Source organism: Melospiza melodia, chromosome 4, assembly GCF_035770615.1.
Source record: "Melospiza melodia melodia isolate bMelMel2 chromosome 4, bMelMel2.pri, whole genome shotgun sequence".
Taxonomy (NCBI): Eukaryota; Metazoa; Chordata; class Aves; order Passeriformes; family Passerellidae; genus Melospiza; species Melospiza melodia.
The window spans coordinates 38,116,537-38,258,927 of record NC_086197.1 but is presented as its reverse complement, the minus strand read 5'-3'; positions in this window follow the sequence as shown (position 1 = coordinate 38,258,927).

Genomic DNA, 142,391 nt, shown 5'->3' with positions numbered 1-142,391 from the left:
AGTGTTCTACGTCAACCGCAACTTAGTCTGAAAGAAAAGCTTTTTCTCTGAGAGCATCTGAGAGGTTTGCATGAAGCACTGATATCTGACATATGCAATTTTGAATAGGAGAGGAAAAAGAAAATGGCAAGGAGTTTTTAATTTTAGTGGTTTCAATTTTAATTTCCGTGCACTTTTTCAAAACTTGTCAGCTCAAATGCCCATCAACATCTTTTAGTCATCTGTAAGTCAGTATTCATATAAAATGTGCTTCAAATCCAAAGAATTTCAAATTTGCACTCCAAGCTTCTATGCCTAGATTTATGATTTCCTACACATATTAGATGAAAGGAAGGCCTTTTTTACTGTGGGAGTGCTGGAACACTGGAACAGGTTGCCCAGAGAAGTTGTGGGTGTCCCATCCCTGAAAGTATTCAAGGTCACCTTGGACGGGGCTTGGAGCAGCAACAAAGGAGAAGCTTGATGGTAGAGAAACAAAGTCGGACTATAGAAGAAACTCGGATTGAAGTATAGGATCAAGTTTTCTCTCAGCTCTTGGGGTAAATTCAAAGTTGTACAAAATGACATTTATCTGTGCTATTCACTACTGTAACAGAAAGTTTCATGAAAACTGTACAGAAGATAGTAAATTTTAAAAGAGATAAGAATTACAGCATAAAATCCATGGGATAGGTTACAACATGAGACACTCTCTAAGAGAAAATCTCTTTGTTTCAGCACTTCATCGGGGTAAGATTTCATGAAGTGCCAAAGAAGGCGGCAAAATATCATTCGGGACATTATTTACTGGAATTCAGCCTGGCCATTAGTAGGAACTGCCTTTGAACATATCATGTAGATATACCACACACACTTTCCCTTCACTGAAAAATTACTGTTTACAACAAATAAGCAATTGACGATCAAAATTGATTGAAAGCATCTTAAACATGTCAAGTATTTCATTGTAGATGATCTGTGATCCAAATGCTTCTTCCACCTTCGAGAGGGACAGAAGAATTCTTCCATATCATGATGGTTTAAAATTGTATCAACCAATGTTTTCTGCTGAAAAGATATCATCTATTTTTTTCTATTTTTGGAAGAAAATATTCCTAGACATACAACAGGTGAGAACTAAGTAATTTTAAAGAAACAAATGAAATGAAAATATTCTGTAAATAGAATGAAATGAAAAGCTGTGTTTTAAATAGGAGCTAAATATTAAACAGAATTTTTGTACCAGGCATTTGAATTACTGCACCAGCTCTTTTGCCCATCAAGAGAGGCATTTAGCATTTCAGTCTTTTCCAAGGTGTTCATGATCTGCTATGCTGATCTCTGTGTGTGCCTAGGTGTGTGTGGAGGGGGGGGCATATGAAGGGGAGTGTGTATGTTTGCTTTACAATTGTTGTGGCAGATTCATGCCTCAGCTCCACATTTTGTTTTAAAAAGGTCACACCGAGTGGATATGAAGTTTACTATCAACAAGAGATCGATTCCCAAATCATCCATTTGACTCTCCCTTATAAATCATGTGCTTTGTTGCATATTTTATCAAATATACTTTCAAGCCAGATGGAGGAAGGAGGATGTGGGAATCCCTCCACCATCTTGCAACTTTTATGTAAGTAGGTTTTCAAGAAAATCATCATTTCTCTTTTAAATATGTCTGGAACAGGCATGATGGTAGTGTCAACCTGTTGGAGTTTTTGTTGCTGGAAGAAGTTGTACAAAAGGATTGGTTTTTACATTGACCAGTTACTGAATCAAGCGCAGGAATACATTGGAAATTTAGCTGGGGGTTCCTTTTCCCAGCAGACTACTTCTAGAACGAGCTTGTATACTGAAGCTGACTCTTTTGCTCTCTTTTTGTTTCTTTCCTATTTTCTTGGCTTCTTTGCCACTATCTAGACAATTTTGGAACTTTGTTCCCAACTAAAATGGTTTCAATAGTCTGATTGTGATCATACATTTTTACAAGGAATTTTTAAAATCTTTCCTCGAGTCCAGAAAGTCAAGGACTTAGATCTTTTTCTTCCCTTATCAATATTGCCATGAAATTGATAAATAAAGACCAACTCTTTATTTTTGTTTTTAACCCACGTAGATAATTCCCATCCATTAATCCATTTTGTGGACCAATAGCTGCCATTCTGATGGAAGCTGTCACTTCTTAACAATAGGCATTCTGTGACTATGTTGACTGCACTTTGGGTGAAGATCCTAACTGGTCTTAGATATACATAGGGAGAAATTTGCTCAGCCAGTGTCAGTCTTAAGCATGCGTATCAGAAGATCTTTCTAGAGCTGGGAATTTTCCCATGAAAGGGATTCAGTTAGGGAAGAGACACTTGTGCCAGAGTTTTACATTCTTCTTGAACACTGCTTAAGGAACTTAGATGCCATGTCCATTTGGATCTCTGTCTGCACAGAACTTTGTCATGCCAGTGCTTTGAAATGCATCTTGAAGAGAATTCACTAGCACAGAATGAAAGAGAGTGGAAGGGGTTGGTGGGGCTAACCAGGCCCAACCCCCCTGCCTAAACCAGGATACCTAGAGCCTCTTGCCCAGGATTCTATCTGGGTGTACTTTTAATGTCTTCAAAGATCCAGGCTCCACAATCTTTCTGGGCAGTCTGTGCCGTGGTTCAGTCACCCTGACAGTAAAGAAACATTTACTGATGTTCAAAGGCAATCTCCTGTATTTCAGTGTGTGCCCACTGCCTCTTGTCTTTTCCCTCAGCATCACTGAAAAGACACTGATTCCCTCCCCTTTGCACTATTGCTTCCATATGTATGTGTGATGCCATGTAGAGGTATGTCAAAAACCTCCCTGAAGCCCAGGCAGATAATATTCCCTTCATCTACCAGTCAAGTTGATTCATCAGAGGAGTTTAAAGTGATGTTCAGCATGAAATTCCCCTGAAAAATCATGCTAACTACATTATTTGGTCATCTGTCATGTGCCTGGCAAGGATTTCCAGGAAGAGCTGCTTCATCAACTTCCTGGGGATAAAAAAGAGGCTGGCTGGTTTGTACTATGGCGAGTCCTCTTAATTGCCTTTTTTGAAGATGGGTGTCATTTGCTAACATCCACCCTTTAGCTCCTCTTCTCATCTACACCTCGGCAAAACGCTTTTCCACTATGTCTGGCTAGGAAAAACTGTGCCAGCACAGAAAACATCTCCCATCGTGTTCTAGAAGTTGCACGGATGTCTGCCAAGTGTTTGGCAGGAAGAAAAGAAAAGTTGTCCAAAACAGCTTCCAATCGAATGTTCCTGTGATTGGAAAAGTCAGGAGAGTGCAAAGGTACTGTTTTCTATCAGTTGGCAAGGTGCGCACACAATCCCAGTGTTGTACAGCTTGCTTCTTCACCTTCCCGAAGCTGCCGCTCTCGCCGGCTGCCGGAGCCCAAGAAGCGGCTTCTTCGCGCAAAGACGATTGTGCCGCTCACAGTGCTCTCCTTAGCGCGGCTTCTGCCGAAAGACGCCCGGCAGCGGCTCTTACCTCCGGAGAGCATCCTACCTTCGTCTTTAGCTCCTCTTCTCATCTACACCTCGGCAAAAAGCTTTTCCACTATGTCTGGCTAGGAAAAACTGTGCCAGCACAGAAAACATCTCCCATCGTGTTCTAGAAGTTGCACGGATGTCTGCCAAGTGTTTGGCAGGAAGAAAAGAAAAGTTGTCCAAAACAGCTTCCAATCGAATGTTCCTGTGATTGGAAAAGTCAGGAGAGTGCAAAGGTACTGTTTTCTATCAGTTGGCAAGGTGCGCACACAATCCCAGTGTTGTACAGCTTGCTTCTTCACCTTCCCGAAGCTGCCGCTCTCGCCGGCTGCCGGAGCCCAAGAAGCGGCTTCTTCGCGCAAAGACGATTGTGCCGCTCACAGTGCTCTCCTTAGCGCAGCTTCTGCCGAAAGACGCCCGGCAGCGGCTCTTACCTCCGGAGAGCATCCTACCTTCGTCTTTCGCGTCTTTTGTAGTCTACATCTTAGCAAAACGCTTCTCCACTATGTCTGGCTAGGAAAAACTGTGCCAGCACAGAAAACATCTCCCATCGTGTTCTAGAAGTTGCACGGATGTCTGCCAAGTGTTTGGCAGGAAGAAAAGAAAAGTTGTCCAGAACAGCTTCCAATCGAATGTTCCTGTGATTGGAAAAGTCAGGAGAGTGCAAAGGTACTGTTTTCTATCAGTTGGCAAGGTGCGCACACAATCCCAGTGTTGTACAGCTTGCTTCTTCACCTTCCCGAAGCTGCCGCTCTCGCCGGCTGCCGGAGCCCAAGAAGCGGCTTCTTCGCGCAAAGACGATTGTGCCGCTCACAGTGCTCTCCTTAGCGCGGCTTCTGCCGAAAGACGCCCGGCAGCGGCTCTTACCTCCGGAGAGCATCCTACCTTCGTCTTTCGCGTCTTTTGTAGTCTACATCTTAGCAAAACGCTTTTCCACTATGTCTGGCTAGGAAAAACTGTGCCAGCACAGAAAACATCTCCCATCGTGTTCTAGAAGTTGCACGGATGTCTGCCAAGTGTTTGGCAGGAAGAAAAGAAAAGTTGTCCAAAACAGCTTCCAATCGAATGTTCCTGTGATTGGAAAAGTCAGGAGAGTGCAAAGGTACTGTTTTCTATCAGTTGGCAAGGTGCGCACACAATCCCAGTGTTGTACAGCTTGCTTCTTCACCTTCCCGAAGCTGCCGCTCTCGCCGGCTCCCGGAACCGAAGAATCGGCTTCTTCGCGCAAAGACGATTGTGCCGCTCACAGGGCTCTCCTTAGCGCGGCTTCTGCCGAAAGACGCCCGGCAGCGGCTCTTAACTCCGGAGAGCATCCTACCTTCGTCTTTCGCGTCTTATGTAGTCTACATCTTAGCAAAACGCTTTTCCACTATGTCTGGCTAGGAAAAACCGTGCCAGCCCAGAAAACATCTCCCATCGTTTTCTAGAAGTTGCAGATATGTCTGCCAAGTGTTTGGCAGGAAGAAAAGAAAAGTTGTCCAAAACAGCTTCCAATCGAATGTTCCTGTGATTGGAAGAGTCAGGAGAGTGCAAAGGTACTGTTTTCTATCAGTTGGCAAGGTGCGCACACAATCCCAGTGTTGTACAGCTTGCTTCTTCACCTTCCCGAAGCTGCCACTCTCAGGAGATAAGAGCCGCTGCCGGGCTTCTTTCGGCAGAAGCCGCGCTAAGGAGAGCACTGTGAGCGGCACAATCGTCTTTTGCGCGAAGAAGCCGCTTCTTGGGCTCCGGCAGCCGGCGAGAGCGGCAGCTTCGGGAAGGTGAAGAAGCAAGCTGTACAACACTGGGATTGTGTGCGCACCTTGCCAACTGATAGAAAACAGTACCTTTGCACTCTCCTGACTTTTCCAATCACAGGAACATTCGATTGGAAGCTGTTTTGGACAACTTTTCTTTTCTTCCTGCCAAACACTTGGCAGACATCCGTGCAACTTCTAGAACACGATGGGAGATGTTTTCTGTGCTGGCACAGTTTTTCCTAGCCAGACATAGTGGAAAAGCTTTTTGCCGAGGTGTAGACTACATAAGACGCGAAAGACGAAGGTAGGATGCTCTCCGGAGGTAAGAGCCGCTGCCGGGCGTCTTTCAGCAGAAGCCGCGCTAAGGAGAGCACTGTGAGCGGCACAATCGTCTTTGCGCGAAGAAGCCGCTTCTTGGTCTCCGGCAGCCGGCGAGAGCGGCAGCTTCGGGAAGGTGAAGAAGCAAGCTGTACAACACTGGGATTGTGTGCGCACCTTGCCAACTGATAGAAAACAGTACCTTTGCACTCTCCTGACTTTTCCAATCACAGGAACATTCGATTGGAAGCTGTTTTGGACAACTTTTCTTTTCTTCCTGCCAAACACTTGGCAGACATCCGTGCAACTTCTAGAACACGATGGGAGATGTTTTCTGTGCTGGCACAGTTTTTCCTAGCCAGACATAGTGGAAAAGCTTTTTGCCGAGGTGTAGACTACATAAGACGCGAAAGACGAAGGTAGGATGCTCTCCGGAGGTAAGAGCCGCTGCCGGGCGTCTTTCGGCAGAAGCCGCGCTAAGGAGAGCACTGTGAGCGGCACAATCGTCTTTGCGCGAAGAAGCCGCTTCTTCGGTTCCGGCAGCCGGCGAGAGCGGCAGCTTCGGGAAGGTGAAGAAGCAAGCTGTACAACACTGGGATTGTGTGCGCACCTTGCCAACTGATAGAAAACAGTACCTTTGCACTCTCCTGACTTTTCCAATCACAGGAACATTCGATTGGAAGCTGTTTTGGACAACTTTTCTTTTCTTCCTGCCAAACACTTGGCAGACATCCGTGCAACTTCTAGAACACGATGGGAGATGTTTTCTGGGCTGGCACAGTTTTTCCTAGCCAGACATTGTGGAGAAGCGTTTTGCTAAGATGTAGACTACAAAAGACGCGAAAGACGAAGGTAGGATGCTCTCCGGAGGTAGGAGCCGCTGCCGGGCGTCTTTCGGCAGAAGCCGCGCTAAGGAGAGCCCTGTGAGCGGCACAATCGTCTTTGCGCGAAGAAGCCGCTTCTTCGGTTCCGGGAGCCGGCGAGAGCGGCAGCTTCGGGAAGGTGAAGAAGCAAGCTGTACAACACTGGGATTGTGTGCGCACCTTGCCAACTGATAGAAAACAGTACCTTTGCACTCTCCTGACTTTTCCAATCACAGGAACATTCGATTGGAAGCTGTTTTGGACAACTTTTCTTTTCTTCCTGCCAAACACTTGGCAGACATCCGTGCAACTTCTAGAACACGATGGGAGATGTTTTCTGTGCTGGCACAGTTTTTCCTAGCCAGACATAGTGGAAAAGCGTTTTGCTAAGATGTAGACTACAAAAGACGCGAAAGACGAAGGTAGGATGCTCTCCGGAGGTAAGAGCCGCTGCCGGGCGTCTTTCGGCAGAAGCCGCGCTAAGGAGAGCCCTGTGAGCGGCACAATCGTCTTTGCGCGAAGAAGCCGCTTCTTGGGCTCCGGCAGCCGGCGAGAGCGGCAGCTTCGGGAAGGTGAAGAAGCAAGCTGTACAACACTGGGATTGTGTGCGCACCTTGCCAACTGATAGAAAACAGTACCTTTGCACTCTCCTGACTTTTCCAATCACATGAACATTCGATTGGAAGCTGTTTTGGACAACTTTTCTTTTCTTCCTGCCAAACACTTGGCAGACATCCGTGCAACTTCTAGAACACGATGGGAGATGTTTTCTGTGCTGGCACAGTTTTTCCTAGCCAGACATAGTGGAAAAGCGTTTTGCCGAGGTGTAGATGAGAAGAGGAGCTAAAGAGTGGATGTTAGCAAATGACACCCATCTTCAAAAAAGGCAATTAAGAGGACTCGCCATAGTACAAACCAGCCAGCCTCTTTTTTATCCCCAGGAAGTTGATGAAGCAGCTCTTCCTGGAAATCCTTGCCAGGCACATGACAGATGACCAAATAATGTAGTTAGCATGATTTTTCAGGGGAATTTCATGCTGAACATCACTTTAAACTCCTCTGATGAATCAACTTGACTGGTAGATGAAGGGAATATTATCTGCCTGGGCTTCAGGGAGGTTTTTGACATACCTCTACATGGCATCACACATACATATGGAAGCAATAGTGCAAAGGGGAGGGAATCAGTGTCTTTTCAGTGATGCTGAGGGAAAAGACAAGAGGCAGTGGGCACACACTGAAATACAGGAGATTGCCTTTGAACATCAGTAAATGTTTCTTTACTGTCAGGGTGACTGAACCACGGCACAGACTGCCCAGAAAGATTGTGGAGCCTGGATCTTTGAAGACATTAAAAGTACACCCAGATAGAATCCTGGGCAAGAGGCTCTAGGTATCCTGGTTTAGGCAGGGGGGTTGGGCCTGGTTAGCCCCACCAACCCCTTCCACTCTCTTTCATTCTGTGCTAGTGAATTCTCTTCAAGATGCATTTCAAAGCGCTGGCATGACAAAGTTCTGTGCAGACAGAGATCCAAATGGACATGGCATCTAAGTTCCTTAAGCAGTGTTCAAGAAGAATGTAAAACTCTGGCACAAGTGTCTCTTCCCTAACTGAATCCCTTTCATGGGAAAATTCCCAGCTCTAGAAAGATCTTCTGATACGCATGCTTAAGACTGACACTGGCTGAGCAAATTTCTCCCTATGTATATCTAAGACCAGTTAGGATCTTCACCCAAAGTGCAGTCAACATAGTCACAGAATGCCTATTGTTAAGAAGTGACAGCTTCCATCAGAATGGCAGCTATTGGTCCACAAAATGGATTAATGGATGGGAATTATCTACGTGGGTTAAAAACAAAAATAAAGAGTTGGTCTTTATTTATCAATTTCATGGCAATATTGATAAGGGAAGAAAAAGATCTAAGTCCTTGACTTTCTGGACTCGAGGAAAGATTTTAAAAATTCCTTGTAAAAATGTATGATCACAATCAGACTATTGAAACCATTTTAGTTGGGAACAAAGTTCCAAAATTGTCTAGATAGTGGCAAAGAAGCCAAGAAAATAGGAAAGAAACAAAAAGAGAGCAAAAGAGTCAGCTTCAGTGTACAAGCTCGTTCTAGAAGTAGTCTGCTGGGAAAAGGAACCCCCAGCTAAATTTCCAATGTATTCCTGCGCTTGATTCAGTAACTGGTCAATGTAAAAACCAATCCTTTTGTACAACTTCTTCCAGCAACAAAAACTCCAACAGGTTGACACTACCATCATGCCTGTTCCAGACATATTTAAAAGAGAAATGATGATTTTCTTGAAAACCTACTTACATAAAAGTTGCAAGATGGTGGAGGGATTCCCACATCCTCCTTCCTCCATCTGGCTTGAAAGTATATTTGATAAAATATGCAACAAAGCACATGATTTATAAGGGAGAGTCAAATGGATGATTTGGGAATCGATCTCTTGTTGATAGTAAACTTCATATCCACTCGGTGTGACCTTTTTAAAACAAAATGTGGAGCTGAGGCATGAATCTGCCACAACAATTGTAAAGCAAACATACACACTCCCCTTCATATGCCCCCCCTCCACACACACCTAGGCACACACAGAGATCAGCATAGCAGATCATGAACACCTTGGAAAAGACTGAAATGCTAAATGCCTCTCTTGATGGGCAAAAGAGCTGGTGCAGTAATTCAAATGCCTGGTACAAAAATTCTGTTTAATATTTAGCTCCTATTTAAAACACAGCTTTTCATTTCATTCTATTTACAGAATATTTTCATTTCATTTGTTTCTTTAAAATTACTTAGTTCTCACCTGTTGTATGTCTAGGAATATTTTCTTCCAAAAATAGAAAAAAATAGATGATATCTTTTCAGCAGAAAACATTGGTTGATACAATTTTAAACCATCATGATATGGAAGAATTCTTCTGTCCCTCTCGAAGGTGGAAGAAGCATTTGGATCACAGATCATCTACAATGAAATACTTGACATGTTTAAGATGCTTTCAATCAATTTTGATCGTCAATTGCTTATTTGTTGTAAACAGTAATTTTTCAGTGAAGGGAAAGTGTGTGTGGTATATCTACATGATATGTTCAAAGGCAGTTCCTACTAATGGCCAGGCTGAATTCCAGTAAATAATGTCCCGAATGATATTTTGCCGCCTTCTTTGGCACTTCATGAAATCTTACCCCGATGAAGTGCTGAAACAAAGAGATTTTCTCTTAGAGAGTGTCTCATGTTGTAACCTATCCCATGGATTTTATGCTGTAATTCTTATCTCTTTTAAAATTTACTATCTTCTGTACAGTTTTCATGAAACTTTCTGTTACAGTAGTGAATAGCACAGATAAATGTCATTTTGTACAACTTTGAATTTACCCCAAGAGCTGAGAGAAAACTTGATCCTATACTTCAATCCGAGTTTCTTCTATAGTCCGACTTTGTTTCTCTACCATCAAGCTTCTCCTTTGTTGCTGCTCCAAGCCCCGTCCAAGGTGACCTTGAATACTTTCAGGGATGGGACACCCACAACTTCTCTGGGCAACCTGTTCCAGTGTTCCAGCACTCCCACAGTAAAAAAGGCCTTCCTTTCATCTAATATGTGTAGGAAATCATAAATCTAGGCATAGAAGCTTGGAGTGCAAATTTGAAATTCTTTGGATTTGAAGCACATTTTATATGAATACTGACTTACAGATGACTAAAAGATGTTGATGGGCATTTGAGCTGACAAGTTTTGAAAAAGTGCACGGAAATTAAAATTGAAACCACTAAAATTAAAAACTCCTTGCCATTTTCTTTTTCCTCTCCTATTCAAAATTGCATATGTCAGATATCAGTGCTTCATGCAAACCTCTCAGATGCTCTCAGAGAAAAAGCTTTTCTTTCAGACTAAGTTGCGGTTGACGTAGAACACTAGCAGGAGTGAAAGATTTTCTGGGCATTGGGGCAGCCCGTTCTCCTTGGATTTGTGTGCAGAATGCATTTTATCCAAACTGGAAAATAGATCCCAGCTCTGTTCTATTCATCATTCTTACTTCATCAGGCCAGAAGATTCTGTGAAAAGTAGCCTGTGGACCTTGAAGACAGCGCATGTGAACCAGATGAGAGGTGATAGAGAAGTTGAGGGAGAGAAGAAAGAGCATGAGGCTGAAACCAGAAAGTATTTCTCCACGTGATCATGGAAGATTGCAGGAGCCACTTGGTACTATCAAACCAGCCCAACTTGGCACTGGTGCCACCTTGGGTCTGGGAGCCATGTTGCATATCGTGCATTTTAAGGAGCCAGCTGGCCACACCCAGCCATATGCCCCCAAACACAAACCAAGGCCCTTTTCTCTGGCAAACAAAACTCAGCTGCCCTGCTTCTGGATGGCAGATTGCAGGAACCACTTGGTACTATCAAACCAGCCCAACTTGGCACTGGTGCCACCATGGGTCTGGTCACCATCCTGCCTATTGTAGCTTTTCAGGAGCCAGCCGGTCACTCTCAGCCATAGGCCCCCAAACACAAACCTCGGCCCGTTTCCCTGGCAAACAAAAGTAAGCTGCCCCGCTTCTGGATGGCAGATTACAGGAGCTACTTAGTACTATCAAATCAGCCCGACTTGGCACAGGTGCCACCTTGGATCTGGGAACCATCCTGTGTATCGTGGATTTTCAGGGGCCAGCCAGCCACTCTCAGCCATATGCCCCCAAAAACAAACCACGGACCTTTTCTCTGGCAAACAAAACTCAACTGCCCCTCTTCTGGATGGCAAATTTTAGGACGCACTTTGTACTACGAAAACCGCCCGACGTGGCACTGGTGCCACCTTGTGTCAGGGAACCATCCTGCATATCGAGCTTTTTAAGGAGCCAGCCGGCCAGGCCCAGCCATATACCCCCAAAAACAAACCACGGACCATTTCTCATGGAAACAAAAATCCGCTGCCCCGCGTCTGGATGGCAGATTGCAGGAGCCACTTTGCACCATCAAACCAGCCCGACTTGGCACTGGTGCCACCTTGGGTCTGGGAAAAATCCTGCGTATCGATTTTTTAAGGAGCCAGCCGGCCACGTCCAGCCATATACCCCCAAAAAAAAACCACGGAACTTTTCTCCAGCAAACAAAAATCCGCTGCCCCGCGTCTGAATGGCAGATTTCAGGAGCTATTTAGTATTATCAAACCAGCCCGACTTGGCACTGGTGCCACCATGAGTCTGGTAACCATCCTGCCTATCGTAGCTTTTCAGTAGCCAGCCGGTCACTCCCAGCCATAGGCCCCCAGACACAAACCTCGGCCCGTTTCCCTGGGAAACCAAAGTAAGCTGACCCGCTTCTGGATGGCAGATTGCAGGAGCCACTTGGTACTATCAAACCAGCCCAACTTGGCACTGGTGCCACCTTGGCTCTGGGAACCATCCTGCGTATCCTGGGTTCAAAGGAGGCAGCCGGCCACTCCCAGACACAGGCCTCTAAACAAGAACAACGGCGCTTTTCCCTGGAAAACAAAAGTCGCCTGACAACTTTTTGATGGCAGATTGCAGGAGCCACTTGGTACTATCAAACCAGCCCAACTTGGCACTGGTGCCACCATGGGTCTGGTCACCATCCTGCCTATCGTAGCTTTTCAGGAGCCAGCCGCTCACTCCCAGCCATAGGCCCCCAGACAAATATCTCGGCCCGTTTCCCTGGCAAACAAAAGTAAGCAGCCCCGCTTCTGGATGGCAGATTGCAGGAGCCACATGGTACTATCAAACCAGGCCAACATGGCACTGGTGCCACCTCTGGTCTGGGAACCATCCTGCGTATCGTTGATTCTAAGGAGCCAGCTGGCCACTCCCAGCCACAGGCCCCCAAACACAAACAACGGTGCTTTTCCCTGGAAAACAAAACTCACCTGCCAACCTTTTGATGGCAGATTGCAGGAGCCACTTGGTACTATCAAACCAGCCCAACTTGGCACTGGTGCCACCATGGGTCTGGTCACCATCCTGCCTATCGTAGCTTTTCAGGAGCCAGCCGGTCACTCCCAGCCATAGGCCCCCAGACACAAAGCTCTACCCCTTTCCCTGGCAAACAAAAGTAAGCTACCCCGCTTCTGGATGGCAGATTGCAGGAGTCACTTTGCACCATCAAACCAGCCCGACTTGGCACTGGTGCCACCTCTGGTCTGGGTCCCATCCTGCGTATCGTGGATTCTAAGGAGACAGCTGGCCACTCCGAGCCACAGGCCCCCAAACACAAACAACGGCGCTTTTCCCTGGAAAACAAAACTCGCTTGCCAACTTTTTGATGGCAGATTGCAGGAGCCACTTGTTACTATCAAACCACCCCAACTTGGCAACAAGTGGTTCCTGCAATCTGACATCCAGAAGCGGGGCAGCTTACTTTTGTTTGCCAGGGAAATGGACCGTTGTTTGTGTTTGGAGGCGTATGGCTGGGAGTGGCCGACTGGCTCCTTAAAATCCACGATACGCAGCATGGTTCCCAGACCAGAGGTGGCACCAGTGCCAAGTCGGGCTGGTTTGATAGTACAAAGTGGCTCCTGCAATCTGCCATCCAGAAGCGGGGCAGCTTACTTTTGTTTGCCAGGGAAACGGGCCGGGCTTTCTGTCTCGGGGCCTATGGCAGGGAGTGACCGGCTGGCTCCTGAAAAGCTACGATATGCAGGATGGTGACCAGACCCATGGTGGAACCAGTGCCAAGTTGGGCTGGTTTGATAGTACCAAGTGGCTCCTGCAATCTGCCATCAAAAAGTTGGCAGGCGAGTTTTGTTTTCCAGGGAAAAGCGCCATTGTTTGTGTTTGGGGACCTGTGGTTGGGAGTGCCCGGCTGGCTCCTTAGAAACCACGATACGCAGCATGGTTACCAGACAAGAGGTGCCACCAGTGCCAAGTTGTGCTGGTTTGATACTACCAAGTGGTTCCTGCAATCTGCCATCCAGAAGCGGGGCAGCTTACTTTTGTTTGCCACGGAAACGGGCCGTTGTTTGTGTTTGGGGGCCTGTGGCTGGGAGTGGCCGACTGGCTCCTTAGAATCCACGATACGCAGGATGGGTCCCAGACCCAAGGTGGCACCAGTGCCAAGTCGGGCTGGTTTGATAGTACCAAGTGGCTCCTGCAATCTGCCATCCAGAAGCGGGGCAGCTTACTTTTGTTTGCCAGTGAAACGGGCCGAGGTTTGTGACTGGGGACCTATGGCTGGGAGTGACCGGCTGGCTCCTGAAAAGTTACGATAGGCAGGATTGTGACCAGACCCATGGTGGCACCAGTGCCAAGTTGGGCTGGTTTGATAGTACCAAGTGGCTCCTGTAATCTGCCATCAAATAGTTGGTAGGCGAGTTTTGTTTTCCAGGGAAAAGCGCCGTTGTTTGTGTTTGGGGGCCTGTGGTAGGGAGTGGCCGGCTGGCTAATTAGAATCCACGATACGCAGGATGGTTCCCAGACCAGAGGTGGCACCAGTGCCAAGACGGGCTAGTTTGATGGTGCAAAGTGGCTCCTGCAATCTGCCATCCAGAAGCGGGGTAGCTTACTTTTGTTTGCCAGGGAAACGGGCTGAGCTTTTTGTCTGGGGGCCTATGGCGGGGAGTGACCGGCTGGCTCCTGAAAAGCTACGATAGGCAGGATGGTGACCAGACCCATGGTGGCACCAGTGCCAAGTTGGGCTGATTTGATAAAACCAAGTGGCTCCTGCAATCTGCCATCAAAAAGTTGGCAGGAGAGTTTTGTTTTCCAGGGAAAAGCGCCGTTGTTTGTGTTTGGGGGCCTGTGGCTGGGAGTGGCCGGCTGGCTCCTTAGAATCCACGATACGCAGCATGGTATCCAGACCCAAGGTGGCACCAGTGCCAAGTTTTGCTGGTTTGATAGTACCAAGTGGTTCCTGCAATCTGCCATCCAGAAGCAGGGCAGCTTACTTTTGTTTGCCAGGGAAACGGGCCGAGGTTTTTGTCTGGGGGCCTATGGCGGGGAGTGACCGGCTGGCTCCTGAAAAGCTACGATAGGCAGGATGCTGACCAGACCCATGGTGGCACCAGTCCCAAGTTGGGCTGATTTGATAGTACCAAGTGGCTCCTGCAATCTGCCGTCAAAATTTGGCAGGCGAGTTTTTATTTTCCAGGGAAAAGCGCCGTTGTTTGTGTTTGGGGGCCTGTGGCTGGGAGTGGCCGGCTGGCTGCTTAGAATCCACGATATGCAGGATGGTTCCCAGACCCAAGGTGGCACCAGTGCCAAGTCGGGCTAGTATGATGGTGCAAAGTGGCTCCTGCAATCTGCCATCCAGAAGCGGGGCAGCTTACTTTTGTTTGCCAGGGAAACGGTCCGAGATTTGTGTCTCGGGGCCTATGGCTGGGAGTGACCGGCTGGCTCCTGAAAAGCTACGATAGGCAGGATGGTGACCAGACCCATGGTGGCACCAGTGCCAAGTTGGGCTGGTTTGATAGTACCAAGTGGCTCCGGCAATCTGCCATCAAAATGTCGGCAGGCGAGTTTTGTTTTCCAGGGAAAAGCGCCGTTGTTTGTGTTTGGGGGCCTGTGGCTGGGAGTGGCCGGCTGGCTCCTTAGAATCCACGATACGCAGGATGGTTCCCAGACCTGAGGTGGCACCAGTGCCAAGTCGGGCTGGTTTTATAGTACCAAGTGCGTCCTGCAATCTGCCATCCAGAAGCGGGGCAGCTTACTTTTGTTTGCCAGGGAAACGGGCCGAGCTTTGTGTCAGGGGGCCTATGGCTGGGAGTGACCGGTTGGCTCCTGAAAAGCTACGATAGGCAGGATGGTGACCAGACCCATGGTGGCACCAGTGCCATGTTCGACTGATTTGATAGTACCAAGTGGCTCCTGCAATCTGCCATCAAAAAGTTGTCAGGCGAGTTTTGTTTTCCAGGGAAAAGCGCCGTTGTTTGTGTCTGCGGGCCTGTGGCTGGAGAGACCGGCTGGCTCCTTAGAATCCACGATACGCAGCATGGTTCCCAGACCCAAGGTGGCACCAGTGCCAAGTCGGGCTGGTTTGATAGTACCAAGTGGTTCCTGCAATCTGCCATCAAAAAGTTGGCAGGCGAGTTTTGTTTTCCAGGGAAAAGCGTCGTTGTTTGTGTTTGGGGGCCTGTGGCTGGGAGTGGCCGGCTGGCTAATTAGAATCCACGACAGGCAGGATGGTTCCCAGACCAGAGGTGACACCAGTGCCAAGTCGGGCTAGTTTGATGGTGAAAAGTGGCTCCTGCAATCTGCCATCCAGAAGCGGGGCAGCTTACTTTTGTTTGCCAGGGAAAATGGCCGAGGTTTGTGTCTGGGGGCCTATGGCTGGGAGTGACCGGCTGTCTCCTGAAAAGCTACGATAGGCAGGATGGTGACCAGACCCATGGTGGCACCAGTGCCAAGTTGGGCTGGTTTGATAGTACCAAGAGGCTCCTGCAATCTGCCATCAAAAAGTTGGCAGGCGAGTTTGTTATCCAGGGAAAAGCGCCGTTGTTTTTGTTTGGGGGCCTGTGGCTGGGAGTGGCCGGATGGCTAATTAGAATCCACGATACGCAGCATGGTTCCCAGACCTGAGGTGGCACCAGTGCCAAGTTGGGCTGGTTTGATACTACCAAGTGCGTCCTGCAATCTGCCATCCAGAAGCGGGGCAGCTTACTTTTGTTTGCCAGGGAAACGGGCCGAGGTTTTGTCTGGGGGCCTATGGCAGGGAGTGACCGGCTGGCTCCTGAAAAACTACGATAGGCAGGATGGTGACCAGACCCATGGTGGCACCAGTGCCAAGTTGGGCTGGTTTGATAGTACCAAGTGGCTCCTGCAATCTGCCATCAAAATGTCGGCAGGCGAGTTTTGTTTTCCAGGGAAAAGCGCCGTTGTTTGTGTTTGGGGGCCTGTGGCTGGGAGTGGCCGGCTGGCTCCTTAGAATCCAAAATACGCAGGATGGTTCCCAGACCTGAGGTGGCACCAGTGCCAAGTTGGGCTGGTTTGATTGTAGCAAATGGTTCCTGCAATCTACCATCCAGAAGCGGGGCAGCTTACTTTTGTTTGCCAGGGAAACGGGCCGAGCTTTGTGTCTGGGGGCCTATGGCTGGGAGTGACCGGCTGGCTCCTGAAAAGCTACGATAGGCAGGATGGTGACCAGACCCATGGTGGCACCAGTGCCATGTTCGGCTGATTTCATAGTACCAAGTGGCTCCTGCAATCTGCCATCAAAAAGTTGGCAGGCGAGTTTTGTTTTCCAGGGAAAAGCGCCGTTGTTTGTGTCTGCGGGCCTGTGGCTGGAGTGGCCGGCTGGCTCCTTAGAATCCACAATACGCAGCATGGTTCCCAGACCCAAGGTGGCACCAGTGCCAAGTTGGGCTGGTTTGATAGTACCAAGTGGTTCCTGCAATCTGCCATCAAAAAGTTGTCAGGCGAGTTTTGTTTTCCAGGGAAAATCGCCGTTGTTTTTGTTTGGGGGCCTGTGGCTGGGAGTGGCCGGCTGGCTCCTTAGGATCCACGATACCCAGGATGGTTCCCAGACCAGAGGTGGCACCAGTACCAAGTCGGGCTGGTTTGATAATAACAAGTGGATCCAGCAATCTGCCATCCAGAAGCGGGGCAGCTTACTTTTGTTTGCCAGGGAAACGGGCCGAGGATTTTTCTGGGGGCCTATGGCTGGGAGTGACCGGCTGGCTCCTGAAAAGCTACGATAGGCAGGATGGTGACCAGACCCATGGTGGCACCAGTGCCAAGTTGGGCTGGTTTGATAGTACCAAGTGGCTCCTCCAATCTGCCATCAAAAAGTTGGCAGGCGAGTTTTGTTTTCCAGGGAAAAGCGCCGTTGTGTGTGTTTTGGGGCCTGTGGCTGGGAGTGGCCAGCTGGCTCCTTAGAATCCACGATACGCAGGATGGTTCCCAGACCCAAGGTGGCACCAGTGCCAAGTCGGGCTGGTTTGTTAGTACCAAGTGGTTCCTGCAATCTGCCATCCAGAAGCGGGGCAGCTGAATTTTGTTTGCCAGAGAAAAAGGCTGTTGTTTGTGTTTCGGGGCCTGTGGCTGGCAGTGGACGGCTGGCTCCTGAAAATCCATGATACGCAGCATGGTTCCCAGACCCAAGGTGGCACCAGTGCCAAGTCGGGCTGGTTTCATAGTACCCAGTGGCTCCTGCAATCTGCCATCCAGAAGAGGGGCAGTTCAATTTTGTTTTCCAGAGAAAAGGGCCGCGGTTTGTGTTTGGGGCCTATGGCTGAGAGTGACCGGCTGGCTCCTGAAAAGCTACGATAGGCAGGATGGTGACCAGACCGATGGTGGCACCAGTGCCAAGTCGGGCTGGTTTGATAATACTAAATAGCTCCTGCAATCTGCCATCCAGACGCGGGGCAGCGGATTTTTGCTTGCTGGAGAAAAGTTCCGTGGGTTTTTTTTGGGGGTATATGGCTGGACGTTGCCGGCTGACTCCTTAAAAACATCGATACGCAGGATGGTTCCCTGACCCAAGGTGGCATCACTGCCAAGTCGGGCTGTTTTCGTAGTACCAAGTGGCTCCTGCAATTTGCCATCCAGAAGAGGGGCAGTTGAGTTTTGTTTACCAGAGAAAAGGGCCGTGGTTTGTGTTTTGGGGCATATGGCTGAGAGTGGCCGGCTGGCGCCTGAAAATCCACGATAGGCAGGATGGTTCCCAGAGCCAAGGTGGCACCAGTGCCATGTTGGCCTGGTTTGATAGTACCATGTGGCTCCTGCAATCTGCCATCCAGAAGCAAGGCAGCTTACTTTTGTTTGCCAGGGAAACGGGCCGAGGTATTTGTCTGGGGGCCTATGGCTGGGAGTGACCGGCTGGCTCCTGAAAAGCTACGATAGGCAGGATGGTGACCAGACCCATGGTGGCACCAGTGCCAAGTTGGGCAGGTTTGATAGTACCAAGTGGCTCCTGCAATCTGCCATCAAAAAGTTGGCAGGCGAGTTTTGTTTTCCAGGGTAACGCGCCGTTGTTTTTGTTTAGAGGCCTGTGGCTGGGAGTGTCCGCCTGTCCTCTTAGAATCTACGTTACGCAGCATGGTTCCCAGAGCCAAGGTGGCACCAGTGCCAAGTTGGGCTGGTTTGATAGTAGCAAGTGGTTCCTGCAATCTGCCATCCAGAAGAGGGGCAGCTTACTTTTGTTTGCCAGGGAAACGGGCCGAGGTATTTCTCTGGGGGCCTATGGCAGGGAGTGACCGGCCGGCTCCTGAAAAGCTAAGATAGGCAGGATGTTTACCAGACCCATGGTGGCACCAGTGCCAAGTTGGGCTAATTTGATACTACCAAGTGGCTCCTGCAATCTGCCATCCAGAATCGGGGGTGCTTACTTTTGTTTTCCAGGGAAACGGGCCGAGGATTGTGTCTGGGTGTCTATGGCTGGGAGTGACCGGCTGGCTCCTGAAAAGCTACGATAGGCAGGATGGTGACCAGACCCATGGTGGCACCAGTGCCAAGTTGGGCTGGTTTGATAGTACCAAGTGGCTCCTGCAATCTGCCATCAAAATGTTGGCAGGCGAGTTTTGTTTTCCAGGGAAAAGCGCCGTTGTTTTTGTTTGGGCGCCTGTGGCACGGAGTGGCCGGTTGGCTGCTTAGAATCCACGATACGCAGGATGTTTCCCAGACCCAAGGTGGCACCAGTGCCAAGTCGGGCTGGTTTGACACTACCAAGTGGCTCCTGCAATCTGCCATCCAGAATCGGGGCAGCTTAATTTTGTTTGCCAGGGAAACGGTCCGAGGTTTGTGATGGGGGCCTATGGCTGGGAGTGACCGGCTGGCTCCTGAAATGGTACATTTGGCAGGATGGTTCCCAGACCCATAGTGGCACCAGTGCCAAGTTGGGATGATTGGATAGTACCAAGTGGCTCCTGCAATCTGCCATCAAAAAGCTGGCAGGCGAGTTTTGTTTTCCAGGGAAAAGCGCCGTTGTTTGTATTTGGGGGCCTGTGGCTGGGAGTGGCCGCCTGGCGCCTTAGAATCTACGTTACGCAGCATGGTTCCCAGACCCAAAGTGGCACCAGTGTCAAGTTGGGCTGGTTTGATAGTACCAAGTGGCTCCTGCAATCTGCCATCCTGAAGCGGGGTAGCTTACATTTGTGTGCCAGGGAAACGGGCCGAGGTTTATGACTGGGGGCCTAGGGCTAGAAGTGACCGGCTGGCTCCTGAAAAGCAACAATAGGCAGGATGGTTCCCAGACCCAAGGTGGCACCAGTGCCAAGTTGGGCTGGTTTGATGGTACCAACTGGCTCCTGCAATCTGCCATCTAAAAGTTGTCAGGCGAGTTTTGTTTTCCAGGGAAAAGCGCCGTTGATTTTGTTTGGAGGCCTGTGGCTGGCAGTGGCTGCCTGTCGTCTTAGAATCCGGGTTACGCAGCATGGTTCCCAGAGCCAAGGTGGCACCAGTGTCAAGTTGGGCTGGTTTGATAGTACCAAGTGGCTCCTGCAATCTGCCATCCAGAAGCGGGGCAGCTTACTTTTGTTTGCCAGGGAAACGGGCCGAGGTATTTGTCTGGGGACCTATGGCTGGGAGTGACCGGCTGGCTCCTGAAAAGCTACGATAGGCAGGATGGTTCCCTGACCCAAGGTGGCACCAGTGCCAAGTCGGGCGGTTTTCGTAGTACAAAGTGCGTCCTAAAATTTGCCATCCAGAAGAGGGGCAGTTGAGTTTTGTTTACCAGAGAAAAGGGCCGTGGTTTGTTTTTGGGGGCATATGGCTGATAGTGGCCGTCTGGCCCCTGAAAATCCACGATAGGCAGGATGGTTCCCAGACCAGAGGTGGCACCAGTGCCAAGTCGGGCTGGTTTGATAGTACTAAATAGCACCTGCAATCTGCCATGCAGAAGCGGGGCAGCTTACTTTTGTTTGCCAGGGAAACGGGCCGAGGTTTGTGTCTGGGGGCCTATGGCTGGGAGTGACCGCCTGGCTCCTGAAAAGCTACGATAGGCAGGATGGTGACCAGACCCATGGTGGCACCAGTGCCAAGTTGGGCTGGTTTGATAGTACCAAGTGGCTCCTGCAATCTGCCATCAAAAAGTTGTCAGGCGAGTTTTGTTTTCCAGGGAAAAGCGCCGTTGTTTGTGTTTGGGGGCCTGTGGCTGGGAGTGGACGGATGGCTCCTTAGAATCCACGATACGCAGGATGGTTCCCAGACCAGAGGTGGCACCAGTGCCAAGTTGGGCTGGTTTGATAGTACCAAGTGCGTCCTGCAATCTACCATCCAGAAGCGAGGCAGCTTACTTTTGTTTGCCAGGGAAACGGGCCGATGTTTCTGTCTCAGGGCCTATGGCTGGGAGTGACCGGCTGGCTCCTGAAAAGCTACGATAGGCAGGATGGTGACCAGACCCATGGTGGCACCAGTGCCAAGTTGGGCTGGTTTGATAGTACCAAGTGGCTCCTGCAATCTGCCATCAAAAAGTTGGCAGGCGAGTTTGTTATCCAGGGAAAAGCGCCGTTGTTTGTGTTTGGGGGCCTCTGGCTGGGAGTGGCCGGCTGGCTCCTTAGAATCCATGATACGCAGGATGGTTCCCAGACCCAAGGTGGCACCAGTGCCACGTCGGGCTGGTTTGATGGTGAAAAGTGGCTCCTGCAATCTGCCATCCTGAAGCGGGGTAGCTTACATTTGTGTGCCAGGGAAACGGGCCGAGGTTTATGACTGGGGGCCTAGGGCTAGAAGTGACCGGCTGGCTCCTGAAAAGCAACAATAGGCAGGATGGTTCCCAGACCCAAGGTGGCACCAGTGCCAAGTTGGGCTGGTTTGATGGTACCAACTGGCTCCTGCAATCTGCCATCTAAAAGTTGTCAGGCGAGTTTTGTTTTCCAGGGAAAAGCGCCGTTGATTTTGTTTGGAGGTCTGTGGCTGGGAGTGGCCAGCTGGCTCCTTAGAATCCACGATACGCAGGATGGTTCCCAGACCCAAGGTGGCACCAGTGCCAAGTCGGGCTGGTTTGTTAGTACCAAGTGGTTCCTGCAATCTGCCATCCAGAAGCGGGGCAGCTGAATTTTTTTTGCCAGAGAAAAAGGCTGTTGTTTGTGTTTCGGGGCCTGTGGCTGGCAGTGGACGGCTGGCTCCTGAAAATCCATGATACGCAGCATGGTTCCCAGACCCAAGGTGGCACCAGTGCCAAGTAGGGCTAGTTTCATAGTACACAGTGGCTCCTGCAATCTGCCATCCAGAAGAGGGGCAGTTGAGTTTTGTTTTCCAGAGAAAAGGGCCGTGGTTTGTGTTTGGGGCCTATGGCTGAGAGTGACCGGCTGGCCCCTGAAAATCCACGATAGGAAGGATGGTTCCCAGATCCAAGGTGGCACCAGTGCCATGTTGTGCTGGTGTGATAGTCCCAAGTGGCTCCTGCAATCTGCCATCCAGAAGTGGGGCAGCTGAATTTTGTTTGCCAGAGAAAAAGGCTGTGGTTTTTGTTTGGGGGCCTATGGCTGGGAGTGGCCGGCTGGCTCCTGAAAATCCATGATACGCAGCATGGTTCCCAGACCCAAGGTGGCACCAGTGCCAAGTGGGGCTGGTTTCACAGTGTCAAGTGCCTCCTGCAATCTCCCATCCAGAAGCGGGTCAGCAGAGTTTTGTTTGCCTTTGAAACGGGCCGTTGTTTTTGATTGGGGTCTGTGGCCGAGAATGTTCAGCTGGCTCCTGACAATCCACAATACGCAGGATGGTTCCCAGACCCAAGGTGGCACCAGTGCCAAGTTGGGCTGGTTTGATAGTACCAAGTGGCTCCTGCAATCTGCCATCCAGAAGCGGGGCAGCTTACTTTTGTTTGCCAGGGAAACGGGCCGAGGTTTGTGTTTGGGGGCCTATGGCTGGGAGTGACCGGCTGGCTCCTGGAAAGCTACAATAGGCAGGATGGTGACCAGACCCATGGTGGCACCAGTGCCAAGTTGGGCTGGTTTGATAGTACCAAGTTGCTCCTGCAATCTGCCATCAAAAAGTTGGCAGGCGAGTTTTGTTTTCCAGGGAAAAGCGCCGTTGTTTGTGTTTGGGGGCCTGTGTCTGGGAGTGGGCGGCTGGCTCCTTAGAATCCACGATACGCAGGATGGTTCCCAGACCCAAGGTGGCACCAGTGCCAAGTCGGGCTGGTTTGATACTACCAAGTGCGTCCTGCAATCTGCCATCCAGAAGCAGGGCAGCTTACTTTTGTTTGCCAGGGAAACGGGCCGTGGGTTTTGTTTGGGGCCATATAGCTGAGAGTGGCCCGCTGGCCCCTGAAAATCCACGCTAGGCAGCATGGTTCCCAGATGCAAGGTGGCACCAGTGCCAAGTCGGGCTGGTTTGATGGTGCAAAGTGGCTCCTGCAATCTGCCATCCAGAAGCGGGGCAGCTGATTTTTGTTTGCCAGAGAAAAATTCCGTGGATTGTTTTTGGGGGCATATTGCTGGGAGTGGCCGGCTGGCTCCTTAAAATGCTCGATACGCATGATGGTTCCCAGGCCCAAGGTGTCACCACTACCAAGTCGGCCTGCGGTTTTAGTATCAAGTTCATCCTGCAATTTGCCATCCAGAAGAGGGGCAGTTGAGTTTTGTTTGCCAGAGAAACGGGCCGAGGTTTCTGTTTGGGGACATATGGCTGAGAGTGGCCGGCTGGCCCCTGAAAATCTACGATACACAACATGGTTCCCAGATCCAAGGTGGCACCAGTGCCAAGTTGGGCTGGTTTGATAGTCCCAAGTGTCTCCTGCAATCTGCCATCCAGAAGCGGGGCAGCTTACTTTTGTTTGCCAGAGAAATAGGCCTAGGTTTTTGTTTGGGGGCCTGTGGCTAGGAGTGGCCTGCTGGCTCCTAAGAATCCACGATACGCAGGATGTTTACCAGACCCATGGTGGCACCAGTGCCAAGTTGGGCTGGTTTGATAGTACCAAGTGGCTCCTGCAAACTCCATCAAAAAGTTGGCAGGCGTGTTTTGTTTTCCAGGGAACAGCGCCGTTGATTTTGTTTGGGGGCCTGTGGCTGGGAGTGACCGGCTGGCTCCTTAGAATCCACGATACGCAGGATGGTTCCCAGACCCAAGGTGACACCAGTGCCAAGTCGGGCTGGTTTGATTACACCAAGTGGCTCCTGCAATCTGCCATCCATAAGTGAGGCAGCTAAGTTTTGTTTGCCAGAAAAAAGGGCCGTGGTTTTTGTTGGGGGCCTGTGGCTGGGAGTAGCCGGCTGGCTCCTTAAAATCCACGATAGGCAGGATGGTTCCCAGACCCAAGGTGGTACCAGTGCCAAGTCGGGCTGGTTTGATAGTACCAAGTGGCTCCTGCAATCTGCCATCCAGAAGCGGGGCAGCTTACTTTTGTTTGCCAGGGAAACGGGCCGAGCTTTTTGTCTCGGGGCCTATGGCAGGGAGTGACCGGCTGGCTCCTGAAAAGCTACGATAGGCAGGATGGTGACCAGACCCATGGTGGCACCAGTGCCAAGTCGGGCTGGTTTGATAGTACTAAATAGCACCTGCAATCTGCCATGCAGAAGCGGGGCAGCTTACTTTTGTTTGCCAGGGAAACGGGCCGAGGTTTGTGTCTGGGGGCCTATGGCTGGGAGTGACCGGCTGGCTCCTGAAAAGCTACGATAGGCAGGATGGTGACCAGACCCATGGTGGCACCAGTGCCAAGTTGGGCTGGTTTGATAGTACCAAGTGGCTCCTGCAATCTGCCATCAAAAAGTGGACAGGCCAGTTTTGTTTTCCAGGGAAAAGCGCCGTTGTTTGTGTTTGGGGGACTGTGGCTGGGAGTGGCCGGCTGGCTCCTTAGAACACACGATACGCAGGATGGTTCCCAGACCCAAGGTGGCACCAGTGCCACGTCGGGCTGGTTTGATGGTGAAAAGTGGCTCCTGCAATCTGCCATCCTGAAGCGGGGTAGCTTACATTTGTGTGCCAGGGAAACGGGCCGAGGTTTATGACTGGGGGCCTAGGGCTAGAAGTGACCGGCTGGCTCCTGAAAAGCAACAATAGGCAGGATGGTTCCCAGACCCAAGGTGGCACCAGTGCCAAGTTGGGCTGGTTTGATGGTACCAACTGGCTCCTGCAATCTGCCATCTAAAAGTTGTCAGGCGAGTTTTGTTTTCCAGGGAAAAGCGCCGTTGATTTTGTTTGGAGGCCTGTGGCTGGGAGTGGCCAGCTGGCTCCTTAGAATCCACGATACGCAGGATGGTTCCCAGACCCAAGGTGGCACCAGTGCCAAGTCGGGCTGGTTTGTTAGTACCAAGTGGTTCCTGCAATCTGCCATCCAGAAGCGGGGCAGCTGAATTTTTTTTGCCAGAGAAAAAGGCTGTTGTTTGTGTTTCGGGGCCTGTGGCTGGCAGTGGACGGCTGGCTCCTGAAAATCCATGATACGCAGCATGGTTCCCAGACCCAAGGTGGCACCAGTGCCAAGTAGGGCTAGTTTCATAGTACACAGTGGCTCCTGCAATCTGCCATCCAGAAGAGGGGCAGTTGAGTTTTGTTTTCCAGAGAAAAGGGCCGTGGTTTGTGTTTGGGGCCTATGGCTGAGAGTGACCGGCTGGCCCCTGAAAATCCACGATAGGAAGGATGGTTCCCAGATCCAAGGTGGCACCAGTGCCATGTTGTGCTGGTGTGATAGTCCCAAGTGGCTCCTGCAATCTGCCATCCAGAAGTGGGGCAGCTGAATTTTGTTTGCCAGAGAAAAAGGCTGTGGTTTTTGTTTGGGGGCCTATGGCTGGGAGTGGCCGGCTGGCTCCTGAAAATCCATGATACGCAGCATGGTTCCCAGACCCAAGGTGGCACCAGTGCCAAGTGGGGCTGGTTTCACAGTGTCAAGTGCCTCCTGCAATCTCCCATCCAGAAGCGGGGCAGCTGAGTTTTGTTTGCCTGTGAAACGGGCCGTTGTTTTTGATTGGGGTCTGTGGCCGAGAATGTTCAGCTGGCTCCTGACAATACACAATACGCAGGATGGTTCCCAGACCCAAGGTGGCACCAGTGCCAAGTCTTGCTGGTTTGATAGTACCAAGTGGCTCCTGCAATCTGCCATCCAGAAGCGGTGCAGCTGAGTTTTGTTTGCCAGAGGAAAGGGCCGTGGGTTGTGTTTGGGGGCATATGGCTGGGAGTGGCCGGCTGTCTCATTAAAAAGATCGATACGCAGGATGGTTCCCAGACCCAAGGTGGCACCAGTGCCAAGTCGGGCTGTTTTTATAGTACCAAGTGCGTCCTGCAATTTGCCATCCAGAAGAGGGGCAGTTGAGTTTTGTTTGCCAGAGAAAAGCGCCGTTGTTTGTGTTTGGGGGCTTGTGGCTGGGAGTGGCCGACTGGCGCCTTAGAATCTGCGATACGCAGCATGGTTCCCAGACCCAAGGTGGCACCAGTTCCAAGTTGGGCTGGTTTGATAGTACCAAGTGGCTCCTGCAATCTGCCATCCAGAAGCGGGGCAGCTTACTTTTGTTTGCCAGGGAAACGGGCCGAGGTTTGTGTTTGGGGGCCTATGGCTGGGAGTGACCGGCTGGCTCCTGGAAAGCTACAATAGGCAGGATGGTGACCAGACCCATGGTGGCACCAGTGCCAAGTTGGGCTGGTTTGATAGTACCAAGTTGCTCCTGCAATCTGCCATCAAAAAGTTGGCAGGCGAGTTTTGTTTTCCAGGGAAAAGCGCCGTTGTTTGTGTTTGGGGGCCTGTGTCTGGGAGTGGCCGGCTGGCTCCTTAGAATCCACGATACGCAGGATGGTTCCCAGACCCAAGGTGGCACCAGTGCCAAGTCGGGCTGGTTTGATACTACCAAGTGGTTCCTGCAATCTGCCATCCAGAAGCAGGGCAGCTTACTTTTGTTTGCCAGGGAAACGGGCCGTGGGTTTTGTTTGGGGGCATATAGCTGAGAGTGGCCCGCTGGCCCCTGAAAATCCACGCTAGGCAGCATGTTTCCCAGATGCAAGGTGGCACCAGTGCCAAGTCGGGCTGGTTTGATGGTGCAAAGTGGCTCCTGCAATCTGCCATCCAGAAGCGGGGCAGCTGATTTTTGTTTGCCAGAGAAAAATTCCGTGGATTGTTTTTGGGGGCATATTGCTGGGAGTGGCCGGCTGGCTCCTTAAAATGCTCGATACGCATGATGGTTCCCAGGCCCAAGGTGTCACCACTACCAAGTCGGCCTGCGGTTTTAGTATCAAGTTCATCCTGCAATTTGCCATCCAGAAGAGGAGCAGTTGAGTTTTGTTTGCCAGAGAAATGGGCCGAGGTTTCTGTTTGGGGACATATGGCTGAGAGTGGCCGGCTGGCCCCTGAAAATCCACGATACACAACATGGTTCCCAGATCCAAGGTGGCACCAGTGCCAAGTTGGGCTGGTTTGATAGTCCCAAGTGTCTCCTGCAATCTGCAATCCAGAAGCGGGGCAGCTTACTTTTGTTTGCCAGAGAAATAGGCCTAGGTTTTTGTTTGGGGGCCTGTGACTAGGAGTGGCCTGCTGGCTCCTAAGAATCCACGATACGCAGGATGTTTACCAGACCCATGGTGGCACCAGTGCCAAGTTGGGCTGGTTTGATAGTACCAAGTGGCTCCTGCAATCTGCCATCCAGAAGCGGGGCAGCTTACTTTTGTTTGCCAGGGAAACGGGCCGAGCTTTGTGTCTCGGGGCCTATGGCAGGGAGTGACCGGCTGGCTCCTGAAAAGCTACAATAGGCAGGATGGTGACCAGACCCATGGTGGCACCAGTGGCAAGTTGGGCTGGTTTGATAGTACCAAGTGGCTCCTGCAATCTGCCATCAAAAAGTTGGCAGGCGAGTTTTGTTTTCCAGGGAAAAGCGCCGTTGTGTGTGTTTTGGGGCCAGTGGCTGGGAGTGGCCAGCTGGCTCCTTAGAATCCACGATACGCAGGATGGTTCCCAGACCCAAGGTGGCACCAGTGCCAAGTCGGGCTGGTTTGATAGCACCAAGTGGCTCCTGCAATCTGCCATCCAGAAGCGGGGCAGCTTACTTTTGTTTTCCAGGGAAACGGACCGAGGATTTTTCTGGGGGCCTATGGCTGGGAGTGACCGGCTGGCTCCTGAAAAGCTACGATAGGCAGGATGGTGACCAGACCCATGGTGGCACCAGTGCCAAGTTGGGCTGGTTTGATAGTACCAAGTGGCTCCTGCAATCTGCCATCAAAAAGTTGGCAGGCGAGTTTTGTTTTCCAGGGAAAAGCGCCGTTGTGTGTATTTTGGGGCCTGTGGCTGGGAGTGGCCAGCTGGCTCCTTAGAATCCACGATACGCAGGATGGTTCCCAGACCCAAGGTGGCACCAGTGCCAAGTCGGGCTGGTTTGTTAGTACCAAGTGGTTCCTGCAATCTGCCATCCAGAAGCGGGGTAGCTGAATTTTGTTTGCCAGAGAAAAAGGCTGTTGTTTGTGTTTCGGGGCCTGTGGCTGGCAGTGGACGGCTGGCTCCTGAAAATCCATGATACGCAGCATGGTTCCCAGACCCAAGGTGGCACCAGTGCCAAGTAGGGCTGGTTTCATAGTACCCAGTGGCTCCTGCAATCTGCCATCCAGAAGAGGGGCAGTTGAGTTTTGTTTTCCAGAGAAAAGGGCCGTGGTTTGTGTTTGGGGCCTATGGCTGAGAGTGACCGGCTGGCCCCTGAAAATCCACGATAGGAAGGATGATTCCCAGATCCAAGGTGGCACCAGTGCCATGTTGTGCTGGTGTGATAGTCCCAAGTGGCTCCTGCAATCTGCCATCCAGAAGCGGGGCAGCTGAATTTTGTTTGCCAGAGAAAAATGCTGTGGTTTTTGTTTGGGGGCCTATGGCTGGGAGTGGCCGGCTGGCTCCTGAAAATCCATGATACGCAGCATGGTTCCCAGACCCAAGGTGGCACCAGTGCCAAGTGGGGCTGGTTTCACAGTGTCAAGTGCCTCCTGCAATCTCCCATCCAGAAGCGGGGCAGCTGAGTTTTGTTTGCCTGTGAAACGGGCCGTTGTTTTTGATTGGGGTCTGTGGCCGAGAGTGTCCAGCTGGCTCCTGACAATCCACAATACGCAGGATGGTTCCCAGACCCAAGGTGGCACCAGTGCCAAGTTGGGCTGGTTTGATAGTACCAAGTGGCTCCTGCAATCTGCCATCCAGAAGCGGGGCAGCTTACTTTTGTTTGCCAGGGAAACGGGCCGAGGTTTGTGACTGGGGGCCTATGGCTGGGAGTGACCGGCTGGCTCCTGGAAAGCTACAATAGGCAGGATGGTTACCAGACCCATGGTGGCACCAGTGCCAAGTTGGGCTGGTTTGATAGTACCAAGTTGCTCCTGCAATCTGCCATCAAAAAGTTGGCAGGCGAGTTTTGTTTTCCAGGGAAAAGCGCCGTTGTTTGTATTTGGGGCCCGTGGCTGGGAGTGGCCGGCTGGCTCCTTAGAATCCACGATACGCAGGATGGTTCCCAGACCCAAGGTGGCACCAGTGCCAAGTCGGGCTGGTTTGATACTACCAAGTGCGTCCTGCAATCTGCCATCCAGAAGCGGGGCAGCTTACTTTTGTTTGCCAGGGAAACGGGCCGTGGGTTTTGTTTGGGGGCATATAGCTGAGAGTGGCCCGCTGGCCCCTGAAAATCCACGCTAGGCAGCATGGTTCCCAGATGCAAGGTGGCACCAGTGCCAAGTCGGGCTGGTTTGATGGGTCAAAGTGGCTCCTGCAATCTGCCATCCAGAAGCGGGGCAGCTGATTTTTGTTTGCCAGAGAAAAATTCCGTGGATTGTTTTTGGGGGCATATTGCTGGGAGTGGCCGGCTGGCTCCTTAAAATGGTCGATACGCATGATGGTTCCCAGGCCCAAGGTGTCACCACTACCAAGTCGGCCTGCGGTTTTAGTATCAAGTTCATCCTGCAATTTGCCATCCAGAAGAGGGGCAGTTGAGTTTTGTTTGCCAGAGAAACGGGCCGAGGTTTCTGTTTGGGGACATATGGCTGAGAGTGGCCGGCTGGCCCCTGAATATCCACGATACACAGCATGGTTCCCAGATCCAAGGTGGCACCAGTGCCAAGTTGGGCTGGTTTGATAGTACCAAGTGTCTCCTGCAATCTGCCATCCAGAAGCGGGGCAGCTTACTTTTGTTTGCCAGAGAAATAGGCCTAGGTTTTTGTCTGGGGGCCTGTGGCTAGGAGTGGCCGGCTGGCTCCTAAGAATCCACGATACGCAGGATGTTTCCCAGACCCAAGGTGGCACCAGTGCCAAGTCGGGCTGGTTTGATAGTACCAAGTGGCTCCTGCAAACTCCATCAAAAAGTTGGCAGGCGTGTTTTGTTTTCCAGGGAACAGCGCCGTTGATTTTGTTTGGGGGCCTGTGGCTGGGAGTGGCCGGCTGGCTCCTTAGAATCCACGATACGCAGGATGGTTCCCAGACCCAAGGTGGCACCAGTGCCAAGTCGGGCTGGTTTGATTACACCAAGTGGCTCCTGCAATCTGCCATCCAGAAGTGAGGCAGCTAAGTTTTGTTTGCCAGAAAAAAGGGCCGTGGTTTTTGTTGGGGGCCTGTGGCTGGGAGTGGCCGGCTGGCTCCTTAGAATCCACCATACGCAGGATGGTTCCCAGACCCAAGGTGGCACCAGTGCCAAGTCGGGCTGGTTTGATAGTACCAAGTGGCTCCTGCAATCTGCCATCCAGAAGCGGTGCAGTTGAGTTTTGTTTGCCAGAGAAAAGGGCCGTGGGTTGTGTTTGGGGGCATATGGCTGGGAGTGGCCGGCTGTCTCATTAAAAAGATCGATACGCAGGATGGTTCCCAGACCCAAGGTGGCACCAGTGCCAAGTCGGGCTGTTTTTATAGTAGCAAGTGCGTCCTGCAATTTGCCATCCAGAAGAGGGGCAGTGGAGTTTTGTTTGCCAGAGAATAGCGCCGTTGTTTGTGTTTGGGAGCTTGTGGCTGGGAGTGGCCGACTGGCGCCGTAGAATCTGTGTTACGCAGCATGGTTCCCAGACCAGAGGTGGCACCAGTGCCAAGTTGGGCTGGTTTGATAGTACCAAGTGGCTCCTGCAATCTGCCATCCAGAAGCGGGGCAGCTTACTTTTGTTTGCCAGGGAGACGGGCCGAGGTTTGTGACTGGGGACCTATGGCTGGGAGTGACCGGCTGGCTCCTGAAAAGCTACGATAGGCAGGATGGTGACCAGACCCATGGTGGCACCAGTGCCAAGTTGGGCTGGTTTGATAGTACCAAGTGGCTCCTGCAATCTGCCATCAAAAAGTTGGCAGGCGAGTTTTGTTTTCCAGGGAAAAGCGCCGTTGTTTGTATTTGGGGGCCTGTGGCTGGGAGTGGCCGGCTGGCTCCTTTGAACCCACAATACGCAGGATGGTTCCCAGACCCAAGGTGGCACCAGTGCCAAGTCGGGCTGGTTTGATACTACCAAGTGCGTCCTGCAATCTGCCATCCAGAAGCGGGGCAGCTTAATTTTGTTTGCCAGGGAAACGGGCCGTGGGTTTTGTTTGGGGGCCTATGGCTGAGAGTGGCCGGCTGGCTCCTGAAAATCCACGCTAGGCAGCATGGTTCCCAGATGCAAGGTGGCACCAGTGCCAAGTCGGGCTGGTTTGATGGTGCAAAGTGGCTCCTGCAATCTGCCATCCAGAAGCGGGGCAGCTGATTTTTGTTTGCCAGAGAAAAATTCCGTGGATTGTTTTTGGGGGCATATTGCTGGGAGTGGCCGGCTGGCTCCTTAAAATGCTCGATACGCATGATGGTTCCCAGGCCCAAGGTGTCACCACTACCAAGTCGGCCTGCGGTTTTAGTATCAAGTTCATCCTGCAATTTGCCATCCAGAAGAGGGGCAGTTGAGTTTTGTTTGCCAGAGAAACGGGCCGAGGTTTCTGTTTGGGGACATATGGCTGAGAGTGGCCGGCTGGCCCCTGAATATCCACGATACACAGCATGGTTCCCAGATCCAAGGTGGCACCAGTGCCAAGTTGGGCTGGTTTGATAGTACCAAGTGTCTCCTGCAATCTGCCATCCAGAAGCGGGGCAGCTTACTTTTGTTTGCCAGAGAAATAGGCCTAGGTTTTTGTCTGGGGGCCTGTGGCTAGGAGTGGCCGGCTGGCTCCTAAGAATCCACGATACGCAGGATGTTTCCCAGACCCAAGGTGGCACCAGTGCCAAGTCGGGCTGGTTTGATAGTACCAAGTGGCTCCTGCAAACTCCATCAAAAAGTTGGCAGGCGTGTTTTGTTTTCCAGGGAACAGCGCCGTTGATTTTGTTTGGGGGCCTGTGGCTGGGAGTGGCCGGCTGGCTCCTTAGAATCCACGATACGCAGGATGGTTCCCAGACCCAAGGTGGCACCAGTGCCAAGTCGGGCTGGTTTGATTACACCAAGTGGCTCCTGCAATCTGCCATCCAGAAGTGAGGCAGCTAAGTTTTGTTTGCCAGAAAAAAGGGCCGTGGTTTTTGTTGGGGGCCTGTGGCTGGGAGTGGCCGGCTGGCTCCTTAGAATCCACCATACGCAGGATGGTTCCCAGACCCAAGGTGGCACCAGTGCCAAGTCGGGCTGGTTTGATAGTCCCAAGTGGCTCCTGCAAACTGCCATCCAGAAGCGGGGCAGCTGAGTTTTGTTTGCCAGGGAAATGGGCCGTTGTTTGTGTTTGGGGGCCTGTGGCTGGGAGTGTTCGGCTGGTTCCTGAATATGTACGATACGCAGGATTGTTCCCAGACCCAAGGTGGCACCAGTGCCAAGTCGGGCTGGTTTGATGGTGCAAAGTGGCTCCTGCAATCTGCCATCCAGACGCGGGGCAGCGGATTTTTGTTTCCATGAGAAATGGTCCGTGGTTTGTTTTTGGGGGTATATGGCTGGGCCTGGCCGGCTGGCTCCTTAAAAAGCTCGATATGCAGGATGGTTCCCTGACACAAGGTGGCACCAGTGCCACGTCGGGCGGTTTTCGTAGTACAAAGTGCGTCCTAAAATTTGCCATCCAGAAGAGGGGCAGTTGAGTTTTGTTTGCCAGAGAAAAGGTCCGTGGTTTGTTTTTGGGGGCATATGGCTGAGAGTGGCTGGGTGGCCCCTGAAAATCCACGATACACAGGATGGTTCCCAGATCCAAGGTGGCACCTGTGCCAAGTCGGGCTGATTTGATAGTACTAAGTAGCTCCTGCAATCTGCCATCCAGAAGCGGGGCAGCTTACTTTTGTTTGCCAGGGAAACGGGCCGAGGTTTGTGTTTGGGGGCCTATGGCTGAGAGTGACCGGCTGGCTCCTGAAAAGCTACAATAGGCAGGATGGTGACCAGACCCATGGTGGCACCAGTGCCAAGTTGGGCTGGTTTGATAGTACCAAGTGGTTCCTGCAATCTGCCATCCAGAAGCAGGGCAGCTGAGTTTTGTTTGCCAGAGAAAAGGGCCTTGGTTTGTGTTTGGGGGCATATGGCTGGGTGTGGCCAGCTGGCTCCTTAAAATGCACGATATGCAACATGGCTCCCAGACCCAAGGTGGCACCAGTGCCAAGTTGGGCTGGTTTGATAGTACCAAGTGGCTCCTGCAATCTTCCATGATCACGTGGAGAAATACTTTCTGGTTTCAGCCTCATGCTCTTTCTTCTCTCCCTCAACTTCTCTATCACCTCTCATCTGGTTCACATGCGCTGTCTTCAAGGTCCACAGGCTACTTTTCACAGAATCTTCTGGCCTGATGAAGTAAGAATGATGAATAGAACAGAGCTGGGATCTATTTTCCAGTTTGGATAAAATGCATTCTGCACACAAATCCAAGGAGAACGGGCTGCCCCGATGCCCAGAAAATCTTTCACTCCTGCTAGTGTTCTACGTCAACCGCAACTTAGTCTGAAAGAAAAGCTTTTTCTCTGAGAGCATCTGAGAGGTTTGCATGAAGCACTGATATCTGACATATGCAATTTTGAATAGGAGAGGAAAAAGAAAATGGCAAGGAGTTTTTAATTTTAGTGGTTTCAATTTTAATTTCCGTGCACTTTTTCAAAACTTGTCAGCTCAAATGCCCATCAACATCTTTTAGTCATCTGTAAGTCAGTATTCATATAAAATGTGCTTCAAATCCAAAGAATTTCAAATTTGCACTCCAAGCTTCTATGCCTAGATTTATGATTTCCTACACATATTAGATGAAAGGAAGGCCTTTTTTACTGTGGGAGTGCTGGAACACTGGAACAGGTTGCCCAGAGAAGTTGTGGGTGTCCCATCCCTGAAAGTATTCAAGGTCACCTTGGACGGGGCTTGGAGCAGCAACAAAGGAGAAGCTTGATGGTAGAGAAACAAAGTCGGACTATAGAAGAAACTCGGATTGAAGTATAGGATCAAGTTTTCTCTCAGCTCTTGGGGTAAATTCAAAGTTGTACAAAATGACATTTATCTGTGCTATTCACTACTGTAACAGAAAGTTTCATGAAAACTGTACAGAAGATAGTAAATTTTAAAAGAGATAAGAATTACAGCATAAAATCCATGGGATAGGTTACAACATGAGACACTCTCTAAGAGAAAATCTCTTTGTTTCAGCACTTCATCGGGGTAAGATTTCATGAAGTGCCAAAGAAGGCGGCAAAATATCATTCGGGACATTATTTACTGGAATTCAGCCTGGCCATTAGTAGGAACTGCCTTTGAACATATCATGTAGATATACCACACACACTTTCCCTTCACTGAAAAATTACTGTTTACAACAAATAAGCAATTGACGATCAAAATTGATTGAAAGCATCTTAAACATGTCAAGTATTTCATTGTAGATGATCTGTGATCCAAATGCTTCTTCCACCTTCGAGAGGGACAGAAGAATTCTTCCATATCATGATGGTTTAAAATTGTATCAACCAATGTTTTCTGCTGAAAAGATATCATCTATTTTTTTCTATTTTTGGAAGAAAATATTCCTAGACATACAACAGGTGAGAACTAAGTAATTTTAAAGAAACAAATGAAATGAAAATATTCTGTAAATAGAATGAAATGAAAAGCTGTGTTTTAAATAGGAGCTAAATATTAAACAGAATTTTTGTACCAGGCATTTGAATTACTGCACCAGCTCTTTTGCCCATCAAGAGAGGCATTTAGCATTTCAGTCTTTTCCAAGGTGTTCATGATCTGCTATGCTGATCTCTGTGTGTGCCTAGGTGTGTGTGGAGGGGGGGGCATATGAAGGGGAGTGTGTATGTTTGCTTTACAATTGTTGTGGCAGATTCATGCCTCAGCTCCACATTTTGTTTTAAAAAGGTCACACCGAGTGGATATGAAGTTTACTATCAACAAGAGATCGATTCCCAAATCATCCATTTGACTCTCCCTTATAAATCATGTGCTTTGTTGCATATTTTATCAAATATACTTTCAAGCCAGATGGAGGAAGGAGGATGTGGGAATCCCTCCACCATCTTGCAACTTTTATGTAAGTAGGTTTTCAAGAAAATCATCATTTCTCTTTTAAATATGTCTGGAACAGGCATGATGGTAGTGTCAACCTGTTGGAGTTTTTGTTGCTGGAAGAAGTTGTACAAAAGGATTGGTTTTTACATTGACCAGTTACTGAATCAAGCGCAGGAATACATTGGAAATTTAGCTGGGGGTTCCTTTTCCCAGCAGACTACTTCTAGAACGAGCTTGTACACTGAAGCTGACTCTTTTGCTCTCTTTTTGTTTCTTTCCTATTTTCTTGGCTTCTTTGCCACTATCTAGACAATTTTGGAACTTTGTTCCCAACTAAAATGGTTTCAATAGTCTGATTGTGATCATACATTTTTACAAGGAATTTTTAAAATCTTTCCTCGAGTCCAGAAAGTCAAGGACTTAGATCTTTTTCTTCCCTTATCAATATTGCCATGAAATTGATAAATAAAGACCAACTCTTTATTTTTGTTTTTAACCCACGTAGATAATTCCCATCCATTAATCCATTTTGTGGACCAATAGCTGCCATTCTGATGGAAGCTGTCACTTCTTAACAATAGGCATTCTGTGACTATGTTGACTGCACTTTGGGTGAAGATCCTAACTGGTCTTAGATATACATAGGGAGAAATTTGCTCAGCCAGTGTCAGTCTTAAGCATGCGTATCAGAAGATCTTTCTAGAGCTGGGAATTTTCCCATGAAAGGGATTCAGTTAGGGAAGAGACACTTGTGCCAGAGTTTTACATTCTTCTTGAACACTGCTTAAGGAACTTAGATGCCATGTCCATTTGGATCTCTGTCTGCACAGAACTTTGTCATGCCAGCGCTTTGAAATGCATCTTGAAGAGAATTCACTAGCACAGAATGAAAGAGAGTGGAAGGGGTTGGTGGGGCTAACCAGGCCCAACCCCCCTGCCTAAACCAGGATACCTAGAGCCTCTTGCCCAGGATTCTATCTGGGTGTACTTTTAATGTCTTCAAAGATCCAGGCTCCACAATCTTTCTGGGCAGTCTGTGCCGTGGTTCAGTCACCCTGACAGTAAAGAAACATTTACTGATGTTCAAAGGCAATCTCCTGTATTTCAGTGTGTGCCCACTGCCTCTTGTCTTTTCCCTCAGCATCACTGAAAAGACACTGATTCCCTCCCCTTTGCACTATTGCTTCCATATGTATGTGTGATGCCATGTAGAGGTATGTCAAAAACCTCCCTGAAGCCCAGGCAGATAATATTCCCTTCATCTACCAGTCAAGTTGATTCATCAGAGGAGTTTAAAGTGATGTTCAGCATGAAATTCCCCTGAAAAATCATGCTAACTACATTATTTGGTCATCTGTCATGTGCCTGGCAAGGATTTCCAGGAAGAGCTGCTTCATCAACTTCCTGGGGATAAAAAAGAGGCTGGCTGGTTTGTACTATGGCGAGTCCTCTTAATTGCCTTTTTTGAAGATGGGTGTCATTTGCTAACATCCACTCTTTAGCTCCTCTTCTCATCTACACCTCGGCAAAAAGCTTTTCCACTATGTCTGGCTAGGAAAAACTGTGCCAGCACAGAAAACATCTCCCATCGTGTTCTAGAAGTTGCACGGATGTCTGCCAAGTGTTTGGCAGGAAGAAAAGAAAAGTTGTCCAAAACAGCTTCCAATCGAATGTTCCTGTGATTGGAAAAGTCAGGAGAGTGCAAAGGTACTGTTTTCTATCAGTTGGCAAGGTGCGCACACAATCCCAGTGTTGTACAGCTTGCTTCTTCACCTTCCCGAAGCTGCCGCTCTCGCCGGCTGCCGGAGCCCAAGAAGCGGCTTCTTCGCGCAAAGACGATTGTGCCGCTCACAGTGCTCTCCTTAGCGCGGCTTCTGCCGAAAGACGCCCGGCAGCGGCTCTTACCTCCGGAGAGCATCCTACCTTCGTCTTTAGCTCCTCTTCTCATCTACACCTCGGCAAAACGCTTTTCCACTATGTCTGGCTAGGAAAAACTGTGCCAGCACAGAAAACATCTCCCATCGTGTTCTAGAAGTTGCACGGATGTCTGCCAAGTGTTTGGCAGGAAGAAAAGAAAAGTTGTCCAAAACAGCTTCCAATCGAATGTTCCTGTGATTGGAAAAGTCAGGAGAGTGCAAAGGTACTGTTTTCTATCAGTTGGCAAGGTGCGCACACAATCCCAGTGTTGTACAGCTTGCTTCTTCACCTTCCCGAAGCTGCCGCTCTCGCCGGCTCCCGGAACCGAAGAAGCGGCTTCTTCGCGCAAAGACGATTGTGCCGCTCACAGGGCTCTCCTTAGCGCGGCTTCTGCCGAAAGACGCCCGGCAGCGGCTCTTACCTCCGGAGAGCATCCTACCTTCGTCTTTCGCGTCTTTTGTAGTCTACATCTTAGCAAAACGCTTTTCCACTATGTCTGGCTAGGAAAAACTGTGCCAGCACAGAAAACATCTCCCATCGTGTTCTAGAAGTTGCACGGATGTCTGCCAAGTGTTTGGCAGGAAGAAAAGAAAAGTTGTCCAAAACAGCTTCCAATCGAATGTTCCTGTGATTGGAAAAGTCAGGAGAGTGCAAAGGTACTGTTTTCTATCAGTTGGCAAGGTGCGCACACAATCCCAGTGTTGTACAGCTTGCTTCTTCACCTTCCCGAAGCTGCCGCTCTCGCCGGCTGCCGGAGCCCAAGAAGCGGCTTCTTCGCGCAAAGACGATTGTGCCGCTCACAGTGCTCTCCTTAGCGCGGCTTCTGCCGAAAGACGCCCGGCAGCGGCTCTTACCTCCGGAGAGCATCCTACCTTCGTCTTTCGCGTCTTATGTAGTCTACACCTCGGCAAAAAGCTTTTCCACTATGTCTGGCTAGGAAAAACTGTGCCAGCACAGAAAACATCTCCCATCGTGTTCTAGAAGTTGCACGGATGTCTGCCAAGTGTTTGGCAGGAAGAAAAGAAAAGTTGTCCAAAACAGCTTCCAATCGAATGTTCCTGTGATTGGAAAAGTCAGGAGAGTGCAAAGGTACTGTTTTCTATCAGTTGGCAAGGTGCGCACACAATCCCAGTGTTGTACAGCTTGCTTCTTCACCTTCCCGAAGCTGCCGCTCTCGCCGGCTCCCGGAACCGAAGAAGCGGCTTCTTCGCGCAAAGACGATTGTGCCGCTCACAGTGCTCTCCTTAGCGCGGCTTCTGCCGAAAGACGCCCGGCAGCGGCTCTTACCTCCGGAGAGCATCCTACCTTCGTCTTTCGCGTCTTTTGTAGTCTACATCTTAGCAAAACGCTTCTCCACTATGTCTGGCTAGGAAAAACTGTGCCAGCACAGAAAACATCTCCCATCGTGTTCTAGAAGTTGCACGGATGTCTGCCAAGTGTTTGGCAGGAAGAAAAGAAAAGTTGTCCAAAACAGCTTCCAATCGAATGTTCCTGTGATTGGAAAAGTCAGGAGAGTGCAAAGGTACTGTTTTCTATCAGTTGGCAAGGTGCGCACACAATCCCAGTGTTGTACAGCTTGCTTCTTCACCTTCCCGAAGCTGCCGCTCTCGCCGGCTGCCGGAGCCCAAGAAGCGGCTTCTTCGCGCAAAGACGATTGTGCCGCTCACAGTGCTCTCCTTAGCGCGGCTTCTGCCGAAAGACGCCCGGCAGCGGCTCTTACCTCCGGAGAGCATCCTACCTTCGTCTTTCGCGTCTTTTGTAGTCTACATCTTAGCAAAACGCTTTTCCACTATGTCTGGCTAGGAAAAACTGTGCCAGCACAGAAAACATCTCCCATCGTGTTCTAGAAGTTGCACGGATGTCTGCCAAGTGTTTGGCAGGAAGAAAAGAAAAGTTGTCCAAAACAGCTTCCAATCGAATGTTCCTGTGATTGGAAAAGTCAGGAGAGTGCAAAGGTACTGTTTTCTATCAGTTGGCAAGGTGCGCACACAATCCCAGTGTTGTACAGCTTGCTTCTTCACCTTCCCGAAGCTGCCGCTCTCGCCGGCTGCCGGAGCCCAAGAAGCGGCTTCTTCGCGCAAAGACGATTGTGCCGCTCACAGTGCTCTCCTTAGCGCGGCTTCTGCTGAAAGACGCCCGGCAGCGGCTCTTACCTCCGGAGAGCATCCTACCTTCGTCTTTCGCGTCTTATGTAGTCTACACCTCGGCAAAAAGCTTTTCCACTATGTCTGGCTAGGAAAAACTGTGCCAGCACAGAAAACATCTCCCATCGTGTTCTAGAAGTTGCACGGATGTCTGCCAAGTGTTTGGCAGGAAGAAAAGAAAAGTTGTCCAAAACAGATTCCAATCGAATGTTCCTGTGATTGGAAAAGTCAGGAGAGTGCAAAGGTACTGTTTTCTATCAGTTGGCAAGGTGCGCACACAATCCCAGTGTTGTACAGCTTGCTTCTTCACCTTCCCGAAGCTGCCGCTCTCGCCGGCTGCCGGAGCCCAAGAAGCGGCTTCTTCGCGCAAAGACGATTGTGCCGCTCACAGTGCTCCCCTTAGCGCGGCTTCTGCCGAAAGACGCCCGGCAGCGGCTCTTACCTCCTGAGAGTGGCAGCTTCGGGAAGGTGAAGAAGCAAGCTGTACAACACTGGGATTGTGTGCGCACCTTGCCAACTGATAGAAAACAGTACCTTTGCACTCTCCTGACTCTTCCAATCACAGGAACATTCGATTGGAAGCTGTTTTGGACAACTTTTCTTTTCTTCCTCCCAAACACTTGGCAGACATATCTGCAACTTCTAGAAAACGATGGGAGATGTTTTCTGGGCTGGCACGGTTTTTCCTAGCCAGACATAGTGGAAAAGCGTTTTGCTAAGATGTAGACTACATAAGACGCGAAAGACGAAGGTAGGATGCTCTCCGGAGTTAAGAGCCGCTGCCGGGCGTCTTTCGGCAGAAGCCGCGCTAAGGAGAGCCCTGTGAGCGGCACAATCGTCTTTGCGCGAAGAAGCCGATTCTTCGGTTCCGGGAGCCGGCGAGAGCGGCAGCTTCGGGAAGGTGAAGAAGCAAGCTGTACAACACTGGGATTGTGTGCGCACCTTGCCAACTGATAGAAAACAGTACCTTTGCACTCTCCTGACTTTTCCAATCACAGGAACATTCGATTGGAAGCTGTTTTGGACAACTTTTCTTTTCTTCCTGCCAAACACTTGGCAGACATCCGTGCAACTTCTAGAACACGATGGGAGATGTTTTCTGTGCTGGCACATTTTTTCCTAGCCAGACATAGTGGAAAAGCGTTTTGCTAAGATGTAGACTACAAAAGACGCGAAAGACGAAGGTAGGATGCTCTCCGGAGGTAAGAGCCGCTGCCGGGCGTCTTTCGGCAGAAGCCGCGCTAAGGAGAGCCCTGTGAGCGGCACAATCGTCTTTGCGCGAAGAAGCCGCTTGTTGGGCTCCGGCAGCCGGCGAGAGCGGCAGCTTCGGGAAGGTGAAGAAGCAAGCTGTACAACACTGGGATTGTGTGCGCACCTTGCCAACTGATAGAAAACAGTACCTTTGCACTCTCCTGACTTTTCCAATCACAGGAACATTCGATTGGAAGCTGTTTTGGACAACTTTTCTTTTCTTCCTGCCAAACACTTGGCAGACATCCGTGCAACTTCTAGAACACGATGGGAGATGTTTTCTGTGCTGGCACAGTTTTTCCTAGCCAGACATAGTGGAAAAGCTTTTTGCCGAGGTGTAGACTACATAAGACGCGAAAGACGAAGGTAGGATGCTCTCCGGAGGTAAGAGCCGCTGCCGGGCGTCTTTCGGCAGAAGCCGCGCTAAGGAGAGCACTGTGAGCGGCACAATCGTCTTTGCGCGAAGAAGCCGCTTCTTGGGCTCCGGCAGCCGGCGAGAGCGGCAGCTTCGGGAAGGTGAAGAAGCAAGCTGTACAACACTGGGATTGTGTGCGCACCTTGCCAACTGATAGAAAACAGTACCTTTGCACTCTCCTGACTTTTCCAATCACAGGAACATTCGATTGGAAGCTGTTTTGGACAACTTTTCTTTTCTTCCTGCCAAACACTTGGCAGACATCCGTGCAACTTCTAGAACACGATGGGAGATGTTTTCTGTGCTGGCACAGTTTTTCCTAGCCAGACATAGTGGAAAAGCTTTTTGCCGAGGTGTAGACTACATAAGACGCGAAAGACGAAGGTAGGATGCTCTCCGGAGGTAAGAGCCGCTGCCGGGCGTCTTTCGGCAGAAGCCGCGCTAAGGAGAGCACTGTGAGCGGCACAATCGTCTTTGCGCGAAGAAGCCGCTTCTTCGGTTCCGGGAGCCGGCGAGAGCGGCAGCTTCGGGAAGGTGAAGAAGCAAGCTGTACAACACTGGGATTGTGTGCGCACCTTGCCAACTGATAGAAAACAGTACCTTTGCACTCTCCTGACTTTTCCAATCACAGGAACATTCGATTGGAAGCTGTTTTGGACAACTTTATTTTTCTTCCTGCCAAACACTTGGCAGACATCCGTGCAACTTCTAGAACACGATGGGAGATGTTTTCTGTGCTGGCACAGTTTTTCCTAGCCAGACATAGTGGAAAAGCGTTTTGCTAAGATGTAGACTACAAAAGACGCGAAAGACGAAGGTAGGATGCTCTCCGGAGGTAAGAGCCGCTGCCGGGCGTCTTTCGGCAGAAGCCGCGCTAAGGAGAGCCCTGTGAGCGGCACAATCGTCTTTGCGCGAAGAAGCCGCTTCTTCGGTTCCGGGAGCCGGCGAGAGCGGCAGCTTCGGGAAGGTGAAGAAGCAAGCTGTACAACACTGGGATTGTGTGCGCACCTTGCCAACTGATAGAAAACAGTACCTTTGCACTCTCCTGACTTTTCCAATCACAGGAACATTCGATTGGAAGCTGTTTTGGACAACTTTTCTTTTCTTCCTGCCAAACACTTGGCAGACATCCGTGCAACTTCTAGAACACGATGGGAGATGTTTTCTGTGCTGGCACAGTTTTTCCTAGCCAGACATAGTGGAAAAGCGTTTTGCTAAGATGTAGACTACAAAAGACGCGAAAGACGAAGGTAGGATGCTCTCCGGAGGTAAGAGCCGCTGCCGGGCGTCTTTCGGCAGAAGCCGCGCTAAGGAGAGCCCTGTGAGCGGCACAATCGTCTTTGCGCGAAGAAGCCGCTTCTTGGGCTCCGGCAGCCGGCGAGAGCGGCAGCTTCGGGAAGGTGAAGAAGCAAGCTGTACAACACTGGGATTGTGTGCGCACTTTGCCAACTGATAGAAAACAGTACCTTTGCACTCTCCTGACTTTTCCAATCACATGAACATTCGATTGGAAGCTGTTTTGGACAACTTTTCTTTTCTTCCTGCCAAACACTTGGCAGACATCCGTGCAACTTCTAGAACACGATGGGAGATGTTTTCTGTGCTGGCACAGTTTTTCCTAGCCAGACATAGTGGAAAAGCGTTTTGCCGAGGTGTAGATGAGAAGAGGAGCTAAAGACGAAGGTAGGATGCTCTCCGGAGGTAAGAGCCGCTGCCGGGCGTCTTTCGGCAGAAGCCGCGCTAAGGAGAGCACTGTGAGCGGCACAATCGTCTTTGCGCGAAGAAGCCGCTTCTTCGGTTCCGGGAGCCGGCGAGAGCGGCAGCTTCGGGAAGGTGAAGAAGCAAGCTGTACAACACTGGGATTGTGTGCGCACCTTGCCAACTGATAGAAAACAGTACCTTTGCACTCTCCTGACTTTTCCAATCACATGAACATTCGATTGGAAGCTGTTTTGGACAACTTTTCTTTTCTTCCTGCCAAACACTTGGCAGACATCCGTGCAACTTCGAGAACACGATGGGAGATGTTTTCTGTGCTGGCACAGTTTTTCCTAGCCAGACATAGTGGAAAAGCGTTTTGCCGAGGTGTAGATGAGAAGAGGAGCTAAAGACGAAGGTAGGATGCTCTCCGGAGGTAAGAGCCGCTGCCGGGCGTCTTTCGGCAGAAGCCGCGCTAAGGAGAGCACTGTGAGCGGCACAATCGTCTTTGCGCGAAGAAGCCGCTTCTTCGGTTCCGGGAGCCGGCGAGAGCGGCAGCTTCGGGAAGGTGAAGAAGCAAGCTGTACAACACTGGGATTGTGTGCGCACCTTGCCAACTGATAGAAAACAGTACCTTTGCACTCTCCTGACTTTTCCAATCACAGGAACATTCGATTGGAAGCTGTTTTGGACAACTTTTCTTTTCTTCCTGCCAAACACTTGGCAGACATCCGTGCAACTTCTAGAACACGATGGGAGATGTTTTCTGTGCTGGCACAGTTTTTCCTAGCCAGACATAGTGGAAAAGCTTTTTGCCGAGGTGTAGATGAGAAGAGGAGCTAAAGAGTGGATGTTAGCAAATGACACCCATCTTCAAAAAAGGCAATTAAGAGGACTCGCCATAGTACAAACCAGCCAGCCTCTTTTTTATCCCCAGGAAGTTGATGAAGCAGCTCTTCCTGGAAATCCTTGCCAGGCACATGACAGATGACCAAATAATGTAGTTAGCATGATTTTTCAGGGGAATTTCATGCTGAACATCACTTTAAACTCCTCTGATGAATCAACTTGACTGGTAGATGAAGGGAATATTATCTGCCTGGGCTTCAGGGAGGTTTTTGACATACCTCTACATGGCATCACACATACATATGGAAGCAATAGTGCAAAGGGGAGGGAATCAGTGTCTTTTCAGTGATGCTGAGGGAAAAGACAAGAGGCAGTGGGCACACACTGAAATACAGGAGATTGCCTTTGAACATCAGTAAATGTTTCTTTACTGTCAGGGTGACTGAACCACGGCACAGACTGCCCAGAAAGATTGTGGAGCCTGGATCTTCGAAGACATTAAAAGTACACCCAGATAGAATCCTGGGCAAGAGGCTCTAGGTATCCTGGTTTAGGCAGGGGGGTTGGGCCTGGTTAGCCCCACCAACCCCTTCCACTCTCTTTCATTCTGTGCTAGTGAATTCTCTTCAAGATGCATTTCAAAGCGCTGGCATGACAAAGTTCTGTGCAGACAGAGATCCAAATGGACATGGCATCTAAGTTCCTTAAGCAGTGTTCAAGAAGAATGTAAAACTCTGGCACAAGTGTCTCTTCCCTAACTGAATCCCTTTCATGGGAAAATTCCCAGCTCTAGAAAGATCTTCTGATACGCATGCTTAAGACTGACACTGGCTGAGCAAATTTCTCCCTATGTATATCTAAGACCAGTTAGGATCTTCACCCAAAGTGCAGTCAACATAGTCACAGAATGCCTATTGTTAAGAAGTGACAGCTTCCATCAGAATGGCAGCTATTGGTCCACAAAATGGATTAATGGATGGGAATTATCTACGTGGGTTAAAAACAAAAATAAAGAGTTGGTCTTTATTTATCAATTTCATGGCAATATTGATAAGGGAAGAAAAAGATCTAAGTCCTTGACTTTCTGGACTCGAGGAAAGATTTTAAAAATTCCTTGTAAAAATGTATGATCACAATCAGACTATTGAAACCATTTTAGTTGGGAACAAAGTTCCAAAATTGTCTAGATAGTGGCAAAGAAGCCAAGAAAATAGGAAAGAAACAAAAAGAGAGCAAAAGAGTCAGCTTCAGTGTACAAGCTCGTTCTAGAAGTAGTCTGCTGGGAAAAGGAACCCCCAGCTAAATTTCCAATGTATTCCTGCGCTTGATTCAGTAACTGGTCAATGTAAAAACCAATCCTTTTGTACAACTTCTTCCAGCAACAAAAACTCCAACAGGTTGACACTACCATCATGCCTGTTCCAGACATATTTAAAAGAGAAATGATGATTTTCTTGAAAACCTACTTACATAAAAGTTGCAAGATGGTGGAGGGATTCCCACATCCTCCTTCCTCCATCTGGCTTGAAAGTATATTTGATAAAATATGCAACAAAGCACATGATTTATAAGGGAGAGTCAAATGGATGATTTGGGAATCGATCTCTTGTTGATAGTAAACTTCATATCCACTCGGTGTGACCTTTTTAAAACAAAATGTGGAGCTGAGGCATGAATCTGCCACAACAATTGTAAAGCAAACATACACACTCCCCTTCATATGCCCCCCCCTCCACACACACCTAGGCACACACAGAGATCAGCATAGCAGATCATGAACACCTTGGAAAAGACTGAAATGCTAAATGCCTCTCTTGATGGGCAAAAGAGCTGGTGCAGTAATTCAAATGCCTGGTACAAAAATTCTGTTTAATATTTAGCTCCTATTTAAAACACAGCTTTTCATTTCATTCTATTTACAGAATATTTTCATTTCATTTGTTTCTTTAAAATTACTTAGTTCTCACCTGTTGTATGTCTAGGAATATTTTCTTCCAAAAATAGAAAAAAATAGATGATATCTTTTCAGCAGAAAACATTGGTTGATACAATTTTAAACCATCATGATATGGAAGAATTCTTCTGTCCCTCTCGAAGGTGGAAGAAGCATTTGGATCACAGATCATCTACAATGAAATACTTGACATGTTTAAGATGCTTTCAATCAATTTTGATCGTCAATTGCTTATTTGTTGTAAACAGTAATTTTTCAGTGAAGGGAAAGTGTGTGTGGTATATCTACATGATATGTTCAAAGGCAGTTCCTACTAATGGCCAGGCTGAATTCCAGTAAATAATGTCCCGAATGATATTTTGCCGCCTTCTTTGGCACTTCATGAAATCTTACCCCGATGAAGTGCTGAAACAAAGAGATTTTCTCTTAGAGAGTGTCTCATGTTGTAACCTATCCCATGGATTTTATGCTGTAATTCTTATCTCTTTTAAAATTTACTATCTTCTGTACAGTTTTCATGAAACTTTCTGTTACAGTAGTGAATAGCACAGATAAATGTCATTTTGTACAACTTTGAATTTACCCCAAGAGCTGAGAGAAAACTTGATCCTATACTTCAATCCGAGTTTCTTCTATAGTCCAACTTTGTTTCTCTACCATCAAGCTTCTCCTTTGTTGCTGCTCCAAGCCCCGTCCAAGGTGACCTTGAATACTTTCAGGGATGGGACACCCACAACTTCTCTGGGCAACCTGTTCCAGTGTTCCAGCACTCCCACAGTAAAAAAGGCCTTCCTTTCATCTAATATGTGTAGGAAATCATAAATCTAGGCATAGAAGCTTGGAGTGCAAATTTGAAATTCTTTGGATTTGAAGCACATTTTATATGAATACTGACTTACAGATGACTAAAAGATGTTGATGGGCATTTGAGCTGACAAGTTTTGAAAAAGTGCACGGAAATTAAAATTGAAACCACTAAAATTAAAAACTCCTTGCCATTTTCTTTTTCCTCTCCTATTCAAAATTGCATATGTCAGATATCAGTGCTTCATGCAAACCTCTCAGATGCTCTCAGAGAAAAAGCTTTTCTTTCAGACTAAGTTGCGGTTGACGTAGAACACTAGCAGGAGTGAAAGATTTTCTGGGCATCGGGGCAGCCCGTTCTCCTTGGATTTGTGTGCAGAATGCATTTTATCCAAACTGGAAAATAGATCCCAGCTCTGTTCTATTCATCATTCTTACTTCATCAGGCCAGAAGATTCTGTGAAAAGTAGCCTGTGGACCTTGAAGACAGCGCATGTGAACCAGATGAGAGGTGATAGAGAAGTTGAGGGAGAGAAGAAAGAGCATGAGGCTGAAACCAGAAAGTATTTCTCCACGTGATCATGGAAGATTGCAGGAGCCACTTGGTACTATCAAACCAGCCCAACTTGGCACTGGTGCCACCTTGGGTCTGGGAGCCATGTTGCATATCGTGCATTTTAAGGAGCCAGCTGGCCACACCCAGCCATATGCCCCCAAACACAAACCAAGGCCCTTTTCTCTGGCAAACAAAACTCAGCTGCCCTGCTTCTGGATGGCAGATTGCAGGAACCACTTGGTACTATCAAACCAGCCCAACTTGGCACTGGTGCCACCATGGGTCTGGTCACCATCCTGCCTATTGTAGCTTTTCAGGAGCCAGCCGGTCACTCTCAGCCATAGGCCCCCAAACACAAACCTCGGCCCGTTTCCCTGGCAAACAAAAGTAAGCTGCCCCGCTTCTGGATGGCAGATTGCAGGAGCTACTTAGTACTATCAAATCAGCCCGACTTGGCACAGGTGCCACCTTGGATCTGGGAACCATCCTGTGTATCGTGGATTTTCAGGGGCCACCCAGCCACTCTCAGCCATATGCCCCCAAAAACAAACCACGGCCCTTTTCTCTGGCAAACAAAACTCAACTGCCCCTCTTCTGGATGGGCAAATTTTAGGACGCACTTTGTACTACGAAAACCGCCCGACGTGGCACTGGTGCCACCTTGTGTCAGGGAACCATCCTGCATATCGAGCTTTTTAAGGAGCCAGCCGGGCCAGGCCCAGCCATATACCCCCAAAAACAAACCACGGACCATTTCTCATGGAAACAAAAATCCGCTGCCCCGCGTCTGGATGGCAGATTGCAGGAGCCACTTTGCACCATCAAACCAGCCCGACTTGGCACTGGTGCCCACCTTGGGTCTGGGAACAATCCTGCGTATCGTACATATTCAGGAACCAGCCGAACACTCCCAGCCACAGGCCCCCAAACACAAACAACGGCCCATTTCCCTGGCAAACAAAACTCAGCTGCCCCGCTTCTGGATGGCAGTTTTGCAGGAGCCACTTGGGGACTATCAAACCAGCCCGACTTGGCACTGGTGCCACCTTGGGTCTGGGAACCATCCTGCGTATGGTGGATTCTAAGGAGCCAGCCGGCCACTCCCAGCCACAGGCCCCCAACAAAAACCACGGCCCTTTTTTCTGGCAAACAAAACTTAGCTGCCTCACTTCTGGATGGCAGATTGCAGGAGTCACTTGGTGTAATCAAACCAGCCCGACTTGCACTGGTGCCACCTTGGGTCTGGGAAACCATCCTGCGTATCGTGGATTCTAAGGAGCCAGCCGGCCACTCCCAGCCACAGGCCCCCAAACAAAATCAACGGCGCTGTTTCCCTGGAAAACAAAACACGCCTGCCAACTTTTTGATGGAGTTTGCAGGAGCACTTGGTACTATCAAACCAGCCCGACTTGGCACTGGTGCCACCTTGGGTCTGGGAAACATCCTGCGTATCGTGGATTCTTAGGAGCCAGCCGGCCACTCCTAGCCACAGGCCCCCAGACAAAAACCTAGGCCTATTTCTCTGGCAAACAAAAGTAAGCTGCCCCGCTTCTGGATGGCAGATTGCAGGAGACACTTGGTACTATCAAACCAGCCCAACTTGGCACTGGTGCCACCTTGGATCTGGGAACCATGCTGTGTATCGTGGATATTCAGGGGCCAGCCGGCCACTCTCAGCCATATGTCCCCAAACAGAAACCTCGGCCCGTTTCTCTGGCAAACAAAACTCAACTGCCCCTCTTCTGGATGGCAAATTGCAGGATGAACTTGATACTAAAACCGCAGGCCGACTTGGTAGTGGTGACACCTTGGACCTGGGAACCATCATGCGTATCGAGCATTTTAAGGAGCCAGCCGGCCACTCCCAGCAATATGCCCCCAAAAACAATCCACGGAATTTTTCTCTGGCAAACAAAAATCAGCTGCCCCGCTTCTGGATGGCAGATTGCAGGAGCCACTTTGCACCATCAAACCAGCCCGACTTGGCACTGGTGCCACCTTGCATCTGGGAACCATGCTGCCTAGCGTGGATTTTCAGGAGCCAGCCGGCCACTCTCAGCCATAGGCCCCCAAACAAAACCCACGGCCCGTTTCCCTGGCAAACAAAATTAAGCTGCCCCGCTTCTGGATGGCAGATTGCAGGACGAACTTGGTAGTATCAAACCAGCCCGACTTGGCACTGGTGCCACCTTGGGTCTGGGAACCATCCTGCGTATTGTGGGTTCAAAGGAGCCAGCCGTCCACTGCCAGCCACAGGCCCCCAAATACAAACAACGGCGCTTTTCCCTGGAAAACAAAACTCGCCTGACAACTTTTTGATGGCAGATTGCAGGAGCCACTTGGTACTATCAAATCAGCCCAACTTGGCACTGGTGCCACCATGGGTCTGGTCACCATCCTGCCTATCGTAGCTTTTCAGGAGCCAGCCGGTCACTCTCAGCCATAGGCCCCCAAACACAAACCTCGGCCCGTTTCCCTGGCAAACAAAAGTAAGCTGCCCCGCTTCTGGATGGCAGATTGCAGGAGCTACTTAGTACTATCAAATCAGCCCGACTTGGCACAGGTGCCACCTTGGATCTGGGAACCATCCTGTGTATCGTGGATTTTCAGGGGCCACCCAGCCACTCTCAGCCATATGCCCCCAAAAACAAACCACGGACCTTTTCTCTGGCAAACAAAACTCAACTGCCCCTCTTCTGGATGGCAAATTTTAGGACGCACTTTGTACTACGAAAACCGCCCGACGTGGCACTGGTGCCACCTTGTGTCAGGGAACCATCCTGCATATCGAGCTTTTTAAGGAGCCAGCCGGCCAGGCCCAGCCATATACCCCCAAAAACAAACCACGGACCATTTCTCATGGAAACAAAAATCCGCTGCCCCGCGTCTGGATGGCAGATTGCAGGAGCCACTTTGCACCATCAAACCAGCCCGACTTGGCACTGGTGCCACCTTGGGTCTGGGAACAATCCTGCGTATCGTACATATTCAGGAACCAGCCGAACACTCCCAGCCACAGGCCCCCAAACACAAACAACGGCCCATTTCCCTGGCAAACAAAACTCAGCTGCCCCGCTTCTGGATGGCAGTTTGCAGGAGCCACTTGGGACTATCAAACCAGCCCGACTTGGCACTGGTGCCACCTTGGGTCTGGGAACCATCCTGCGTATGGTGGATTCTAAGGAGCCAGCCGGCCACTCCCAGCCACAGGCCCCCAACAAAAACCACGGCCCTTTTTTCTGGCAAACAAAACTTAGCTGCCTCACTTCTGGATGGCAGATTGCAGGAGCCACTTGGTGTAATCAAACCAGCCCGACTTGGCACTGGTGCCACCTTGGGTCTGGGAACCATCCTGCGTATCGTGGATTCTAAGGAGCCAGCCGGCCACTCCCAGCCACAGGCCCCCAAACAAAATCAACGGCGCTGTTCCCTGGAAAACAAAACACGCCTGCCAACTTTTTGATGGAGTTTGCAGGAGCCACTTGGTACTATCAAACCAGCCCGACTTGGCACTGGTGTCACCTTGGGTCTGGGAAACATCCTGCGTATGGTGGATTCTTAGGAGCCAGCCGGCCACTCCTAGCCACAGGCCCCCAGACAAAAACCTAGGCCTATTTCTCTGGCAAACAAAAGTAAGCTGCCCCGCTTCTGGATGGCAGATTGCAGGAGACACTTGGTACTATCAAACCAGCCCAACTTGGCACTGGTGCCACCTTGGATCTGGGAACCATGCTGTGTATCGTGGATATTCAGGGGCCAGCCGGCCACTCTCAGCCATATGTCCCCAAACAGAAACCTCGGCCCGTTTCTCTGGCAAACAAAACTCAACTGCCCCTCTTCTGGATGGCAAATTGCAGGATGAACTTGATACTAAAACCGCAGGCCGACTTGGTAGTGGTGACACCTTGGACCTGGGAACCATCATGCGTATCGAGCATTTTAAGGAGCCAGCCGGCCACTCCCAGCAATATGCCCCCAAAAACAATCCACGGAATTTTTCTCTGGCAAACAAAAATCAGCTGCCCCGCTTCTGGATGGCAGATTGCAGGAGCCACTTTGCACCATCAAACCAGCCCGACTTGGCACTGGTGCCACCTTGCATCTGGGAACCATGCTGCCTAGCGTGGATTTTCAGGAGCCAGCCGGCCACTCTCAGCCATAGGCCCCCAAACAAAACCCACGGCCCGTTTCCCTGGCAAACAAAATTAAGCTGCCCCGCTTCTGGATGGCAGATTGCAGGACGCACTTGGTAGTATCAAACCAGCCCGACTTGGCACTGGTGCCACCTTGGGTCTGGGAACCATCCTGCGTATCGTGGATTCTAAGGAGCCAGCCGGCCACTCCCAGCCACAGGCCCCCAAACACACACAACGGCGCTTTTCCCTGGAAAACAAAACTCGCCTGACAACTTTTTGATGGCAGATTGCAGGAGCCACTTGGTACTATCAAATCAGCCCAACTTGGCACTGGTGCCACCATGGGTCTGGTCACCATCCTGCCTATCGTAGCTTTTCAGGAGCCAGCCGGTCACTCCCAGCCATAGGTCCCCAGTCACAAACCTCGGCCCGTTTCCCTGGCAAACAAAAGTAAGCTGCCCCGCTTCTGGATGGCAGATTGCAGGAGCCACTTGGTACTATCAAACCAGCCCAACTTGGCACTGGTGCCACCTCTGGTCTGGGAACCATGCTGCGTAACACAGATTCTAAGGCGCCAGTCGGCCACTCCCAGCCACAAGCCCCCAAACACAAACAACGGCGCTATTCTCTGGCAAACAAAACTCCACTGCCCCGCTTCTGGATGGCAAATTGCAGGACGCACTTGGTACTATAAAAACAGCCCGACTTGGCACTGGTGCCACCTTGGGTCTGGGAACCATCCTGCGTATCGATCTTTTTAATGAGACAGCCGGCCACTCCCAGCCATATGCCCCCAAACACAACCCACGGCCCTTTTCTCTGGCAAACAAAACTCAACTGCACCGCTTCTGGATGGCAGATTGCAGGAGCCACTTGGTACTATCAAACCAGCCCGACTTGGCACTGGTGCCACCTTGGGTCTGGGAACCATCCTGCGTATCGTGGATTCTAAGGAGCCAGCCGGCCACTCCCAGCCACAGGCCCCCAAACAAAATCAACGGCGCAGTTCGCTGGAAAACAAAACACGCCTGCCAACTTTTTGATGGAGTTTGCAGGAGCCACTTGGTACTATCAAACCAGCCCGACTTGGCACTGGTGCCACCTTGGGTCTGGGAAACATCCTGCGTATCGTGGATTCTTAGGAGCCAGCCGGCCACTCCTAGCCACAGGCCCCCAGAAAAAAACCTAGGCCTATTTCTATGGCAAACAAAAGTAAGCTGCCCCGCTTCTGGATGGCAGATTGCAGGAGACACTTGGTACTATCAAACCAGCCCAACTTGGCACTGGTGCCACCATGGGTCTGGTCACCATCCTGCCTATCGTAGCTTTTCAGGAGCCAGCCGTCACTCCCAGCCATAGGTCCCCAGTCACAAACCTCGGCCCGTTTCCCTGGCAAACAAAAGTAAGCTGCCCCACTTCTGGATGGCAGATTGCAGGAGCCACTTGGTACTATCAAACCAGCCCAACTTGGCACTGGTGCCACCTCTTGTCTGGGAACCATGCTGCGTAACACAGATTCTAAGGCGCCAGTCGGCCACTCCCAGCCACAAGCCCCCAAACACAAACAACGGCGCTATTCTCTGGCAAACAAAACTCCACTGCCCCTCTTCTGGATGGCAAATTGCAGGACGCACTTGGTACTATAAAAACAGCCCGACTTGGCACTGGTGCCACCTTGGGTCTGGGAACCATCCTGCGTATCGATCTTTTTAATGAGACAGCCGGCCACACCCAGCCATATGCCCCCAAACACAACCCACGGCCCTTTTCTCTGGCAAACAAAACTCAACTGCACCGCTTCTGGATGGCAGATTGCAGGAGCCACTTGGTACTATCAAACCAGCCCGACTTGGCACTGGTGCCACCTTGGGTCTGGGAACCATCCAGCCTATCGTGGATTTTAAGGAGCCAGCCGGCTACTCCCAGCCACAGGCCCCCAACAAAAACCACGGCCCTTTTTTCTGGCAAACAAAACTTAGCTGCCTCACTTCTGGATGGCAGATTGCAGGAGCCACTTGGTGTAATCAAACCAGCCCGACTTGGCACTGGTGCCACCTTGGGTCTGGGAACCATCCTGCGTATCGTGGATTCTAAGGAGCCAGCCGGCCACTCCCAGCCACAGGTCCCCAAACAAAATCAACGGCGCTGTTCCCTGGAAAACAAAACACGCCTGCCAACATTTTGATGGAGTTTGCAGGAGCCACTTGGTACTATCAAACCAGCCCGACTTGGCACTGGTGCCACCTTGGGTCTGGGAAACATCCTGCGTATCGTGGATTCTAAGGAGCCAGCCGGCCACTCCTAGCCACAGGCCCCCAGACAAAAACCTAGGCCTATTTCTCTGGCAAACAAAAGTAAGCTGCCCCGCTTCTGGATGGCAGATTGCAGGAGACACTTGGGACTATCAAACCAGCCCAACTTGGCACTGGTGCCACCTTGGATCTGGGAACCATGCTGTGTATCGTGGATATTCAGGGGCCACCCGGCCACTCTCAGCCATATGTCCCCAAACAGAAACCTCGGCCCGTTTCTCTGGCAAACGAAACTCAACTGCCCCTCTTCTGGATGGCAAATTGCAGGATGAACTTGATACTAAAACCGCAGGCCGACTTGGTAGTGGTGACACCTTGGGCCTGGGAACCATCATGCGTATCGAGCATTTTAAGGAGCCAGCCGGCCACTCCCAGCAATATGCCCCCAAAAACAATCCACGGAATTTTTCTCTGGCAAACAAAAATCAGCTGCCCCGCTTCTGGATGGCAGATTGCAGGAGCCACTTTGCACCATCAAACCAGCCCGACTTGGCACTGGTGCCACCTTGCATCTGGGAACCATGCTGCCTAGCGTGGATTTTCAGGAGCCAGCCGGCCACTCTCAGCCATAGGCCCCCATACAAAACCCACGGCCCGTTTCCCTGGCAAACAAAATTAAGCTGCCCCGCTTCTGGATGGCAGATTGCAGGACGCACTTGGTAGTATCAAACCAGCCCGACTTGGCACTGGTGCCACCTTGGCCGACTTGGCACTGGTGCCACCTTGGGTCTGGGAACCATGCTGCGTATCATGGATTTTCAGGAGCCAGCCGTCCACTGCCAGCCACAGGCCCCGAAACACAAACAACAGCCTTTTTCTCTGGCAAACAAAATTCAGCTGCCCCGCTTCTGGATGGCAGATTGCAGGAACCCCTTGGTACTAACAAACCAGCCCGACTTGGCACTGGTGCCACCTTGGGTCTGGGAACCATCCTGCGTATCGTGGATTCTAAGGAGCCAGCTGGCCACTCCCAGCCACAGGCCCCCAAACACACACAACGGTGCTTTTCCCTGGAAAACAAAACTCGCCTGCCAAACATTTGATGGCAGATTGCAGGAGCCACTTTGCACCATCAAACCAGCCCAACTTGGCACTGGTGCCACCTCTGGTCTGGGAACCATCCTGCGTATCGTGGGTTCTAAGGAGCCAGCTGGCCACTCCCAGCCACAGGCCCCCAAACACAAACAACGGCGCTTTTCCCTGGAAAACAAAACTCGCCTGCCAACATTTTGATGGCAGATTGCCGGAGCCACTTGGTACTATCAAACCAGCCCAACTTGGCACTGGTGCCACCATGGGTCTGGTCACCATCCTGCCTATCATAGCTTTTCAGGAGCCAGTCGGTCACTCCCAGCCATAGGCCCCCAGACACAAACCTCGGCCCGTTTCCCTGGGAAACAAAAGTAAGCTGCCCCGCTTCTGCATGGCAGATTGCAGGAGCTATTTAGTACTATCAAACCAGCCCGACTTGGCACTGGTGACACCTCTGGTCTGGGAACCATCCTGCCTATCGTGGATTTTCAGGGGCCAGCCGGCCACTCTCAGCCATATGCCCCCAAAAACAAACCACGGCCCTTTTCTCTGGCAAACAAAACTCAACTGCCCCTCTTCTGGATGGCAAATTTTAGGACGCACTTTGTACTACGAAAACCGCCCGACGTGGCACTGGTGCCACCTTGTATCAGGGAACCATCCTGCATATCGAGCTTTTTAAGGGGCCAGCCGGCCACGCCCAGCCATATACCCCCAAAAACAAACCACGGACCATTTCTCATGGAAACAAAAATCCGCTGCCCCGCGTCTGGATGGCAGATTGCAGGAGCCACTTTGCACCATCAAACCAGCCCGACTTGGCACTGGTGCCACCTTGGGTCTGGGAACCATGCTGCGTATCGTGGATTCTAAGGAGCCAGCCGGCCACTCCCAGCCACAGGCCCCCAAACACAAACAACGGCGCTTTTCCCTGGAAAACAAAACTCGCCTGCCAGCTTTTTGATGGCAGATTGCAGGAGCCACTTGGTACTATCAAATCATCCCAACTTGGCACTGGTGCCACTATGGGTCTGGGAACCATCCTGCCTATTGTAGCATTTCAGGAGCCAGCCGGTCACTCCCAGCCATAGTCCCCCAGACACAAACCTCGGACCGTTTCCCTGGCAAACAAAATTTGGCTGCCCCGATTCTGGATGGCAGATTGCAGGAGCCACATGGTAGTGTCAAACCAGCCCGACTTGGCACTGGTGCCACCTTGGGTCTGGGAACCATCCTGCGTATCGTGGATTCTAAGCAGCCACCCGGCCACTCTGAGCCACAGGCGCCCAAACACAAACAACGGCGCTTTTCCCTGGAAAACAAAACTCGCCTGCCAACATTTTGATGGCAGATTGCAGGAGCCACTTGGTACTATCAAACCAGCCCAACTTGGCACTGGTGCCACCATGGGTCTGGTCACCATCCTGCCTATCGTAGCTTTTCAGGAGCCAGCCGGTCACTCCCAGCCATAGACCCCCAGACACAAAGCTCGGCCCGTTTCCCTGGCAAACAAAAGTAAGCTGCCCCGATTCTGGATGGCAGATTGCAGGAGCCACTTGGTACTATCAAATCAGCCCAACTTGGCACTGGTGCCACCATGGGTCTGGTAAACATCCTGCCTATCGTAGCTTTTCAGGAGCCAGCCGGTCACTCCCTGCCATAGGCCCCCAGACACAAACCTCGGCCCGTTTCTCTGGCAAACAAAAGTAAACTGCCCCGCTTTTGGATGGCAGATTGCAGGATGCATTTGGTACTATCAAACCTGCCCGACTTGGCCCTCGTGCCACCTTGGCTCTGGGAACCATGCTGCGTAACGTAGATTCTACGAGGACAGGCGGCCACTACCAGCCACAGGCCTCTAAACAAAAACAACGGCGCTTTTCCCTGGAAAACAAAACTCGCCTGCCAAATTTTTGATGGCAGATTGCAGGAGCCACTTGGTACTATCAAACCAGCCCAACTTGGTACTGGTGCCACCATGGGTCTGGTAACCATCCTGCCTATCGTAGCTTTTCAGGAGCCAGCCGGTCACTCCCAGCCATAGGCCCCCAGACAAATATCTCGGCCCGTTTCCCTGGCAAACAAAAGTAAGCTGCCCCGCTTCTGGATGGCAGATTACAGCAGCCACATGGTACTATCAAACCAGGCCAACATGGCACTGGTGCCACCTTGGCTCTGGGAACCATCCTGCCTATCGTGGATTTTCAGGGGCCAGCCGGCCACTCTCAGCCATATGCCCCCAAACACATACCACGGCCCTTTGCTCTGGCAAACAAAACTCACCTGCCCCTCTTCTGGATGGCAAATTGCAGGACGCACTTTGTACTACGAAAACAGCCCGACTTGGCAGTGATGCCACCTTGGGTCAGGGAACAATCCTGCGTATCGATCTTTTTAAGGAGCCAGCCGGCCACGTCCAGCCATATACCCCCAAAAAAAAACCACGGAACTTTTCTCCAGCAAACAAAAATCCGCTGCCCCGCGTCTGAATGGCAGATTTCAGGAGCTATTTAGTATTATCAAACCAGCCCGACTTGGCACTGGTGCCACCATGAGTCTGGTAACCATTCTGCCTATCGTAGCTTTTCAGTAGCCAGCCGGTCACTCCCAGCCATAGGCCCCCAGACACAAACCTCGGCCCGTTTCCCTGGGAAACAAAAGTAAGCTGACCCGCTTCTGGATGGCAGATTGCAGGAGCCACTTGGTACTATCAAACCAGCCCAACTTGGCACTGGTGCCACCTTGGCTCTGGGAACCATCCTGCGTATCCTGGGTTCAAAGGAGGCAGCCGGCCACTCCCAGCCACAGGCCTCTAAACAAGAACAACGGCGCTTTTCCCTGGAAAACAAAAGTCGCCTGACAACTTTTGATGGCAGATTGCAGGAGCCACTTGGTACTATCAAACCAGCCCAACTTGGCACTGGTGCCACCATGGGTCTGGTCACCATCCTGCCTATCGTAGCTTTTCAGGAGCCAGCCGCTCACTCCCAGCCATAGGCCCCCAGACAAATATCTCGGCCCGTTACCCTGGCAAACAAAAGTAAGCAGCCCCGCTTCTGGATGGCAGATTGCAGGAGCCACATGGTACTATCAAACCAGGCCAACATGGCACTGGTGCCACCTCTGGTCTGGGAACCATCCTGCGTATCGTGGATTCTAAGGAGCCAGCTGGCCACTCCCAGCCACAGGCACCCAAACACAAACAACGGTGCTTTTCCCTGGAAAACAAATCTCACCTGCCAACTTTTTGATGGCAGATTGCAGGAGCCACTTGGTACTATCAAACCAGCCCAACTTGGCACTGGTGCCACCATGGGTCTGGTCACCATCCTGCCTATCGTAGCTTTTCAGGAGCCAGCCGGTCACTCCCAGCCATAGGCCCCCAGACACAAAGCTCTACCCGTTTCCCTGGCAAACAAAAGTAAGCTACCCCGCTTCTGGATGGCAGATTGCAGGAGTCACTTTGCACCATCAAACCAGCCCGACTTGGCACTGGTGCCACCTCTGGTCTGGGACCCATCCTGCGTATCGTGGATTCTAAGGAGACAGCTGGCCACTCCCAGCCACAGGCCCCCAAACACAAACAACGGCGCTTTTCCCTGGAAAACAAAACTCGCTAGCCAACTTTTTGATGGCAGATTGCAGGAGCCACTTGGTACTATCAAACCACCCCAACTTGGCAACAAGTGGTTCCTGCAATCTGACATCCAGAAGCGGGGTAGCTTACTTTTGTTTGCCAGGGAAATGGACCGTTGTTTGTGTTTGGAGGCGTATGGCTGGGAGTGGCCGACTGGCTCCTTAAAATCCACGATACGCAGCATGGTTCCCAGACCAGAGGTGGCACCAGTGCCAAGTCGGGCTGGTTTGATAGTACAAAGTGGCTCCTGCAATCTGCCATCCAGAAGCGGGGCAGCTTACTTTTGTTTGCCAGGGAAACGGGCCGAGGTTTGTGTCTGGGGGCCTATGGCTGGGAGTGACCGGCTGGCTCCTGAAAAGCTACGATAGGCAGGATGGTGACCAGACCCATGGTGGCACCAGTGCCAAGTTGGGCTGGTTTGATAGTACCAAGTGGCTCCTGCAATCTGCCATCAAAATGTTGGCAGGCGAGTTTTGTTTTCCAGGGAAAAGCGCCGTTGTTTGTGTTTGGGGACCTGTGGTTGGGAGTGCCCGGCTGGCTCCTTAGAAACCACGATACGCAGCATGGTTACCAGACAAGAGGTGCCACCAGTGCCAAGTTGTGCTGGTTTGATACTACCAAGTGGTTCCTGCAATCTGCCATCCAGAAGCGGGGCAGCTTACTTTTGTTTGCCACGGAAACGGGCCGTTGTTTGTGTTTGGGGGCCTGTGGCTGGGAGTGGCCGTCTGGCTCCTTAGAATCCATGATACGCAGGATGGGTCCCAGACCAGAGGTGGCACCAGTGCAAAGTCGGGCTGGTTTGATAGTACCAAGTGGCTCCTGCAATCTGCCATCCAGAAGCGGGGCAGCTTACTTTTGTTTGCCAGGGAAACGGGCCGAGGTTTGTGACTGGGGACCTATGGCTGGGAGTGACCGGCTGGCTCCTGAAAAGTTACGATAGGCAGGATGGTGACCAGACCCATGGTGGCACCAGTGCCAAGTTGGGCTGGTTTGATAGTACCAAGTGGCTCCTGTAATCTGCCATCAAATAGTTGGTAGGCGAGTTTTGTTTTCCAGGGAAAAGCGCCGTTGTTTGTGTTTGGGGGCCTGTGGTAGGGAGTGGCCGGCTGGCTAATTAGAATCCACGATACGCAGGATGGTTCCCAGACCAGAGGTGGCACCAGTGCCAAGACGGGCTAGTTTAATGGTGCAAAGTGGCTCCTGCAATCTGCCATCCAGAAGCGGGGTAGCTTACTTTTGTTTGCCAGGGAAACGGGCCGAGCTTTTTGTCTGGGGGCCTATGGCTGGGAGTGACCGGCTGGCTCCTGAAAAGCTACGATAGGCAGGATGGTGACCAGACCCATGGTGGCACCAGTCCCAAGTTGGGCTGGTTTGATAGTACCAAGTGGCTCCTGCAATCTGCCGTCAAAATTTGGCAGGCGAGTTTTTATTTTCCAGGGAAAAGCGCCGTTGTTTGTGTTTGGGGGCCTGTGGCTGGGAGTGGCCGGCTGGCTGCTTAGAATCCACGATACGCAGGATGGTTCCCAGACCCAAGGTGGCACCAGTGCCAAGTCGGGCTAGTATGATGGTGCAAAGTGGCTCCTGCAATCTGCCATCCAGAAGCGGGATAACTTACTTTTGTTTGCCAGGGAAACGGTCCGAGCTTTGTGTCTCGGGGCCTATGGCTGGGAGTGACCGGCTGGCTCCTGAAAAGCTACGATAGGCAGGATGGTGACCAGACCCATGGTGGCACCAGTGCCAAGTTGGGCTGGTTTGATAGTACCAAGTGGCTCCTGCAATCTGCCATCAAAATGTCGGCAGGCGAGTTTTGATTTCCAGGGAAAAGCGCCGTTGTTTGTGTTTGGGGGCCTGTGGCTGGGAGTGGCCGGCTGGCTCCTTAGAATCCACGATACGCAGGATGGTTCCCAGACCTGAGGTGGCACCAGTGCCAAGTCGGGCTGGTTTTATAGTACCAAGTGCGTCCTGCAATCTGCCATCCAGAAGCGGGGCAGCTTACTTTTGTTTGCCAGGGAAACGGGACGAGCTTTGTGTCAGGGGGCCTATGGCTGGGAGTGACCGGCTGGCTCCTGAAAAGCTACGATAGGCAGGATGGTGACCAGACCCATGGTGGCACCAGTGCCATGTTCGGCTGATTTCACAGTACCAAGTGGCTCCTGCAATCTGCCATCAAAAAGTCGGCAGGCGAGTTTTGTTTTCCAGGGAAAAGCGCCGTTGTTTTTGTCTGCGGGCCTGTGGCTGGAGTGGCCGGCTGGCTCCTTAGAATCCACGATACGCAGCATGGTTCCCAGACCCAAGGTGGCACCAGTGCCAAGTTGGGCTGGTTTGATAGTACCAAGTGGTTCCTGCAATCTGCCATCAAAAAGTTGGCAGGCGCGTTTTGTTTTCCAGGGAAAAGCGTCGTTGTTTGTGTTTGGGGGCCTGTGGCTGGGAGTGGCCGGCTGGCTCCTTAGAATCCACGATACGCAGGATGGTTCCCAGACCCAAGGTGGCACCAGTCCCAAGTTGGGCTGGTTTGATAGTACCAAGTGTTTCCTGCAATCTGCCATCCAGAAGCGGGGCAGCTTACTTTTGTTTGCCAGGGAAACGGGCCGAGCTTTGTGTCTGGGGGCCTATGGCTGGGAGTGACCGGCTGGCTCCTGAAAGGCTACGATAGGCAGGATTGTGACCAGACCCATGGTGGCACCAGTGTCAAGTTGGGCTGGTTTGATAGTACCAAGTGGCTCCTGCAATCTGCCATCAAAAACTTGGCAGGCGAGTTTTGTTTCCCAGGGAAAAGCGACGTTGTTTGTGTTTGGGGGCCTGTGGCTGGGAGTGGCCGGCTGGCTAATTAGAATCCACGACAGGCAGGATGGTTCCCAGACCAGAGGTGACACCAGTGCCAAGTCGGGCTAGTTTGATGGTGAAAAGTGGCTCCTGCAATCTGCCATCCAGAAGCGGGTTAACTTACTTTTGTTTGCCAGGGAAAAGGGCCGAGGTTTTTGTCTGGGGGCCTATGGCTGGGAGTGACCGGCTGTCTCCTGAAAAGCTACGATAGGCAGGATGGTGACCAGACCCATGGTGGCACCAGTGCCAAGTTGGGCTGGTTTGATAGTACCAAGTGGCTCCTGAAATCTGCCATCAAAAAGTTGGCAGGCGAGTTTGTTATCCAGGGAAAAGCGCCGTTGTTTTTGTTTGGGGGCCTGTGGCTGGGAGTGGCCGGATGGCTAATTAGAATCCACGATACGCAGCATGGTTCCCAGACCTGAGGTGGCACCAGTGCCAAGTTGGGCTGGTTGGATACTACCAAGTGCGTCCTGCAATCTGCCATCCAGAAGCGGGGCAGCTTACTTTTGTTTGCCAGGGAAACGGGCCGAGGTTTTGTCTGGGGGCCTATGGCAGGGAGTGACCGGCTGGCTCCTGAGAAACTACGATAGGCAGGATGGTGACCAGACCCATGGTGGCACCAGTGCCAAGTTGGGCTGGTTTGATAGTACCAAGTGGCTCCTGCAATCTGCCATCAAAATGTTGGCAGGCGAGTTTTGTTTTCCAGGGAAAAGCGCCGTTGTTTGTGTTTGGGGGCCTGTGGCTGGGAGTGGCCGGCTGGCTCCTTAGAATCCAAAATACGCAGGATGGTTCCCAGACCTGAGGTGGCACCAGTGCCAAGTTGGGCTGGTTTTATTGTAGCAAATGGTTCCTGCAATCTACCATCCAGAAGCGGGGCAGCTTACTTCTGTTTGCCAGGGAAACGGGCCGAGCTTTGTGTCTGGGGGCCTATGGCTGGGAGTGACCGGCTGGCTCCTGAAAAGCTACGATAGGCAGGATGGTGACCAGACCCATGGTGGCACCAGTGCCATGTTCGGCTGATTTCATAGTACCAAGTGGCTCCTGCAATCTGCCATCAAAATGTTGGCAGGCGAGTTTTGTTTTCCAGGGAAAAGCGCCGTTGTTTGTGTCTGCGGGCCTGTGGCTGGAGTGGCCGGCTGGCTCCTTAGAATCCACAATACGCAGCATGGTTCCCAGACCCAAGGTGGCACCAGTGCCAAGTTGGGCTGGTTTAATAGTACCAAGTGGTTCCTGCAATCTGCCATCAAAAAGTTGGCAGGTGAGTTTTGTTTTCCAGGGAAAATCGCCGTTGTTTTTGTTTGGGGGCCTGTGGCTGGGAGTGGCCGGCTGGCTCCTTAGAATCCACGATACGCAGGATGGTTCCCAGACCCAAGGTGGCACCAGTGCCAAGTCGGGCTGGTTTGATAATAACAAGTGGATCCTGCAATCTGCCATCCAGAAGCGGGGCAGCTTACTTTTGTTTGCCAGGGAAACGGGCCGAGCTTTGTGTCTCGGGGCCTATGGCTGGGAGTGACCGGCTGGCTCCTGAAAAGCTACGATAGGCAGGATGGTGACCAGACCCATGGTGGCACCAGTGCCAAGTTGGGCTGGTTTGATAGTACCAAGTGGCTCCTGCAATCTGCCATCAAAAAGTTGGCAGGCGAGTTTTGTTTTCCAGGGAAAAGCGCCGTTGTGTGTGTTTTGGGGCCTGTGGCTGGGAGTGGCCAGCTGGCTCCTTAGAATCCACGATACGCAGGATGGTTCCCAGACCCAAGGTGGCACCAGTGCCAAGTCGGGCTGGTTTGTTAGTACCAAGTGGTTCCTGCAATCTGCCATCCAGAAGCGGGGCAGCTGAATTTTGTTTGCCAGAGAAAAAGGCTGTTGTTTGTGTTTCGGGGCCTGTGGCTGGCAGTGGACGGCTGGCTCCTGAAAATCCATGATACGCAGCATGGTTCCCAGACCCAAGGTGGCACCAGTGCCAAGTCGGGCTGGTTTCATAGTACCCAGTAGCTCCTGCAATCTGCCATCCAGAAGAGGGGCAGTTGAATTTTGTTTTCCAGAGAAAAGGGCCGTGGTTTGTGTTTGGGGCCTATGGCTGAGAGTGACCGGCTGGCTCCTGAAAAGCTACGATAGGCAGGATGGTGACCAGACCGATGGTGGCACCAGTGCCAAGTCGGGCTGGTTTGATAATACTAAATAGCTCCTGCAATCTGCCATCCAGACGCGGGGCAGCGGATTTTTGCTTGCTGGAGAAAAGTTCCGTGGGTGTTTTTGGGGGTATATGGCTGGACGTTGCCGGCTGACTCCTTAAAAACATCGATACGCAGGATGGTTCCCTGACCCAAGGTGGCATCACTGCCAAGTCGGGCTGTTTTCGTAGTACCAAGTGGCTCCTGCAATTTGCCATCCAGAAGAGGGGCAGTTGAGTTTTGTTTACCAGAGAAAAGGGCCGTGGTTTGTGTTTTGGGGCATATGGCTGAGAGTGGCCGGCTGGCGCCTGAAAATCCACGATAGGCAGGATGGTTCCCAGATCCAAGGTGGCACCAGTGCCATGTTGGCCTGGTTTGATAGTACCATGTGGCTCCTGCAATCTGCCATCCAGAAGCGGGGCAGCTTACTTTTGTTTGCCAGGGAAACGGGCCGAGGTATTTGTCTGGGGGCCTATGGCTGGGAGTGACCGGCTGGCTCCTGAAAAGCTACGATAGGCAGGATGGTGACCAGACCCATGGTGGCACCAGTGCCAAGTTGGGCTGGTTTGATAGTACCAAGTGGCTCCTGCAATCTGCCATCAAAAAGTTGGCAGGCGAGTTTTGTTTTCCAGGGTAACGCGCCGTTGTTTTTGTTTAGAGGCCTGTGGCTGGGAGTGTCCGCCTGTCCTCTTAGAATCTACGTTACGCAGCATGGTTCCCAGAGCCAAGGTGGCACCAGTGCCAAGTTGGGCTGGTTTGATAGTAGCAAGTGGTTCCTGCAATCTGCCATCCAGAAGAGGGGCAGCTTACTTTTGTTTGCCAGGGAAACGGGCCGAGGTTTTGTCTGGGGGCCTATGGCAGGGAGTGACCGGCTGGCTCCTGAGAAACTACGATAGGCAGGATGGTGACCAGACCCATGGTGGCACCAGTGCCAAGTTGGGCTGGTTTGATAGTACCAAGTGGCTCCTGCAATCTGCCATCAAAATGTTGGCAGGCGAGTTTTGTTTTCCAGGGAAAAGCGCCGTTGTTTGTGTTTGGGGGCCTGTGGCTGGGAGTGGCCGGCTGGCTCCTTAGAATCCAAAATACGCAGGATGGTTCCCAGACCTGAGGTGGCACCAGTGCCAAGTTGGGCTGGTTTTATTGTAGCAAATGGTTCCTGCAATCTACCATCCAGAAGCGGGGCAGCTTACTTCTGTTTGCCAGGGAAACGGGCCGAGCTTTGTGTCTGGGGGCCTATGGCTGGGAGTGACCGGCTGGCTCCTGAAAAGCTACGATAGGCAGGATGGTGACCAGACCCATGGTGGCACCAGTGCCATGTTCGGCTGATTTCATAGTACCAAGTGGCTCCTGCAATCTGCCATCAAAATGTTGGCAGGCGAGTTTTGTTTTCCAGGGAAAAGCGCCGTTGTTTGTGTCTGCGGGCCTGTGGCTGGAGTGGCCGGCTGGCTCCTTAGAATCCACAATACGCAGCATGGTTCCCAGACCCAAGGTGGCACCAGTGCCAAGTTGGGCTGGTTTAATAGTACCAAGTGGTTCCTGCAATCTGCCATCAAAAAGTTGGCAGGTGAGTTTTGTTTTCCAGGGAAAATCGCCGTTGTTTTTGTTTGGGGGCCTGTGGCTGGGAGTGGCCGGCTGGCTCCTTAGAATCCACGATACGCAGGATGGTTCCCAGACCCAAGGTGGCACCAGTGCCAAGTCGGGCTGGTTTGATAATAACAAGTGGATCCTGCAATCTGCCATCCAGAAGCGGGGCAGCTTACTTTTGTTTGCCAGGGAAACGGGCCGAGCTTTGTGTCTCGGGGCCTATGGCTGGGAGTGACCGGCTGGCTCCTGAAAAGCTACGATAGGCAGGATTGTGACCAGACCCATGGTGGCACCAGTGCCAAGTTGGGCTGGTTTGATAGTACCAAGTGGCTCCTGCAATCTGCCATCAAAAAGTTGGCAGGCGAGTTTTGTTTTCCAGGGAAAAGCGCCGTTGTGTGTGTTTTGGGGCCTGTGGCTGGGAGTGGCCAGCTGGCTCCTTAGAATCCACGATACGCAGGATGGTTCCCAGACCCAAGGTGGCACCAGTGCCAAGTCGGGCTGGTTTGTTAGTACCAAGTGGTTCCTGCAATCTGCCATCCAGAAGCGGGGCAGCTGAATTTTGTTTGCCAGAGAAAAAGGCTGTTGTTTGTGTTTCGGGGCCTGTGGCTGGCAGTGGACGGCTGGCTCCTGAAAATCCATGATACGCAGCATGGTTCCCAGACCCAAGGTGGCACCAGTGCCAAGTCGGGCTGGTTTCATAGTACCCAGTAGCTCCTGCAATCTGCCATCCAGAAGAGGGGCAGTTGAATTTTGTTTTCCAGAGAAAAGGGCCGTGGTTTGTGTTTGGGGCCTATGGCTGAGAGTGACCGGCTGGCTCCTGAAAAGCTACGATAGGCAGGATGGTGACCAGACCGATGGTGGCACCAGTGCCAAGTCGGGCTGGTTTGATAATACTAAATAGCTCCTGCAATCTGCCATCCAGACGCGGGGCAGCGGATTTTTGCTTGCTGGAGAAAAGTTCCGTGGGTGTTTTTGGGGGTATATGGCTGGACGTTGCCGGCTGACTCCTTAAAAACATCGATACGCAGGATGGTTCCCTGACCCAAGGTGGCATCACTGCCAAGTCGGGCTGTTTTCGTAGTACCAAGTGGCTCCTGCAATTTGCCATCCAGAAGAGGGGCAGTTGAGTTTTGTTTACCAGAGAAAAGGGCCGTGGTTTGTGTTTTGGGGCATATGGCTGAGAGTGGCCGGCTGGCGCCTGAAAATCCACGATAGGCAGGATGGTTCCCAGATCCAAGGTGGCACCAGTGCCATGTTGGCCTGGTTTGATAGTACCATGTGGCTCCTGCAATCTGCCATCCAGAAGCGGGGCAGCTTACTTTTGTTTGCCAGGGAAACGGGCCGAGGTATTTGTCTGGGGGCCTATGGCTGGGAGTGACCGGCTGGCTCCTGAAAAGCTACGATAGGCAGGATGGTGACCAGACCCATGGTGGCACCAGTGCCAAGTTGGGCTGGTTTGATAGTACCAAGTGGCTCCTGCAATCTGCCATCAAAAAGTTGGCAGGCGAGTTTTGTTTTCCAGGGTAACGCGCCGTTGTTTTTGTTTAGAGGCCTGTGGCTGGGAGTGTCCGCCTGTCCTCTTAGAATCTACGTTACGCAGCATGGTTCCCAGAGCCAAGGTGGCACCAGTGCCAAGTTGGGCTGGTTTGATAGTAGCAAGTGGTTCCTGCAATCTGCCATCCAGAAGAGGGGCAGCTTACTTTTGTTTGCCAGGGAAACGGGCCGAGGTATTTCTCTGGGGGCCTATGGCAGGGAGTGACAGGCCGGCTCCTGAAAAGCTAAGATAGGCAGGATGTTTACCAGACCCATGATGGCACCAGTGCCAAGTTGGGCTAATTTGATACTACCAAGTGGCTCCTGCAATCTGCCATCCAGAATCGGGGGTGCTTACTTTTGTTTTCCAGGGAAACGGGCCGAGGTTTGTGTCTGGGGGTTTATGGCTGGGAGTGACCGGCTGGCTCCTGAAAAGCTACGATAGGCAGGATGGTGACCAGACCCATGGTGGCACCAGTGCCAAGATGGGCTGGTTTGATAGTACCAAGTGGCTCCTGCAATCTGCCATCAAAATGTTGGCAGGCGAGTTTTGTTTTCAAGGGAAAAGCGCCGTTGTTTGTGTTTGGGCGCCTGTGGCACGGAGTGGCCGGGTGGCTGCTTAGAATCCACGATACGCAGGATGGTTCCCAGACCCAAGGTGGCACCAGTGCCAAGTCGGGCTGTTTTGACACTACCAAGTGGCTCCTGCAATCTGCCATCCAGAATCGGGGCAGCTTAATTTTGTTTGCCAGGGAAACGGTCCGAGGTTTGTGATGGGGGCCTATGGCTGGGAGTGACCGGCTGGCTCCTGAAATGGTACAATTGGCAGGATGGTTCCCAGACCCATAATGGCACCAGTGCCCAGTTGGGATGATTTGATATTACCAAGTGGCTCCTGCAATCTGCCATCAAAATGCTGGCAGGCGAGTTTTCTTTTCCAGGGAAAAGCGCCGTTGATTTTGTTTGGAGGCCTGTGGCTGGCAGTGGCTGCCTGTCGTCTTAGAATCCGGGTTACGCAGAATGGTTCCCAGAGCCAAGGTGGCACCAGTGCCAAGTTGGGCTGGTTTGATGGTGCAAAGTGGCTCCTGCAATCTGCCATCCAGAAGTGCGGTAGCTTACTTTTGTGTGCCAGGGAAACAGGCCGAGGTTTGTGTCTGGGGGCCTATGGCTGGGAGTGACCGGCTGGCTCCTGAAAAGCTACGATAGGCAGGATGGTGACCAGACCCATGGTGGCACCAGTGCCAAGTTGGGCTGGTTTGATAGTACCAAGTGGCTCCTGCAATCTGCCATCAAAAAGTTGGCAGGCGAGTTTTGTTTTCCAGGGAAAAGCGCCGTTGTGTGTGTTTTGGGGCCTGTGGCTGGGAGTGGCCAGCTGGCTCCTTAGAATCCACGATACGCAGGATGGTTCCCAGACCCAAGGTGGCACCAGTGCCAAGTCGGGCTGGTTTGTTAGTACCAAGTGGTTCCTGCAATCTGCCATCCAGAAGCGGGGCAGCTGAATTTTTTTTGCCAGAGAAAAAGGCTGTTGTTTGTGTTTCGGGGCCTGTGGCTGGCAGTGGACGGCTGGCTCCTGAAAATCCATGATACGCAGCATGGTTCCCAGACCCAAGGTGGCACCAGTGCCAAGTAGGGCTGGTTTCATAGTACCTAGTGGCTCCTGCAATCTGCCATCCAGAAGAGGGGCAGTTGAGTTTTGTTTTCCAGAGAAAAGGGCCGTGGTTTGTGTTTGGGGCCTATGGCTGAGAGTGACCGGCTGGCTCCTGAAAAGCTACGATAGGCAGGATGGTGACGAGACCCATGGTGGCACCAGTGCCAAGTCGGGCTGGTTTGATAATACTAAATAGCTCCTGCAATCTGCCATCCAGACGCGGGGCAGCGGATTTTTGCTTGCTGGAGAAAAGTTCCGTGGGTTTTTTTTGGGGGTATATGGCTGGACGTTGCCGGCTGACTCCTTAAAAACATCGATACGCAGGATGGTTCCCTGACCCAAGGTGGCATCACTGCCAAGTCGGGCTGTTTTCGTAGTACCAAGTGCGTCCTGCAATTTGCCATCCAGAAGAGGGGCAGTTGAGTTTTGTTTACCAGAGAAAAGGGCCGTGGTTTGTGTTTGGGGGCATATGGCTGAGAGTGGCCGGCTGGCGCCTGAAAATCCACGATAGGCAGGATGGTTCCCAGATCCAAGGTGGCACCAGTGCCATGTTGGCCTGGTTTGATAGTACCATGTGGCTCCTGCAATCTGCCATCCAGAAGCGGGGCAGCTTACATTTGTTTGCCAGGGAAACGGGCCGAGGTATTTGTCTGGGGGCCTATGGCTGGGAGTGACCGCCTGGCTCCTGAAAAGCTACGATAGGCAGGATGGTGACCAGACCCATGGTGGCACCAGTGCCAAGTTGGGCTGGTTTGATAGTACCAAGTGGCTCCTGCAATCTGCCATCCAGAAGCGGGGTAGCTTACTTTTGTTTGCCAGGGAAACGGGCAGAGCTTTCTGTCTGGGGGCCTATGGTTGGGAGTATCCGGCTGGCTCCTGAAAAGCTACGATAGGCAGGATGGTTCCCAGATCCAAGATGGCACCAGTGCCAAGTCGGGGTGGTTTGATGGTGCAAAGTGGCTCCTGCAATCTGCCATCCTGACGCGGGGCAGCGGATTTTTGTTTCCAAGAGAAATGGTCCGTGGTTTGTTTTTGGGGCTATATGGCTGGGCGTGGCCTGCTGGCTCCTTAAAAAGCTACGATAGGCAGGATGGTTCCCTGACCCAAGGTGGCACCAGTGCCAAGTCGGGCGGTATTCGTAGTACAAAGTGCGTCCTAAAATTTGCCATCCAGAAGAGGGGCAGTTGAGTTTTGTTTACCAGAGTAAAGGGCCGTGGTTTGTTTTTGGGGGCATATGGCTGATAGTGGCCGTCTGGCGCCTGAAAATCCACGATAGGCAGGATGGTTCCCAGACCAGAGGTGGCACCAGTGCCAAGTCGGGCTGGTTTGATAGTACTAAATAGCACCTGCAATCTGCCATGCAGAAGCGGGGCAGCTTACTTTTGTTTGCCAGGGAAACGGGCCGAGGTTTGTGTCTGGGGGCCTATGGCTGGGAGTGACCGCCTGGCTCCTGAAAAGCTACGATAGGCAGGATGGTGACCAGACCCATGGTGGCACCAGTGCCAAGTTGGGCTGGTTTGATAGTACCAAGTGGCTCCTGCAATCTGCCATCAAAAAGTTGGCAGGCCAGTTTTGTTTTCCAGGGAAAAGCGCCGTTGTTTGTGTTTGGGGGACTGTGGCTGGGAGTGACCGGCTGGCTCCTTAGAACACACGATACGCAGGATGGTTCCCAGACCCAAGGTGGCACCAGTGCCACGTCGGGCTGGTTTGATGGTGAAAAGTGGCTCCTGCAATCTGCTATCCTGAAGCGGGGTAGCTTACATTTGTGTGCCAGGGAAACGGGCCGAGGTTTATGACTGGGGGCCTAGGGCTAGAAGTGACCGGCTGGCTCCTGAAAAGCAACAATAGGCAGGATGGTTCCCAGACCCAAGGTGGCACCAGTGCCAAGTTGGGCTGGTTTGATGGTACCAACTGGCTCCTGCAATCTGCCATCTAAAAGTTGTCAGGCGAGTTTTGTTTTCCAGGGAAAAGCGCCGTTGATTTTGTTTGGAGGCCTGTGGCTGGCAGTGGCTGCCTGTCGTCTTACAATCCGGGTTACGCAGCATGGTTCCCAGAGCCAAGGTGGCACCAGTGTCAAGTTGGGCTGGTTTGATAGTACCAAGTGGCTCCTGCAATCTGCCATCCAGAAGCGGGGCAGCTTACTTTTGTTTGCCAGGGAAACGGGCCGAGGTATTTGTCTGGGGACCTATGGCTGGGAGTGACCGGCTGGCTCCTGAAAAGCTACGATAGGCAGGATGGTTCCCTGACCCAAGGTGGCACCAGTGCCAAGTCGGGCGGTTTTCGTAGTACAAAGTGCGTCCTAAAATTTGCCATCCAGAAGAGGGGCAGTTGAGTTTTGTTTACCAGAGAAAAGGGCCGTGGTTTGTTTTTGGGGGCATATGGCTGATAGTGGCCGTCTGGCCCCTGAAAATCCACGATAGGCAGGATGGTTCCCAGACCAGAGGTGGCACCAGTGCCAAGTTGGGCTGGTTTGATAGTACTAAATAGCACCTGCAATCTGCCATGCAGAAGCGGGGCAGCTTACTTTTGTTTGCCAGGGAAACGGGCCGAGGTTTGTGTCTGGGGGCCTATGGCTGGGAGTGACCGCCTGGCTCCTGAAAAGCTACGATAGGCAGGATGGTGACCAGACCCATGGTGGCACCAGTGCCAAGTTGGGCTGGTTTGATAGTACCAAGTGGCTCCTGCAATCTGCCATCAAAAAGTTGGCAGGCCAGTTTTGTTTTCCAGGGAAAAGCGCCGTTGTTTGTGTTTGGGGGACTGTTGGTGGGAGTGGCCGGCTGGCTCCTTAGAACACACGATACGCAGGATGGTTCCCAGACCCAAGGTGGCACCAGTGCCACGTCGGGCTGGTTTGATGGTGAAAAGTGGCTCCTGCAATCTGCCATCCTGAAGCGGGGTAGCTTACATTTGTGTGCCAGGGAAACGGGCCGAGGTTTATGACTGGGGGCCTAGGGCTAGAAGTGACCGGCTGGCTCCTGAAAGCAACAATAGGCAGGATGGTTCCCAGACCCAAGGTGGCACCAGTGCCAAGTTGGGCTGGTTTGATGGTACCAACTGGCTCCTGCAATCTGCCATCTAAAAGTTGTCAGGCGAGTTTTGTTTTCCAGGGAAAAGCGCCGTTGATTTTGTTTGGAGGCCTGTGGCTGGCAGTGGCTGCCTGTCGTCTTACAATCCGGGTTACGCAGCATGGTTCCCAGAGCCAAGGTGGCACCAGTGTCAAGTTGGGCTGGTTTGATTGTACCAAGTGGCTCCTGCAATCTGCCATCCAGAAGCGGGGCAGCTTACTTTTGTTTGCCAGGGAAACGGGCCGAGCTTTTTGTCTGGGGACCTATGGCTGGGAGTGACCGGCTGGCTCCTGAAAAGCTACGATAGGCAGGATGGTGACCAGACCCATGGTGGCACCAGTGCCAAGTTGGGCTGGTTTGATAGTACCAAGTGTCTCCTGCAATCTGCCATCAAAAACTTGGCAGGTCAGTTTTGTTTTCCAGGGAAAAGCGCCGTTGTTTCTGTTTGGGGGACTGTGGCTGGGAGTGGCCGGCTGGCTCCTTAGAACACAGGATACGCAGGATGGTTCCCAGACCCAAGGTGGCACCAGTGCCAAGTCGGGCTGGTTTGATAGCACCAAGTGGCTCCTGCAATCTGCCATCCAGAAGCGGGGCAGCTTACTTTTGTTTTCCAGGGAAACGGACCGAGGTTTTTTTCTGGGGGCCTTTGGCTGGGAGTGACCGGCTGGCTCCTGAAAAGCTACGATAGGCAGGATGGTGACCAGACCCATGGTGGCACCAGTGGCAAGTTGGGCTGGTTTGATAGTACCAAGTGGCTCCTGCAATCTGCCATCAAAAAGTTGGCAGGCGAGTTTTGTTTTCCAGGGAAAAGCGCCGTTGTGTGTATTTTGGGGCCTGTGGCTGGGAGTGGCCAGCTGGCTCCTTAGAATCCACGATACGCAGGATGGTTCCCAGACTCAAGGTGGCACCAGTGCCAAGTCGGGCTGGTTTGTTAGTACCAAGTGGTTCCTGCAATCTGCCATCCAGAAGCGGGGCAGCTGAATTTTGTTTGCCAGAGAAAAAGGCTGTTGTTTGTGTTTCGGGGCCTGTGGCTGGCAGTGGACGGCTGGCTCCTGAAAATCCATGATACGCAGCATGGTTCCCAGACCCAAGGTGGCACCAGTGCCAAGTAGGGCTAGTTTCATAGTACCCAGTGGCTCCTGCAATCTGCCATCCAGAAGAGGGGCAGTTGAGTTTTGTTTTCCAGAGAAAAGGGCCGTGGTTTGTGTTTGGGGCCTATGGCTGAGAGTGACCGGCTGGCCCCTGAAAATCCACGATAGGAAGGATGGTTCCCAGATCCAAGGTGGCAGCAGTGCCATGTTGTGCTGGTGTGATAGTCCCAAGTGGCTCCTGCAATCTGCCATCCAGAAGTGGGGCAGCTGAATTTTGTTTGCCAGAGAAAAAGGCTGTGGTTTTTGTTTGGGGGCCTATGTCTGGGAGTGGCCGGCTGGCTCCTGAAAATCCATGATACGCAGCATGGTTCCCAGACCCAAGGTGGCACCAGTGCCAAGTGGGGCTGGTTTCACAGTGTCAAGTGCCTCCTGCAATCTCCCATCCAGAAGCGGGGCAGCTGAGTTTTGTTTGCCTGTGAAACGGGCCGTTGTTTTTGATTGGGGTCTGTGGCCGAGAATGTTCAGCTGGCTCCTGACAATCCACAATATGCAGGATGGTTCCCAGACCCAAGGTGGCACCAGTGCCAAGTTGGGCTGGTTTGATAGTACCAAGTGGCTCCTGCAATCTGCCATCCAGAAGCGGTGCAGCTGAGTTTTGTTTGCCAGAGGAAAGGGCCGTGGGTTGTGTTTGGGGGCATATGGCTGGGAGTGGCCGGCTGTCTCATTAAAAAGATCGATACGCAGGATGGTTCCCAGACCCAAGGTGGCACCAGTGCCAAGTCGGGCTGTTTTGATAGTACCAAGTGCGTCCTGCAATTTGCCATCCAGAAGAGGGGCAGTTGAGTTTTGTTTGCCAGAGAAAAGCGCCGTTGTTTGTGTTTGGGGGCTTGTGGCTGGGAGTGGCCGACTGGCGCCTTAGAATCTGCGATACGCAGCATGGTTCCCAGACCCAAGGTGGCACCAGTTCCAAGTTGGGCTGGTTTGATAGTACCAAGTGGCTCCTGCAATCTGCCATCCAGAAGCGGGGCAGCTTACTTTTGTTTGCCAGGGAAACGGGCCGAGGTTTGTGTTTGGGGGCCTATGGCTGGGAGTGACCGGCTGGCTCCTGGAAAGCTACAATAGGCAGGATGGTGACCAGACCCATGGTGGCACCAGTGCCAAGTTGGGCTGGTTTGATAGTACCAAGTTGCTCCTGCAATCTGCCATCAAAAAGTTGGCAGGCGAGTTTTGTTTTCCAGGGAAAAGCGCCGTTGTTTGTGTTTGGGGGCCTGTGGCTGGGAGTGGCCGGCTGGCTCCTTAGAATCCACGATACGCAGGATGGTTCCCAGACCCAAGGTGGCACCAGTGCCAAGTCGGGCTGGTTTGATTACACCAAGTGGCTCCTGCAATCTGCCATCCAGAAGTGAGGCAGCTAAGTTTTGTTTGCCAGAAAAAAGGGCCGTGGTTTTTGTTGGGGGCCTGTGGCTGGGAGTAGCCGGCTGGCTCCTTAAAATCCACGATAGGCTGGATGGTTCCCAGACCCAAGGTGGCACCAGTGCCAAGTCGGGCTGGTTTGATAGTACCAAGTGGCTCCTGCAATCTGCCATCCAGAAGCGGTGCAGTTGAGTTTTGTTTGCCAGAGAAAAGGGCCGTGGGTTGTGTTTGGGGGCATATGGCTGGGAGTGGCCGGCTGTCTCATTAAAAAGATCGATACGCAGGATGGTTCCCAGACCCAAGGTGGCACCAGTGCCAAGTCGGGCTGTTTTTATAGTACCAAGTGCGTCCTGCAATTTGCCATCCAGAAGAGGGGCAGTGGAGTTTTGTTTGCCAGAGAATAGCGCCGTTGTTTGTGTTTGGGGGCTTGTGGCTGGGAGTGGCCGACTGGCGCCTTAGAATCTGTGTTACGCAGCATGGTTCCCAGACAAGAGGTGGCACCAGTGCCAAGTTGGGCTGGTTTGATAGTACCAAGTGGCTCCTGCAATCTGCCATCCAGAAGTGGGGCAGCTTACTTTTGTTTGCCAGGGAAACGGGCCGAGGTTTGTGACTGGGGACCTATGGCTGGGAGTGACCGGCTGGCTCCTGAAAAGCTACGATAGGCAGGATGGTGACCAGACCCATGGTGGCACCAGTGCCAAGTTGGGCTGGTTTGATAGTACCAAGTGTCTCCTGCAATCTGCCATCCAGAAGCGGGGCAGCTTACTTTTGTTTGCCATAGAAATAGGCCTAGGTTTTTTTCTGGGGGCCTGTGGCTAGGAGTGGCCGGCTGGCTCCTAAGAATCCACGATACGCAGGATGTTTCCCAGACCCAAGGTGGCACCAGTGCCAAGTCGGGCTGGTTTGATAGTACCAAGTGGCTCCTGCAAACTCCATCAAAAAGTTGGCAGGCGTGTTTTGTTTTCCAGCGAACAGCGCCGTTGATTTTGTTTGGGGGCCTGTGGCTGGGAGTGGCCGGCTGGCTCCTTAGAATCCACGATACGCAGGATGGTTCCCAGACCCAAGGTGGCACCAGTGCCAAGTCGGGCTGGTTTGATAGTACCAAGTGGCTCCTGCAATCTGCCATCCAGAAGCGGTGCAGTTGAGTTTTGTTTGCCAGAGAAAAGGGCCGTGGGTTGTGTTTGGGGGCATATGGCTGGGAGTGGCCGGCTGTCTCATTAAAAAGATCGATACGCAGGATGGTTCCCAGACCCAAGGTGGCACCAGTGCCAAGTCGGGCTGTTTTTATAGTACCAAGTGCGTCCTGCAATTTGCCATCCAGAAGCGGGGCAGTGGAGTTTTGTTTGCCAGAGAATAGCGCCGTTGTTTGTGTTTGGGGGCTTGTGGCTGGGAGTGGCCGACTGGCGCCTTAGAATCTGTGTTACGCAGCATGGTTCCCAGACCAGAGGTGGCACCAGTGCCAAGTTGGGCTGGTTTGATAGTACCAAGTGGCTCCTGCAATCTGCCATCCAGAAGCGGGGCAGCTTACTTTTGTTTGCCAGGGAAACGGGCCGAGGTTTGTGACTGGGGACCTATGGCTGGGAGTGACCGGCTGGCTCCTGAAAAGCTACGATAGGCAGGATGGTGACCAGACCCATGGTGGCACCAGTGCCAAGTTGGGCTGATTTGATAGTACCAAGTGGCTCCTGCAATCTGCCATCAAAAAGTTGTCAGGCGAGTTTTGTTTTCCAGGGAAAAGCGCCGTTGTGTGTGTTTGGGGGCCTGTGGCTGGGAGTGGCCGGCTGGCTCCTTAGAATCCACGATACGCAGGATGGTTCCCAGACCCAAGGTGGCACCAGTGCCAAGTCGGGCTGGTTTGATACTACCAAGTGCGTCCTGCAATCTGCCATCCAGAAGCGGGGCAGCTTAATTTTGTTTGCCAGGGAAACGGGCCGTGGGTTTTGTTTGGGGGCCTATGGCTGAGAGTGGCCGGCTGGCTCCTGAAAATCCACGCTAGGCAGCATGGTTCCCAGATGCAAGGTGGCACCAGTGCCAAGTCGGGCTGGTTTGATGGTGCAAAGTGGCTCCTGCAATCTGCCATCCAGAAGCGGGGCAGCTGATTTTTGTTTGCCAGAGAAAAATTCCGTGGATTGTTTTTGGGGGCATATTGCTGGGAGTGGCCGGCTGGCTCCTTAAAATGCTCGATACGCATGATGGTTCCCAGGTCCAAGGTGTCACCACTACCAAGTCGGCCTGCGGTTTTAGTATCAAGTTCATCCTGCAATTTGCCATCCAGAAGAGGGGCAGTTGAGTTTTGTTTGCCAGAGAAACGGGCCGAGGTTTCTGTTTGGGGACATATGGCTGAGAGTGGCCGGCTGGCCCCTGAATATCCACGATACACAGCATGGTTCCCAGATCCAAGGTGGCACCAGTGCCAAGTTGGGCTGGTTTGATAGTACCAAGTGTCTCCTGCAATCTGCCATCCAGAAGCGGGGCAGCTTACTTTTGTTTGCCAGAGAAATAGGCCTAGGTTTTTGTCTGGGGGCCTGTGGCTAGGAGTGGCCGGCTGGCTCCTAAGAATCCACCATACGCAGGATGTTTCCCAGACCCAAGGTGACACCAGTGCCAAGTCGGGCTGGTTTGATAGTACCAAGTGGCTCCTGCAAACTCCATCAAAAAGTTGGCAGGCGTGTTTTGTTTTCCAGGGAACAGCGCCGTTGATTTTGTTTGGGGGCCTGTGGCTGGGAGTGGCCGGCTGGCTCCTTAGAATCCACGATACGCAGGATGGTTCCCAGACCCAAGGTGGCACCAGTGCCAAGTCGGGCTGGTTTGATTACACCAAGTGGCTCCTGCAATCTGCCATCCAGAAGTGAGGCAGCTAAGTTTTGTTTGCCAGAAAAAAGGGCCGTGGTTTTTGTTGGGGGCCTGTGGCTGGGAGTGGCCGGCTGGCTCCTTAGAATCCACCATACGCAGGATGGTTCCCAGACCCAAGGTGGCACCAGTGCCAAGTCGGGCTGGTTTGATAGTCCCAAGTGGCTCCTGCAAACTGCCATCCAGAAGCGGGGCAGCTGAGTTTTGTTTGCCAGGGAAATGGGCCGTTGTTTGTGTTTGGGGGCCTGTGGCTGGGAGTGTTCGGCTGGTTCCTGAATATGTACGATACGCAGGATTGTTCCCAGACCCAAGGTGGCACCAGTGCCAAGTCGGGCTGGTTTGATGGTGCAAAGTGGCTCCTGCAATCTGCCATCCAGACGCGGGGCAGCGGATTTTTGTTTCCATGAGAAATGGTCCGTGGTTTGTTTTTGGGGGTATATGGCTGGGCCTGGCCGGCTGGCTCCTTAAAAAGCTCGATATGCAGGATGGTTCCCTGACACAAGGTGGCACCAGTGCCACGTCGGGCGGTTTTCGTAGTACAAAGTGCGTCCTAAAATTTGCCATCCAGAAGAGGGGCAGTTGAGTTTTGTTTGCCAGAGAAAAGGTCCGTGGTTTGTTTTTGGGGGCATATGGCTGAGAGTGGCTGGGTGGCCCCTGAAAATCCACGATACACAGGATGGTTCCCAGATCCAAGGTGGCACCTGTGCCAAGTCGGGCTGATTTGATAGTACTAAGTAGCTCCTGCAATCTGCCATCCAGAAGCGGGGCAGCTTACTTTTGTTTGCCAGGGAAACGGGCCGAGGTTTGTGTTTGGGGGCCTATGGCTGAGAGTGACCGGCTGGCTCCTGAAAAGCTACGATAGGCAGGATGGTGACCAGACCCATGGTGGCACCAGTGCCAAGTTGGGCTGATTTGATAGTACCAAGTGGCTCCTGCAATCTGCCATCAAAAAGTTGTCAGGCGAGTTTTGTTTTCCAGGGAAAAGCGCCGTTGTTTGTATTTGGGGGCCTGTGGCTGGCAGTGGACGGCTGGCTCCTTTGAACCCACAATACGCAGGATGGTTCCCAGACCCAAGGTGGCACCAGTGCCAAGTCGGGCTGGTTTGATACTACCAAGTTCGTCCTGCAATCTGCCATCCAGAAGCGGGGCAGCTTAATTTTGTTTGCCAGGGAAACGGGCCGTGGGTTTTGTTTGGGGGCCTATGGCTGAGAGTGGCCGGCTGGCTCCTGAAAATCCACGCTAGGCAGCATGGTTCCCAGATGCAAGGTGGCACCAGTGCCAAGTCGGGCTGGTTTGATGGTGCAAAGTGGCTCCTGCAATCTGCCATCCAGAAGCGGGGCAGCTGATTTTTGTTTGCCAGAGAAAAATTCCGTGGATTGTTTTTGGGGGCATATTGCTGGGAGTGGCCGGCTGGCTCCTTAAAATGCTCGATACGCATGATGGTTCCCAGGTCCAAGGTGTCACCACTACCAAGTCGGCCTGCGGTTTTAGTATCAAGTTCATCCTGCAATTTGCCATCCAGAAGAGGGGCAGTTGAGTTTTGTTTGCCAGAGAAACGGGCCGAGGTTTCTGTTTGGGGACATATGGCTGAGAGTGGCCGGCTGGCCCCTGAATATCCACGATACACAGCATGGTTCCCAGATCCAAGGTGGCACCAGTGCCAAGTTGGGCTGGTTTGATAGTACCAAGTGTCTCCTGCAATCTGCCATCCAGAAGCGGGGCAGCTTACTTTTGTTTGCCAGAGAAATAGGCCTAGGTTTTTGTCTGGGGGCCTGTGGCTAGGAGTGGCCGGCTGGCTCCTAAGAATCCACGATACGCAGGATGTTTCCCAGACCCAAGGTGGCACCAGTGCCAAGTCGGGCTGGTTTGATAGTACCAAGTGGCTCCTGCAAACTCCATCAAAAAGTTGGCAGGCGTGTTTTGTTTTCCAGGGAACAGCGCCGTTGATTTTGTTTGGGGGCCTGTGGCTGGGAGTGGCCGGCTGGCTCCTTAGAATCCACGATACGCAGGATGGTTCCCAGACCCAAGGTGGCACCAGTGCCAAGTCGGGCTGGTTTGATTACACCAAGTGGCTCCTGCAATCTGCCATCCAGAAGTGAGGCAGCTAAGTTTTGTTTGCCAGAAAAAAGGGCCGTGGTTTTTGTTGGGGGCCTGTGGCTGGGAGTGGCCGGCTGGCTCCTTAGAATCCACCATACGCAGGATGGTTCCCAGACCCAAGGTGGCACCAGTGCCAAGTCGGGCTGGTTTGATAGTCCCAAGTGGCTCCTGCAAACTGCCATCCAGAAGCGGGGCAGCTGAGTTTTGTTTGCCAGGGAAATGGGCCGTTGTTTGTGTTTGGGGGCCTGTGGCTGGGAGTGTTCGGCTGGTTCCTGAATATGTACGATACGCAGGATTGTTCCCAGACCCAAGGTGGCACCAGTGCCAAGTCGGGCTGGTTTGATGGTGCAAAGTGGCTCCTGCAATCTGCCATCCAGACGCGGGGCAGCGGATTTTTGTTTCCATGAGAAATGGTCCGTGGTTTGTTTTTGGGGGTATATGGCTGGGCCTGGCCGGCTGGCTCCTTAAAAAGCTCGATATGCAGGATGGTTCCCTGACACAAGGTGGCACCAGTGCCACGTCGGGCGGTTTTCGTAGTACAAAGTGCGTCCTAAAATTTGCCATCCAGAAGAGGGGCAGTTGAGTTTTGTTTGCCAGAGAAAAGGTCCGTGGTTTGTTTTTGGGGTCATATGGCTGAGAGTGGCTGGGTGGCCCCTGAAAATCCACGATACACAGGATGGTTCCCAGATCCAAGGTGGCACCTGTGCCAAGTCGGGCTGATTTGATAGTACTAAGTAGCTCCTGCAATCTGCCATCCAGAAGCGGGGCAGCTTACTTTTGTTTGCCAGGGAAACGGGCCGAGGTTTGTGTTTGGGGGCCTATGGCTGAGAGTGACCGGCTGGCTCCTGAAAAGCTACAATAGGCAGGATGGTGACCAGACCCATGGTGGCACCAGTGCCAAGTTGGGCTGGTTTGATAGTACCAAGTGGTTCCTGCAATCTGCCATCCAGAAGCAGGGCAGCTGAGTTTTGTTTGCCAGAGAAAAGGGCCTTGGTTTGTGTTTGGGGGCATATGGCTGGGTGTGGCCAGCTGGCTCCTTAAAATGCACGATATGCAACATGGCTCCCAGACCCAAGGTGGCACCAGTGCCAAGTTGGGCTGGTTTGATAGTACCAAGTGGCTCCTGCAATCTTCCATGATCACGTGGAGAAATACTTTCTGGTTTCAGCCTCATGCTCTTTCTTCTCTCCCTCAACTTCTCTATCACCTCTCATCTGGTTCACATGCGCTGTCTTCAAGGTCCACAGGCTACTTTTCACAGAATCTTCTGGCCTGATGAAGTAAGAATGATGAATAGAACAGAGCTGGGATCTATTTTCCAGTTTGGATAAAATGCATTCTGCACACAAATCCAAGGAGAACGGGCTGCCCCGATGCCCAGAAAATCTTTCACTCCTGCTAGTGTTCTACGTCAACCGCAACTTAGTCTGAAAGAAAAGCTTTTTCTCTGAGAGCATCTGAGAGGTTTGCATGAAGCACTGATATCTGACATATGCAATTTTGAATAGGAGAGGAAAAAGAAAATGGCAAGGAGTTTTTAATTTTAGTGGTTTCAATTTTAATTTCCGTGCACTTTTTCAAAACTTGTCAGCTCAAATGCCCATCAACATCTTTTAGTCATCTGTAAGTCAGTATTCATATAAAATGTGCTTCAAATCCAAAGAATTTCAAATTTGCACTCCAAGCTTCTATGCCTAGATTTATGATTTCCTACACATATTAGATGAAAGGAAGGCCTTTTTTACTGTGGGAGTGCTGGAACACTGGAACAGGTTGCCCAGAGAAGTTGTGGGTGTCCCATCCCTGAAAGTATTCAAGGTCACCTTGGACGGGGCTTGGAGCAGCAACAAAGGAGAAGCTTGATGGTAGAGAAACAAAGTCGGACTATAGAAGAAACTCGGATTGAAGTATAGGATCAAGTTTTCTCTCAGCTCTTGGGGTAAATTCAAAGTTGTACAAAATGACATTTATCTGTGCTATTCACTACTGTAACAGAAAGTTTCATGAAAACTGTACAGAAGATAGTAAATTTTAAAAGAGATAAGAATTACAGCATAAAATCCATGGGATAGGTTACAACATGAGACACTCTCTAAGAGAAAATCTCTTTGTTTCAGCACTTCATCGGGGTAAGATTTCATGAAGTGCCAAAGAAGGCGGCAAAATATCATTCGGGACATTATTTACTGGAATTCAGCCTGGCCATTAGTAGGAACTGCCTTTGAACATATCATGTAGATATACCACACACACTTTCCCTTCACTGAAAAATTACTGTTTACAACAAATAAGCAATTGACGATCAAAATTGATTGAAAGCATCTTAAACATGTCAAGTATTTCATTGTAGATGATCTGTGATCCAAATGCTTCTTCCACCTTCGAGAGGGACAGAAGAATTCTTCCATATCATGATGGTTTAAAATTGTATCAACCAATGTTTTCTGCTGAAAAGATATCATCTATTTTTTTCTATTTTTGGAAGAAAATATTCCTAGACATACAACAGGTGAGAACTAAGTAATTTTAAAGAAACAAATGAAATGAAAATATTCTGTAAATAGAATGAAATGAAAAGCTGTGTTTTAAATAGGAGCTAAATATTAAACAGAATTTTTGTACCAGGCATTTGAATTACTGCACCAGCTCTTTTGCCCATCAAGAGAGGCATTTAGCATTTCAGTCTTTTCCAAGGTGTTCATGATCTGCTATGCTGATCTCTGTGTGTGCCTAGGTGTGTGTGGAGGGGGGGGCATATGAAGGGGAGTGTGTATGTTTGCTTTACAATTGTTGTGGCAGATTCATGCCTCAGCTCCACATTTTGTTTTAAAAAGGTCACACCGAGTGGATATGAAGTTTACTATCAACAAGAGATCGATTCCCAAATCATCCATTTGACTCTCCCTTATAAATCATGTGCTTTGTTGCATATTTTATCAAATATACTTTCAAGCCAGATGGAGGAAGGAGGATGTGGGAATCCCTCCACCATCTTGCAACTTTTATGTAAGTAGGTTTTCAAGAAAATCATCATTTCTCTTTTAAATATGTCTGGAACAGGCATGATGGTAGTGTCAACCTGTTGGAGTTTTTGTTGCTGGAAGAAGTTGTACAAAAGGATTGGTTTTTACATTGACCAGTTACTGAATCAAGCGCAGGAATACATTGGAAATTTAGCTGGGGGTTCCTTTTCCCAGCAGACTACTTCTAGAACGAGCTTGTACACTGAAGCTGACTCTTTTGCTCTCTTTTTGTTTCTTTCCTATTTTCTTGGCTTCTTTGCCACTATCTAGACAATTTTGGAACTTTGTTCCCAACTAAAATGGTTTCAATAGTCTGATTGTGATCATACATTTTTACAAGGAATTTTTAAAATCTTTCCTCGAGTCCAGAAAGTCAAGGACTTAGATCTTTTTCTTCCCTTATCAATATTGCCATGAAATTGATAAATAAAGACCAACTCTTTATTTTTGTTTTTAACCCACGTAGATAATTCCCATCCATTAATCCATTTTGTGGACCAATAGCTGCCATTCTGATGGAAGCTGTCACTTCTTAACAACAGGCATTCTGTGACTATGTTGACTGCACTTTGGGTGAAGATCCTAACTGGTCTTAGATATACATAGGGAGAAATTTGCTCAGCCAGTGTCAGTCTTAAGCATGCGTATCAGAAGATCTTTCTAGAGCTGGGAATTTTCCCATGAAAGGGATTCAGTTAGGGAAGAGACACTTGTGCCAGAGTTTTACATTCTTCTTGAACACTGCTTAAGGAACTTAGATGCCATGTCCATTTGAATATCTGTCTGCACAGAACTTTGTCATGCCAGCGCTTTGAAATGCATCTTGAAGAGAATTCACTAGCACAGAATGAAAGAGAGTGGAAGGGGTTGGTGGGGCTAACCAGGCCCAACCCCCCTGCCTAAACCAGGATACCTAGAGCCTCTTGCCCAGGATTCTATCTGGGTGTACTTTTAATGTCTTCAAAGATCCAGGCTCCACAATCTTTCTGGGCAGTCTGTGCCGTGGTTCAGTCACCCTGACAGTAAAGAAACATTTACTGATGTTCAAAGGCAATCTCCTGTATTTCAGTGTGTGCCCACTGCCTCTTGTCTTTTCCCTCAGCATCACTGAAAAGACACTGATTCCCTCCCCTTTGCACTATTGCTTCCATATGTATGTGTGATGCCATGTAGAGGTATGTCAAAAACCTCCCTGAAGCCCAGGCAGATAATATTCCCTTCATCTACCAGTCAAGTTGATTCATCAGAGGAGTTTAAAGTGATGTTCAGCATGAAATTCCCCTGAAAAATCATGCTAACTACATTATTTGGTCATCTGTCATGTGCCTGGCAAGGATTTCCAGGAAGAGCTGCTTCATCAACTTCCTGGGGATAAAAAAGAGGCTGGCTGGTTTGTACTATGGCGAGTCCTCTTAATTGCCTTTTTTGAAGATGGGTGTCATTTGCTAACATCCACTCTTTAGCTCCTCTTCTCATCTACACCTCGGCAAAAAGCTTTTCCACTATGTCTGGCTAGGAAAAACTGTGCCAGCACAGAAAACATCTCCCATCGTGTTCTAGAAGTTGCACGGATGTCTGCCAAGTGTTTGGCAGGAAGAAAAGAAAAGTTGTCCAAAACAGCTTCCAATCGAATGTTCCTGTGATTGGAAAAGTCAGGAGAGTGCAAAGGTACTGTTTTCTATCAGTTGGCAAGGTGCGCACACAATCCCAGTGTTGTACAGCTTGCTTCTTCACCTTCCCGAAGCTGCCGCTCTCGCCGGCTCCCGGAACCGAAGAAGCGGCTTCTTCGCGCAAAGACGATTGTGCCGCTCACAGTGCTCTCCTTAGCGCGGCTTCTGCCGAAAGACGCCCGGCAGCGGCTCTTACCTCCGGAGAGCATCCTACCTTCGTCTTTAGCTCCTCTTCTCATCTACACCTCGGCAAAACGCTTTTCCACTATGTCTGGCTAGGAAAAACTGTGCCAGCACAGAAAACATCTCCCATCGTGTTCTCGAAGTTGCACGGATGTCTGCCAAGTGTTTGGCAGGAAGAAAAGAAAAGTTGTCCAAAACAGCTTCCAATCGAATGTTCCTGTGATTGGAAAAGTCAGGAGAGTGCAAAGGTACTGTTTTCTATCAGTTGGCAAAGTGCGCACACAATCCCAGTGTTGTACAGCTTGCTTCTTCACCTTCCCGAAGCTGCCGCTCTCGCCGGCTGCCGGAGCCCAAGAAGCGGCTTCTTCGCGCAAAGACGATTGTGCCGCTCACAGGGCTCTCCTTAGCGCGGCTTCTGCCGAAAGACGCCCGGCAGCGGCTCTTACCTCCGGAGAGCATCCTACCTTCGTCTTTCGCGTCTTTTGTAGTCTACATCTTAGCAAAACGCTTTTCCACTATGTCTGGCTAGGAAAAACTGTGCCAGCACAGAAAACATCTCCCATCGTGTTCTAGAATTTGCACGGATGTCTGCCAAGTGTTTGGCAGGAAGAAAAGAAAAGTTGTCCAAAACAGCTTCCAATCGAATGTTCCTGTGATTGGAAAAGTCAGGAGAGTGCAAAGGTACTGTTTTCTATCAGTTGGCAAGGTGCGCACACAATCCCAGTGTTGTACAGCTTGCTTCTTCACCTTCCCGAAGCTGCCGCTCTCGCCGGCTCCCGGAACCGAAGAAGCGGCTTCTTCGCGCAAAGACGATTGTGCCGCTCACAGGGCTCTCCTTAGCGCGGCTTCTGCCGAAAGACGCCCGGCAGCGGCTCTTACCTCCGGAGAGCATCCTACCTTCGTCTTTCGCGTCTTTTGTAGTCTACATCTTAGCAAAACGCTTTTCCACTATGTCTGGCTAGGAAAAACTGTGCCAGCACAGAAAACATCTCCCATCGTGTTCTAGAAGTTGCACGGATGTCTGCCAAGTGTTTGGCAGGAAGAAAAGAAAAGTTGTCCAAAACAGCTTCCAATCGAATGTTCCTGTGATTGGAAAAGTCAGGAGAGTGCAAAGGTACTGTTTTCTATCAGTTGGCAAGGTGCGCACACAATCCCAGTGTTGTACAGCTTGCTTCTTCACCTTCCCGAAGCTGCCACTCTCAGGAGGTAAGAGCCGCTGCCGGGCGTCTTTCGGCAGAAGCCGCGCTAAGGAGAGCCCTGTGAGCGTCACAATCGTCTTTGCGCGAAGAAGCCGATTCTTCGGTTCCGGGAGCCGGCGAGAGCGGCAGCTTCGGGAAGGTGAAGAAGCAAGCTGTACAACACTGGGATTGTGTGCGCACCTTGCCAACTGATAGAAAACAGTACCTTTGCACTCTCCTGACTTTTCCAATCACAGGAACATTCGATTGGAAGCTGTTTTGGACAACTTTTCTTTTCTTCCTGCCAAACACTTGGCAGACATCCGTGCAACTTCTAGAACACGATGGGAGATGTTTTCTGTGCTGGCACAGTTTTTCCTAGCCAGACATAGTGGAAAAGCGTTTTGCTAAGATGTAGACTACAAAAGACGCGAAAGACGAAGGTAGGATGCTCTCCGGAGGTAAGAGCCGCTGCCGGGCGTCTTTCGGCAGAAGCCGCGCTAAGGAGAGCACTGTGAGCGGCACAATCGTCTTTGCGCGAAGAAGCCGCTTCTTGGGCTCCGGCAGCCGGCGAGAGCGGCAGCTTCGGGAAGGTGAAGAAGCAAGCTGTACAACACTGGGATTGTGTGCGCACTTTGCCAACTGATAGAAAACAGTACCTTTGCACTCTCCTGACTTTTCCAATCACATGAACATTCGATTGGAAGCTGTTTTGGACAACTTTTCTTTTCTTCCTGCCAAACACTTGGCAGACATCCGTGCAACTTCGAGAACACGATGGGAGATGTTTTCTGTGCTGGCACAGTTTTTCCTAGCCAGACATAGTGGAAAAGCGTTTTGCCGAGGTGTAGATGAGAAGAGGAGCTAAAGACGAAGGTAGGATGCTCTCCGGAGGTAAGAGCCGCTGCCGGGCGTCTTTCGGCAGAAGCCGCGCTAAGGAGAGCACTGTGAGCGGCACAATCGTCTTTGCGCGAAGAAGCCGCTTCTTCGGTTCCGGGAGCCGGCGAGAGCGGCAGCTTCGGGAAGGTGAAGAAGCAAGCTGTACAACACTGGGATTGTGTGCGCACCTTGCCAACTGATAGAAAACAGTACCTTTGCACTCTCCTGACTTTTCCAATCACATGAACATTCGATTGGAAGCTGTTTTGGACAACTTTTCTTTTCTTCCTGCCAAACACTTGGCAGACATCCGTGCAACTTCGAGAACACGATGGGAGATGTTTTCTGTGCTGGCACAGTTTTTCCTAGCCAGACATAGTGGAAAAGCGTTTTGCCGAGGTGTAGATGAGAAGAGGAGCTAAAGACGAAGGTAGGATGCTCTCCGGAGGTAAGAGCCGCTGCCGGGCGTCTTTCGGCAGAAGCCGCGCTAAGGAGAGCACTGTGAGCGGCACAATCGTCTTTGCGCGAAGAAGCCGCTTCTTCGGTTCCGGGAGCCGGCGAGAGCGGCAGCTTCGGGAAGGTGAAGAAGCAAGCTGTACAACACTGGGATTGTGTGCGCACCTTGCCAACTGATAGAAAACAGTACCTTTGCACTCTCCTGACTTTTCCAATCACAGGAACATTCGATTGGAAGCTGTTTTGGACAACTTTTCTTTTCTTCCTGCCAAACACTTGGCAGACATCCGTGCAACTTCTAGAACACGATGGGAGATGTTTTCTGTGCTGGCACAGTTTTTCCTAGCCAGACATAGTGGAAAAGCTTTTTGCCGAGGTGTAGATGAGAAGAGGAGCTAAAGAGTGGATGTTAGCAAATGACACCCATCTTCAAAAAAGGCAATTAAGAGGACTCGCCATAGTACAAACCAGCCAGCCTCTTTTTTATCCCCAGGAAGTTGATGAAGCAGCTCTTCCTGGAAATCCTTGCCAGGCACATGACAGATGACCAAATAATGTAGTTAGCATGATTTTTCAGGGGAATTTCATGCTGAACATCACTTTAAACTCCTCTGATGAATCAACTTGACTGGTAGATGAAGGGAATATTATCTGCCTGGGCTTCAGGGAGGTTTTTGACATACCTCTACATGGCATCACACATACATATGGAAGCAATAGTGCAAAGGGGAGGGAATCAGTGTCTTTTCAGTGATGCTGAGGGAAAAGACAAGAGGCAGTGGGCACACACTGAAATACAGGAGATTGCCTTTGAACATCAGTAAATGTTTCTTTACTGTCAGGGTGACTGAACCACGGCACAGACTGCCCAGAAAGATTGTGGAGCCTGGATCTTTGAAGACATTAAAAGTACACCCAGATAGAATCCTGGGCAAGAGGCTCTAGGTATCCTGGTTTAGGCAGGGGGGTTGGGCCTGGTTAGCCCCACCAACCCCTTCCACTCTCTTTCATTCTGTGCTAGTGAATTCTCTTCAAGATGCATTTCAAAGCGCTGGCATGACAAAGTTCTGTGCAGACAGATATTCAAATGGACATGGCATCTAAGTTCCTTAAGCAGTGTTCAAGAAGAATGTAAAACTCTGGCACAAGTGTCTCTTCCCTAACTGAATCCCTTTCATGGGAAAATTCCCAGCTCTAGAAAGATCTTCTGATACGCATGCTTAAGACTGACACTGGCTGAGCAAATTTCTCCCTATGTATATCTAAGACCAGTTAGGATCTTCACCCAAAGTGCAGTCAACATAGTCACAGAATGCCTATTGTTAAGAAGTGACAGCTTCCATCAGAATGGCAGCTATTGGTCCACAAAATGGATTAATGGATGGGAATTATCTACGTGGGTTAAAAACAAAAATAAAGAGTTGGTCTTTATTTATCAATTTCATGGCAATATTGATAAGGGAAGAAAAAGATCTAAGTCCTTGACTTTCTGGACTCGAGGAAAGATTTTAAAAATTCCTTGTAAAAATGTATGATCACAATCAGACTATTGAAACCATTTTAGTTGGGAACAAAGTTCCAAAATTGTCTAGATAGTGGCAAAGAAGCCAAGAAAATAGGAAAGAAACAAAAAGAGAGCAAAAGAGTCAGCTTCAGTGTACAAGCTCGTTCTAGAAGTAGTCTGCTGGGAAAAGGAACCCCCAGCTAAATTTCCAATGTATTCCTGCGCTTGATTCAGTAACTGGTCAATGTAAAAACCAATCCTTTTGTACAACTTCTTCCAGCAACAAAAACTCCAACAGGTTGACACTACCATCATGCCTGTTCCAGACATATTTAAAAGAGAAATGATGATTTTCTTGAAAACCTACTTACATAAAAGTTGCAAGATGGTGGAGGGATTCCCACATCCTCCTTCCTCCATCTGGCTTGAAAGTATATTTGATAAAATATGCAACAAAGCACATGATTTATAAGGGAGAGTCAAATGGATGATTTGGGAATCGATCTCTTGTTGATAGTAAACTTCATATCCACTCGGTGTGACCTTTTTAAAACAAAATGTGGAGCTGAGGCATGAATCTGCCACAACAATTGTAAAGCAAACATACACACTCCCCTTCATATGCCCCCCCCTCCACACACACCTAGGCACACACAGAGATCAGCATAGCAGATCATGAACACCTTGGAAAAGACTGAAATGCTAAATGCCTCTCTTGATGGGCAAAAGAGCTGGTGCAGTAATTCAAATGCCTGGTACAAAAATTCTGTTTAATATTTAGCTCCTATTTAAAACACAGCTTTTCATTTCATTCTATTTACAGAATATTTTCATTTCATTTGTTTCTTTAAAATTACTTAGTTCTCACCTGTTGTATGTCTAGGAATATTTTCTTCCAAAAATAGAAAAAAATAGATGATATCTTTTCAGCAGAAAACATTGGTTGATACAATTTTAAACCATCATGATATGGAAGAATTCTTCTGTCCCTCTCGAAGGTGGAAGAAGCATTTGGATCACAGATCATCTACAATGAAATACTTGACATGTTTAAGATGCTTTCAATCAATTTTGATCGTCAATTGCTTATTTGTTGTAAACAGTAATTTTTCAGTGAAGGGAAAGTGTGTGTGGTATATCTACATGATATGTTCAAAGGCAGTTCCTACTAATGGCCAGGCTGAATTCCAGTAAATAATGTCCCGAATGATATTTTGCCGCCTTCTTTGGCACTTCATGAAATCTTACCCCGATGAAGTGCTGAAACAAAGAGATTTTCTCTTAGAGAGTGTCTCATGTTGTAACCTATCCCATGGATTTTATGCTGTAATTCTTATCTCTTTTAAAATTTACTATCTTCTGTACAGTTTTCATGAAACTTTCTGTTACAGTAGTGAATAGCACAGATAAATGTCATTTTGTACAACTTTGAATTTACCCCAAGAGCTGAGAGAAAACTTGATCCTATACTTCAATCCGAGTTTCTTCTATAGTCCAACTTTGTTTCTCTACCATCAAGCTTCTCCTTTGTTGCTGCTCCAAGCCCCGTCCAAGGTGACCTTGAATACTTTCAGGGATGGGACACCCACAACTTCTCTGGGCAACCTGTTCCAGTGTTCCAGCACTCCCACAGTAAAAAAGGCCTTCCTTTCATCTAATATGTGTAGGAAATCATAAATCTAGGCATAGAAGCTTGGAGTGCAAATTTGAAATTCTTTGGATTTGAAGCACATTTTATATGAATACTGACTTACAGATGACTAAAAGATGTTGATGGGCATTTGAGCTGACAAGTTTTGAAAAAGTGCACGGAAATTAAAATTGAAACCACTAAAATTAAAAACTCCTTGCCATTTTCTTTTTCCTCTCCTATTCAAAATTGCATATGTCAGATATCAGTGCTTCATGCAAACCTCTCAGATGCTCTCAGAGAAAAAGCTTTTCTTTCAGACTAAGTTGCGGTTGACGTAGAACACTAGCAGGAGTGAAAGATTTTCTGGGCATCGGGGCAGCCCGTTCTCCTTGGATTTGTGTGCAGAATGCATTTTATCCAAACTGGAAAATAGATCCCAGCTCTGTTCTATTCATCATTCTTACTTCATCAGGCCAGAAGATTCTGTGAAAAGTAGCCTGTGGACCTTGAAGACAGCGCATGTGAACCAGATGAGAGGTGATAGAGAAGTTGAGGGAGAGAAGAAAGAGCATGAGGCTGAAACCAGAAAGTATTTCTCCACGTGATCATGGAAGATTGCAGGAGCCACTTGGTACTATCAAACCAGCCCAACTTGGCACTGGTGCCACCTTGGGTCTGGGAGCCATGTTGCATATCGTGCATTTTAAGGAGCCAGCTGGCCACACCCAGCCATATGCCCCCAAACACAAACCAAGGCCCTTTTCTCTGGCAAACAAAACTCAGCTGCCCTGCTTCTGGATGGCAGATTGCAGGAACCACTTGGTACTATCAAACCAGCCCAACTTGGCACTGGTGCCACCATGGGTCTGGTCACCATCCTGCCTATTGTAGCTTTTCAGGAGCCAGCCGGTCACTCTCAGCCATAGGCCCCCAAACACAAACCTCGGCCCGTTTCCCTGGCAAACAAAAGTAAGCTGCCCCGCTTCTGGATGGCAGATTGCAGGAGCTACTTAGTACTATCAAATCAGCCCGACTTGGCACAGGTGCCACCTTGGATCTGGGAACCATCCTGTGTATCGTGGATTTTCAGGGGCCACCCAGCCACTCTCAGCCATATGCCCCCAAAAACAAACCACGGACCTTTTCTCTGGCAAACAAAACTCAACTGCCCCTCTTCTGGATGGCAAATTTTAGGACGCACTTTGTACTACGAAAACCGCCCGACGTGGCACTGGTGCCACCTTGTGTCAGGGAACCATCCTGCATATCGAGCTTTTTAAGGAGCCAGCCGGCCAGGCCCAGCCATATACCCCCAAAAACAAACCACGGACCATTTCTCATGGAAACAAAAATCCGCTGCCCCGCGTCTGGATGGCAGATTGCAGGAGCCACTTTGCACCATCAAACCAGCCCGACTTGGCACTGGTGCCACCTTGGGTCTGGGAACAATCCTGCGTATCGTACATATTCAGGAACCAGCCGAACACTCCCAGCCACAGGCCCCCAAACACAAACAACGGCCCATTTCCCTGGCAAACAAAACTCAGCTGCCCCGCTTCTGGATGGCAGTTTGCAGGAGCCACTTGGGACTATCAAACCAGCCCGACTTGGCACTGGTGCCACCTTGGGTCTGGGAACCATCCTGCGTATGGTGGATTCTAAGGAGCCAGCCGGCCACTCCCAGCCACAGGCCCCCAACAAAAACCACGGCCCTTTTTTCTGGCAAACAAAACTTAGCTGCCTCACTTCTGGATGGCAGATTGCAGGAGTCACTTGGTGTAATCAAACCAGCCCGACTTGGCACTGGTGCCACCTTGGGTCTGGGAACCATCCTGCGTATCGTGGATTCTAAGGAGCCAGCCGGCCACTCCCAGCCACAGGCCCCCAAACAAAATCAACGGCGCTGTTCCCTGGAAAACAAAACACGCCTGCCAACTTTTTGATGGAGTTTGCAGGAGCCACTTGGTACTATCAAACCAGCCCGACTTGGCACTGGTGCCAACTTGGGTCTGGGAAACATCCTGCGTATCGTGGATTCTTAGGAGCCAGCCGGCCACTCCTAGCCACAGGCCCCCAGACAAAAACCTAGGCCTATTTCTCTGGCAAACAAAAGTAAGCTGCCCCGCTTCTGGATGGCAGATTGCAGGAGACACTTGGTACTATCAAACCAGCCCAACTTGGCACTGGTGCCACCTTGGATCTGGGAACCATGCTGTGTATCGTGGATATTCAGGGGCCAGCCGGCCACTCTCAGCCATATGTCCCCAAACAGAAACCTCGGCCCGTTTCTCTGGCAAACAAAACTCAACTGCCCCTCTTCTGGATGGCAAATTGCAGGATGAACTTGATACTAAAACCGCAGGCCGACTTGGTAGTGGTGACACCTTGGACCTGGGAACCATCATGCGTATCGAGCATTTTAAGGAGCCAGCCGGCCACTCCCAGCAATATGCCCCCAAAAACAATCCACGGAATTTTTCTCTGGCAAACAAAAATCAGCTGCCCCGCTTCTGGATGGCAGATTGCAGGAGCCACTTTGCACCATCAAACCAGCCCGACTTGGCACTGGTGCCACCTTGCATCTGGGAACCATGCTGCCTAGCGTGGATTTTCAGGAGCCAGCCGGCCACTCTCAGCCATAGGCCCCCAAACAAAACCCACGGCCCGTTTCCCTGGCAAACAAAATTAAGCTGCCCCGCTTCTGGATGGCAGATTGCAGGACGAACTTGGTAGTATCAAACCAGCCCGACTTGGCACTGGTGCCACCTTGGGTCTGGGAACCATCCTGCGTATTGTGGGTTCAAAGGAGCCAGCCGTCCACTGCCAGCCACAGGCCCCCAAATACAAACAACGGCGCTTTTCCCTGGAAAACAAAACTCGCCTGACAACTTTTTGATGGCAGATTGCAGGAGCCACTTGGTACTATCAAATCAGCCCAACTTGGCACTGGTGCCACCATGGGTCTGGTCACCATCCTGCCTATCGTAGCTTTTCAGGAGCCAGCCGGTCACTCTCAGCCATAGGCCCCCAAACACAAACCTCGGCCCGTTTCCCTGGCAAACAAAAGTAAGCTGCCCCGCTTCTGGATGGCAGATTGCAGGAGCTACTTAGTACTATCAAATCAGCCCGACTTGGCACAGGTGCCACCTTGGATCTGGGAACCATCCTGTGTATCGTGGATTTTCAGGGGCCACCCAGCCACTCTCAGCCATATGCCCCCAAAAACAAACCACGGCCCTTTTCTCTGGCAAACAAAACTCAACTGCCCCTCTTCTGGATGGCAAATTTTAGGACGCACTTTGTACTACGAAAACCGCCCGACGTGGCACTGGTGCCACCTTGTGTCAGGGAACCATCCTGCATATCGAGCTTTTTAAGGAGCCAGCCGGCCAGGCCCAGCCATATACCCCCAAAAACAAACCACGGACCATTTCTCATGGAAACAAAAATCCGCTGCCCCGCGTCTGGATGGCAGATTGCAGGAGCCACTTTGCACCATCAAACCAGCCCGACTTGGCACTGGTGCCACCTTGGGTCTGGGAACAATCCTGCGTATCGTACATATTCAGGAACCAGCCGAACACTCCCAGCCACAGGCCCCCAAACACAAACAACGGCCCATTTCCCTGGCAAACAAAACTCAGCTGCCCCGCTTCTGGATGGCAGTTTGCAGGAGCCACTTGGGACTATCAAACCAGCCCGACTTGGCACTGGTGCCACCTTGGGTCTGGGAACCATCCTGCGTATGGTGGATTCTAAGGAGCCAGCCGGCCACTCCCAGCCACAGGCCCCCAACAAAAACCACGGCCCTTTTTTCTGGCAAACAAAACTTAGCTGCCTCACTTCTGGATGGCAGATTGCAGGAGCCACTTGGTGTAATCAAACCAGCCCGACTTGGCACTGGTGCCACCTTGGGTCTGGGAACCATCCTGCGTATCGTGGATTCTAAGGAGCCAGCCGGCCACTCCCAGCCACAGGCCCCCAAACAAAATCAACGGCGCTGTTCCCTGGAAAACAAAACACGCCTGCCAACATTTTGATGGAGTTTGCAGGAGCCACTTGGTACTATCAAACCAGCCCGACTTGGCACTGGTGTCACCTTGGGTCTGGGAAACATCCTGCGTATGGTGGATTCTTAGGAGCCAGCCGGCCACTCCTAGCCACAGGCCCCCAGACAAAAACCTAGGCCTATTTCTCTGGCAAACAAAAGTAAGCTGCCCCGCTTCTGGATGGCAGATTGCAGGAGACACTTGGTACTATCAAACCAGCCCAACTTGGCACTGGTGCCACCTTGGATCTGGGAACCATGCTGTGTATCGTGGATATTCAGGGGCCAGCCGGCCACTCTCAGCCATATGTCCCCAAACAGAAACCTCGGCCCGTTTCTCTGGCAAACAAAACTCAACTGCCCCTCTTCTGGATGGCAAATTGCAGGATGAACTTGATACTAAAACCGCAGGCCGACTTGGTAGTGGTGACACCTTGGACCTGGGAACCATCATGCGTATCGAGCATTTTAAGGAGCCAGCCGGCCACTCCCAGCAATATGCCCCCAAAAACAATCCACGGAATTTTTCTCTGGCAAACAAAAATCAGCTGCCCCGCTTCTGGATGGCAGATTGCAGGAGCCACTTTGCACCATCAAACCAGCCCGACTTGGCACTGGTGCCACCTTGCATCTGGGAACCATGCTGCCTAGCGTGGATTTTCAGGAGCCAGCCGGCCACTCTCAGCCATAGGCCCCCAAACAAAACCCACGGCCCGTTTCCCTGGCAAACAAAATTAAGCTGCCCCGCTTCTGGATGGCAGATTGCAGGACGCACTTGGTAGTATCAAACCAGCCCGACTTGGCACTGGTGCCACCTTGGGTCTGGGAACCATCCTGCGTATCGTGGATTCTAAGGAGCCAGCCGGCCACTCCCAGCCACAGGCCCCCAAACACACACAACGGCGCTTTTCCCTGGAAAACAAAACTCGCCTGACAACTTTTTGATGGCAGATTGCAGGAGCCACTTGGTACTATCAAATCAGCCCAACTTGGCACTGGTGCCACCATGGGTCTGGTCACCATCCTGCCTATCGTAGCTTTTCAGGAGCCAGCCGGTCACTCCCAGCCATAGGTCCCCAGTCACAAACCTCGGCCCGTTTCCCTGGCAAACAAAAGTAAGCTGCCCCGCTTCTGGATGGCAGATTGCAGGAGCCACTTGGTACTATCAAACCAGCCCAACTTGGCACTGGTGCCACCTCTGGTCTGGGAACCATGCTGCGTAACACAGATTCTAAGGCGCCAGTCGGCCACTCCCAGCCACAAGCCCCCAAACACAAACAACGGCGCTATTCTCTGGCAAACAAAACTCCACTGCCCCGCTTCTGGATGGCAAATTGCAGGACGCACTTGGTACTATAAAAACAGCCCGACTTGGCACTGGTGCCACCTTGGGTCTGGGAACCATCCTGCGTATCGATCTTTTTAATGAGACAGCCGGCCACTCCCAGCCATATGCCCCCAAACACAACCCACGGCCCTTTTCTCTGGCAAACAAAACTCAACTGCACCGCTTCTGGATGGCAGATTGCAGGAGCCACTTGGTACTATCAAACCAGCCCGACTTGGCACTGGTGCCACCTTGGGTCTGGGAACCATCCTGCGTATCGTGGATTCTAAGGAGCCAGCCGGCCACTCCCAGCCACAGGCCCCCAAACAAAATCAACGGCGCTGTTCGCTGGAAAACAAAACACGCCTGCCAACTTTTTGATGGAGTTTGCAGGAGCCACTTGGTACTATCAAACCAGCCCGACTTGGCACTGGTGCCACCTTGGGTCTGGGAAACATCCTGCGTATCGTGGATTCTTAGGAGCCAGCCGGCCACTCCTAGCCACAGGCCCCCAGAAAAAAACCTAGGCCTATTTCTATGGCAAACAAAAGTAAGCTGCCCCGCTTCTGGATGGCAGATTGCAGGAGACACTTGGTACTATCAAACCAGCCCAACTTGGCACTGGTGCCACCATGGGTCTGGTCACCATCCTGCCTATCGTAGCTTTTCAGGAGCCAGCCGGTCACTCCCAGCCATAGGTCCCCAGTCACAAACCTCGGCCCGTTTCCCTGGCAAACAAAAGTAAGCTGCCCCACTTCTGGATGGCAGATTGCAGGAGCCACTTGGTACTATCAAACCAGCCCAACTTGGCACTGGTGCCACCTCTTGTCTGGGAACCATGCTGCGTAACACAGATTCTAAGGCGCCAGTCGGCCACTCCCAGCCACAAGCCCCCAAACACAAACAACGGCGCTATTCTCTGGCAAACAAAACTCCACTCCCCCTCTTCTGGATGGCAAATTGCAGGACGCACTTGGTACTATAAAAACAGCCCGACTTGGCACTGGTGCCACCTTGGGTCTGGGAACCATCCTGCGTATCGATCTTTTTAATGAGACAGCCGGCCACTCCCAGCCATATGCCCCCAAACACAACCCACGGCCCTTTTCTCTGGCAAACAAAACTCAACTGCACCGCTTCTGGATGGCAGATTGCAGGAGCCACTTGGTACTATCAAACCAGCCCGACTTGGCACTGGTGCCACCTTGGGTCTGGGAACCATCCAGCCTATCGTGGATTTTAAGGAGCCAGCCGGCTACTCCCAGCCACAGGCCCCCAACAAAAACCACGGCCCTTTTTTCTGGCAAACAAAACTTAGCTGCCTCACTTCTGGATGGCAGATTGCAGGAGCCACTTGGTGTAATCAAACCAGCCCGACTTGGCACTGGTGCCACCTTGGGTCTGGGAACCATCCTGCGTATCGTGGATTCTAAGGAGCCAGCCGGCCACTCCCAGCCACAGGTCCCCAAACAAAATCAACGGCGCTGTTCCCTGGAAAACAAAACACGCCTGCCAACATTTTGATGGAGTTTGCAGGAGCCACTTGGTACTATCAAACCAGCCCGACTTGGCACTGGTGCCACCTTGGGTCTGGGAAACATCCTGCGTATCGTGGATTCTAAGGAGCCAGCCGGCCACTCCTAGCCACAGGCCCCCAGACAAAAACCTAGGCCTATTTCTCTGGCAAACAAAAGTAAGCTGCCCCGCTTCTGGATGGCAGATTGCAGGAGACACTTGGGACTATCAAACCAGCCCAACTTGGCACTGGTGCCACCTTGGATCTGGGAACCATGCTGTGTATCGTGGATATTCAGGGGCCACCCGGCCACTCTCAGCCATATGTCCCCAAACAGAAACCTCGGCCCGTTTCTCTGGCAAACGAAACTCAACTGCCCCTCTTCTGGATGGCAAATTGCAGGATGAACTTGATACTAAAACCGCAGGCCGACTTGGTAGTGGTGACACCTTGGGCCTGGGAACCATCATGCGTATCGAGCATTTTAAGGAGCCAGCCGGCCACTCCCAGCAATATGCCCCCAAAAACAATCCACGGAATTTTTCTCTGGCAAACAAAAATCAGCTGCCCCGCTTCTGGATGGCAGATTGCAGGAGCCACTTTGCACCATCAAACCAGCCCGACTTGGCACTGGTGCCACCTTGCATCTGGGAACCATGCTGCCTAGCGTGGATTTTCAGGAGCCAGCCGGCCACTCTCAGCCATAGGCCCCCATACAAAACCCACGGCCCGTTTCCCTGGCAAACAAAATTAAGCTGCCCCGCTTCTGGATGGCAGATTGCAGGACGCACTTGGTAGTATCAAACCAGCCCGACTTGGCACTGGTGCCACCTTGGGTCTGGGAACCATGCTGCGTATCATGGATTTTCAGGAGCCAGCCGTCCACTGCCAGCCACAGGCCCCGAAACACAAACAACAGCCTTTTTCTCTGGCAAACAAAATTCAGCTGCCCCGCTTCTGGATGGCAGATTGCAGGAACCACTTGGTACTAACAAACCAGCCCGACTTGGCACTGGTGCCACCTTGGGTCTGGGAACCATCCTGCGTATCGTGGATTCTAAGGAGCCAGCTGGCCACTCCCAGCCACAGGCCCCCAAACACACACAACGGTGCTTTTCCCTGGAAAACAAAACTCGCCTGCCAAACATTTGATGGCAGATTGCAGGAGCCACTTTGCACCATCAAACCAGCCCAACTTGGCACTGGTGCCACCTCTGGTCTGGGAACCATCCTGCGTATCGTGGGTTCTAAGGAGCCAGCTGGCCACTCCCAGCCACAGGCCCCCAAACACAAACAACGGCGCTTTTCCCTGGAAAACAAAACTCGCCTGCCAACATTTTGATGGCAGATTGCCGGAGCCACTTGGTACTATCAAACCAGCCCAACTTGGCACTGGTGCCACCATGGGTCTGGTCACCATCCTGCCTATCATAGCTTTTCAGGAGCCAGTCGGTCACTCCCAGCCATAGGCCCCCAGACACAAACCTCGGCCCGTTTCCCTGGCAAACAAAAGTAAGCTGCCCCGCTTCTGCATGGCAGATTGCAGGAGCTATTTAGTACTATCAAACCAGCCCGACTTGGCACTGGTGACACCTCTGGTCTGGGAACCATCCTGCCTATCGTGGATTTTCAGGGGCCAGCCGGCCACTCTCAGCCATATGCCCCCAAAAACAAACCACGGCCCTTTTCTCTGGCAAACAAAACTCAACTGCCCCTCTTCTGGATGGCAAATTTTAGGACGCACTTTGTACTACGAAAACCGCCCGACGTGGCACTGGTGCCACCTTGTATCAGGGAACCATCCTGCATATCGAGCTTTTTAAGGGGCCAGCCGGCCACGCCCAGCCATATACCCCCAAAAACAAACCACGGACCATTTCTCATGGAAACAAAAATCCGCTGCCCCGCGTCTGGATGGCAGATTGCAGGAGCCACTTTGCACCATCAAACCAGCCCGACTTGGCACTGGTGCCACCTTGGGTCTGGGAACCATGCTGCGTATCGTGGATTCTAAGGAGCCAGCCGGCCACTCCCAGCCACAGGCCCCCAAACACAAACAACGGCGCTTTTCCCTGGAAAACAAAACTCGCCTGCCAGCTTTTTGATGGCAGATTGCAGGAGCCACTTGGTACTATCAAATCATCCCAACTTGGCACTGGTGCCACTATGGGTCTGGGAACCATCCTGCCTATTGTAGCATTTCAGGAGCCAGCCGGTCACTCCCAGCCATAGTCCCCCAGACACAAACCTCGGACCGTTTCCCTGGCAAACAAAATTTGGCTGCCCCGATTCTGGATGGCAGATTGCAGGAGCCACATGGTAGTGTCAAACCAGCCCGACTTGGCACTGGTGCCACCTTGGGTCTGGGAACCATCCTGCGTATCGTGGATTCTAAGCAGCCACCCGGCCACTCTGAGCCACAGGCGCCCAAACACAAACAACGGCGCTTTTCCCTGGAAAACAAAACTCGCCTGCCAACATTTTGATGGCAGATTGCAGGAGCCACTTGGTACTATCAAACCAGCCCAACTTGGCACTGGTGCCACCATGGGTCTGGTCACCATCCTGCCTATCGTAGCTTTTCAGGAGCCAGCCGGTCACTCCCAGCCATAGACCCCCAGACACAAACCTCGGCCCGTTTCCCTGGAAAACAAAAGTAAGCTGCCCCGATTCTGGATGGCAGATTGCAGGAGCCACTTGGTACTATCAAATCAGCCCAACTTGGCACTGGTGCCACCATGGGTCTGGTAAACATCCTGCCTATCGTAGCTTTTCAGGAGCCAGCCGGTCACTCCCTGCCATAGGCCCCCAGACACAAACCTCGGCCCGTTTCTCTGGCAAACAAAAGTAAACTGCCCCGCTTTTGGATGGCAGATTGCAGGATGCATTTGGTACTATCAAACCTGCCCGACTTGGCCCTCGTGCCACCTTGGCTCTGGGAACCATGCTGCGTAACGTAGATTCTACGAGGACAGGCGGCCACTACCAGCCACAGGCCTCTAAACAAAAACAACGGCGCTTTTCCCTGGAAAACAAAACTCGCCTGCCAAATTTTTGATGGCAGATTGCAGGAGCCACTTGGTACTATCAAACCAGCCCAACTTGGTACTGGTGCCACCATGGGTCTGGTAACCATCCTGCCTATCGTAGCTTTTCAGGAGCCAGCCGGTCACTCCCAGCCATAGGCCCCCAGACAAATATCTCGGCCCGTTTCCCTGGCAAACAAAAGTAAGCTGCCCCGCTTCTGGATGGCAGATTACAGCAGCCACATGGTACTATCAAACCAGGCCAACATGGCACTGGTGCCACCTTGGCTCTGGGAACCATCCTGCCTATCGTGGATTCTAAGGAGCCAGCCGGCCACTCCCAGCCACAGGCCCCCAAACACAAACAACGGCGCTTTTCCCTGGAAAACAAAACTCTCCTGCCAACTTTTTGATGGCAGATTGCAGGAGCCACTTGGTTTTATCAAATCAGCCCAACTTGGCACTGGTGCCACCATGGGTCTGGTCACCATCCTGCCTATCGTAGCTTTTCAAGAGCCAGCCGGTCACTCGCAGCCATAGGCCCCCAGACAAAAAGCTTGGCCCGTTTCCCTGGCAAACAAAAGTAAGCTACCCCGCTTCTGGATGGCAGATTGCAGGAGCCACTTTGCACCATCAAACTAGCCCGTCTTGGCACTGGTGCCACCTCTGGTCTGGGAACCATCCTGCGTATCGTGGATTTTAAGGAGCCAGTTGGCCACTCCCAGCCATACGCCTCCAAACACAAACAACGGTCCGTTTCCCTGGCAAAGAAAAGTAAGCTGCCCCGCTTCTGGATGTCAGATTGCAGGAACCACTTGTTGCCAAGTTGGGGTGGTTTGATAGTACCAAGTGGCTCCTGCAATCTTCCATCAAAAAGTTGGCAAGCAAGTTTTGTTTTCCAGGGAAAAGCGCCGTTGTTTGTGTTTAGGGGCCTGTGGCTGGGAGTGGCCAGCTGTCTCCTTAGAATCCACGATACGCAGGATGGGTCCCAGACCAGAGGTGGCACCAGTGCCAAGTCGGGCTGGTTTGATGGTGCAAAGTGACTCCTGCAATCTGCCATCCAGAAGCGGGGTAGCTTACTTTTGTTTGCCAGGGAAACGGGCAGAGCTTTGTGTCTGGGGGCCTATGGCTGGGAGTGACCGGCTGGCTCCTGAAAAGCTACGATAGGCAGGATGGTGACCAGACCCATGGTGGCACCAGTGCCAAGTTGGGCTGGTTTGATAGTACCAAGTGGCTCCTGCAATCTGCCATGAAAAAGTTGGCAGGTGAGTTTTGTTTTCCAGGGAAAAGCGCCGTTGTTTGTGTTTGGGGGCCTGTGGCTGGGAGTGGCCAGCTGGCTCCTTAGAATCCACGATACGCAGGATGGTTCCCAGACCAGAGGTGGCACCAGTGCCAAGTCGGGCTGGTTTGATGGTACAAAGTGGCTCCTGCAATCTGCCATCCAGACGGGGGGCAGCGGATTTTTGTTTGCTGGAGAAAAGTTCCGTGGTTTTTTTTTGGGGGTATATGGCTGGACGTGGCCGGCTGGCTCCTTAAAAGATCGATACGCAGGATTGTTCCCTGACCCAAGGTGGCATCAGTGCCAAGTCGGGCTGTTTTCGTAGTACCAAGTGCGTCCTGCAATTTGCCATCCAGAAGAGGGGCAGTTGAGTTTTGTTTGCCAGAGAAAAGGGCCGTGGTATATGTTTGGGGGCATATGGTTGAGAGTGGCCGGCTGGCCCCTGAAAATCCACGATAGGCAGGATGGTTCCCAGAACCAAGGTGGCACCAGTGCCATGTTGGCCTGGTTTGATAGTACCATGTGGCTCCTGCAATCTGCCATCCAGAAGCGGGACAGCTTACCTTTGTTTCCCAGGGAAACGGGCCGAGGTATTTGTCTGGGGGCCTATGGCTGGGAGTGACCGGCTGGCTACTGAAAAGCTACGATAGGCAGGATGGTTACCAGACTCATGGTGGCACCAGTGCCAAGTCGGGCTGGTTTGATAATACTAAATAGCTCCTGAAATCTGCCATTCAGACGCGGGGCAGCGGATTTTTGTTTGCTGGAGAAAAGTTCCGTGGTTTTTTTTTGGGTGTATATGGCTGGACGTGGCCGGCTGGCTCCTTAAAAAGATCGATACGCAGGATTGTTCCCTGACCCAAGGTGGCATCACGGCCAAGTCGGGCTGTTTTCGTAGTACCAAGTGCGTCCTGCAATTTGCCATCCAGAAGAGGGGCAGTTGAGTTTTGTTTGCCAGAGCAAAGGGCCGTGGTATGTGTTTGGGGGCATATGGCTGAGAGTGGCCGGCTGGCCCCTGAAAATCCACGATAGGCAGGATGGTTCCCAGAGCCAAGGTAGCACCAGTGCCATGTTGGCCTGGTTTGATAGTACCATGTGGCTCCTGCAATCTGCCATCCAGAAGCGGGGCAGCTTACTTTTGTTTGCCAGGGAAACGGGCCGAGATATTTGTCTGGGGGCCTATGGCTGGGAGTGACCGGCTGGCTCCTGAAAAGCTACGATAGGCAGGATGGTGACCAGACCGAAAGTGGAACCAGTACCAAGTTGGGCTGGTTTGATAGTACCAAGTGGCTCCTGCAATCTGCCATCAAAAATTTGGCAGGCGAGTTTTGTTTTCCAGGGAAAAGCGCCGTTGTTTAGAGGCCTGTGGCTGGGAGTGGCCGCCTGTCCTCGTAGAATCTACGTTACGCAGCATGGTTCCCAGAGCCAAGGTGGCACCATGGCCAAGTCGGGCAGGTTTGATAGTACCAAATGCATCCTGCAATCTGCCATCCAAAAGCGGGGTAATTTACTTTTGTTTGCCAGGGAAACGGGCCGAGGTTTGTGTCTGGGGGCCTATGGCAGGGAGTGACCGTCTGGCTCCTGAAAAGCTACGATAGGCAGGATGTTTACCAGACCCATGGTGGCACCAGTGCCAAGTTGGGCTGATTTGATAGTACCAAGTGGCTCCTGCAATCTGCCATCCAGAATCGGGGCAGCTTACTTTTGTTTTCCAGGGAAACGGGCCGAGGTTTGTGTCTGGGGGTCTATGGCTGGGAGTGACCGGCTGGCTCCTGAAAAGCTACGATAGGCAGGATGGTGACCAGACCCATGGTGGCACCAGTGCCAAGTTGGGCTGGTTTGATAGCACCAAGTGGCTCCTGCAATCTGCCATCAAAATGTTGGCAGGCGATTTTTGTTTTCCAGGGAAAAGCGCCGTTGTTTGTGTTTGGGCGCCTGTGGCTCAGAGTGGCCGGGTGGCTGCTTAGAATCCACGATACGCCGGATGGTTCCCAGACCCAAGGTGGCACCAGTGCCAAGTTGGGCTGGTTTGACACTACCAAGTGGCTCCTGCAATCTGCCATCCAGAATCGGGGCAGCTTAATTTTGTTTGCCAGGGAAACGGTCCGAGGTTTGTGTCTGGGGGCCTATGGCTGGGAGTGACCGGGTGGCTCCTGAAATGCTACAATAGGCAGGATGGTTCCCAGACCCATAGTGGCACCAGTGCCAAGTTGGGATGATTTGATAGTACCAAGTGGCTCCTGCAATCTGCCATCAAAAAGCTGGCAGGCGAGTTTTGTTTTCCAGGGAAAAGCGACGTTGTTTGTGTTTGGGGGCCTGTGGCTGGGAGTGGCCGGCTGGCTCCTTAGAATCCACGATATGCAGGATTGTTCCCAGACCCAAGGTGGCACCAGTGCCAAGTCGGGCTGGTTTGATGGTGCAAAGTGGCTCCTGCAATCTGCCATCCAGACGCGGGGCAGCGGATTTTTGTTTCCATGAGAAATGGTCCGTGGTTTGTTTTTGGGGCTATATGGCTGGGCGTGGCCGGCTGGCTCCTTAAAAAGCTCGATATGCAGGATGGTTCCCTGACACAAGGTGGCACCAGTGCCACGTCGGGCGGTTTTCGTAGTACAAACTGCGTCCCAAAATTTGCCATCCAGAAGAGGGGCAGTTGAGTTTTGTTTGCCAGAGAAAAGGGCCGTGGTTTGTTTTTGGGGGCATATGGCTGATAGTGGCCGGCTGGCCCCTGAAAATCCACGATAAGCAGGATGGTTCCCACACCAGAGGTGTCACCAGTGCCAAGTCGGGGTGGTTTGATAGTACTAAATAGCTCCTGCAATCTGCCATGCAGAAGCGGGGCAGCTTACTTTTGTTTCCCAGGGAAACGGGCCGAGGTTTGTGACTGGGGGCCTATGGCTGCGAGTGACCGGCTGGCTCCTGAAGAGCTACGATAGGCAGGATGGTGACCAGACCCATGGTGGCACCAGTGCCAAGTTGGGCTGGTTTGATAGTACCAAGTGGCTCCGGCAATCTGCCATCAAAAAGTTGGCAGGCGAGTTTTTTTTTCCAGGGAAAAGCGCCGTTGTTTGTCTTTGGGGGCCTGTGGCTGGGAGTGGCTAGCTGGCTCCTTAGAACCCACGATACGCAGGATGGTTCCCAGACCAGAGGTGGCACCAGTGCCAAGTTGGGCTGGTTTGATGGTGCAAAGTGGCTCCTGCAATCTGCCATCCAGAAGCGGGGTAGCTTACTTTTGTTTGCCAGGGAAACGGGCCGAAATATTTGATAAGGGGCCTCTGGCTGGGGGTGACTGGGTGGCACCTGAAAAGCTACGATAGGCAGGATGGTGACCAGACCCATGGTGGCACCAGTGCCAAGTTGGGCTTATTTGATAAAACCAAGTTGCTCCTGCAATCTGCCATCAAATATTTGGCAGGCGAGTTTTGTTTTCCAGGGAAAAGCACCGTTGTGTGTGTTTTGGGGCCTGTGGCTGGGAGTGACCGGCTGGCTCCTTAGAATCCACGATACGCAGGATGGTTCCCAGACCCAAGGTGGCACCAGTGCCAAGTCGGGCTGGTTTGATAGTACCAAGTGGTTCCTGCAATCTGCCATCCAGAAGCGGGGCAGCTGAATTTTGTTTGCCAGAGAAAAAGGCTGTTGTTTGTGTTTCGGGGCCTGTGGCTGGCAGTGGCCGGCTGGCTCCTGAAAATCCATGATACGCAGCATGGTTCCCAGACCCAAGGTGGCACCAGTGCCAAGTAGGGCTGGTTTCATAGTACCCAGTGGCTCCTGCAATCTCCCATCCAGAAGAGGGGCAGTTGAGTTTTGTTTTCCAGAGAAAAGGGCCGTGGTTTGTGTTTGGGGCCTATGGCTGAGAGTGACCGGCTGGCCCCTTAAAATCCACGATAGGAAGGATGGTTCCCAGATCCAAGGTGGCAGCAGTGCCATGTTGTGCTGGTGTGATAGTCCCAAGTGGCTCCTGCAATCTGCCATCCAGAAGCGGGGCAGCTGAATTTTGTTTGCCAGAGAAAAATGCTGTGGTTTGTGTTTGGGGGCCTGTGGCTGGGAGTGGCCGGCTGGCTCCTGAAAATCCATGATACGCAGCATGGTTCCCAGACCCAAGGTGGCACCAGTGCCAAGTCGGGCTGGTTTCACAGTGTCAAGTGCCTCCTGCAATCTCCCATCCAGAAGCGGGGCAGCTGAGTTTTGTTTGCCTGTTAAACGGGCCGTTGTTTTTGATTGGGGTCTGTGGCCGAGAGTGTTCGGCTGGCTCCTGACAACCCACAATACGCAGGATGTTTCCCAGACCCAAGGTGGCACCAGTGCCAAGTCGTGCTGGTTTGATAGTACCAAGTGGCTCCTGCAATCTGCCATCCAGAAGCGGTGCAGTTGAGTTTTGTTTGCCAGAGTAAAGGGCCGTGGGTTGTGTTTGGGGGCATATGGCTGGGAGTGGCCGGCTGTCTCATTAAAAAGATCGATACGCAGGATGGTTCCCAGACCCAAGGTGGCACCAGTGCCAAGTAGGGCTGTTTTTATAGTACCAAGTGCGTCCTGCAATTTGCCATCCAGAAGAGGGGCAGTTGAGTTTTGTTTGCCAGAGAATAGCGCCGTTGTTTGTGTTTGGGGGCTTGTGGCTGGGAGTGTCCAACTGGCGCCTTAGAATCTGTGTTACGCAGCATGGTTCCCAGACCAGAGGTGGCACCAGTGCCAAGTTGGGCTGGTTTGATAGTACCAAGTTGCTCCTGCAATCTGCCATCCAGAAACGGGGCAGCTTACTTTTGTTTGCCAGTGAAACGGGCCGAGGTTTGTGACTTGGGACCTATGGCTGGGAGTGGCCGGCTGGCTCCTTTGAACCCACGATACGCAGGATGGTTCCCAGACCCAAGGTGGCACCAGTGCCAAGTCGGGCTGGTTTGATACTACCAAGTGCGTCCTGCAATCTGCCATCCAGAAGCGGGGCAGCTTAATTTTGTTTGCCAGGGAATCGGGCCGTGGGTTTTGTATGGGGGCCTATGGCTGAGAGTGGCCCGCTGGCTCCTGAAAATCCACGCTAGGCAGCATGGTTCCCAGATGCAAGCTGGCACCAGTGCCAAGTCGGGCTGGTTTGATGGTGCAAAGTGGCTCCTGCAATCTGCCATCCAGAAGCGGGGCAGCTGATTTTTGTTTGCCAGAGAAAAATTCCGTGGATTGTTTTTGGGGGCATATTGCTGGGAGTGGCCGGCTGGCTCCTTAAAATGCTCGATACGCATGATGGTTCCCAGGCCCAAGGTGTCACCACTACCAAGTCGGCCTGCGGTTTTAGTATCAAGTTCATCCTGCAATTTGCCATCCAGAAGAGGGGCAGTTGAGTTTTGTTTGCCAGAGAAACGGGCCGAGGTTTCTGTTTGGGGACATATGGCTGAGAGTGGCCGGGTGGCCCCTGAATATCCACGATACACGGCATGGTTCCCAGATCCAAGGTGGCACCAGTGCCAAGTTGGGCTGGTTTGATAGTACCAAGTGTCTCCTGCAATCTGCCATCCAGAAGCGGGGCAGCTTACTTTTGTTTGCCAGAGAAATAGGCCTAGGTTTTTGTCTGGGGGCCTGTGGCTAGGAGTGGCCGGCTGGCTCCTAAGAATCCACGATACGCAGGATGTTTCCCAGACCCAAGGTGGCACCAGTGCCAAGTCGGGCTGGTTTGATAGTACCAAGTGGCTCCTGCAAACTCCATCAAAAAGTTGGCAGGCGTGTTTTGTTTTCCAGGGAACAGCGCCGTTGATTTTGTTTGGGGGCCTGTGGCTGGGAGTGGCCGGCTGGCTCCTTAGAATCCACGATACGCAGGATGGTTCCCAGACCCAAGGTGGCACCAGTGCCAAGTCGGGCTGGTTTGATTACACCAAGTGGCTCCTGCAATCTGCCATCCAGAAGTGAGGCAGCTGAGTTTTGTTTGCCAGAAAAAAGGGCCGTGGTTTTTGTTGGGGGCCTGTGGCTGGGAGTAGCCGGCTGGCTCCTTAAAATCCACGATAGGCTGGATGGTTCCCAGACCCAAGGTGGCACCAGTGCCAAGTCGGGCTGGTTTGATAGTACCAAGTGGCTCCTGCAATCTGCCATCCAGAAGCGGTGCAGTTGAGTTTTGTTTGCCAGAGAAAAGGGCCGTGGGTTGTGTTTGGGGGCATATGGCTGGGAGTGGCCGGCTGTCTCATTAAAAAGATCGATACGCAGGATGGTTCCCAGACCCAAGGTGGCACAAGTGCCAAGTAGGGCTGTTTTTATAGTACCAAGTGCGTCCTGCAATTTGCCATCCAGAAGAGGGGCAGTTGAGTTTTGTTTGCCAGAGAATAGCGCCGTTGTTTGTGTTTGGGGGCTTGTGACTGGGAGTGGCCGACTGGCGCCTTAGAATCTGTCTTACGCAGCATGGTTCCCAGACCAGAGGTGGCACCAGTGCCAAGTTGGGCTGGTTTGATAGTACCAAGTGGCTCCTGCAATCTGCCATCCAGAAGCGGGGCAGCTTACTTTTGTTTGCCAGGTAATCGGGCCGAGGTTTGTGACTGGGGACGTATGGCTGGGAGTGACCGGCTGGCTCCTGGAAAGCTACAATAGGCAGGATGGTGACCAGACCCATGGTGGCACCAGTGCCAAGTTGGGCTGGTTTGATAGTACCAAGTGGCTCCTGCAATCTGCCATCAAAAAGTTGGCAGGCGAGTTTTGTTTTCCAGGGAAAAGCGCCGTTGTTTGTATTTGGGGGCCTGTGGCTGGGAGTGGCCTGCTGGCTCCTTTGAACCCACGATACGCAGGATGGTTCCCAGAACCAAGGTGGCACCAGTGCCAAGTCGGGCTGGTTTGATACTACCAAGTGCGTCCTGCAATCTGCCATCCAGAAGCGGGGCAGCTTAATTTTGTTTGCCAGGGAAACGGGCCGTGGGTTTTGTTTGGGGGCCTATGGCTGAGAGTGGCCGGCTGGCTCCTGAAAATCCACGCTAGGCAGCATGGTTCCCAGATGCAAGGTGGCACCAGTGCCAAGTCGGGCTGGTTTGATGGTGCAAAGTGGCTCCTGCAATCTGCCATCCAGAAGCGGGGCAGCTGATTTTTGTTTGCCAGAGAAAAATTCCGTGGATTGTTTTTGGGGGCATATTGCTGGGAGTGGCCGGCTGGCTCCTTAAAATTCTCGATACGCATGATGGTTCCCAGGTCCAAGGTGTCACCACTACCAAGTCGCCCTGCGGTTTTAGTATCAAGTTCATCCTGCAATTTGCCATCCAGAAGAGGGGCAGTTGAGTTTTGTTTGCCAGAGAAACGGGCCGAGGTTTCTGTTTGGGGACATATGGCTGAGAGTGGCCGGCTGGCCCCTGAATATCCACGATACACAGCATGGTTCCCAGATCCAAGGTGGCACCAGTGCCAAGTTGGGCTGGTTTGATAGTACCAAGTGTCTCCTGCAATCTGCCATCCAGAAGCGGGGCAGCTTACTTTTGTTTGCCAGAGAAATAGGCCTAGGTTTTTGTTTGGGGGCCTGTGGCTAGGAGTGGCCGGCTGGCTCCTAAGAATCCATGATACGCAGGATGTTTCCCAGACCCAAGGTGGCACCAGTGCCAAGTCGGGCTGGTTTGATAGTACCAAGTGGCTCCTGCAAACTCCATCAAAATGTTGGCAGGCGTGTTTTGTTTTCCAGGGAACAGCGCCGTTGATTTTGTTTGGGGGCCTGTGGCTGGGAGTGGCCGGCTGGCTCCTTAGAATCCACGATACGCAGGATGGTTCCCAGACCCGAGGTGGCACCAGTGCCAAGTCGGGCTGGTTTGATTACACCAAGTGGCTCCTGCAATCTGCCATCCAGAAGTGAGGCAGCTAAGTTTTGTTTGCCAGAAAAAAGGGCCGTGGTTTTTGTTGGGGGCCTGTGGCTGGGAGTGGCCGGCTGGCTCCTTAGAATCCACCATACGCAGGATGGTTCCCAGACCCAAGGTGGCACCAGTGCCAAGTCGGGCTGGTTTGATACTCCCAAGTGGCTCCTGCAAACTGCCATCCAGAAGCGGGGCCGCTGAGTTTTGTTTGCCAGGGAAATGGGCCGTTGTTTGTGTTTGGGGGCCTGTGGCTGGGAGTGTTCGGCTGGTTCCTGAATATGTACGATACGCAGGATTGTTCCCAGACCCATGGTGGCACCAGTGCCAAGTCGGGCTGGTTTGATGGTGCAAAGTGGCTCCTGCAATCTGCCATCCAGACGCGGGGCAGCGGATTTTTGTTTCCATGAGAAATGGTCCGTGGTTTGTTTTTGGGGGTATATGGCTGGGCCTGGCCGGCTGGCTCCTTAAAAAGCTCGATATGCAGGATGGTTCCCTGACACAAGGTGGCACCAGTGCCACGTCGGGCGGTTTTCGTAGTACAAAGTGCGTCCTAAAATTTGCCATCCAGAAGAGGGGCAGTTGAGTTTTGTTTGCCAGAGAAAAGGTCCGTGGTTTGTTTTTGGGGTCATATGGCTGAGAGTGGCTGGGTGGCCCCTGAAAATCCACGATACACAGGATGGTTCCCAGATCCAAGGTGGCACCTGTGCCAAGTCGGGCTGATTTGATAGTACTAAGTAGCTCCTGCAATCTGCCATCCAGAAGCGGGGCAGCTTACTTTTGTTTGCCAGGGAAACGGGCCGAGGTTTGTGTTTGGGGGCCTATGGCTGAGAGTGACCGGCTGGCTCCTGAAAAGCTACAATAGGCAGGATGGTGACCAGACCCATGGTGGCACCAGTGCCAAGTTGGGCTGGTTTGATAGTACCAAGTGGTTCCTGCAATCTGCCATCCAGAAGCAGGGCAGCTGAGTTTTGTTTGCCAGAGAAAAGGGCCTTGGTTTGTGTTTGGGGGCATATGGCTGGGTGTGGCCAGCTGGCTCCTTAAAATGCACGATATGCAACATGGCTCCCAGACCCAAGGTGGCACCAGTGCCAAGTTGGGCTGGTTTGATAGTACCAAGTGGCTCCTGCAATCTTCCATGATCACGTGGAGAAATACTTTCTGGTTTCAGCCTCATGCTCTTTCTTCTCTCCCTCAACTTCTCTATCACCTCTCATCTGGTTCACATGCGCTGTCTTCAAGGTCCACAGGCTACTTTTCACAGAATCTTCTGGCCTGATGAAGTAAGAATGATGAATAGAACAGAGCTGGGATCTATTTTCCAGTTTGGATAAAATGCATTCTGCACACAAATCCAAGGAGAACGGGCTGCCCCGATGCCCAGAAAATCTTTCACTCCTGCTAGTGTTCTACGTCAACCGCAACTTAGTCTGAAAGAAAAGCTTTTTCTCTGAGAGCATCTGAGAGGTTTGCATGAAGCACTGATATCTGACATATGCAATTTTGAATAGGAGAGGAAAAAGAAAATGGCAAGGAGTTTTTAATTTTAGTGGTTTCAATTTTAATTTCCGTGCACTTTTTCAAAACTTGTCAGCTCAAATGCCCATCAACATCTTTTAGTCATCTGTAAGTCAGTATTCATATAAAATGTGCTTCAAATCCAAAGAATTTCAAATTTGCACTCCAAGCTTCTATGCCTAGATTTATGATTTCCTACACATATTAGATGAAAGGAAGGCCTTTTTTACTGTGGGAGTGCTGGAACACTGGAACAGGTTGCCCAGAGAAGTTGTGGGTGTCCCATCCCTGAAAGTATTCAAGGTCACCTTGGACGGGGCTTGGAGCAGCAACAAAGGAGAAGCTTGATGGTAGAGAAACAAAGTCGGACTATAGAAGAAACTCGGATTGAAGTATAGGATCAAGTTTTCTCTCAGCTCTTGGGGTAAATTCAAAGTTGTACAAAATGACATTTATCTGTGCTATTCACTACTGTAACAGAAAGTTTCATGAAAACTGTACAGAAGATAGTAAATTTTAAAAGAGATAAGAATTACAGCATAAAATCCATGGGATAGGTTACAACATGAGACACTCTCTAAGAGAAAATCTCTTTGTTTCAGCACTTCATCGGGGTAAGATTTCATGAAGTGCCAAAGAAGGCGGCAAAATATCATTCGGGACATTATTTACTGGAATTCAGCCTGGCCATTAGTAGGAACTGCCTTTGAACATATCATGTAGATATACCACACACACTTTCCCTTCACTGAAAAATTACTGTTTACAACAAATAAGCAATTGACGATCAAAATTGATTGAAAGCATCTTAAACATGTCAAGTATTTCATTGTAGATGATCTGTGATCCAAATGCTTCTTCCACCTTCGAGAGGGACAGAAGAATTCTTCCATATCATGATGGTTTAAAATTGTATCAACCAATGTTTTCTGCTGAAAAGATATCATCTATTTTTTTCTATTTTTGGAAGAAAATATTCCTAGACATACAACAGGTGAGAACTAAGTAATTTTAAAGAAACAAATGAAATGAAAATATTCTGTAAATAGAATGAAATGAAAAGCTGTGTTTTAAATAGGAGCTAAATATTAAACAGAATTTTTGTACCAGGCATTTGAATTACTGCACCAGCTCTTTTGCCCATCAAGAGAGGCATTTAGCATTTCAGTCTTTTCCAAGGTGTTCATGATCTGCTATGCTGATCTCTGTGTGTGCCTAGGTGTGTGTGGAGGGGGGGGCATATGAAGGGGAGTGTGTATGTTTGCTTTACAATTGTTGTGGCAGATTCATGCCTCAGCTCCACATTTTGTTTTAAAAAGGTCACACCGAGTGGATATGAAGTTTACTATCAACAAGAGATCGATTCCCAAATCATCCATTTGACTCTCCCTTATAAATCATGTGCTTTGTTGCATATTTTATCAAATATACTTTCAAGCCAGATGGAGGAAGGAGGATGTGGGAATCCCTCCACCATCTTGCAACTTTTATGTAAGTAGGTTTTCAAGAAAATCATCATTTCTCTTTTAAATATGTCTGGAACAGGCATGATGGTAGTGTCAACCTGTTGGAGTTTTTGTTGCTGGAAGAAGTTGTACAAAAGGATTGGTTTTTACATTGACCAGTTACTGAATCAAGCGCAGGAATACATTGGAAATTTAGCTGGGGGTTCCTTTTCCCAGCAGACTACTTCTAGAACGAGCTTGTATACTGAAGCTGACTCTTTTGCTCTCTTTTTGTTTCTTTCCTATTTTCTTGGCTTCTTTGCCACTATCTAGACAATTTTGGAACTTTGTTCCCAACTAAAATGGTTTCAATAGTCTGATTGTGATCATACATTTTTACAAGGAATTTTTAAAATCTTTCCTCGAGTCCAGAAAGTCAAGGACTTAGATCTTTTTCTTCCCTTATCAATATTGCCATGAAATTGATAAATAAAGACCAACTCTTTATTTTTGTTTTTAACCCACGTAGATAATTCCCATCCATTAATCCATTTTGTGGACCAATAGCTGCCATTCTGATGGAAGCTGTCACTTCTTAACAATAGGCATTCTGTGACTATGTTGACTGCACTTTGGGTGAAGATCCTAACTGGTCTTAGATATACATAGGGAGAAATTTGCTCAGCCAGTGTCAGTCTTAAGCATGCGTATCAGAAGATCTTTCTAGAGCTGGGAATTTTCCCATGAAAGGGATTCAGTTAGGGAAGAGACACTTGTGCCAGAGTTTTACATTCTTCTTGAACACTGCTTAAGGAACTTAGATGCCATGTCCATTTGGATCTCTGTCTGCACAGAACTTTGTCATGCCAGTGCTTTGAAATGCATCTTGAAGAGAATTCACTAGCACAGAATGAAAGAGAGTGGAAGGGGTTGGTGGGGCTAACCAGGCCCAACCCCCCTGCCTAAACCAGGATACCTAGAGCCTCTTGCCCAGGATTCTATCTGGGTGTACTTTTAATGTCTTCAAAGATCCAGGCTCCACAATCTTTCTGGGCAGTCTGTGCCGTGGTTCAGTCACCCTGACAGTAAAGAAACATTTACTGATGTTCAAAGGCAATCTCCTGTATTTCAGTGTGTGCCCACTGCCTCTTGTCTTTTCCCTCAGCATCACTGAAAAGACACTGATTCCCTCCCCTTTGCACTATTGCTTCCATATGTATGTGTGATGCCATGTAGAGGTATGTCAAAAACCTCCCTGAAGCCCAGGCAGATAATATTCCCTTCATCTACCAGTCAAGTTGATTCATCAGAGGAGTTTAAAGTGATGTTCAGCATGAAATTCCCCTGAAAAATCATGCTAACTACATTATTTGGTCATCTGTCATGTGCCTGGCAAGGATTTCCAGGAAGAGCTGCTTCATCAACTTCCTGGGGATAAAAAAGAGGCTGGCTGGTTTGTACTATGGCGAGTCCTCTTAATTGCCTTTTTTGAAGATGGGTGTCATTTGCTAACATCCACCCTTTAGCTCCTCTTCTCATCTACACCTCGGCAAAAAGCTTTTCCACTATGTCTGGCTAGGAAAAACTGTGCCAGCACAGAAAACATCTCCCATCGTGTTCTAGAAGTTGCACGGATGTCTGCCAAGTGTTTGGCAGGAAGAAAAGAAAAGTTGTCCAAAACAGCTTCCAATCGAATGTTCCTGTGATTGGAAAAGTCAGGAGAGTGCAAAGGTACTGTTTTCTATCAGTTGCAAGGTGCGCACACAATCCCAGTGTTGTACAGCTTGCTTCTTCACCTTCCCGAAGCTGCCGCTCTCGCCGGCTGCCGGAGCCCAAGAAGCGGCTTCTTCGCGCAAAGACGATTGTGCCGCTCACAGTGCTCTCCTTAGCGCGGCTTCTGCCGAAAGACGCCCGGCAGCGGCTCTTACCTCCGGAGAGCATCCTACCTTCGTCTTTAGCTCCTCTTCTCACCTACACCTCGGCAAAAAGCTTTTCCACTATGTCTGGCTAGGAAAAACTGTGCCAGCACAGAAAACATCTCCCATCGTGTTCTAGAAGTTGCACGGATGTCTGCCAAGTGTTTGGCAGGAAGAAAAGAAAAGTTGTCCAAAACAGCTTCCAATCGAATGTTCCTGTGATTGGAAAAGTCAGGAGAGTGCAAAGGTACTGTTTTCTATCAGTTGGCAAGGTGCGCACACAATCCCAGTGTTGTACAGCTTGCTTCTTCACCTTCCCGAAGCTGCCGCTCTCGCCGGCTGCCGGAGCCCAAGAAGCGGCTTCTTCGCGCAAAGACGATTGTGCCGCTCACAGTGCTCTCCTTAGCGCAGCTTCTGCCGAAAGACGCCCGGCAGCGGCTCTTACCTCCGGAGAGCATCCTACCTTCGTCTTTCGCGTCTTTTGTAGTCTACATCTTAGCAAAACGCTTCTCCACTATGTCTGGCTAGGAAAAACTGTGCCAGCACAGAAAACATCTCCCATCGTGTTCTAGAAGTTGCACGGATGTCTGCCAAGTGTTTGGCAGGAAGAAAAGAAAAGTTGTCCAGAACAGCTTCCAATCGAATGTTCCTGTGATTGGAAAAGTCAGGAGAGTGCAAAGGTACTGTTTTCTATCAGTTGGCAAGGTGCGCACACAATCCCAGTGTTGTACAGCTTGCTTCTTCACCTTCCCGAAGCTGCCGCTCTCGCCGGCTGCCGGAGCCCAAGAAGCGGCTTCTTCGCGCAAAGACGATTGTGCCGCTCACAGTGCTCTCCTTAGCGCGGCTTCTGCTGAAAGACGCCCGGCAGCGGCTCTTACCTCCGGAGAGCATCCTACCTTCGTCTTTCGCGTCTTATGTAGTCTACACCTCGGCAAAAAGCTTTTCCACTATGTCTGGCTAGGAAAAACTGTGCCAGCACAGAAAACATCTCCCATCGTGTTCTAGAAGTTGCACGGATGTCTGCCAAGTGTTTGGCAGGAAGAAAAGAAAAGTTGTCCAAAACAGCTTCCAATCGAATGTTCCTGTGATTGGAAAAGTCAGGAGAGTGCAAAGGTACTGTTTTCTATCAGTTGGCAAGGTGCGCACACAATCCCAGTGTTGTACAGCTTGCTTCTTCACCTTCCCGAAGCTGCCGCTCTCGCCGGCTGCCGGAGCCCAAGAAGCGGCTTCTTCGCGCAAAGACGATTGTGCCGCTCACAGGGCTCTCCTTAGCGCGGCTTCTGCCGAAAGACGCCCGGCAGCGGCTCTTACCTCCGGAGAGCATCCTACCTTCGTCTTTCGCGTCTTTTGTAGTCTACATCTTAGCAAAACGCTTCTCCACAATGTCTGGCTAGGAAAAACTGTGCCAGCACAGAAAACATCTCCCATCGTGTTCTAGAAGTTGCACGGATGTCTGCCAAGTGTTTGGCAGGAAGAAAAGAAAAGTTGTTCAAAACAGCTTCCAATCGAATGTTCATGTGATTGGAAAAGTCAGGAGAGTGCAAAGGTACTGTTTTCTATCAGTTGGCAAGGTGCGCACACAATCCCAGTGTTGTACAGCTTGCTTCTTCACCTTCCCGAAGCTGCCGCTCTCGCCGGCTGCCGGAGCCCAAGAAGCGGCTTCTTCGCGCAAAGACGATTGTGCCGCTCACAGTGCTCTCCTTAGCGCGGCTTCTGCCGAAAGACGCCCGGCAGCGGCTCTTACCTCCGGAGAGCATCCTACCTTCGTCTTTCGCGTCTTTTGTAGTCTACATCTTAGCAAAACGCTTTTCCACTATGTCTGGCTAGGAAAAACTGTGCCAGCACAGAAAACATCTCCCATCGTGTTCTAGAAGTTGCACGGATGTCTGCCAAGTGTTTGGCAGGAAGAAAAGAAAAGTTGTCCAAAACAGCTTCCAATCGAATGTTCCTGTGATTGGAAAAGTCAGGAGAGTGCAAAGGTACTGTTTTCTATCAGTTGGCAAGGTGCGCACACAATCCCAGTGTTGTACAGCTTGCTTCTTCACCTTCCCGAAGCTGCCGCTCTCGCCGGCTCCCGGAACCGAAGAATCGGCTTCTTCGCGCAAAGACGATTGTGCCGCTCACAGGGCTCTCCTTAGCGCGGCTTCTGCCGAAAGACGCCCGGCAGCGGCTCTTAACTCCGGAGAGCATCCTACCTTCGTCTTTCGCGTCTTATGTAGTCTACATCTTAGCAAAACGCTTTTCCACTATGTCTGGCTAGGAAAAACCGTGCCAGCCCAGAAAACATCTCCCATCGTTTTCTAGAAGTTGCAGATATGTCTGCCAAGTGTTTGGGAGGAAGAAAAGAAAAGTTGTCCAAAACAGCTTCCAATCGAATGTTCCTGTGATTGGAAGAGTCAGGAGAGTGCAAAGGTACTGTTTTCTATCAGTTGGCAAGGTGCGCACACAATCCCAGTGTTGTACAGCTTGCTTCTTCACCTTCCCGAAGCTGCCACTCTCAGGAGATAAGAGCCGCTGCCGGGCTTCTTTCGGCAGAAGCCGCGCTAAGGAGAGCACTGTGAGCGGCACAATCGTCTTTTGCGCGAAGAAGCCGCTTCTTGGGCTCCGGCAGCCGGCGAGAGCGGCAGCTTCGGGAAGGTGAAGAAGCAAGCTGTACAACACTGGGATTGTGTGCGCACCTTGCCAACTGATAGAAAACAGTACCTTTGCACTCTCCTGACTTTTCCAATCACAGGAACATTCGATTGGAAGCTGTTTTGGACAACTTTTCTTTTCTTCCTGCCAAACACTTGGCAGACATCCGTGCAACTTCTAGAACACGATGGGAGATGTTTTCTGTGCTGGCACAGTTTTTCCTAGCCAGACATAGTGGAAAAGCTTTTTGCCGAGGTGTAGACTACATAAGACGCGAAAGACGAAGGTAGGATGCTCTCCGGAGGTAAGAGCCGCTGCCGGGCGTCTTTCAGCAGAAGCCGCGCTAAGGAGAGCACTGTGAGCGGCACAATCGTCTTTGCGCGAAGAAGCCGCTTCTTGGTCTCCGGCAGCCGGCGAGAGCGGCAGCTTCGGGAAGGTGAAGAAGCAAGCTGTACAACACTGGGATTGTGTGCGCACCTTGCCAACTGATAGAAAACAGTACCTTTGCACTCTCCTGACTTTTCCAATCACAGGAACATTCGATTGGAAGCTGTTTTGGACAACTTTTCTTTTCTTCCTGCCAAACACTTGGCAGACATCCGTGCAACTTCTAGAACACGATGGGAGATGTTTTCTGTGCTGGCACAGTTTTTCCTAGCCAGACATAGTGGAAAAGCTTTTTGCCGAGGTGTAGACTACATAAGACGCGAAAGACGAAGGTAGGATGCTCTCCGGAGGTAAGAGCCGCTGCCGGGCGTCTTTCGGCAGAAGCCGCGCTAAGGAGAGCACTGTGAGCGGCACAATCGTCTTTGCGCGAAGAAGCCGCTTCTTCGGTTCAGGCAGCCGGCGAGAGCGGCAGCTTCGGGAAGGTGAAGAAGCAAGCTGTACAACACTGGGATTGTGTGCGCACCTTGCCAACTGATAGAAAACAGTACCTTTGCACTCTCCTGACTTTTCCAATCACAGGAACATTCGATTGGAAGCTGTTTTGGACAACTTTTCTTTTCTTCCTGCCAAACACTTGGCAGACATCCGTGCAACTTCTAGAACACGATGGGAGATGTTTTCTGGGCTGGCACAGTTTTTCCTAGCCAGACATTGTGGAGAAGCGTTTTGCTAAGATGTAGACTACAAAAGACGCGAAAGACGAAGGTAGGATGCTCTCCGGAGGTAAGAGCCGCTGCCGGGCGTCTTTCGGCAGAAGCCGCGCTAAGGAGAGCCCTGTGAGCGGCACAATCGTCTTTGCGCGAAGAAGCCGCTTCTTCGGTTCCGGGAGCCGGCGAGAGCGGCAGCTTCGGGAAGGTGAAGAAGCAAGCTGTACAACACTGGGATTGTGTGCGCACCTTGCCAACTGATAGAAAACAGTACCTTTGCACTCTCCTGACTTTTCCAATCACAGGAACATTCGATTGGAAGCTGTTTTGGACAACTTTTCTTTTCTTCCTGCCAAACACTTGGCAGACATCCGTGCAACTTCTAGAACACGATGGGAGATGTTTTCTGTGCTGGCACAGTTTTTCCTAGCCAGACATAGTGGAAAAGCGTTTTGCTAAGATGTAGACTACAAAAGACGCGAAAGACGAAGGTAGGATGCTCTCCGGAGGTAAGAGCCGCTGCCGGGCGTCTTTCGGCAGAAGCCGCGCTAAGGAGAGCCCTGTGAGCGGCACAATCGTCTTTGCGCGAAGAAGCCGCTTCTTGGGCTCCGGCAGCCGGCGAGAGCGGCAGCTTCGGGAAGGTGAAGAAGCAAGCTGTACAACACTGGGATTGTGTGCGCACCTTGCCAACTGATAGAAAACAGTACCTTTGCACTCTCCTGACTTTTCCAATCACATGAACATTCGATTGGAAGCTGTTTTGGACAACTTTTCTTTTCTTCCTGCCAAACACTTGGCAGACATCCGTGCAACTTCTAGAACACGATGGGAGATGTTTTCTGTGCTGGCACAGTTTTTCCTAGCCAGACATAGTGGAAAAGCGTTTTGCCGAGGTGTAGATGAGAAGAGGAGCTAAAGAGTGGATGTTAGCAAATGACACCCATCTTCAAAAAAGGCAATTAAGAGGACTCGCCATAGTACAAACCAGCCAGCCTCTTTTTTATCCCCAGGAAGTTGATGAAGCAGCTCTTCCTGGAAATCCTTGCCAGGCACATGACAGATGACCAAATAATGTAGTTAGCATGATTTTTCAGGGGAATTTCATGCTGAACATCACTTTAAACTCCTCTGATGAATCAACTTGACTGGTAGATGAAGGGAATATTATCTGCCTGGGCTTCAGGGAGGTTTTTGACATACCTCTACATGGCATCACACATACATATGGAAGCAATAGTGCAAAGGGGAGGGAATCAGTGTCTTTTCAGTGATGCTGAGGGAAAAGACAAGAGGCAGTGGGCACACACTGAAATACAGGAGATTGCCTTTGAACATCAGTAAATGTTTCTTTACTGTCAGGGTGACTGAACCACGGCACAGACTGCCCAGAAAGATTGTGGAGCCTGGATCTTTGAAGACATTAAAAGTACACCCAGATAGAATCCTGGGCAAGAGGCTCTAGGTATCCTGGTTTAGGCAGGGGGGTTGGGCCTGGTTAGCCCCACCAACCCCTTCCACTCTCTTTCATTCTGTGCTAGTGAATTCTCTTCAAGATGCATTTCAAAGCGCTGGCATGACAAAGTTCTGTGCAGACAGAGATCCAAATGGACATGGCATCTAAGTTCCTTAAGCAGTGTTCAAGAAGAATGTAAAACTCTGGCACAAGTGTCTCTTCCCTAACTGAATCCCTTTCATGGGAAAATTCCCAGCTCTAGAAAGATCTTCTGATACGCATGCTTAAGACTGACACTGGCTGAGCAAATTTCTCCCTGTGTATATCTAAGACCAGTTAGGATCTTCACCCAAAGTGCAGTCAACATAGTCACAGAATGCCTATTGTTAAGAAGTGACAGCTTCCATCAGAATGGCAGCTATTGGTCCACAAAATGGATTAATGGATGGGAATTATCTACGTGGGTTAAAAACAAAAATAAAGAGTTGGTCTTTATTTATCAATTTCATGGCAATATTGATAAGGGAAGAAAAAGATCTAAGTCCTTGACTTTCTGGACTCGAGGAAAGATTTTAAAAATTCCTTGTAAAAATGTATGATCACAATCAGACTATTGAAACCATTTTAGTTGGGAACAAAGTTCCAAAATTGTCTAGATAGTGGCAAAGAAGCCAAGAAAATAGGAAAGAAACAAAAAGAGAGCAAAAGAGTCAGCTTCAGTGTACAAGCTCGTTCTAGAAGTAGTCTGCTGGGAAAAGGAACCCCCAGCTAAATTTCCAATGTATTCCTGCGCTTGATTCAGTAACTGGTCAATGTAAAAACCAATCCTTTTGTACAACTTCTTCCAGCAACAAAAACTCCAACAGGTTGACACTACCATCATGCCTGTTCCAGACATATTTAAAAGAGAAATGATGATTTTCTTGAAAACCTACTTACATAAAAGTTGCAAGATGGTGGAGGGATTCCCACATCCTCCTTCCTCCATCTGGCTTGAAAGTATATTTGATAAAATATGCAACAAAGCACATGATTTATAAGGGAGAGTCAAATGGATGATTTGGGAATCGATCTCTTGTTGATAGTAAACTTCATATCCACTCGGTGTGACCTTTTTAAAACAAAATGTGGAGCTGAGGCATGAATCTGCCACAACAATTGTAAAGCAAACATACACACTCCCCTTCATATGCCCCCCCTCCACACACACCTAGGCACACACAGAGATCAGCATAGCAGATCATGAACACCTTGGAAAAGACTGAAATGCTAAATGCCTCTCTTGATGGGCAAAAGAGCTGGTGCAGTAATTCAAATGCCTGGTACAAAAATTCTGTTTAATATTTAGCTCCTATTTAAAACACAGCTTTTCATTTCATTCTATTTACAGAATATTTTCATTTCATTTGTTTCTTTAAAATTACTTAGTTCTCACCTGTTGTATGTCTAGGAATATTTTCTTCCAAAAATAGAAAAAAATAGATGATATCTTTTCAGCAGAAAACATTGGTTGATACAATTTTAAACCATCATGATATGGAAGAATTCTTCTGTCCCTCTCGAAGGTGGAAGAAGCATTTGGATCACAGATCATCTACAATGAAATACTTGACATGTTTAAGATGCTTTCAATCAATTTTGATCGTCAATTGCTTATTTGTTGTAAACAGTAATTTTTCAGTGAAGGGAAAGTGTGTGTGGTATATCTACATGATATGTTCAAAGGCAGTTCCTACTAATGGCCAGGCTGAATTCCAGTAAATAATGTCCCGAATGATATTTTGCCGCCTTCTTTGGCACTTCATGAAATCTTACCCCGATGAAGTGCTGAAACAAAGAGATTTTCTCTTAGAGAGTGTCTCATGTTGTAACCTATCCCATGGATTTTATGCTGTAATTCTTATCTCTTTTAAAATTTACTATCTTCTGTACAGTTTTCATGAAACTTTCTGTTACAGTAGTGAATAGCACAGATAAATGTCATTTTGTACAACTTTGAATTTACCCCAAGAGCTGAGAGAAAACTTGATCCTATACTTCAATCCGAGTTTCTTCTATAGTCCGACTTTGTTTCTCTACCATCAAGCTTCTCCTTTGTTGCTGCTCCAAGCCCCGTCCAAGGTGACCTTGAATACTTTCAGGGATGGGACACCCACAACTTCTCTGGGCAACCTGTTCCAGTGTTCCAGCACTCCCACAGTAAAAAAGGCCTTCCTTTCATCTAATATGTGTAGGAAATCATAAATCTAGGCATAGAAGCTTGGAGTGCAAATTTGAAATTCTTTGGATTTGAAGCACATTTTATATGAATACTGACTTACAGATGACTAAAAGATGTTGATGGGCATTTGAGCTGACAAGTTTTGAAAAAGTGCACGGAAATTAAAATTGAAACCACTAAAATTAAAAACTCCTTGCCATTTTCTTTTTCCTCTCCTATTCAAAATTGCATATGTCAGATATCAGTGCTTCATGCAAACCTCTCAGATGCTCTCAGAGAAAAAGCTTTTCTTTCAGACTAAGTTGCGGTTGACGTAGAACACTAGCAGGAGTGAAAGATTTTCTGGGCATTGGGGCAGCCCGTTCTCCTTGGATTTGTGTGCAGAATGCATTTTATCCAAACTGGAAAATAGATCCCAGCTCTGTTCTATTCATCATTCTTACTTCATCAGGCCAGAAGATTCTGTGAAAAGTAGCCTGTGGACCTTGAAGACAGCGCATGTGAACCAGATGAGAGGTGATAGAGAAGTTGAGGGAGAGAAGAAAGAGCATGAGGCTGAAACCAGAAAGTATTTCTCCACGTGATCATGGAAGATTGCAGGAGCCACTTGGTACTATCAAACCAGCCCAACTTGGCACTGGTGCCACCTTGGGTCTGGGAGCCATGTTGCATATCGTGCATTTTAAGGAGCCAGCTGGCCACACCCAGCCATATGCCCCCAAACACAAACCAAGGCCCTTTTCTCTGGCAAACAAAACTCAGCTGCCCTGCTTCTGGATGGCAGATTGCAGGAACCACTTGGTACTATCAAACCAGCCCAACTTGGCACTGGTGCCACCATGGGTCTGGTCACCATCCTGCCTATTGTAGCTTTTCAGGAGCCAGCCGGTCACTCTCAGCCATAGGCCCCCAAACACAAACCTCGGCCCGTTTCCCTGGCAAACAAAAGTAAGCTGCCCCGCTTCTGGATGGCAGATTACAGGAGCTACTTAGTACTATCAAATCAGCCCGACTTGGCACAGGTGCCACCTTGGATCTGGGAACCATCCTGTGTATCGTGGATTTTCAGGGGCCAGCCAGCCACTCTCAGCCATATGCCCCCAAAAACAAACCACGGACCTTTTCTCTGGCAAACAAAACTCAACTGCCCCTCTTCTGGATGGCAAATTTTAGGACGCACTTTGTACTACGAAAACCGCCCGACGTGGCACTGGTGCCACCTTGTGTCAGGGAACCATCCTGCATATCGAGCTTTTTAAGGAGCCAGCCGGCCAGGCCCAGCCATATACCCCCAAAAACAAACCACGGACCATTTCTCATGGAAACAAAAATCCGCTGCCCCGCGTCTGGATGGCAGATTGCAGGAGCCACTTTGCACCATCAAACCAGCCCGACTTGGCACTGGTGCCACCTTGGGTCTGGGAAAAATCCTGCGTATCGATTTTTTAAGGAGCCAGCCGGCCACGTCCAGCCATATACCCCCAAAAAAAACCACGGAACTTTTCTCCAGCAAACAAAAATCCGCTGCCCCGCGTCTGAATGGCAGATTTCAGGAGCTATTTAGTATTATCAAACCAGCCCGACTTGGCACTGGTGCCACCATGAGTCTGGTAACCATCCTGCCTATCGTAGCTTTTCAGTAGCCAGCCGGTCACTCCCAGCCATAGGCCCCCAGACACAAACCTCGGCCCGTTTCCCTGGGAAACCAAAGTAAGCTGACCCGCTTCTGGATGGCAGATTGCAGGAGCCACTTGGTACTATCAAACCAGCCCAACTTGGCACTGGTGCCACCTTGGCTCTGGGAACCATCCTGCGTATCCTGGGTTCAAAGGAGGCAGCCGGCCACTCCCAGACACAGGCCTCTAAACAAGAACAACGGCGCTTTTCCCTGGAAAACAAAAGTCGCCTGACAACTTTTTGATGGCAGATTGCAGGAGCCACTTGGTACTATCAAACCAGCCCAACTTGGCACTGGTGCCACCATGGGTCTGGTCACCATCCTGCCTATCGTAGCTTTTCAGGAGCCAGCCGCTCACTCCCAGCCATAGGCCCCCAGACAAATATCTCGGCCCGTTTCCCTGGCAAACAAAAGTAAGCAGCCCCGCTTCTGGATGGCAGATTGCAGGAGCCACATGGTACTATCAAACCAGGCCAACATGGCACTGGTGCCACCTCTGGTCTGGGAACCATCCTGCGTATCGTTGATTCTAAGGAGCCAGCTGGCCACTCCCAGCCACAGGCCCCCAAACACAAACAACGGTGCTTTTCCCTGGAAAACAAAACTCACCTGCCAACCTTTTGATGGCAGATTGCAGGAGCCACTTGGTACTATCAAACCAGCCCAACTTGGCACTGGTGCCACCATGGGTCTGGTCACCATCCTGCCTATCGTAGCTTTTCAGGAGCCAGCCGGTCACTCCCAGCCATAGGCCCCCAGACACAAAGCTCTACCCCTTTCCCTGGCAAACAAAAGTAAGCTACCCCGCTTCTGGATGGCAGATTGCAGGAGTCACTTTGCACCATCAAACCAGCCCGACTTGGCACTGGTGCCACCTCTGGTCTGGGTCCCATCCTGCGTATCGTGGATTCTAAGGAGACAGCTGGCCACTCCGAGCCACAGGCCCCCAAACACAAACAACGGCGCTTTTCCCTGGAAAACAAAACTCGCTTGCCAACTTTTTGATGGCAGATTGCAGGAGCCACTTGTTACTATCAAACCACCCCAACTTGGCAACAAGTGGTTCCTGCAATCTGACATCCAGAAGCGGGGCAGCTTACTTTTGTTTGCCAGGGAAATGGACCGTTGTTTGTGTTTGGAGGCGTATGGCTGGGAGTGGCCGACTGGCTCCTTAAAATCCACGATACGCAGCATGGTTCCCAGACCAGAGGTGGCACCAGTGCCAAGTCGGGCTGGTTTGATAGTACAAAGTGGCTCCTGCAATCTGCCATCCAGAAGCGGGGCAGCTTACTTTTGTTTGCCAGGGAAACGGGCCGGGCTTTCTGTCTCGGGGCCTATGGCAGGGAGTGACCGGCTGGCTCCTGAAAAGCTACGATATGCAGGATGGTGACCAGACCCATGGTGGAACCAGTGCCAAGTTGGGCTGGTTTGATAGTACCAAGTGGCTCCTGCAATCTGCCATCAAAAAGTTGGCAGGCGAGTTTTGTTTTCCAGGGAATAGCGCCATTGTTTGTGTTTGGGGACCTGTGGTTGGGAGTGCCCGGCTGGCTCCTTAGAAACCACGATACGCAGCATGGTTACCAGACAAGAGGTGCCACCAGTGCCAAGTTGTGCTGGTTTGATACTACCAAGTGGTTCCTGCAATCTGCCATCCAGAAGCGGGGCAGCTTACTTTTGTTTGCCACGGAAACGGGCCGTTGTTTGTGTTTGGGGGCCTGTGGCTGGGAGTGGCCGACTGGCTCCTTAGAATCCACGATACGCAGGATGGGTCCCAGACCCAAGGTGGCACCAGTGCCAAGTCGGGCTGGTTTGATAGTACCAAGTGGCTCCTGCAATCTGCCATCCAGAAGCGGGGCAGCTTACTTTTGTTTGCCAGTGAAACGGGCCGAGGTTTGTGACTGGGGACCTATGGCTGGGAGTGACCGGCTGGCTCCTGAAAAGTTACGATAGGCAGGATTGTGACCAGACCCATGGTGGCACCAGTGCCAAGTTGGGCTGGTTTGATAGTACCAAGTGGCTCCTGTAATCTGCCATCAAATAGTTGGTAGGCGAGTTTTGTTTTCCAGGGAAAAGCGCCGTTGTTTGTGTTTGGGGGCCTGTGGTAGGGAGTGGCCGGCTGGCTAATTAGAATCCACGATACGCAGGATGGTTCCCAGACCAGAGGTGGCACCAGTGCCAAGACGGGCTAGTTTGATGGTGCAAAGTGGCTCCTGCAATCTGCCATCCAGAAGCGGGGTAGCTTACTTTTGTTTGCCAGGGAAACGGGCTGAGCTTTTTGTCTGGGGGCCTATGGCGGGGAGTGACCGGCTGGCTCCTGAAAAGCTACGATAGGCAGGATGGTGACCAGACCCATGGTGGCACCAGTGCCAAGTTGGGCTGATTTGATAAAACCAAGTGGCTCCTGCAATCTGCCATCAAAAAGTTGGCAGGAGAGTTTTGTTTTCCAGGGAAAAGCGCCGTTGTTTGTGTTTGGGGGCCTGTGGCTGGGAGTGGCCGGCTGGCTCCTTAGAATCCACGATACGCAGCATGGTATCCAGACCCAAGGTGGCACCAGTGCCAAGTTTTGCTGGTTTGATAGTACCAAGTGGTTCCTGCAATCTGCCATCCAGAAGCAGGGCAGCTTACTTTTGTTTGCCAGGGAAACGGGCCGAGGTTTTTGTCTGGGGGCCTATGGCGGGGAGTGACCGGCTGGCTCCTGAAAAGCTACGATAGGCAGGATGGTGACCAGACCCATGGTGGCACCAGTCCCAAGTTGGGCTGATTTGATAGTACCAAGTGGCTCCTGCAATCTGCCGTCAAAATTTGGCAGGCGAGTTTTTATTTTCCAGGGAAAAGCGCCGTTGTTTGTGTTTGGGGGCCTGTGGCTGGGAGTGGCCGGCTGGCTGCTTAGAATCCACGATATGCAGGATGGTTCCCAGACCCAAGGTGGCACCAGTGCCAAGTCGGGCTAGTATGATGGTGCAAAGTGGCTCCTGCAATCTGCCATCCAGAAGCGGGGCAGCTTACTTTTGTTTGCCAGGGAAACGGTCCGAGATTTGTGTCTCGGGGCCTATGGCTGGGAGTGACCGGCTGGCTCCTGAAAAGCTACGATAGGCAGGATGGTGACCAGACCCATGGTGGCACCAGTGCCAAGTTGGGCTGGTTTGATAGTACCAAGTGGCTCCGGCAATCTGCCATCAAAATGTCGGCAGGCGAGTTTTGTTTTCCAGGGAAAAGCGCCGTTGTTTGTGTTTGGGGGCCTGTGGCTGGGAGTGGCCGGCTGGCTCCTTAGAATCCACGATACGCAGGATGGTTCCCAGACCTGAGGTGGCACCAGTGCCAAGTCGGGCTGGTTTTATAGTACCAAGTGCGTCCTGCAATCTGCCATCCAGAAGCGGGGCAGCTTACTTTTGTTTGCCAGGGAAACGGGCCGAGCTTTGTGTCAGGGGGCCTATGGCTGGGAGTGACCGGTTGGCTCCTGAAAAGCTACGATAGGCAGGATGGTGACCAGACCCATGGTGGCACCAGTGCCATGTTCGACTGATTTGATAGTACCAAGTGGCTCCTGCAATCTGCCATCAAAAAGTTGTCAGGCGAGTTTTGTTTTCCAGGGAAAAGCGCCGTTGTTTGTGTCTGCGGGCCTGTGGCTGGAGAGACCGGCTGGCTCCTTAGAATCCACGATACGCAGCATGGTTCCCAGACCCAAGGTGGCACCAGTGCCAAGTCGGGCTGGTTTGATAGTACCAAGTGGTTCCTGCAATCTGCCATCAAAAAGTTGGCAGGCGAGTTTTGTTTTCCAGGGAAAAGCGTCGTTGTTTGTGTTTGGGGGCCTGTGGCTGGGAGTGGCCGGCTGGCTCCTTAGAATCCACGATACGCAGGATGGTTCCCAGACCCAAGGTGGCACCAGTCCCAAGTTGGGCTGGTTTGATAGTACCAAGTGGTTCCTGCAATCTGCCATCCAGAAGCGGGGCAGCTTACTTTTGTTTGCTAGGGAAACGGGCCGAGGTTTGTGTCTGGGGGCCTATGGCTGGGAGTGACCGGCTGGCTCCTGAAAGGCTACGATAGGCAGGATGGTGACCAGACCCATGGTGGCACCAGTGCCAAGTTGGGCTGGTTTGATAGTACCAAGTGGCTCCTGCAATCTGCCATCAAAAACTTGGCAGGCGAGTTTTGTTTCCCAGGGAAAAGCGCCGTTGTTTGTGTTTGGGGGTCTGTGGCTGGGAGTGGCCGGCTGGCTAATTAGAATCCACGACAGGCAGGATGGTTCCCAGACCAGAGGTGACACCAGTGCCAAGTCGGGCTAGTTTGATGGTGAAAAGTGGCTCCTGCAATCTGCCATCCAGAAGCGGGGCAGCTTACTTTTGTTTGCCAGGGAAAATGGCCGAGGTTTGTGTCTGGGGGCCTATGGCTGGGAGTGACCGGCTGTCTCCTGAAAAGCTACGATAGGCAGGATGGTGACCAGACCCATGGTGGCACCAGTGCCAAGTTGGGCTGGTTTGATAGTACCAAGAGGCTCCTGCAATCTGCCATCAAAAAGTTGGCAGGCGAGTTTGTTATCCAGGGAAAAGCGCCGTTGTTTTTGTTTGGGGGCCTGTGGCTGGGAGTGGCCGGATGGCTAATTAGAATCCACGATACGCAGCATGGTTCCCAGACCTGAGGTGGCACCAGTGCCAAGTTGGGCTGGTTTGATACTACCAAGTGCGTCCTGCAATCTGCCATCCAGAAGCGGGGCAGCTTACTTTTGTTTGCCAGGGAAACGGGCCGAGGTTTTGTCTGGGGGCCTATGGCAGGGAGTGACCGGCTGGCTCCTGAAAAACTACGATAGGCAGGATGGTGACCAGACCCATGGTGGCACCAGTGCCAAGTTGGGCTGGTTTGATAGTACCAAGTGGCTCCTGCAATCTGCCATCAAAATGTCGGCAGGCGAGTTTTGTTTTCCAGGGAAAAGCGCCGTTGTTTGTGTTTGGGGGCCTGTGGCTGGGAGTGGCCGGCTGGCTCCTTAGAATCCAAAATACGCAGGATGGTTCCCAGACCTGAGGTGGCACCAGTGCCAAGTTGGGCTGGTTTGATTGTAGCAAATGGTTCCTGCAATCTACCATCCAGAAGCGGGGCAGCTTACTTTTGTTTGCCAGGGAAACGGGCCGAGCTTTGTGTCTGGGGGCCTATGGCTGGGAGTGACCGGCTGGCTCCTGAAAAGCTACGATAGGCAGGATGGTGACCAGACCCATGGTGGCACCAGTGCCATGTTCGGCTGATTTCATAGTACCAAGTGGCTCCTGCAATCTGCCATCAAAAAGTTGGCAGGCGAGTTTTGTTTTCCAGGGAAAAGCGCCGTTGTTTGTGTCTGCGGGCCTGTGGCTGGAGTGGCCGGCTGGCTCCTTAGAATCCACAATACGCAGCATGGTTCCCAGACCCAAGGTGGCACCAGTGCCAAGTTGGGCTGGTTTGATAGTACCAAGTGGTTCCTGCAATCTGCCATCAAAAAGTTGTCAGGCGAGTTTTGTTTTCCAGGGAAAATCGCCGTTGTTTTTGTTTGGGGGCCTGTGGCTGGGAGTGGCCGGCTGGCTCCTTAGGATCCACGATACCCAGGATGGTTCCCAGACCAGAGGTGGCACCAGTACCAAGTCGGGCTGGTTTGATAATAACAAGTGGATCCAGCAATCTGCCATCCAGAAGCGGGGCAGCTTACTTTTGTTTGCCAGGGAAACGGGCCGAGCTTTGTGTCTGGGGGCCTATGGCTGGGAGTGACCGGCTGGCTCCTGAAAAGCTACGATAGGCAGGATGGTGACCAGACCCATGGTGGCACCAGTGCCAAGTTGGGCTGGTTTGATAGTACCAAGTGGCTCCTCCAATCTGCCATCAAAAAGTTGGCAGGCGAGTTTTGTTTTCCAGGGAAAAGCGCCGTTGTGTGTGTTTTGGGGCCTGTGGCTGGGAGTGGCCAGCTGGCTCCTTAGAATCCACGATACGCAGGATGGTTCCCAGACCCAAGGTGGCACCAGTGCCAAGTCGGGCTGGTTTGTTAGTACCAAGTGGTTCCTGCAATCTGCCATCCAGAAGCGGGGCAGCTGAATTTTGTTTGCCAGAGAAAAAGGCTGTTGTTTGTGTTTCGGGGCCTGTGGCTGGCAGTGGACGGCTGGCTCCTGAAAATCCATGATACGCAGCATGGTTCCCAGACCCAAGGTGGCACCAGTGCCAAGTCGGGCTGGTTTCATAGTACCCAGTGGCTCCTGCAATCTGCCATCCAGAAGAGGGGCAGTTCAATTTTGTTTTCCAGAGAAAAGGGCCGCGGTTTGTGTTTGGGGCCTATGGCTGAGAGTGACCGGCTGGCTCCTGAAAAGCTACGATAGGCAGGATGGTGACCAGACCGATGGTGGCACCAGTGCCAAGTCGGGCTGGTTTGATAATACTAAATAGCTCCTGCAATCTGCCATCCAGACGCGGGGCAGCGGATTTTTGCTTGCTGGAGAAAAGTTCCGTGGGTTTTTTTTGGGGGTATATGGCTGGACGTTGCCGGCTGACTCCTTAAAAACATCGATACGCAGGATGGTTCCCTGACCCAAGGTGGCATCACTGCCAAGTCGGGCTGTTTTCGTAGTACCAAGTGGCTCCTGCAATTTGCCATCCAGAAGAGGGGCAGTTGAGTTTTGTTTACCAGAGAAAAGGGCCGTGGTTTGTGTTTTGGGGCATATGGCTGAGAGTGGCCGGCTGGCGCCTGAAAATCCACGATAGGCAGGATGGTTCCCAGAGCCAAGGTGGCACCAGTGCCATGTTGGCCTGGTTTGATAGTACCATGTGGCTCCTGCAATCTGCCATCCAGAAGCAAGGCAGCTTACTTTTGTTTGCCAGGGAAACGGGCCGAGGTATTTGTCTGGGGGCCTATGGCTGGGAGTGACCGGCTGGCTCCTGAAAAGCTACGATAGGCAGGATGGTGACCAGACCCATGGTGGCACCAGTGCCAAGTTGGGCAGGTTTGATAGTACCAAGTGGCTCCTGCAATCTGCCATCAAAAAGTTGGCAGGCGAGTTTTGTTTTCCAGGGTAACGCGCCGTTGTTTTTGTTTAGAGGCCTGTGGCTGGGAGTGTCCGCCTGTCCTCTTAGAATCTACGTTACGCAGCATGGTTCCCAGAGCCAAGGTGGCACCAGTGCCAAGTTGGGCTGGTTTGATAGTAGCAAGTGGTTCCTGCAATCTGCCATCCAGAAGAGGGGCAGCTTACTTTTGTTTGCCAGGGAAACGGGCCGAGGTATTTCTCTGGGGGCCTATGGCAGGGAGTGACCGGCCGGCTCCTGAAAAGCTAAGATAGGCAGGATGTTTACCAGACCCATGGTGGCACCAGTGCCAAGTTGGGCTGATTTGATACTACCAAGTGGCTCCTGCAATCTGCCATCCAGAATCGGGGGTGCTTACTTTTGTTTTCCAGGGAAACGGGCCGAGGTTTGTGTCTGGGGGTCTATGGCTGGGAGTGACCGGCTGGCTCCTGAAAAGCTACGATAGGCAGGATGGTGACCAGACCCATGGTGGCACCAGTGCCAAGTTGGGCTGGTTTGATAGTACCAAGTGGCTCCTGCAATCTGCCATCAAAATGTTGGCAGGCGAGTTTTGTTTTCCAGGGAAAAGCGCCGTTGTTTTTGTTTGGGCGCCTGTGGCACGGAGTGGCCGGGTGGCTGCTTAGAATCCACGATACGCAGGATGTTTCCCAGACCCAAGGTGGCACCAGTGCCAAGTCGGGCTGGTTTGACACTACCAAGTGGCTCCTGCAATCTGCCATCCAGAATCGGGGCAGCTTAATTTTGTTTGCCAGGGAAACGGTCCGAGGTTTGTGATGGGGGCCTATGGCTGGGAGTGACCGGCTGGCTCCTGAAATGGTACATTTGGCAGGATGGTTCCCAGACCCATAGTGGCACCAGTGCCAAGTTGGGATGATTGGATAGTACCAAGTGGCTCCTGCAATCTGCCATCAAAAAGCTGGCAGGCGAGTTTTGTTTTCCAGGGAAAAGCGCCGTTGTTTGTATTTGGGGGCCTGTGGCTGGGAGTGGCCGCCTGGCGCCTTAGAATCTACGTTACGCAGCATGGTTCCCAGACCCAAAGTGGCACCAGTGTCAAGTTGGGCTGGTTTGATAGTACCAAGTGGCTCCTGCAATCTGCCATCCTGAAGCGGGGTAGCTTACATTTGTGTGCCAGGGAAACGGGCCGAGGTTTATGACTGGGGGCCTAGGGCTAGAAGTGACCGGCTGGCTCCTGAAAAGCAACAATAGGCAGGATGGTTCCCAGACCCAAGGTGGCACCAGTGCCAAGTTGGGCTGGTTTGATGGTACCAACTGGCTCCTGCAATCTGCCATCTAAAAGTTGTCAGGCGAGTTTTGTTTTCCAGGGAAAAGCGCCGTTGATTTTGTTTGGAGGCCTGTGGCTGGCAGTGGCTGCCTGTCGTCTTAGAATCCGGGTTACGCAGCATGGTTCCCAGAGCCAAGGTGGCACCAGTGTCAAGTTGGGCTGGTTTGATAGTACCAAGTGGCTCCTGCAATCTGCCATCCAGAAGCGGGGCAGCTTACTTTTGTTTGCCAGGGAAACGGGCCGAGGTATTTGTCTGGGGACCTATGGCTGGGAGTGACCGGCTGGCTCCTGAAAAGCTACGATAGGCAGGATGGTTCCCTGACCCAAGGTGGCACCAGTGCCAAGTCGGGCGGTTTTCGTAGTACAAAGTGCGTCCTAAAATTTGCCATCCAGAAGAGGGGCAGTTGAGTTTTGTTTACCAGAGAAAAGGGCCGTGGTTTGTTTTTGGGGGCATATGGCTGATAGTGGCCGTCTGGCCCCTGAAAATCCACGATAGGCAGGATGGTTCCCAGACCAGAGGTGGCACCAGTGCCAAGTCGGGCTGGTTTGATAGTACTAAATAGCACCTGCAATCTGCCATGCAGAAGCGGGGCAGCTTACTTTTGTTTGCCAGGGAAACGGGCCGAGGTTTGTGTCTGGGGGCCTATGGCTGGGAGTGACCGCCTGGCTCCTGAAAAGCTACGATAGGCAGGATGGTGACCAGACCCATGGTGGCACCAGTGCCAAGTTGGGCTGGTTTGATAGTACCAAGTGGCTCCTGCAATCTGCCATCAAAAAGTTGTCAGGCGAGTTTTGTTTTCCAGGGAAAAGCGCCGTTGTTTGTGTTTGGGGGCCTGTGGCTGGGAGTGGACGGATGGCTCCTTATAATCCACGATACGCAGGATGGTTCCCAGACCAGAGGTGGCACCAGTGCCAAGTTGGGCTGGTTTGATAGTACCAAGTGCGTCCTGCAATCTACCATCCAGAAGCGAGGCAGCTTACTTTTGTTTGCCAGGGAAACGGGCCGATGTTTCTGTCTCAGGGCCTATGGCTGGGAGTGACCGGCTGGCTCCTGAAAAGCTACGATAGGCAGGATGGTGACCAGACCCATGGTGGCACCAGTGCCAAGTTGGGCTGGTTTGATAGTACCAAGTGGCTCCTGCAATCTGCCATCAAAAAGTTGGCAGGCGAGTTTGTTATCCAGGGAAAAGCGCCGTTGTTTGTGTTTGGGGGCCTCTGGCTGGGAGTGGCCGGCTGGCTCCTTAGAATCCATGATACGCAGGATGGTTCCCAGACCCAAGGTGGCACCAGTGCCACGTCGGGCTGGTTTGATGGTGAAAAGTGGCTCCTGCAATCTGCCATCCTGAAGCGGGGTAGCTTACATTTGTGTGCCAGGGAAACGGGCCGAGGTTTATGACTGGGGGCCTAGGGCTAGAAGTGACCGGCTGGCTCCTGAAAAGCAACAATAGGCAGGATGGTTCCCAGACCCAAGGTGGCACCAGTGCCAAGTTGGGCTGGTTTGATGGTACCAACTGGCTCCTGCAATCTGCCATCTAAAAGTTGTCAGGCGAGTTTTGTTTTCCAGGGAAAAGCGCCGTTGATTTTGTTTGGAGGTCTGTGGCTGGGAGTGGCCAGCTGGCTCCTTAGAATCCACGATACGCAGGATGGTTCCCAGACCCAAGGTGGCACCAGTGCCAAGTCGGGCTGGTTTGTTAGTACCAAGTGGTTCCTGCAATCTGCCATCCAGAAGCGGGGCAGCTGAATTTTTTTTGCCAGAGAAAAAGGCTGTTGTTTGTGTTTCGGGGCCTGTGGCTGGCAGTGGACGGCTGGCTCCTGAAAATCCATGATACGCAGCATGGTTCCCAGACCCAAGGTGGCACCAGTGCCAAGTAGGGCTAGTTTCATAGTACACAGTGGCTCCTGCAATCTGCCATCCAGAAGAGGGGCAGTTGAGTTTTGTTTTCCAGAGAAAAGGGCCGTGGTTTGTGTTTGGGGCCTATGGCTGAGAGTGACCGGCTGGCCCCTGAAAATCCACGATAGGAAGGATGGTTCCCAGATCCAAGGTGGCACCAGTGCCATGTTGTGCTGGTGTGATAGTCCCAAGTGGCTCCTGCAATCTGCCATCCAGAAGTGGGGCAGCTGAATTTTGTTTGCCAGAGAAAAAGGCTGTGGTTTTTGTTTGGGGGCCTATGGCTGGGAGTGGCCGGCTGGCTCCTGAAAATCCATGATACGCAGCATGGTTCCCAGACCCAAGGTGGCACCAGTGCCAAGTGGGGCTGGTTTCACAGTGTCAAGTGCCTCCTGCAATCTCCCATCCAGAAGCGGGTCAGCAGAGTTTTGTTTGCCTTTGAAACGGGCCGTTGTTTTTGATTGGGGTCTGTGGCCGAGAATGTTCAGCTGGCTCCTGACAATCCACAATACGCAGGATGGTTCCCAGACCCAAGGTGGCACCAGTGCCAAGTTGGGCTGGTTTGATAGTACCAAGTGGCTCCTGCAATCTGCCATCCAGAAGCGGGGCAGCTTACTTTTGTTTGCCAGGGAAACGGGCCGAGGTTTGTGTTTGGGGGCCTATGGCTGGGAGTGACCGGCTGGCTCCTGGAAAGCTACAATAGGCAGGATGGTGACCAGACCCATGGTGGCACCAGTGCCAAGTTGGGCTGGTTTGATAGTACCAAGTTGCTCCTGCAATCTGCCATCAAAAAGTTGGCAGGCGAGTTTTGTTTTCCAGGGAAAAGCGCCGTTGTTTGTGTTTGGGGGCCTGTGTCTGGGAGTGGGCGGCTGGCTCCTTAGAATCCACGATACGCAGGATGGTTCCCAGACCCAAGGTGGCACCAGTGCCAAGTCGGGCTGGTTTGATACTACCAAGTGCGTCTTGCAATCTGCCATCCAGAAGCAGGGCAGCTTACTTTTGTTTGCCAGGGAAACGGGCCGTGGGTTTTGTTTGGGGCCATATAGCTGAGAGTGGCCCGCTGGCCCCTGAAAATCCACGCTAGGCAGCATGGTTCCCAGATGCAAGGTGGCACCAGTGCCAAGTCGGGCTGGTTTGATGGTGCAAAGTGGCTCCTGCAATCTGCCATCCAGAAGCGGGGCAGCTGATTTTTGTTTGCCAGAGAAAAATTCCGTGGATTGTTTTTGGGGGCATATTGCTGGGAGTGGCCGGCTGGCTCCTTAAAATGCTCGATACGCATGATGGTTCCCAGGCCCAAGGTGTCACCACTACCAAGTCGGCCTGCGGTTTTAGTATCAAGTTCATCCTGCAATTTGCCATCCAGAAGAGGGGCAGTTGAGTTTTGTTTGCCAGAGAAACGGGCCGAGGTTTCTGTTTGGGGACATATGGCTGAGAGTGGCCGGCTGGCCCCTGAAAATCTACGATACACAACATGGTTCCCAGATCCAAGGTGGCACCAGTGCCAAGTTGGGCTGGTTTGATAGTCCCAAGTGTCTCCTGCAATCTGCCATCCAGAAGCGGGGCAGCTTACTTTTGTTTGCCAGAGAAATAGGCCTAGGTTTTTGTTTGGGGGCCTGTGGCTAGGAGTGGCCTGCTGGCTCCTAAGAATCCACGATACGCAGGATGTTTACCAGACCCATGGTGGCACCAGTGCCAAGTTGGGCTGGTTTGATAGTACCAAGTGGCTCCTGCAAACTCCATCAAAAAGTTGGCAGGCGTGTTTTGTTTTCCAGGGAACAGCGCCGTTGATTTTGTTTGGGGGCCTGTGGCTGGGAGTGACCGGCTGGCTCCTTAGAATCCACGATACGCAGGATGGTTCCCAGACCCAAGGTGACACCAGTGCCAAGTCGGGCTGGTTTGATTACACCAAGTGGCTCCTGCAATCTGCCATCCATAAGTGAGGCAGCTAAGTTTTGTTTGCCAGAAAAAAGGGCCGTGGTTTTTGTTGGGGGCCTGTGGCTGGGAGTAGCCGGCTGGCTCCTTAAAATCCACGATAGGCAGGATGGTTCCCAGACCCAAGGTGGTACCAGTGCCAAGTCGGGCTGGTTTGATAGTACCAAGAGGCTCCTGCAATCTGCCATCAAAAAGTTGGCAGGCGAGTTTGTTATCCAGGGAAAAGCGCCGTTGTTTTTGTTTGGGGGCCTGTGGCTGGGAGTGGCCGGATGGCTAATTAGAATCCACGATACGCAGCATGGTTCCCAGACCTGAGGTGGCACCAGTGCCAAGTTGGGCTGGTTTGATACTACCAAGTGCGTCCTGCAATCTGCCATCCAGAAGCGGGGCAGCTTACTTTTGTTTGCCAGGGAAACGGGCCGAGGTTTTGTCTGGGGGCCTATGGCAGGGAGTGACCGGCTGGCTCCTGAAAAACTACGATAGGCAGGATGGTGACCAGACCCATGGTGGCACCAGTGCCAAGTTGGGCTGGTTTGATAGTACCAAGTGGCTCCTGCAATCTGCCATCAAAATGTCGGCAGGCGAGTTTTGTTTTCCAGGGAAAAGCGCCGTTGTTTGTGTTTGGGGGCCTGTGGCTGGGAGTGGCCGGCTGGCTCCTTAGAATCCAAAATACGCAGGATGGTTCCCAGACCTGAGGTGGCACCAGTGCCAAGTTGGGCTGGTTTGATTGTAGCAAATGGTTCCTGCAATCTACCATCCAGAAGCGGGGCAGCTTACTTTTGTTTGCCAGGGAAACGGGCCGAGCTTTGTGTCTGGGGGCCTATGGCTGGGAGTGACCGGCTGGCTCCTGAAAAGCTACGATAGGCAGGATGGTGACCAGACCCATGGTGGCACCAGTGCCATGTTCGGCTGATTTCATAGTACCAAGTGGCTCCTGCAATCTGCCATCAAAAAGTTGGCAGGCGAGTTTTGTTTTCCAGGGAAAAGCGCCGTTGTTTGTGTCTGCGGGCCTGTGGCTGGAGTGGCCGGCTGGCTCCTTAGAATCCACAATACGCAGCATGGTTCCCAGACCCAAGGTGGCACCAGTGCCAAGTTGGGCTGGTTTGATAGTACCAAGTGGTTCCTGCAATCTGCCATCAAAAAGTTGTCAGGCGAGTTTTGTTTTCCAGGGAAAATCGCCGTTGTTTTTGTTTGGGGGCCTGTGGCTGGGAGTGGCCGGCTGGCTCCTTAGGATCCACGATACCCAGGATGGTTCCCAGACCAGAGGTGGCACCAGTACCAAGTCGGGCTGGTTTGATAATAACAAGTGGATCCAGCAATCTGCCATCCAGAAGCGGGGCAGCTTACTTTTGTTTGCCAGGGAAACGGGCCGAGCTTTGTGTCTGGGGGCCTATGGCTGGGAGTGACCGGCTGGCTCCTGAAAAGCTACGATAGGCAGGATGGTGACCAGACCCATGGTGGCACCAGTGCCAAGTTGGGCTGGTTTGATAGTACCAAGTGGCTCCTCCAATCTGCCATCAAAAAGTTGGCAGGCGAGTTTTGTTTTCCAGGGAAAAGCGCCGTTGTGTGTGTTTTGGGGCCTGTGGCTGGGAGTGGCCAGCTGGCTCCTTAGAATCCACGATACGCAGGATGGTTCCCAGACCCAAGGTGGCACCAGTGCCAAGTCGGGCTGGTTTGTTAGTACCAAGTGGTTCCTGCAATCTGCCATCCAGAAGCGGGGCAGCTGAATTTTGTTTGCCAGAGAAAAAGGCTGTTGTTTGTGTTTCGGGGCCTGTGGCTGGCAGTGGACGGCTGGCTCCTGAAAATCCATGATACGCAGCATGGTTCCCAGACCCAAGGTGGCACCAGTGCCAAGTCGGGCTGGTTTCATAGTACCCAGTGGCTCCTGCAATCTGCCATCCAGAAGAGGGGCAGTTCAATTTTGTTTTCCAGAGAAAAGGGCCGCGGTTTGTGTTTGGGGCCTATGGCTGAGAGTGACCGGCTGGCTCCTGAAAAGCTACGATAGGCAGGATGGTGACCAGACCGATGGTGGCACCAGTGCCAAGTCGGGCTGGTTTGATAATACTAAATAGCTCCTGCAATCTGCCATCCAGACGCGGGGCAGCGGATTTTTGCTTGCTGGAGAAAAGTTCCGTGGGTTTTTTTTGGGGGTATATGGCTGGACGTTGCCGGCTGACTCCTTAAAAACATCGATACGCAGGATGGTTCCCTGACCCAAGGTGGCATCACTGCCAAGTCGGGCTGTTTTCGTAGTACCAAGTGGCTCCTGCAATTTGCCATCCAGAAGAGGGGCAGTTGAGTTTTGTTTACCAGAGAAAAGGGCCGTGGTTTGTGTTTTGGGGCATATGGCTGAGAGTGGCCGGCTGGCGCCTGAAAATCCACGATAGGCAGGATGGTTCCCAGAGCCAAGGTGGCACCAGTGCCATGTTGGCCTGGTTTGATAGTACCATGTGGCTCCTGCAATCTGCCATCCAGAAGCAAGGCAGCTTACTTTTGTTTGCCAGGGAAACGGGCCGAGGTATTTGTCTGGGGGCCTATGGCTGGGAGTGACCGGCTGGCTCCTGAAAAGCTACGATAGGCAGGATGGTGACCAGACCCATGGTGGCACCAGTGCCAAGTTGGGCAGGTTTGATAGTACCAAGTGGCTCCTGCAATCTGCCATCAAAAAGTTGGCAGGCGAGTTTTGTTTTCCAGGGTAACGCGCCGTTGTTTTTGTTTAGAGGCCTGTGGCTGGGAGTGTCCGCCTGTCCTCTTAGAATCTACGTTACGCAGCATGGTTCCCAGAGCCAAGGTGGCACCAGTGCCAAGTAGGGCTAGTTTCATAGTACACAGTGGCTCCTGCAATCTGCCATCCAGAAGAGGGGCAGTTGAGTTTTGTTTTCCAGAGAAAAGGGCCGTGGTTTGTGTTTGGGGCCTATGGCTGAGAGTGACCGGCTGGCCCCTGAAAATCCACGATAGGAAGGATGGTTCCCAGATCCAAGGTGGCACCAGTGCCATGTTGTGCTGGTGTGATAGTCCCAAGTGGCTCCTGCAATCTGCCATCCAGAAGTGGGGCAGCTGAATTTTGTTTGCCAGAGAAAAAGGCTGTGGTTTTTGTTTGGGGGCCTATGGCTGGGAGTGGCCGGCTGGCTCCTGAAAATCCATGATACGCAGCATGGTTCCCAGACCCAAGGTGGCACCAGTGCCAAGTGGGGCTGGTTTCACAGTGTCAAGTGCCTCCTGCAATCTCCCATCCAGAAGCGGGTCAGCAGAGTTTTGTTTGCCTTTGAAACGGGCCGTTGTTTTTGATTGGGGTCTGTGGCCGAGAATGTTCAGCTGGCTCCTGACAATCCACAATACGCAGGATGGTTCCCAGACCCAAGGTGGCACCAGTGCCAAGTTGGGCTGGTTTGATAGTACCAAGTGGCTCCTGCAATCTGCCATCCAGAAGCGGGGCAGCTTACTTTTGTTTGCCAGGGAAACGGGCCGAGGTTTGTGTTTGGGGGCCTATGGCTGGGAGTGACCGGCTGGCTCCTGGAAAGCTACAATAGGCAGGATGGTGACCAGACCCATGGTGGCACCAGTGCCAAGTTGGGCTGGTTTGATAGTACCAAGTTGCTCCTGCAATCTGCCATCAAAAAGTTGGCAGGCGAGTTTTGTTTTCCAGGGAAAAGCGCCGTTGTTTGTGTTTGGGGGCCTGTGTCTGGGAGTGGGCGGCTGGCTCCTTAGAATCCACGATACGCAGGATGGTTCCCAGACCCAAGGTGGCACCAGTGCCAAGTCGGGCTGGTTTGATACTACCAAGTGCGTCTTGCAATCTGCCATCCAGAAGCAGGGCAGCTTACTTTTGTTTGCCAGGGAAACGGGCCGTGGGTTTTGTTTGGGGCCATATAGCTGAGAGTGGCCCGCTGGCCCCTGAAAATCCACGCTAGGCAGCATGGTTCCCAGATGCAAGGTGGCACCAGTGCCAAGTCGGGCTGGTTTGATGGTGCAAAGTGGCTCCTGCAATCTGCCATCCAGAAGCGGGGCAGCTGATTTTTGTTTGCCAGAGAAAAATTCCGTGGATTGTTTTTGGGGGCATATTGCTGGGAGTGGCCGGCTGGCTCCTTAAAATGCTCGATACGCATGATGGTTCCCAGGCCCAAGGTGTCACCACTACCAAGTCGGCCTGCGGTTTTAGTATCAAGTTCATCCTGCAATTTGCCATCCAGAAGAGGGGCAGTTGAGTTTTGTTTGCCAGAGAAACGGGCCGAGGTTTCTGTTTGGGGACATATGGCTGAGAGTGGCCGGCTGGCCCCTGAAAATCTACGATACACAACATGGTTCCCAGATCCAAGGTGGCACCAGTGCCAAGTTGGGCTGGTTTGATAGTCCCAAGTGTCTCCTGCAATCTGCCATCCAGAAGCGGGGCAGCTTACTTTTGTTTGCCAGAGAAATAGGCCTAGGTTTTTGTTTGGGGGCCTGTGGCTAGGAGTGGCCTGCTGGCTCCTAAGAATCCACGATACGCAGGATGTTTACCAGACCCATGGTGGCACCAGTGCCAAGTTGGGCTGGTTTGATAGTACCAAGTGGCTCCTGCAAACTCCATCAAAAAGTTGGCAGGCGTGTTTTGTTTTCCAGGGAACAGCGCCGTTGATTTTGTTTGGGGGCCTGTGGCTGGGAGTGACCGGCTGGCTCCTTAGAATCCACGATACGCAGGATGGTTCCCAGACCCAAGGTGACACCAGTGCCAAGTCGGGCTGGTTTGATTACACCAAGTGGCTCCTGCAATCTGCCATCCATAAGTGAGGCAGCTAAGTTTTGTTTGCCAGAAAAAAGGGCCGTGGTTTTTGTTGGGGGCCTGTGGCTGGGAGTAGCCGGCTGGCTCCTTAAAATCCACGATAGGCAGGATGGTTCCCAGACCCAAGGTGGTACCAGTGCCAAGTCGGGCTGGTTTGATAGTACCAAGAGGCTCCTGCAATCTGCCATCAAAAAGTTGGCAGGCGAGTTTGTTATCCAGGGAAAAGCGCCGTTGTTTTTGTTTGGGGGCCTGTGGCTGGGAGTGGCCGGATGGCTAATTAGAATCCACGATACGCAGCATGGTTCCCAGACCTGAGGTGGCACCAGTGCCAAGTTGGGCTGGTTTGATACTACCAAGTGCGTCCTGCAATCTGCCATCCAGAAGCGGGGCAGCTTACTTTTGTTTGCCAGGGAAACGGGCCGAGGTTTTGTCTGGGGGCCTATGGCAGGGAGTGACCGGCTGGCTCCTGAAAAACTACGATAGGCAGGATGGTGACCAGACCCATGGTGGCACCAGTGCCAAGTTGGGCTGGTTTGATAGTACCAAGTGGCTCCTGCAATCTGCCATCAAAATGTCGGCAGGCGAGTTTTGTTTTCCAGGGAAAAGCGCCGTTGTTTGTGTTTGGGGGCCTGTGGCTGGGAGTGGCCGGCTGGCTCCTTAGAATCCAAAATACGCAGGATGGTTCCCAGACCTGAGGTGGCACCAGTGCCAAGTTGGGCTGGTTTGATTGTAGCAAATGGTTCCTGCAATCTACCATCCAGAAGCGGGGCAGCTTACTTTTGTTTGCCAGGGAAACGGGCCGAGCTTTGTGTCTGGGGGCCTATGGCTGGGAGTGACCGGCTGGCTCCTGAAAAGCTACGATAGGCAGGATGGTGACCAGACCCATGGTGGCACCAGTGCCATGTTCGGCTGATTTCATAGTACCAAGTGGCTCCTGCAATCTGCCATCAAAAAGTTGGCAGGCGAGTTTTGTTTTCCAGGGAAAAGCGCCGTTGTTTGTGTCTGCGGGCCTGTGGCTGGAGTGGCCGGCTGGCTCCTTAGAATCCACAATACGCAGCATGGTTCCCAGACCCAAGGTGGCACCAGTGCCAAGTTGGGCTGGTTTGATAGTACCAAGTGGTTCCTGCAATCTGCCATCAAAAAGTTGTCAGGCGAGTTTTGTTTTCCAGGGAAAATCGCCGTTGTTTTTGTTTGGGGGCCTGTGGCTGGGAGTGGCCGGCTGGCTCCTTAGGATCCACGATACCCAGGATGGTTCCCAGACCAGAGGTGGCACCAGTACCAAGTCGGGCTGGTTTGATAATAACAAGTGGATCCAGCAATCTGCCATCCAGAAGCGGGGCAGCTTACTTTTGTTTGCCAGGGAAACGGGCCGAGCTTTGTGTCTGGGGGCCTATGGCTGGGAGTGACCGGCTGGCTCCTGAAAAGCTACGATAGGCAGGATGGTGACCAGACCCATGGTGGCACCAGTGCCAAGTTGGGCTGGTTTGATAGTACCAAGTGGCTCCTCCAATCTGCCATCAAAAAGTTGGCAGGCGAGTTTTGTTTTCCAGGGAAAAGCGCCGTTGTGTGTGTTTTGGGGCCTGTGGCTGGGAGTGGCCAGCTGGCTCCTTAGAATCCACGATACGCAGGATGGTTCCCAGACCCAAGGTGGCACCAGTGCCAAGTCGGGCTGGTTTGTTAGTACCAAGTGGTTCCTGCAATCTGCCATCCAGAAGCGGGGCAGCTGAATTTTGTTTGCCAGAGAAAAAGGCTGTTGTTTGTGTTTCGGGGCCTGTGGCTGGCAGTGGACGGCTGGCTCCTGAAAATCCATGATACGCAGCATGGTTCCCAGACCCAAGGTGGCACCAGTGCCAAGTCGGGCTGGTTTCATAGTACCCAGTGGCTCCTGCAATCTGCCATCCAGAAGAGGGGCAGTTCAATTTTGTTTTCCAGAGAAAAGGGCCGCGGTTTGTGTTTGGGGCCTATGGCTGAGAGTGACCGGCTGGCTCCTGAAAAGCTACGATAGGCAGGATGGTGACCAGACCGATGGTGGCACCAGTGCCAAGTCGGGCTGGTTTGATAATACTAAATAGCTCCTGCAATCTGCCATCCAGACGCGGGGCAGCGGATTTTTGCTTGCTGGAGAAAAGTTCCGTGGGTTTTTTTTGGGGGTATATGGCTGGACGTTGCCGGCTGACTCCTTAAAAACATCGATACGCAGGATGGTTCCCTGACCCAAGGTGGCATCACTGCCAAGTCGGGCTGTTTTCGTAGTACCAAGTGGCTCCTGCAATTTGCCATCCAGAAGAGGGGCAGTTGAGTTTTGTTTACCAGAGAAAAGGGCCGTGGTTTGTGTTTTGGGGCATATGGCTGAGAGTGGCCGGCTGGCGCCTGAAAATCCACGATAGGCAGGATGGTTCCCAGAGCCAAGGTGGCACCAGTGCCATGTTGGCCTGGTTTGATAGTACCATGTGGCTCCTGCAATCTGCCATCCAGAAGCAAGGCAGCTTACTTTTGTTTGCCAGGGAAACGGGCCGAGGTATTTGTCTGGGGGCCTATGGCTGGGAGTGACCGGCTGGCTCCTGAAAAGCTACGATAGGCAGGATGGTGACCAGACCCATGGTGGCACCAGTGCCAAGTTGGGCAGGTTTGATAGTACCAAGTGGCTCCTGCAATCTGCCATCAAAAAGTTGGCAGGCGAGTTTTGTTTTCCAGGGTAACGCGCCGTTGTTTTTGTTTAGAGGCCTGTGGCTGGGAGTGTCCGCCTGTCCTCTTAGAATCTACGTTACGCAGCATGGTTCCCAGAGCCAAGGTGGCACCAGTGCCAAGTAGGGCTAGTTTCATAGTACACAGTGGCTCCTGCAATCTGCCATCCAGAAGAGGGGCAGTTGAGTTTTGTTTTCCAGAGAAAAGGGCCGTGGTTTGTGTTTGGGGCCTATGGCTGAGAGTGACCGGCTGGCCCCTGAAAATCCACGATAGGAAGGATGGTTCCCAGATCCAAGGTGGCACCAGTGCCATGTTGTGCTGGTGTGATAGTCCCAAGTGGCTCCTGCAATCTGCCATCCAGAAGTGGGGCAGCTGAATTTTGTTTGCCAGAGAAAAAGGCTGTGGTTTTTGTTTGGGGGCCTATGGCTGGGAGTGGCCGGCTGGCTCCTGAAAATCCATGATACGCAGCATGGTTCCCAGACCCAAGGTGGCACCAGTGCCAAGTGGGGCTGGTTTCACAGTGTCAAGTGCCTCCTGCAATCTCCCATCCAGAAGCGGGTCAGCAGAGTTTTGTTTGCCTTTGAAACGGGCCGTTGTTTTTGATTGGGGTCTGTGGCCGAGAATGTTCAGCTGGCTCCTGACAATCCACAATACGCAGGATGGTTCCCAGACCCAAGGTGGCACCAGTGCCAAGTTGGGCTGGTTTGATAGTACCAAGTGGCTCCTGCAATCTGCCATCCAGAAGCGGGGCAGCTTACTTTTGTTTGCCAGGGAAACGGGCCGAGGTTTGTGTTTGGGGGCCTATGGCTGGGAGTGACCGGCTGGCTCCTGGAAAGCTACAATAGGCAGGATGGTGACCAGACCCATGGTGGCACCAGTGCCAAGTTGGGCTGGTTTGATAGTACCAAGTTGCTCCTGCAATCTGCCATCAAAAAGTTGGCAGGCGAGTTTTGTTTTCCAGGGAAAAGCGCCGTTGTTTGTGTTTGGGGGCCTGTGTCTGGGAGTGGGCGGCTGGCTCCTTAGAATCCACGATACGCAGGATGGTTCCCAGACCCAAGGTGGCACCAGTGCCAAGTCGGGCTGGTTTGATACTACCAAGTGCGTCTTGCAATCTGCCATCCAGAAGCAGGGCAGCTTACTTTTGTTTGCCAGGGAAACGGGCCGTGGGTTTTGTTTGGGGCCATATAGCTGAGAGTGGCCCGCTGGCCCCTGAAAATCCACGCTAGGCAGCATGGTTCCCAGATGCAAGGTGGCACCAGTGCCAAGTCGGGCTGGTTTGATGGTGCAAAGTGGCTCCTGCAATCTGCCATCCAGAAGCGGGGCAGCTGATTTTTGTTTGCCAGAGAAAAATTCCGTGGATTGTTTTTGGGGGCATATTGCTGGGAGTGGCCGGCTGGCTCCTTAAAATGCTCGATACGCATGATGGTTCCCAGGCCCAAGGTGTCACCACTACCAAGTCGGCCTGCGGTTTTAGTATCAAGTTCATCCTGCAATTTGCCATCCAGAAGAGGGGCAGTTGAGTTTTGTTTGCCAGAGAAACGGGCCGAGGTTTCTGTTTGGGGACATATGGCTGAGAGTGGCCGGCTGGCCCCTGAAAATCTACGATACACAACATGGTTCCCAGATCCAAGGTGGCACCAGTGCCAAGTTGGGCTGGTTTGATAGTCCCAAGTGTCTCCTGCAATCTGCCATCCAGAAGCGGGGCAGCTTACTTTTGTTTGCCAGAGAAATAGGCCTAGGTTTTTGTTTGGG